At 40.3% G+C, this 144,179-nt stretch overlaps 3 protein-coding genes across 8 annotated transcripts; 1 reads left to right on the top strand and 2 right to left on the bottom strand.

The window, feature by feature from the left end:
- Window positions 1–25,175: 25,175 nt before the first annotated feature.
- Window positions 25,176–97,946, bottom strand: mtrr (5-methyltetrahydrofolate-homocysteine methyltransferase reductase). 3 transcript variants are annotated; one of them, XM_048523381.2, is made up of 15 exons: window positions 97,884–97,946; window positions 89,402–89,558; window positions 88,303–88,453; window positions 88,105–88,222; window positions 84,514–84,886; window positions 80,151–80,279; window positions 75,169–75,322; window positions 65,803–65,891; window positions 63,482–63,662; window positions 54,974–55,016; window positions 51,017–51,212; window positions 48,582–48,700; window positions 35,431–35,523; window positions 31,662–31,844; window positions 25,176–26,352 (listed from the first exon to the last, which is right to left on the bottom strand). In XM_048523381.2, exons 1-15 carry the CDS (start codon window positions 97,892–97,894, stop codon window positions 26,208–26,210), a joined length of 2,142 nt encoding a protein of 713 aa, XP_048379338.1. In that variant the 5' UTR covers window positions 97,895–97,946; the 3' UTR covers window positions 25,176–26,207. The 3 variants fall into 3 exon arrangements, with proteins under 3 accessions (XP_048379338.1, XP_048379347.1, XP_048379355.1); XM_048523390.2 differs by lacking the exon at window positions 97,884–97,946 and adding an exon at window positions 95,436–95,627; XM_048523398.2 differs by lacking the exons at window positions 25,176–26,352; window positions 31,662–31,844 and adding an exon at window positions 31,861–32,011.
- On the top strand, window positions 95,758–124,429 carry tbrg4 (transforming growth factor beta regulator 4). Of its 3 annotated transcripts, none has more exons than XM_059655275.1 (7): window positions 95,758–95,974; window positions 103,670–105,140; window positions 110,427–110,512; window positions 117,825–117,999; window positions 118,651–118,720; window positions 123,836–123,950; window positions 124,162–124,429. In XM_059655275.1, exons 2-7 carry the CDS (start codon window positions 103,697–103,699, stop codon window positions 124,258–124,260), a joined length of 1,989 nt encoding a protein of 662 aa, XP_059511258.1. In that variant the 5' UTR covers window positions 95,758–95,974; window positions 103,670–103,696; the 3' UTR covers window positions 124,261–124,429. The 3 variants fall into 3 exon arrangements, with proteins under 3 accessions (XP_059511258.1, XP_048379367.1, XP_059511261.1); XM_048523410.2 differs by lacking the exon at window positions 95,758–95,974 and adding an exon at window positions 102,781–102,917; XM_059655278.1 differs by lacking the exon at window positions 95,758–95,974 and adding an exon at window positions 102,996–103,222.
- Window positions 119,094–143,664, bottom strand: bag1 (BCL2 associated athanogene 1). 2 transcript variants are annotated; one of them, XM_048523422.1, is made up of 8 exons: window positions 143,553–143,664; window positions 142,712–142,840; window positions 136,705–136,787; window positions 133,697–133,810; window positions 130,530–130,637; window positions 128,111–128,173; window positions 126,088–126,207; window positions 119,094–119,460 (listed from the first exon to the last, which is right to left on the bottom strand). In XM_048523422.1, the coding sequence occupies exons 1-7, from the start codon at window positions 143,587–143,589 to the stop codon at window positions 126,118–126,120; spliced, it is 624 nt and encodes a 207-aa protein (XP_048379379.1). In that variant the 5' UTR covers window positions 143,590–143,664; the 3' UTR covers window positions 119,094–119,460; window positions 126,088–126,117. The 2 variants fall into 2 exon arrangements, with proteins under 2 accessions (XP_048379379.1, XP_048379389.1); XM_048523432.2 differs by lacking the exon at window positions 143,553–143,664 and adding an exon at window positions 143,374–143,524.
- Between the last annotated feature and the right edge of the window lie 515 nt (window positions 143,665–144,179).

Here is a 144,179-nt window from a genome sequence, read left to right as displayed (position 1 = left end):
GAGACAGTTTCAAAGTTGGAGATGACATGAAACTTGGAAGAACTGTAAGCTGTGAAGAGGACAAGGTGAAACTGCAAAATGACTTAGACAAGTTGACAGAATGCGCTGTTAGGTGGCAGATGAAATTCAAAGTGTGAGGTATGACTTGAGAAGGAAGGACATTGAAAGACAATACAAAATAGGGGATAGAATTCTAAAGAGGGTCCAAATGCAGAGGGACCTCAGTGCACAGATTATTGAACGTGGCTGGACAGCTGGATAGAGTAGTCAAGAAAACATGCAATGTTCTTGACTTTACAAATTGAGCTGTCTACAAGAGCAGGGAGGTGATGTCAAACTTGTAGAAGTCATTTGTTAAACCTCAAATGAAGTATTGGGTACAGTTCTCGTGCCACATTATAAGAAAGATGTGAATGCATCGGAAATAGTGCATAAATATTTACAAGAATGGTTCCAGAAATGAGAAACTTCAGTTATCAGGAAAGATCAGAGATAGGGCATAGATTTAAAATGATGTGTGAAAGTAGTGTGTAGCTAGAGTATGGAATGCACTGCCTGGAAATGTGGTAATGGTAGATTCACCTGAAGCATTCAAGAGAGCATTGGATAATTATTGAGATAGAAATAGTGCACAAGGATATAGGGAGAAAGCAGGAAACTGGCACAAGGTAATGATGGTCATTTGAAGAACTAGTGCAGATATGGTGGGCCAAATGCACATGACCACAGAATGATGAAGTCATACCTGAGAAATTTCCAATTCTTTGAGGAAATAACAGGCAGGATAGATGAAGGAGAAGCATTGGATATAATATATCTGGGTTCTAGGAAAGTGCTAAATAAGGTACTACACATTCAGCTACTTAATAAGAGCCCTTTAAGTTGAAGGAAAAATGGATAGGAAGGCAAGTGCTGAGGCTGACACAAAAAATCTGCAGAGATATATACAAGCACTAGTCAGACCATAGCTGGAATAATGTGAACAGTTTTTATCTATGGAAAAATTGGTATTGGAGACAGAGAAGATTCACTAGGCTGATACTGGGTATGGGTGGGCTGTCTTATCAGCAGCATTTGAGTAGGATGTAGCTCTGCCCAATGGAATTTAGAAGAATGAGAGGTGACATTGTTGTAACATACAAATTTCTAAGGGGACTTGACAGAATAGATACAGAAAGGTTGTTTGCTTTGTGAGAGTGGGCCAGAGGGCACAATTTTGGAATAAGGGGTCACACATTTAAGACATAGATGAAAATGCAATTTTTTTCTCTCAGAGATTGAAGAACCTGTGAAATTCTTTACCACAGAGTGGTGATGAGGACAGGTTGTTTTGTATATTCAAGGCTGAGATCGACAGATTCCTAATCGGTAAAGGAGTCATGGGTTATGAAGTTAATGCAGGAAAATAGAGCTGAGGATTATTAGATCAGACATGATCTCCTTGGTTGATGGAACAGACTCAATGGGTTGAGTGGCCTATTTCTGCAACTACATAGAACATGGAACAGTACAGTGTAGGAACAGACCTTTTGGCCCACCATGCCTGTACTGACTATGATGCCAATCTAAACTAATCCCATCTACCTGCATATAGTCCATATTCCTCTGTTCCCTGCCTGTTCATGTGTCTGTCTAAACGCCTCTTAAATGTTGCTATCATATCCGCTTCAACCATCTCCCCTGGCACTGCATTTCAGGCATCTATGTGAAAAACCTGCCTCACCCATCTCTTTTAAACTTACCCACCTGCTTTCACCTTAAACCTATACCCCGTAGTACTTAACATCTCCAGACTGAGAGAAAGACTCTGTCTATCCATCCTATCCATACTTCTCATTAAGTTATATCCTTCTGTCAAATCACCTCTCAGCCCCTGATACTTGAGTGAAAACTATCCACATTTGTCCACCCTCCCCTTATAGCTAATACACGTCACTCCAGGCAATATCCAACATCAACAGCTCTTACTATCTCTAACATCCTGGTAACTCTCTTTTGTTCCCGCCCCAAAGCCTCCACATCCTTCCTGTAGTGTGGGGGCCAGAATTGCACACAACATTGCAAATGTGGCCTAACTAAAGTTTTATACAGCTGTAATTTTGCCAAATTTTATACTCACTGCCCCAGCTGATGAAGACATGCATGCTGTATACCTCCTTTGTCACCTTATCCCCTTGTGTTTTCACTTTAAGAGAGTTATGGACTTGCACCCCCAAGATCTCTCTGTATATCAAGGCTCCTAAAGATCCTGTCATTTACTGCATCCTTTCCTCATCTTATCATAGAATCCCTGCAGTGTGGAAGCAGGCCACTTGACCCATCAAGTCCACACCATCCCTCTGAGAGCATCCCACCCAGACCCACTTTCCTATCCTATTCCTGCATTTGCCCATGACCAATCCACCTAGCTGCACATCTTTGGACAGTGGGAAGAAACTGGGGCTCCTGGAGGAAACCCACGCAGACACAGCGAGAATGTGCAAACTCCACACAGACAGTTGCCCAATGGTGGCATCAAACCCGGGTCCCTGGTGCTAAGAGGCAGTCGTACAAACCAATGAACCACTGAGCCACCGCCCAGTCTTATGTTGTAAAATAAAGCCAACAGTATAGATTCAATCCTTGTACTGGCTGAGGTAGTTGATTGAGACCTGCCCCTTCATCTTACCTCGAGCTTGCAAAGTGGTTACCCTCAAGTGATAAACAATAAGCCGATCAATCGTCTCTCCAATGTAGAAAGATGCCTATGGTCTCTAATGAACTATGGCTCCATGCAAAATCAGGTCTGTTCCTCATGGTTTTCACTCAGTAAGCCACACTTAGAATCTCAATAGGAAAATTTTTACCAAAAACTACAGGGCATCAATCACTCCACGGAAACTTTCCAATAGATATGTGGAATCATTGCAACTTCTTTTTTTCCATGGTGACTCTTGATGGTAGATTTGTTAAATTTTTGTGCATTACCAATGTTATATTCTGCAAGCATGCACCAGCTATTTCAATTTGGAGGAAGATTGCAAATACTATAAAGTTTAAACATGATTACTCCAGACTTGCTCAATGTAGTTTAATATTTCATCGGTGGTCTGATTGTTTCTCTGCCTCAGCATAGTGATTCTGAGCCTACTAAGCTATCTCTTTCAACTTCATCCATTAGAGTTTCAGCATTATTCATTTTCTCTTGCTCTATCTGTTTAGGCTGCTTGCGTGTTTTGTCCAACTCATTCTGAAATTCCCCAGCTGCCTCCTCAAATTCCACTGCTCCTTTTAGGCAATGGCAAATTTGCATCGTGCGTTTGAAGCCAAGAAATTGCTGTAAATCAGAATTTCTAGGAATCCCAAAACAAGCCGGGTCACTCTAGTGAGCATTTTGATGTGATAATTTCACTGCTAAGTTTCATTGCTAAATAGCTGAATCTCTGCTCTGCAGAGTTGATTGTGAAACCTATGTTCCAGAAAACAATTATTAAGCTTTAAATTCTACTCAAACTTTTGCCATCTTTGGAACAGACTTACATCACTGTTGCCTACACGGAACTAGTTACTATAATAGGAATTATATTGAAAAATGTGGAATGCACAGTGGAGGTCAGACCATTTGGCCCGGTAATGCTATACAATCCTCCTCCCAACCGATAGAGTTCCAGTCAAACAGTATCTGATTTATAGCACAAAGCCAAAATACAATAGATAGTGGGGACCTGAATTAAAAACAGACAAAGCTGAAATACTGAACAGTTCAGGCAGGATCGCTGGAATGAAAAACAGAGTTCATGAGCTGAATGTCATGAGGTACCTGATTCCCTGGCCTTGTAGCATCAATGTTGGAAGATCACCAGCTGACCCATCACCATTTCAGGTTGGAGGTGGGATAATCCTCTTTCCATGGACATGAAGTCCTACCTCAGAGGGAGTTGCTGGCTCACTACTAGCCAGCACTTACTGAGTTCATAAACAAGAATGCCTTGCACTAGGGCAGTGGTGAGGCCTGATGTGGGGGAGTCCAGAACCAGAGGTCATAAGGATAGGGGCTAAATCTTTTAAGACTGAGGTGAGGAGAAATTTCTTCACCCAGGGTGTAGTGTGTCAGTGAAATTCACTATATAGAAAGTGGTTGAGGCCAAAATATGCGTTTTCAAGAAGGGGGAAGAGATAGCTCTTGTGTTCAAAGGGATCAAGAGATCTGAGTTGGTGGGGACGCTGGGGAGAGGACAGGACAAGGATATTGAGATCAATGATCAGCCATGATCTGACTGAATGGTGGTGGAATGGCCTACTCTTGTTCCAATCTCCTATCTTTGAGACCGCAGTGCTGGATCCGCGCTATGTATATGTATGAGGGTTATCCCATAAAACCATAAGACACAGGAGTGGAAGTAAGGCAATTCGGCCCATCAAGTCCACTCCGCCATTTAAATCATGGCTGATGGGCATTTCAATCTCCACTTTCCTGCACTCTCCCCATAGCCCTTGATTCCTTCTGAGATCAAAGATTTGTCGATCCCTGCCTTGAAGGCATCCAACGTCCCGGTCTCCACTACACTCCGTGGCAATGAATTCCACAAGCCCACCACTCTCTGGCTGAAGAAATACCATCTCATTTCAGTTTTAAATTTACCCCCTCTAATTTTAAGGCTGTGCCCATGGGTCCTAGTCTCCCTGCCTAACGGAAACAACTTCCTAGCGTCCACCCCTTCTAAACCATACGTTATCTTGTAAGTTTCTATTAGATCGCCCCTCAACCTTCTAAACTCTAATGAGTACAATCTCAGGGTCCTTAGCTGTTCATCATACGTTAAAACGTACCATTCCAGGGATCATCCGTGTGAATCTCTGCTGGACACGCTCCAGGGCTAGTACATCCTTCCTGAGGTGTGGGGCCAAAAATTGGACACAGTATTCTAAATGGGGCCTAACTAGAGCTTTATAAAGCCTCAGAAGCACATCGCTGCTTTTCTATTCCAACCCTCTTGAGATAAACGACAACATCACTTTCGCTTTCTTAATTACGGACTCTACCTGCAAGTTAACCTTTAGAGAATCCTGGACCAAAACTCCCCACCTCCTCAGTACTACCTGCCTATCCACCTATCTTCGTATCATCGGCAAACTTCGCCAGAATGCCCCCAGTCCCTTCATCCAGATCATTAATGTATAAGGTGAACAGCTGCGGCCCCAACACTGAACCCCAAGGACAATTAGTGGTGAATAATAAATATGGTGCCTTACCAAAGTCGTGCAACTTCCAGCAGTAAACTAATTTAAAAACCCACAGAATCAGACTAAAATGGCCAGGATTGAGCACACCATGTAGCTAAAATGTAAAGTGCTCCATCTCACCCCAGAGGTGACATCTTTCCATTTCAGCAACACAATGTTTTAAAAATCGAAAGATCAGAAATAAATGCAAATTTCAAATAATTTGATTTTTATTGCTGAATTGAATTGTTGAGGCAGTTGAGGTAAGAAGTGGCTCAGGGGTTAGCACTGCTGCCTCAAAGTGCCAGGGACCTGTGTTCAATTCCACCCTTCTACATTCTCCCTGTGTCTGTGTGAGTTTCCTCCGCGTGTTTTGGTTTCCTCCTGCAATCCAAAGATGTGCAGGTTAGGTCGATTGGCCATGCTACATTGCCCATAGTATGCAGGTTAGGTGGATTAGCCATGGGAAATGCAGGGTTACAGGGATAAGGTGGGGCTGGGTCTGGGTGGGATTCTCTTCAGAGGTTGTTGTGGACTTGATAGTCCAAATGGCTTGCACCCACACTGTAAGTACTCTATACTGAAGTATTTCCTTTTGAAGTTAGTAAAGCATTTGCTTGTGTAAACTTGAGGCAGTTCAAATTATGTGCAAGAACCTGCAACAGCAGAGGCTGCAGAATGAAATACAGCAGTAGACAGCAGACAAATAGAGTGCAAAGCCAGAGAATGGAACAGGGAAGGAAAGTTTCTGATTTTGTTTCATTGGCACATAATTAATTATATAAATACATTTATTCTATAAATAAATAGTAACTTTTATTCGTTCATTAAATGTGGCAATCGCAGGCCAGATCAGTTTTATTGCCCAGGCTGCATTGACTTCTTGAATGTTGTTGGAGCTGCACTCATCCAGGGCAAGTGGGGAGTATTCCATTATATTCCTGACTTGCGGTTTGTAGATGATGGACAAGAATTGGAAGAAACATGAGGCAAGTTAGTCCCACTGAATTCATAGCCTCTGACCTTCTTTTGCAGTCACAATGTTCCTGCTTCCAGTATTTGTTTTTCACGGTATCTGGGTTTCTGGTCAGTGATAACCCCAGGATGATGATAGAAGAGGATTCAGCAATAGCAATGCCATTGAATGTCAAGGGGCAATAGTTATATTCTCTCACTGGTGATGGTCATTGTCTGGCATTCGTGTAGAACCATTGTATTTCATACAGGTGCATGGACTTATTCAGTATCTGAGAAGTTGTGAATGGAGCCGAACATTGTGCAATCATCAGCGAACATCCCCATTTCTGACCTTATAGTGGTCACTGATGAAAGGGTTGAAGATAGTTGGGCCTAGGACACCACCCTGAGAAATTCCTAAAGAGATGTCCTGGATTAAGATGATTGATGTATGACAACCATTGCCATCTCCTTCTGTGCCAGATGTAACTCCAGTTAGCAGACAGCTCTCCTCCTTTTTCCCATTGTCTCCAGTTTTGCTCATGCTCTTTGATGCCGCTCAGTGATACCTTGATGTTATGACACCTCTGCAGTTCAGCTCTTTAATTCATGTTTGAACCATTGCTGTAATGAGGTCAGAAACTGAGTGGCCCTGGTGGTGCAAGTTGCGTGTTAGCAGTGTCAATGACACTTTCCAACAATTTGCTAATGATCGAGAGGGTGTTCCAGCCCCTTTTCTTTCTTACCCCACAGCCACCTCTAGGGCAGACAGAATCCCCCAGACCCAGTTAACAATCAGTTCCAGAGAGCCAGAGGTATGTTGACAAACATCCTAACAACTCACTCGCTAGCTTTCTCCCACATTTAATGCTGATTAGTTCACTAGTGAATATAGCAGCAGCTTCTCACAGAATCCCTGTCTTTCACGTACAGGGATAATCTGCCCTGACCGGTCACCACTTGATCGGGTGATATGACCCAATTTTGGGATTCTGAAAAACCAGTGGGGATGACCTATTTCATCAAAAATGCCTTCTGAAAATCTAAGCAGAATACATCCACTGGTTCTCCTTTACCCACAGCAAAAGTTACCTCATCAAAAAAATTCCAATAGACAGGTCGGATTTGATTTCCTTTTCTTAAAACCATATTCATTTTGTCTGATTTCCTTTGACTTATGCAAGTGGCCTGCTATATTATCTAATTTTATTTATGACTATATTATTTAATAATAACTTCTAACTTTTCCTTATGATAGATAGCAACCTAACTAGTCTGTCTGTCCTTTGCAAATAAAAGAGTTAAAATTTATATCTTCCAAACTAATGGGTCCATCCCTGAATCAAGGGAATCTTGGAAAATTAAAACTGATGCATCCACTAGCTCACTGGTCACTTCTTTTAAGACTCTCAGATTAAGTCCATCAGGACCCGGGCACTTGTCAGTTCCAACAATTTACTTGGGGCCTGATGATTCTCTGATGATTGCAATTTTTTTGAACTCCTTTATCTGTTCAATTTCCTGAGTTATTGCTGCTTCGAGGATGTTACTTTTATCCTCTATAATGAAAACTGACACAAAATACCAGTTCAATTTCCTTTATGCCATTTCCTTATTTTGCATTATTAATGCACCAGTCTTTTATTGGAGCTTGTTCCTTCAAATGTACTACTTAAAAATCATACACATTGCCAGAATCCCAAATGTAATTGAAGACACACTAGCCTGAACATTAACAAACCTGGTTATTTGATCAATGTTAGAGGAACACAGGTGTATTTATTATTTAATGTTCATTTTTTTTTCATTTTACTCCATTGTAATGAAATGGATTTCATTTCATATGCCCTGTGCAAGGAAGTGTTCAGAACCCTGAAGTGTTTAAAGATATTTTTAAAAATTTCGGAACTAAAAGTTTAATCATTTTCAAAAGCAGGAGTGCGTTTAAATTCATTGGCTATCTGACAATGTCCTTTGAGAAGAATGGAATGTCACATATATAAATCATCAAGAAAACTTTAAACAGGAAAGGGCTTAACTAGATAGAAGGACAGGAGGGGCTGACACGCTTTCTTCCCCGCATGCCCCCATCAGCTGAAAGTCACCTCTTGAAGACATGTCTGCTTTACTGTCCAGAAGTACACAAGGTTAAAAAGTCAGCATCAGTTCTGCTGCAGTGGACTAGAGGATTGAACAATCTCATGTGCACCAGTTTCCATTTGAGCATAGCACATTGTAAAGGTCATAGTTGAAGAACTAACCCCTGCATTGCAGGTAAAGATGATCCTTTTGAACGCCACGTGGTGAAAACCAGTTAAATACAAGGAAACAGGATAAAGGAATGTCTCTCATTCTGAATTTTGTAATTCAATCATGGTTAAAAGGGATGAGAACTACAGAATAGCCTCCAAACTCCAAACTCAGGATTGTGAAGCTGATTGCTCACCTACCACCATCTACACTACTGACGTTGCGTTCAGCAACGGCTACACATCAACTCTCTGTTCTGCATGAACAATTCAGAGACTGATATCTTTTGAACACTTTTTTTTTGGTTGTACTTCTCATTTCTAATCTATGTAGACATTATTAATTCTTTTCTCGTTTAATCATAAATAAACTCACACTTCACTATATAAAGGAAAGGCTGGTTACATGGGCTTCTTATTAAGATATGTTAATTTGGTTCTGGGAGAAGGTTTTCCACAAGGGAGATTATCTCTTTTTTAATCAACTTTGTTGCAAACAACCAAACATGTAACTGAATAAAGAAGGGGAGTCAGTACAGCCCTACGTACCCAGGAGCTTAACAGGTTGTGGTGCCCTGACAGGAACCATTAAAAGATTGGGCTTTCTTGCCCACTTTCTGGCTTTAACAGCAACAAATGCTGGCCTTATCACTGATGCTCATACTCCTTAAAGCGCTGTTTAGGATGTCCTAAAAGGATGAAAATAACATAAGAAAAGATGCTAGAAGAAAGGAAAAACAGAAATTGCTGGAAAATCTCATTAGGTCTGGCAGCATCTGTGGAGAGAAATCAGACTTAGGAGGAGTGCTGAGGAAGGGTTGCTGGACCAGGAACATTAACTCTGATTTCTCTACACAGATGTTGCCAGACCTGCTGAGATTTTCCAGCAAATTCTGTCTTTGTTTCAGATTTCCAGCATCCACATTCTTGGAGTTTTTTTTTGCTTTAAGGAAGCAATTCTTTTCTTTCATCAATGTGCCCATTGCAGATCCATTTGCAAAGACGTCAAGGATGGAAGTGGTTGGGTTCAACTGCAATGTTTCCAACAATTGAATAATCATTTAACATAGTCCCTGAACATTCATTGGACCATGAAACTCAGAAGAGAATGTCACCAATGAACCTATAGGGAGGTGTGTCATCACCTTTGGAGAAAGACCAAAAACTGGAAGTAAAAGAAGCATGTGATTTATTTGATGTGTTTTAGTTTACTATACGGAATGATTTGCACTCCTTTTCAGGAATTCAAAATTATGACAAGTGGCTTGAAATCAAATGCAAATTGTCAAGAATCTATTCAATAAATAGGCATTACATAGTTAAAGAAATAAATTGCTGGCTGGGGGCGTTAGGAGGGAAGACTCGAAAGCTCCAGTTTTGGATGAGGCCAGAGGTTTGTTTGAGAGGACGAATTACTTATTCAAATTGAGCTGCTCTAAAACAGGGGAAATCGACAGGTTCACAGGCAGCAGCTGAATTATTTGACCTGGAACCTGTGGGAAAATAGATTGTAGCACTAAGTGATGAATGCAATGCTAAATCTATTCTTTACTTATTCAAAAGCCTAAAATCATTCTGCAAAGGGCAAGAACTGAGTTATTTCAAACAGAGTAGAGTTCAGGGAGGCCATCATATGCTTAATTAGGAAAAGGAAATTATTCAGAAATCTTTTCCAATATTAGAAATATTATGCTGAAAGAAGAAACATGTTGACATTTTCTGACAATGTTGTGCTAAAAGCCAAATCAATAAATGCAAAATTTAATGAGGTTTGTTAAAGATTATATCTCCTGAAGGTTAGAATTGAGTGAAGCTATGGACTGACCTACTGAAATGAAAAGTCACGATTGACAGGTAATAATTCAAAAGGATTTTAGTACTTTAACTGTTATATTCTTGGAACTGTGTATTTATTGTTTCAGCTGCTGACTCCTTTTACCTGTGAGATAAAGTGGTAAGTGGGGAAACGTCTTCGAAAACCTGTCTTTTGTATCTCTAATTAAGAAAAAAATGGCTACAATCAAATAATAGAACCATCATAGTCATGAATATACCAGCTCTCTGAGATCATTAGTTTTGTTTTTAAACCCTTTGTAATCCTTAGTTATTCTATGTTGACTGCTGCAAACATCATCTCAACATTTGCTGCATATAGTTCAGCAATGTCCCTAAGAGTATTGTGGCTTCAAAACCATGGTTATGAAGTGAGAAGCTGCGTTGATGAATTATATTAATGAGGTGGGACAGTATGTCTGGAAAAGGTTAGACACACAGGAAAAATTCCATAGCCACAGAAACTGACCTGGCCACACATCTAGAAATTGAATGTCTTAAGCACCTTATGAGTGCAGTATCTTAAAATTGAGGGCACCTATGTGAAGTAATTCCTTGAGGCATTCGAAAACTCCATGCCCTTTCCAATCTGGACAAATCTACGGGAACAAATGGGAGGAGGGCCCTAACAGGCATTGATTCACTGTGGCTCAAACAAAGAGTTAACACGCTGGCCCTTGAATTCAGAGAAGTGTCACAGACCAGAGAGAAAGTAGGATGAGGTGAATACTCTGGATACAAGCCAGAGAGAATAGAGAGGCTGGGCAGAGAAAACAGAGCTGCTGCAACAGTTAATCAGAGAGAATCGTATGGCAGATTGAAGGGAAACTGTCCTTAGTGCTTCCACTGTGGGAAGCCCGGTAATGAAAAATTGTTGGTTCCAGCTGCAGGACTAATTTCTGCAGTATTAAAGGTAGTTGGCGACTCAGGCATGCAATGACTATTTCTAGTCGACAAACTGATCTTAACCAATGGCCTCAAGTAGCCGAGTTGCTAATCTGTTAGTGCATATGTTAAATTTTTACCCCTTTAAACATTCCCATTCACACAAAGAGGAGACTAAATATTATATATGGATGAAAGAAAAATTAGGCACAGTTTGATAGCACCAGTTCAAACCGTAGATGTTAATGAGTTATTTTCTTTCAATTCTTTTCAACTCTTCGCTAATAACACAAGTTTGTGGATTCATTGATTCTCAGCCTTTCATTCACTGTCAAGAATTCACTCTTACAATGTCTTTGAAGATTATTTCCCCATTTCCCTTGAAACAGGGATTTGCAGAAAGAATTGCCTTCAAAAGAAAGGCAGAGGAAAGTACCTAGCCACTCATTATTTTAGTTTGCTTCTGTACAGAGGAGCAGAGAGATGCTCTCTTTTTGTAGTTTGGATATTTCTGCTGTATTGCTTATTGCTATAATTTTGAGCTTTTAATTTTTCATTAAGAAATATTTGTCAGAAATAGGAAGTTTTATTAGTTCAGTTCACTCAGTCTTTTATTCCATATTAAAGAAATGTTGGCTTAGGATGTATATAAAAATCTTCACTTGAAACAGAAAAATATCAATTTGGTTCCACAGTAAATTCTTCTATGTCAATGTATTAAATTATATTGAGCTAACTTGGCTCCAAGTTCAAAGCTCTTCAATTAGAGACTCTGGAAGAGGGTTTACAAGGATATTGCCAGGGTTGGAGGGTTTGAGCTGTAGGGAAGGACTGAATATGCCGGGGCTACATTTCCTGGAGCTTCAGAGGCTGAGTGGTGACCTTATAGAAGTTGATAAAATCGTGAGGGGCATGGATATGGTGAATAAACAATGTCTTTTCCCTAAGTGGGGAGGGGGTCCAAAACTAGAGGACATAGGTTTAAGGTGAGAGAGGGAAAGATTTAAAAGGGACCTGAGGGGCAACTTTTTCCACACAGCGGGTGGTGAGTGTATGGAACGAGCAGTCAGAGGAATTGGAGGAGGCTGGTACAATTACAACATTTAAAAGGCATCTGGATTGGTGAATGAATAGGAATGGTTTAAGAGGGATATGGACCAAATGTTGGCAAATGGGGCTAGATTTATCTAGGAAATTTGGTTGGGATGGATGAGTTAGACTGAAGCGTCTGTTTCTGTGCTGTACATCTCTATGACTCTATTACTCTAAGAATTCAGCGACTAACTCAAAGAAATATTCTAACATTCCTGTTTCTTAAAGACATGCTTAAGGCAAGAATATTTTCCCCACACACCAGCTTTTGGGTTCGTTTCCTTGCTGTTAACAACAAAGATTTGTTGTCACCAATATCCATAAGAGGCAAACTTTATTTTTTACACAGAGAATGCTTTACACGTGGAATAAACTTCCCCAGGAAGTGGTGGATGAAAGTACAAATACAACAGTTAAAAGACTTTTGGATAGATACATGAATAGGAACAGTTTGGATGGATAAATGGACAATGAGCAGGCAGGCAGAACTAGTTTAGTTTGGGATTATGATCGGCATAAACTGGCTAGACCAAAGGCTCTGTTGTTTCAGGCTCCAGATCCAGGTTTGCTGACTCTAATTGAAAATTAAATGCCCTGTGCCTCAAATTCAATGCATTTCCTATTTTCCCTTTCTGAATGTAGCCCTGTCTCTCTTCAAAGCTACCATGGAATTTCTCCACCTCAAAGCCTACATTGAACACATTTGGGAATATTGATACTTCTTATCTATAGTTTGACAGATCTCCTCAGATTCTAAAGGGGGAGTTATAGTTGGATGCTCAACATTACTGTCCAATTTTTGGGTATATACAGAGTTTTATCTGACATCAACATCACTTTATTTGGAGTAAGAGACTGAATGAAGAGAATTGTTCAATTGCAAAATGGCTGCATGCACTTCCTTAGCATCCCTACTGGACAGAGTCAAATGGGGGAGGGGTTGGCCGAGTGATATTATCACTAGGTTATTAACGCAGCAACTCTGGCAATGTGCTGGGGACCTGGGTTCAAATCCCATCATGGCAGATAAATAAAGATTCTGGAATTAAGGATCTATTCATTACAATGGATTCATGGCCAATTGTTAGGGAGAAGAACTCACCTAGTTCACTAATGTCCTTTCGGGAAGGATACAGCTAATCTTGCCTGGTCTGGCCAACAGGTGACTCTAAACCTACAGCAATGAGGTTCACTCTTAACTGCCCTCTGGGTAATTAGGAATGGACAATAAAATACTAGCCTAGCCAGTGATGCCCTGATCCAACGAATTTTTTAAAAATTGTCATTTCCAGACCACAGATCTGGACATGATGCCACTGTGGATGCTATTAAAAAATGCCCTCTGGTATTAACTAAATTACACAGAATTTACCTCAATTTTCTTATTCCCCTGCACACTGGGAAAAGAATGACTATTTCTTGAGCTGAGTTCAAAATGTAAATCTGACGATATTGATAAATCTGCTACAGAACACTGAACATTTGTATCTTATTCTTCCAACTGAACAAACTTTTGTCAGTCTTTTGTTCTTTTAATAACAGTAGTGCACATTTCTTGATCAGAATTTTAGATTCAGGCTTTTATCTATCACTTCAAACAAACCAGTGATTTCTTTACCACAATTAGAGAGGTTAACTAATTGCATAATACTGCCTCTGCATGAACCAAACTTTCCTTCCAGTGATAATTAATTTTTAAATTACAATCACTTTGAACAAAACTGTAATTGTCTCAAAGAAACAGCCTCCGGAAATAGTATTGTCATACCCATAATTATAAGGATCTACTAAGGTCCTGCTTTTGTTTGAGGTAATCTGCCCACAAGCAACTGAATGGTTTTTAATATCCTTACCAGTTTTTGAAAAGTGTTGGTTTAATTTTATGTTGAAGTGTTCCTACTACCTGACATGTATGACACATATAACCATGCTGCGTTATATCCATATGAGGTCTTGGTCTGTAAAATGCCAACTTATCAATGCTTGGGTTTTCTATATTCTTACGTACCTTCATTGGAATTTCATATGCCACGTGCAACATGTCATTACAATATCAAGGCTACATCAGTAACTGACGAACAACAATCCATTCCTTAGCCCTGGGTCTGTGAAGATGTCTCCATTTTCTCATCAGAACTCAACTTTTAATGTAATACTCTCTGGAACTCCTATAGCTTCAAGTCTGTGTAAGCTGACTGTAGATATTCGCTTAACTCCAGATCTGCTTTTGAGCCTTAATTAATGAAGGCATGCTAAGTACTTCCTATGAATTAAAACCATATTTAACTAACATCTGCTTGCGTTATTACGTGACCTCAGTTAATGGATTTTGATTACCTTTTGCTCTGCTCACCATATATGCAGGAAGAACATGTAACAACATGTTTGTGCAATTTTCCATCCCTTTAACCTCATTCAACCTTTCTGCAACTGAGTCAAATTATAACTTTTGCTTCAACTAAATCATTACCCAGAAGCAAGTCAACTCTGTCCATAGGCAATTTCTCAACTCCTACCAACACTATTCCAGACAATATTCACATTCCAATTGTACTTTGAACAACGGAACTTGGATATACTCTCCATTTAACCCATTCATTCACACTTTGGCTTTCATTTCACTCTTAGGAGGGAAAGCGGTGTCCCTCTCCAGCAAGAGTTCAAGTAGCTCTTGTACGCTTTAAAACAGTTGTGGATTCAGCTGCAGCATCTGAAGAATAAGGGGTTATCTTCCCTTTTCACAAAAACCCTTTTGATCTTTCACCTACCTTATTTACCTCTCCTGCTGTCACAGCAGTATTTCCGTGCAGAGTTCCCTTTTCAGACTTATCGTTACAATCCCCAATAAGTCCCAGGGCCTCCTCCAGCTTCAGCATTTTAAACAAAGGTGCCCACTTTATTGCAATGGAAGCACTTCAGCTTTCGATTTTTGCCTCCACTCTCAATATCTTGCTTTTTGATCTGGAGTCATTCCTTTGCCCATCATCATCTTTATCGTGGCTACTTGCCTTCCTTTCCCTCACTTGTTTCCTATCCTTCTCAAATTTATAGAGGTAACAAAAGAAAAAGTTTTGTTTTATGAATCAGTACATCATTGTCAGCTATAACTGCTGCTGGTCTGGCAGTTGCAATCTTTTGGTCTTCAAGATGCGGTGAGTTTTTAAATTCTTCCAAGAGATTATCTCAGAGCTTTATATGTAGTTCCAACTTCTGATGCATGTGTCCGCCTGTCAAAATTACTTCACTTAACATTGTCACATTGAATGTAGGTTTGTTAAATTTCAAAAAAGTAAAAGTCTATATGCTTCAGGGACTAACTCATATTGTCTCAGAATAGGCTATTTGACGTAGAAACCTCCTCCGATAACTGCACAAATTTCCTGTGGTTGAGCGGTTAATTTGCTCTGCCACAGGCAGTGCCCAATTTTCTTTCAGCCCTCATGTAGTTGCCTTTTGTTTCCCCCTCAAATGACAAAAAAGCTTCCAAATCCTTTTCATCTAAATTTTGGTAAGACTAAGAAAATCTTAACCATGACCAGTAAAGAAGTATTTATGACTAGGGCTTACCACATTTGAGCCTATATCAGATGTTTCTTAACTGCATCATTTTAAGTTTATACTCTTCTTTCACCTTCTCTCTCTCTCCATCTCTCTTCAGTTTGCTTTGGTAATTCTAATTCTACTTTCCTAAATACTTGGTCTTTCTCGCATATCTCTAGCTTGTCCTATATTTAAGTTGCTTAATTCAGTAAGAACTGATTCTGATGTGTTGAATCAGAGAAGGCTGACAGTGTGGAAGCAGACCATTTGGCACATTGGCCCTCAGAAGTGTATCCCAGTCAGGGCCACCCCCCCTAACCATATCCCTGTAACTCTGCATCTCCTATGCCTAATTCACCCGGCCGACATATCCCTAAACATCATGAGCAATTTTGCATTGTCAATCCACCTATGCTGTACATCTTTGGATTGTGGGAGGAAATGAGATCACCTGGAAGAAACTCACACAGACTTTGGGGAGAACATGCTAACTTTATCCAGTCACTCAAGGGTGGAATTGAACCCAGGTCCCTGACACCGTGAGGCAGCAGAGCTAATCACTGAGCCACTGTGTTGCCCAGGTACTCGAGTACCTGGTTTTTCCTGTAGTTCTATTAAACTCAGGTTCCATCCTGGTTTTCAATTATCTTCGCTTTCTTAGCCCTGGTAGGCAGTTTCATTCCCAAATTACTTGCTAATTTAATAAACCTATCCTTTGAGTTTTTAAAGTCAGTGAGAGATATTACTTCCAATTACAGGAAGGTTTTAGCAGCTTGTTGTGCAATTTTTTTTCAAGTACAAAACCTGGAATTTCTTTTGATCCTTTCACACTTACCCTGAATCCACATCCAATATTTCACTGTCTTTGTTTCAAAATCCCTGTGAACCTCCAAACTTTGCCACAACTCACTTGAGTTGCACATTAGCAATAAGCGGGCTGGATTTCCAGAGTCATCATAAATGTAAAATTTTGATTAAGCCATCAAATCATCCATTTCTACCCAAATATCCAATTCAGGTTAAAAAAATGCATTTTTTTCATAAACAAGACAATAACTATTTCTAGTGATCAAACTTTCAAACCAATGGCATAAAATAAACATGTCGAATTACTAATCTGTAACTTCATTTTTAAAAGAGGTGAAGTTTCCCACCATACTTAGAAAACAAAGACAGACTTGATAATGGAATGTGGTCAGAACAAATTAGAGAAACACAGTTTGATAACACCAGTTCAAGTGACAGCCATTAATGAGTTGTTTTCTTTCGCGTCCTTTCAATTCTCTGCTGACACAATAGTACGGATATACTGATCCTTACTCTTTCAATCACTACTTGACAATTTGCTCTTTCAGGATCTCAGAAAGTGTTTTTTTCATTTTGCTTTTAACAGGAGATTTACATAGAATGCAGCTTACAAAGGAAAGATGTGAGGGAAGTAACAAACTATTAGGTTGTTTAAAAAAAACTTCCCCATACGAGAGAGAGAGAGAGAGAGAGACAAAGGCACAGAAGAGAAGGGGTAGAATTAAGAGTTTAATGATGGCCATGAAGTCATGATTGATTGTTGGAAAAACCCATCTGGTTCACTAATATCCTTTAGAGAAGGCAACTACCATCCCTACCTCAGCTGGCCTACATGAGAGTCCAGACACACACAAAAGTGGTTGACTCTTAACTGCGCTCTGGGATGGGCAATAAATGCTGGCTTACCAGCGACACCCTCTTTCTATGAATTAATTAAAAAGATGCAGATAGACAGATGGTTTCTTTCTATAGGTCGGATATTTCTGCTTCATTGTCCACACGCAAGGCTGTAGTCACCTGTCCAGGAACAAAATCAATAGGTTGTTACCATGCCAAATTCTCCAGAACCCAAAAAAACTGGTGCCAATTCAAAAGCCAACCAAAAGATTATTTATGGGCAGAATTTTCTGAAATTTCTAGTACAACAATAAATCCATTTAATGTTGAACAACCAAGCTATTTGGCTGTTTTTAAAAACTGAAAGAACTGTGGATGCTGTAAATTAGGAACACAAACTGAAGCTGCTGGAAAAGGTCAGCAGATCTGGCATCATCTGCAAGGTAAAAGCAGATTTAATTGTGTTCCGAGGACCCAAAACATTAACTGTGACTCCTTTTCTTCACAGTGCTGACAGACCTGCTGAGCTTTTCCAGCAACTTCTCTTTTTACGTTGGGCTGAATTATTCAGCGATTTTGAAGGATTTCAATATGAAGTATGCACACACACAATAAATATTTCATCCAACATTTTATTGTGTGTGTAATGTTAGATCATACAAATGTTAGAGAATTAATACAATTTTTTCAAAGTTGTCTGTTTTACTTTTTTACTGCACCAAATCAAGCACTGATAGCAATTTCTCAAAAAAACCCAGCAACTTATGTAGATATTGATGCCATGATATTTGGCCCAAACATGGTTTCAAAAAAACCTGATATTTGCATGAGCATGTACTCTAGCTCCTATTTCTGTATTCATTATAAATCTTCTCGGTCATTCACGATTTGAACATCAAAATAGCATTTTGCTAATCGTAATCAACTCAATAAAGGACTTAAAAACCATACACTAGTCAGCAAATCTAATTAAAAAAGGCATAACTGCCAGAAATACCAGTTAAGCTCTATGAGTCTAATAAAAACATTTAAAAGAATTGTTTAATGAACAGATGTGAGCATTTTAAACAAAGACAATAACTAATTAATTTGTACATAATATTGTGGCATCTCTCACTGTGGAATAACTATTTCAGAAATTAATTCAAGATAGAGCTATTTCAATTCCATTTGAATAATGTGCTCCCATTGTCATAGAACACATTTATTTCCGAGAAAGATTAATGAGCTATCATTTGATACCTTTTCAAGAAAAACAGATTGCCAACCACAGGAAGGAAAAACTGGGGTTTGAATAATAAAGCAGATTAAAAGATACTGGAAGAGGTTCTCATCCGTTGTTTTTTTTCCCCTATCTTAAAACACACAGACAGAACAGCAGTCTATGCATTACTAATGGAATTCTCAGGGTCACTCATTGAGAGAATAACAGTATTTGGTGAAGATCTTACTGCATTCATTTGAGGGTTTTCAATACCGTATGTTTTGTGCTCAATAAGCTTGTAATGACAAAATATTTTTTAAAGACATTCCAAGCAATTTGAAACTATTCAGAATAGGATTGCAACAGGATGTTACATGGTCCAAGAAGTCAAAGGACATTTATATTTATAATATGTTGAAATAGTAAATCGTTCCCAAATCATCAAGCCTTCTCCTACATGAGGGGCCTGATACTAATGTTCTTTAAAAGGCCCTGGCAGCCAGTGTGCAGGGAATATCAATTTAAATTTCTGGGTGTGCTGTGATGATTTCCTGGATTTGGCATTATCACAGAGTGGGCAGAGGGTTTGGTTAGCTGTCCACACAAAAGCCTAAAGAGGTCTGGAGGCTGCAGTGCCAGTGCCGCAGGGCCTGCTGCACAACAGCTGCAATGAGTGGAGAGTGAACAGGACAAATGCTGCACAATACCCTTGCCAACTTGAGGCCAGACTCCTGACTGAGTGACATGAGGCTGGAAGACCAGGCACTGCACTTGGCATCTCTATGTAAGTACATATCAAGTACTCTCCTACATCAAGATTCATTTCTGAGTCTCCTGAGGCAGAGACTACCCACAACCTTACTTTCCAGCCGGTAGGCCATCAATTACCTCTTAACTGGTTGCAGCTCATTCTCACCATTTGCTGTCTCCAACACCAAACAGCCTCCAAAAAAGGTGTACAGTAGGCTGACAGAAGGTGTGATGTGCAAAATAATTTGTCCATGTTGACAGCATCACCATCTTGCTCGTCGTACCAGAGAGCAAGAGCAGGTTGAATTGAGAAGGAACATAAGGCACGACCATTCTGTCATCCTGAACATTTCTAGCTGGCCCCATGATATGGAGAACAAACGTTTAGGAAATGTTTTGGTCTATGACACCCCACAACCCCCATCCCAGTTAAGCTCTGCATTGTGCCACCTTTTTTTGCAAGAGATGACAGAGTGGCAGTGGGTTGAAATGCACTATGTTTGAGTTTGCCAAGCTGAACATCAGGATGTATGTGAAGTGGCTGTGAGGCTGGCAACAGTTATGGTGTAATGAACAGAGGACAAGGTTGGTGTTTTGGAGGACAAGAAATTGGTAGGGCCAAACATGGAAACATTTTTTTAAAAAAACAGCAAAAGGCCACTTTATAAAAGGGAGAAATTAATTGAGAAAACTAGTAAAAAAAAATATAAAAACAGCGAGTAAATTTCTATCCAGGCAAATAGAAGAAAAAAAACTGTCGGCGAAATAAAGTGGTCCCTTAAAGGGGAAGGCTGCACAATTAAACAAAGAATCAAGGTAAAAGAGGTGTTTTGTATTTTTCTTCACAATGCTCAAAAGAACACAGTGGAAATTTAACCTTCAAAAGGGAAGTTGGTCATTAAAACAACAGTCACGCGATAAAAAAAACTAGGAACACTAATGACCCTGAAGACTGACAAGTCTCCCCAGCCAGAGAGACCTCTGGTTTTAAAGAAATTAGATGTAAAATTCTGAAAAGTCTCCAGGTTCTGGATTGGTCTTGGCAAAATAGAAAACTGCAATATAAACAATTCAGGAAGGAGGGAATTGAAAGGCAGGAAACTGTCAGCCAGTTAGCCCAAGTCTTTGGGGAAAATTAAAGAATCCATTATTAAAGGAGGTAGCTAAGCATTCAGAAAAATCATATTACAGATCATGCAATTACTTAACATGTTACTGTGAAAGGGAAATCATGTTTGAGAAATTTTATTTATCAAAGATGAGGAATAAAGAAGGAAGTTAGGCATTTGGGAAGGATGAAAGCACATTATTAAAAGGCATTAATTTGCTGGATTTGTGTGTCTAGTGCATGTTTGTAGCTAACCCCTGTTATCAGCAATAGGTGTCTTAAGTAGAAATGCATCATCTCCTGGATTAGCATCACAGCTGAAACTCAAATTCACTTTAACAGCAGCTGTTCATAAGTTAACTTAAACAAGTTTATCAGGACCCATCAATGCTAACTGAAAAAATACTACACAGAAGATTATTAGGATTGACTTGATAAGAACAATTTCTCTCCCACCCCTCCCCCAAACACGTGGAAAATATTAAACAGTCTATGACACTAAATTATGTGAAGAACATTATAATACAAATGTACAAGACCGAACTATATAACCAAAATATTAGCTCACATGATCAAAAGCTTGATTAAACTGATACGTTTCAACTATTGTAAGAAAGGAGAGATTTTTTGTTGCAGGGTCAGAAGAATAGCAGGGACTGGGAAAAGTGATTTTCTCACAGTTTAGAATCCAGGCAACAGCTAACATTAGCAAAGCAATTAACATTGGGGGTGCGCATGCAACAAGAATTAGTGAAGCACAGATATATTGGATAGTTGTAAGACTGGTGCAGGATACAGAGGTTGGGTCAAGCCACGAAGGCATTCGAAATAGGGGAGTATTTTAAAATCAATAAGTTGCCAGACCAGGAGCTAACGCAGGTCAGTGAGCACAGGGGTGTCAGGTGAATGAGTTTCCATGCAAATTAATGTCATAAGCAGCAAAGGTTTGGAGAACTTCAAGTTTATGGAGAACAGAACGTGAAACAATAGTATATTGGAATAGGAGTGTACAGATAACAAAGGTATTGAGGTTGGTTGGCTGGCCGAGCTGGTTTGTTGTTCCGCAGACGTTTCATTACCCTGCTGAGTAACATCATCAGTGTAGCCTCTGATGAAGTGTCAGTGTGTTTTCCTGCCTGGTTTTTAAACTCAGGAGTCTGTTGAGTTGGATTGTACACAGGGTACAAATAAGGGTTTCAGCAACAACTAACAAATGAAAAGAGATTTGCCACCTTTGTCTGGTCTGATCTACATGTGACTCCAGACTTTCAATAATGTGGCTGACTTGCAACTGTACTCAAGAGCAATAATAAATGGGTAATAAATGCTGGCTTAATCAGCAACTCTGCATCCCAATGAGTTTAGAAAAAGACAATAATGATAAACACTGAATGAATGACATTTTATTTGGAAGTTGCTTTTTTATTTAAAAGGAACAATTCTATCATTATCTTTAGCATATTACACTATAAATAATTTAAATTTTTCTTAAAATATAAAGTGTCCTCATATTTCAAAAAACTTTTAATGTTTTTGACAATATAATTTATTATACCAAAGACAGAAAATGTCACTATGCCACAGGAAAGGAGGCAAAAAAAGGTCTGGAAAATCTTACTGAAGAATCAAATTAACTCAGGAATTGTAAGTTATGTTGTACCAGTACCTCAGCTTCCAATTATATTCATAAGCATCTACTGACACCATTTCATATTCCTTGGTTACTAGACTATAGAGCAGGCCCACTCCCCAGCGCTGCACTCAGAAGTCTAGAAATAGCAGCACAATGACAATCCCTCAGGCCAAAAATGGCACCCATAAAGTGCATACCAAATTCCTATTGGAAATGTGTTTCAGGTGAGCATCTCTTATAAAGTGGCAGACACTACAACAGAGAGGGCAACTGGAGGGTGCCAACAAGATCTAGAGTGGGGGAGTGGCTAAGCTCTGAGTCATGGCCCAGATTTCAGACATTAAGCCAGGGCTCCAATGAGGTAGGACCAGAAGAAGAATACAAGATTAATATTCAATACTATTTACAAATAACAAAACAGTGAAGAAAATGTTTTCAATTCTATTACCTGCTGCTGATCACTTCCTACATGAATCATTTTGTGGCATTTAAGAAACTGCACAATTGTTTGTTATTTCAATGAAACCTGACCTCCAGAGTCCTTGTGCAATTTCTTGGTCTGACAGCTAGAATAGAATTCTAATTTGTCGTCATTCGTATTTGTACAGAAATCTGGTAAAAAGGTGTTTAAGTCACCTTACAACCAGTACCTATTTCAAAACAGAAATCATATATAAAAAAAACTAAGGCAAAGTCCATCTTCCTTCAAATTCACAGCACATGGGTAAGAAATCGAGGAAATGGCAGGAACCACCTTCTCCACTGCTGCATAAAGCTCACATCAAAGGTGCTGATTCTCTAGCCAGACTGCCATGAAACCAAAGATGTGGAGCTATCTTGGTTAGCTGCTTCATTTAAAAAAATTGGTCTCTGAGCTTTATGCAATTTTTCAGCCTCCAACCTTGCAACATCGTCACTTTCCTGAAACCCTCCCTTTCAACTTATTTTTGTTTTTGGTCTTTATTTTAAAAGTTCCAAAAACATGAAAAACATAAAAACAGCAATTTCTTCCTCAAATCCAGCTGAGTGCTAAAAAAAATGTCAAAACCAAGTGCAGCTGTCACAGCCATGATTCTCTCCTATCCACCATTATTTTTAAAACATCAGATGGGCCAACGAGTGACAGATAGAGTTTAGATAAGATAAATGTGAGGTGGTGTGTTTTGGTAAAACAAGGTGCAGTACTTACACAGTTAATGATAGGGTCCTGGGGAGTGTTGCTAAACAAAGCGACCTAAGGGTGCAGGTGCATAGTTCCTTGAACGTGGAGTTGCAGATAAAAGGAGGCATTTGGCATGCCTTCATTGGTAAGAGCATTGGGTATAGGAGTTGGGATGTCACATTGTGGCTGTACAGGACATTGGTGAGGCTTCTTTTAGAATACTGCATACCATTCTGGTTGCCCTTCTACAGGGAAGATGCTGTTAAACTTGAAAGGGTGCAGAAAAGATTTACAAGGATTTGCTAGAAGTGCAGGGTTTGACTGACAGGAAGAGGATGAATACGCTGGGGCTTTCCTTTCCCCCGCTAGATCAGAGGCTGAAGGGTGACTTTATGCAGGCTTATAAAATCATGAGGGGCATGAATGTGGTGAAGAGCCAAGGTCTTTGTTCTAGGGTGGGGAGTCCAAAACTAGATGGCATAGGTTAAAGTGAGAGGGGAAGGATTTAAAAAAGGGCCTGAGGAGTAACTTTTTCAAGCAGAAGTTGGTGCATATATGGAAACTACTCAGTAAGGGCTAAGGAATCTGCAAGTTGAGTCTCCCCACACAATTACAGGGTTTTAACTCCATTGTGCATAGTGTCATTATCACAGACAGGCTCCCTCTTCAAATTGGCCAGAAGCATATCATCAGAAGCACAAGGACAAAGGAAAACTGTCTTAATCCATAGGTACAGGAACAAAACTGTACGCTGGGGGAAGGAAACTGTGGAGACTGGCAGAACAAAGAAATGCCTGATCATGGGGATGTACAGATAAGCACGCAGGGCTCGGCCGATTGGTTTAACAGAACTTTATTCCTGGATATAACCTGTTCCCAGCTGGATTAAATAAAATGAACTGCAGATGCTGGAGATCTGATATAAAAACAGAAATTTTTGCAGAAATTCAGACCCTCCTTCAAAACTGGGATTAGCTGCCAGGTCCCCTATGGACCGAGAAACTGACTATTCATAAAGTAATAAAACTTAAAAAGGAATAAGGCTGGAAGGTTTTCAAAATGACACCCCAATTCCTGCAGCAGGTAAGACATTTGTCCAACATGCCATCTCCAGTAAAGCTGGAGATGAACTGGTGGGAGGTCAGCCGGCAACTGGATTTTTTTTTTTAAAAAGATTTCACCCCAATAGGACTAACTTGAACACACCAGCCTGTTTGTGGTTAAAGCTTCCTCCTAACTGTCTCAGTGAAGATCCTTTGTTTGATGCTTGAGGAGCCATACTGCTGTCTGCCCTGTCCCATCGCCCCGCAAAGGGTGTCCAGGTGGATCAGATAAGTTGTTAGTAAACAGTAAATCGTGGATCAAAAATCTAAAGATCTGCAGGTAGCACAGTCAATGGGCAGTAACTTTTCTTTTCATGACTGCAAAATTTGGGTCACACCCAGTTTCAATTTTATACTGCGTCTGCAGTAAAAATGTTGCAAATCCAACCACAATCTGTAAAAAGATTGTCCAAAGATGTTTTGGTTTCTCCTCAGCTGGTTATACATCACATTGTTCAAATTGTTTAGTCGTTGTAGTCTCACTGCATCCAAATGATAACAATATTAAAAAGAAGTGAAGTCACATGTTTTTTTAAAAAAAATCTATGTGCAGAATCTGCTGGCATATTCAAACCTGAAAATAATTGAAAATTGACAATCTTTGCATATAAAAGAATAACCAAACATGTAAGAATAACCAAATAACATGCACACTCAGAGAGGAAAAAAGTAACAGAGATAATGGGAACTGCAGATGCTGGAGATTCCAAGATAATAAAATGTGAGGCTGGATGAACACAGCAGGCCAAGCAGCATCTCCTGAGATGCTGCTTGGCCTGCTGTGTTCATCCAGCCTCACATTTTATTATCGAGGAAAAAAGTAATCTGTGTTAAGAGATGAACACACAGGAACATAAACCCAGAATTTAAATAAAATAGCTAACAGAACAGGAAGCCAGGGCAAAAGATTAGTGCTTTGATCAACATTCAGAGGACCAATAAAATGTTTGCAGTTTAGCCTTGTCCCAGTGTTCTACTGCAGCACAGTATTCAAGAATGAATAGAAAATCTTTGCACTAAGCCACTAAAAAGCTAATGCAATATACAGAACATATTACCTTTGCTCAGTGTCAAAAAGGCTGCAGTTCCAGTAATCACAAAAGACAGTGCTATTCCCATTGCCACAGAGATGAATTCCCACAACATATCCTTATATAATGAATAAAAATAGTTTGGTGCCCAAAAGCAGAAAAACAGCAGGACAACAAATAATGTCAGCAAACAAGGTAACAAAATGCAGCGCACCATTGCTAAGTCTAAGAAATCTTACAAACTTGTGATTTGCCTAACAAGTGTAGAAGTGCTCAAAATGCTGACAGTTGGAGCAAATCTCTGTGATAAGATTTGACTTAACAGGAGTTCCATGGAACCTTCAATCACATGTGTATCTCAAACTTGAGGACATTTTAAAAGGCATAATTTAAAAATCACATAAATAAATGCATTTACAATACTTTAGTAAAAATATTACAAAGTTAAAACAAATAAAGTGTTAGCTTGATGGGTTATTAGTTTTCATCCAAAAGCTCAAAATTCACATAGCAAAAATTCCAATTGACACTTAATAATGTCAGAGCTTTTTAAAAGCTGATTTTGAAGAGATGTTGGGACCACTTCTGGTAATTTGTTTCACAATAACATCAGAGCAAAGTTTCTCAAATTAAGACTATCAGTTCACTGTCTTTGACAAGGGGTAGCGCCAACTATCCAAAACAAATTCCACAAGCACTTTGGCTACTAAGGACATTTTTCTAACATTCCTTCAAACAATTAGCATTTAAAACTGATTAGTAATTCCTGTGAATATATGTTGTTTTCAATTTATATTTTCCCTTCCAATTGCAGTTAGCTCCAGACATCCTGTAGGTAACGTTTCTCTTCACGCAAGTCGGCCAAAACTTTCATGGCAACCAAAGTATCCACGCCCAGCTTTTCTGATACAATCTCAGTCAGAGAACTGGCTACGTCTTTAGCCATATTCTTGCCATCTCTATTTAACAGCAAAAACAAAAAGTCAGTAAAGGAGCACTTACAATATTCTCAGATATAAGCCCTTTTCTTCTAGATCTCAAAATCCAAATTGCAGATAGGCAATACTTGGAAGACAAAGATGTTCTGTGTACAGTTGAGGCATTAAAGAAGCAGATTGAGGTCAGAACCAATGAACGATTTCAATCAAATTCAGTGTAAAATATTTTTAAAAATGACAAAAAAAGTGTTTACAATCTCATGAAAAAGAGCAATATCAATATCCATTTTGAAAATTGAAATGAAAATAACACTAGGGTGTGGTACAATGGTACAAACTGCAGGCAGTATAACAAACCTGAAAGGAATTTACAACTAACGTTCACATTGGCTGCACCCGAGAGGTGGAATTACTGCTTTGCTTCCCAACTTTCAATAGTGTACACATCATCCACAAAGGCTGTCATTGCTGCAAACTCTTTGAACCCCGATATATATCTCCATATAGATATTTTAAACCAATCTGCTCAGATACATCCAGACCAGTGGCAAGTGGCATTCGCGCCACATAAATGCAAAATAAGAGACACAATCTAGCCATCACCCCTTGATATTCAGTGGTGTTACCATCAATGAATCCCCCACTGTCAACACCCTGCGGGTTATCATTAACCAGAAACTCAGATTGGACTCACCACATACAAGAGCAGGTTAGAAACTAGGAATACTGTGGCAAGTAACTCACCTCCTGACTCCTCAAAGCCTGTCCACCATCTACAAAGGCACAAGTCAGGAGTGTGATGGAAAACTCCCCATTTGTTTGGATGAGTGCAGCCCCAACAACATTCAAGAAACTTCACACCATCCAGGGAAAAGCAGCCCACTTGATTGGCACCATACCTATAGGCATTCACTCCCTTCACCACCGATGCTCAGTAAAACCAGTGTGTATTATCTACAAGATGCACTGCAGAAATTCAAAGATCCTCAAATAGCACTTTCCAAACCCATGACAACTTTCATCTCGAAGGACAAGGGCAATAGATATATGAGAACACTGCCACCTTCAAGTTCCCCTCCAAGGCACTCACCATCCTGATTTGGAAATATATCGCCATTCCTTCATGGTCACTGGGTCAAAATCCTAGAGTTCCCCCCCAATGGCTTTGTGGGTCAACCCACAGCAGGTGGACTGTGGTGATTCAAGAAGGCAGCTCACCACCAGCTTCTCAAGGGCAACCAGGGGCGGGCAGTAAATGCTGGCCAGCCAGCAACACACACATTCCACAAAATGAATGTTAAGAAAATTTAGCAAATCTGACCAAACAAGTACATAATAGTAAAGTACTTGCCATCACTTCTGAAGAAATAATTCTAAAAGTTTACCCTCCAAAAAGAAAAACTGACTTGTCATTTGTGTCCAATATTTCTGATGTCAAATTACATCTAATAATATATCTATAGCGTGCCTGGGATGTTATACTGTGTTAACAAATGTTATCATTATTCAAACACTGTGCAGTAAAACTAGACTTTCAAGTAGCCATGTCTCATTAGCTCAGCACCCATGTACAAATGCCCTCTGTGCACCTTCTCTGCAGCCATAACACTTTTCTTCGCTCTGTCCCATTACCCTTTCGTATGGTATGATCTACCTGGACCACAAGTGAAACAAAAGCAATTTCACTTTACCCAAGTACATGTCACAATTATAAATCAAATCAAACCAACCAGTATGCACTATTTGACCAAACTAACCTATTATGTATTTTTATTGGCGTAGAACATAGGATATAGCCACCTCCGCAAATAAAATTTGCTTTTTCCTGTTCACAGAGTCTACTTGTGGGAGAAGATCACAATATTGTCTTCCCCTGGAAGAGTTTCTCTTCCCACCTGCACACCAGCAAGAGAACAGGTAAACTGACATGCCGTCAGCAATGGTAATTGCAAAAGGGGCTTAAACCCCTTATAACGTAGTTCTCTTGCACTGTGGCGATTTAACTCTGTCCAGCACTGGCGTTGCACATTTGATGCAGCCACCTTGGAAGCAGGTCATTTGCACACAGTCATTATGAGAGATCTGACTGTTCCTCTTAAATTACAGTGAAAGCCTGAACATTGTACAGCACTCTCTAAACTAAACAAATGGTCTTTACTGCATATGATCTCCTAAATTTAAAGCTTTTGCTTTCATAATACCATCTGATTGGTGGTTGGCAGTGGTTTGGCAATAATCTCTCAAATTATAGGTTTTTGGGAAGCTATTATATTGTGGGTGGTGAACTTCAGCAGAATTCTGCCCAACCCATTGTAAAGTGTTTGTTTAAAATCCATTTTGTACATCTTTGATCGCCCTTCCCCTCAAAACAGAAACATTAAAAACATGACAAAGTATCTCCCATGCTTAAAGCATTTATATCAAACATATAGCAAGAGCTGTACATGGGGTCCACCTTACTCCCAGAGCCTCTGTCCTTCAGTAAAAATCATGGACTGAAATATACCATCCTCTAACTTTGCTAGGCTTCAGAGCGTTCCATAAGAGTGAGAACATCTACAACTCTCAATCCCAATTATGAATTAACAGCACAAACAACCTAACACTCTGCTCTTAATATTCAGAAAATAAAAATATTAATCTATGGTACAAAAATTGGAATTGATGTTCCTGGTTAGAGCTTACATCTATGCGATGCATAAATATTGGCATGGTGCAGGATATTTTGAGTGGCGGAGTTTCTTGCATCACTCGAGAAAAAATTGTTGGGAATTTGTCAACAAAGCTAATTAGGATCTAACAATACTTATGGGTTAAGGAGCTCCTCGATAATGAACAAAAAATCTCTAAAGGCTGTGTAAACGCTGGAGTTACTATACTTGGGAGGAAAAATGTAGTGGATCTACTGCAATTAACTATGTCAATTGTTAAATGTTAATCAAAGACTGAAATGCAGGATGTAATAGATATGGGTGTAACTAGCTGGCTAAAATGCAAAAGCATTAGCTTTAACGTCAGTCTGCTGAAGGTGTTTAGGGCAATGAATGTGTGTGTAGAAATCACTTATCTTGAAAAATCTTTTGGGGTTAACTTATGCCTTTTGTGCCCATTTAAATATTGTCATGTCAAGGATGTTAATGTTCTCCTTGTACACTGTAGATTTAACTTTAATGAAGACTTGATCATTATCGAGAATAATAATGAATTTTTCGAATTCGACTCATATGTCAACACAAATAACAACAAAATACTGCAGATGCTGGAGATCTCAAAAATGAAGTACTGGAGAAACTCAACAGCATCTTCAGAGAGAAAAACAATGCTCTCATTTCAAGACATGAAACTTTTTCAGATTAGGGGCGGCACGGTGGCTCAGTGGTTAGCACTGCAGCCTCACAGCGCCAGGGACCCGGGTTCAATTCTAGCCTCGGGTGGCCGTCTGTGCGGAGTTTGCACATTCTCCCCGTGTCTGCGTGGGTTTCCTCCAGGTGCTCCGGTTTCCTCTCACAGTCCAAAGATGTGCAGGCTAGGTGGGTCGGCCATGCTAAATTGTCCGTAGTGTTCAGGGGTGTGTGGGTTATAGGGTGATGGGAATAGGTCTGGGTGGGATGCTCAAAAGGGCGGTGTGGACTTGTTAGGCCGAAGGGCCTGTTTCCACACTGTGGGGAATCTAACCTAATCTAAAAAAATTACTGAAAATATTGTTACTAGATGATGTTTTTAATCTAATAAATCAGAGTTAGTGAGAATGAATAGGTGGCCACCCCTAAAAAAAACAAAAAGCAGCTCATGGAAATCTCAAGAGGAACCCCTGAGAAAACATTATGACTGCAGGGAGGACTTCAGCCCCTCACCCAGGAGGAAGCCCCATTTCAGACAGCTGCCAGCCATGCTAATTACCCTACCAGTCAGTATCCCCAACCACCCCACTGCTGGCCTGGGACTACAAACTGTCCCACCAGTCCAAGCACTGAAGCCCACAGGCACATAAGAGCTGTGGAGCCAGGATGATGACTACTGCGTTCCAAATATTTAACTGAAAGAAGTTTCTACTCAACAGAGTATAGGCAGCATGATGGCTCGGTGGTTAGTACTACTGTCTCACGGCATCAGGGAGCCAAGTTTGATTCCACCCTGGTGCAACTGTCTGTGTGGAGTCTGCACATTCTTCCCATGTCTGCATGGTTTCCTTCTGGGTGCCCCAGTTTCCACTCAGTCCAAAGATGTGCAGGTTAGGTGGATTGCTCATGCTAAAATTTCCCAGTTTCCAGGATATGCAGACTAGGTGGATTAGCTATGGGAAAGGCAGGGTTACAGGGATAGCGTAGGGTTTTGGGTTTGGGTCTGGGGTGTCTGCTCTTCAGAGGTCCAGTGTGGACTTGATGGGCCAAATGGCCTGTTTTCACAATGTAGAGAGATTCTTGGAGTACAGGATGTTAGAGAAATAGTCTGATAATTTAGAAACAGTGACTGCGTTGAGAAAGGAGTCGGTGAGGTCAAGCTGGGTGACAACAGTGTACATGTAAAGGCTGCTGCTAGATAATGTTTCTGATCAGCAGTATGAAAACGAGAAAGAGATGGGGGCCCCAGGATGGACCTTTGGTGGGCAGAGGTAACTGAATGGTAACAGAAACAAAATCATTGCAAGTGGTTTCTTGGCTATGATTAGTTCAATAAAATTTTGTCATATGGAACTATTCAAGTTCAGTCCTTACTCAGCTAGCTGACAGTGAAGAGGCACTGGAGAACTAATTTACCTTATTCACAGTCACATTAGATCTTGTTTGGGCTTTGGAAAGGTAGGTTGGAGCTGAGACCCTAGTTTGCAAGCGCAGCTGGGTTGCTTTAACATCTCTCCTATTAGGTGTTGAAATCATAACTGCACATAACAAGACCCTAGGAACAGTGCTAAGATTCCATCAATTTTATAATTACAATTTGACCCAGTATTACTTTAAACAAAAGGAATTCTTTAAAGTTGTTTTTAATTGTCTTGTGAAAGTGACTGGCTGAACTCCTTCATATTGGTCAATTATTTTCTCTTCTTCTAAATTATTGTTATTTACAGACAGAGATATTTAATTTAATTCAGATATTTTGCGTCGACAGTACTGTCCACCTCAGAAAGAATGTATTCATGATACTCATTCACCAGCTCCGAAACATCTTGGGTACCTTTAATGTATGGAATACCGCACTGCCCAGATGTTACAAGTCACATATATTTACCCAATTATACTTGAATTATACGCTTTATTCTGGGTAAATCAGAAAGGTGCAATTATATAGTCACGTGCATCACAATGGTGAACCCACCCATTTCCACTCACCCACACACATAGAAATAACCATTTTCATCCAGCAACATTTTTGCGATATCTTCAGCGAAGAGACGAAGTAGATGCTGAACATATTTTGGTTTTCCTGCTGTTGTATCCTTGGGTAGATCTCTTGAGAAGCAGGTTTTCAAATGTGTTAAGGTGCCATTATCTTGAAAGCCTTTTAACTCATTTCTGGAAATCACAGGAACAGAACACATTTTTACCATTTCCTTTCTTCCATTTAAGGAGTTTAAATGTTGCCCCTGCTCCTCTTGATTGCTATATTTAGAGATTTTATTTTAAAATTTCCGTTCTCCTTGTTCTGCTAATTTTGTTGGAGTTCATTAAAGTAACAGGTGCTGTTGGTAAAGGGAAGAACAGTAAAGTGTCAGTAGAGTAGAAGTACAGTACTTGATGTTCAGAAGGCATTTAAGAAGTTACCACATCAAAAAGGTTACTGAAGAAAATAAAGATCTAGTGTAGGAGGTAACTTATCAGCTTGGATAGGAAATCAGTCAGCTAACAGGAAACAGAGTTGGTATAAATAGATAATTTTCTTGTGGGCAAGATATAATAGGTGGTGTGCCATAGGGATAAATGCTAAGCCCTCATCTCTTTATTTATATAAATTACTTGGATAGAGAGGGCTAAATGCATTTTCACTAAACTTGCTGATGATACACAGACATGTGGGTAAGTAGGTGGTGAAGGGAACACAAGGAAGCTTCAAAAGGAATATGTACAGGTTAGGTGAATGAGATGAGATATCTGGCAATTGGTATATGTGGAAAATATGAAATTGCCCATTTTGGCCAAAAGAATTGAAGAGAGTGTATTATCTCAACAATGAGACATTGCGGAGATCTGAGATGCAGGTAGGTTTGGGTGTCCTAGTGCTTGAATCACATAAGGTTAGTATGCCAGCACAGCAAACTGATTATTATTCTCTTTGCAAGGGGAATTGAAGTAATGAGGTTATGCCTCAGTAACACAGACCAGATCTAGAGTACTGAGCACGTCATTGGTCATTTTATTTAAGCAAGGATGTAAATGCTTTAGAGACATTTCAGAAAAAGTTTACTACTCTACAACCCAAATGGCAGCACAGGTTTTCCAATACAGACAAAAATGCATTGCCTAAACATGTCAATTTCTATAAATTCTTCCCACAGGTTCTATCTAGCCTGATCCACCCTGTCACTATTTTTAAAAAATTTATCCGTGGGACGTTGGCACTGGCTGGCCAGCATTTATTGATCATCTTCAGTTGCCCTTGAGAAGGTGGTGGTGAACTGTCTTCTTGACTGGCTGCAATCTACATGCTGTAGGTTGACCCACAATCTCCTTAGAGAGGGAATTCCAGGATTTTGACCCAGCAACAGTGAAGGAACAGCAATATACTTCCCAGTTAGGATAGTGACTGGCTGAGATTGGAACTTACGGCTGGTGGAGTTCCCACATATCTGCTGCCCTTGTCCATCTGGAGGGAAGTGGGCATAGGTTTGGAAAGTGCTGTCCAAGAGCCTCAGTGAATTTCTGGTGTGCATTTTGTAGGTGGTACACACTGTTGATCCAGAATGTTGGTGGAGGAGGAAGCAGATGCTTATAGATGTTGTGCCCATCAAGTGGGCTGCTTTGTGTGGATTGTGTAAAGTAACTTGAGTGTTGTTGCAGCTAAACCAATATAGGCAAGTGGGGAGTATTCCATCACACTCCTGACTTGTGCATTGGAGATGGTGGACAGGTTTTGGGGAATCAAGAGGTGAGTTATTTGTTGCAGTGTTTCTAGCCTCTGACCTGCTCTTGTAGCCACTGTGTTTATATGGCAAGTACAGTTGTGTTTCTGGTCAATGGTAACCCCAAAGATATTTATAGTGGGGTATTCAGTGATGGTAACACCATTGAATGTCAAGGGATCGTGACTAGACTGTCTCTTATTGGAGATGGTCATAGCCTGGCATTTGTGTTTCTTGTCACTTTTCAGCCCAAGCCTTAATATTGTCAAGATTTTGTTGCTTTGAACATGGACTCCTTGAAAGTGTCAAAAGTTACAAATGGTGCTGAACATTGTTCGCCAATGATTGCACATCCCCGCTTGACCTTGTTTTGGAGAGAAAGTCATTGATGAAGCAGCTGAAGATGGTTGGGCCAAGGACACTACCCAGAGCAACTCCTGCCGTAAAGGACTGGATCTTGAGATGACTTACCTCCAACAACCACAACTATCTTCCTATGTATCAGGTACAATGCCAGCCAGTTGACAGTTTCCCCCCCACCAATATCCATTGACTCCAGTTTTGCTAGGGGTCCTTGATGCCACATTCAGTCCAATGCAGCCTTGATGTCAGGGGCTGTCACTCTCCCCTCACCTACGGAGATAACTTCTTTTGTCCACGTTTGAACCATGAGTATGAAGCTGAGAGACCCTGGTGGAACCCAAACCAGGTGTCAGTGAGCAAGTCATTGCTGAGTAAGTGCTGCTTGATAGCACTGTTAAATGACACCTTCCATCACTTTACTGATCAGTGGAGGGCTAATTTACCTTTGAGACATGACACGTTAGTAGTGACATTTTTATTTCAAATTTCCAACATTTTCAGTCATTTTTCAGTATGATCTCCTTTTTTATTAAGATTAATTGTGAGGCTTCTACTCCATTATTTAAACAATCTAGTGCCTGAATTAGAACTGTGTGTTTTAGGGAAACAGATTCTTTATTTTCTAGAAGCAAATACAAAATAATCATTGAGAGTATATGTGGAAGTACAATATTTCACTGAAGTTTGACTGACAGAGTTAAGATGTCCAAGAGTAGGGAAAGAAAAGCGTCCCAATGATGTTACAGATCAGTGATCAATTTCTCACTGCAAAAAATATGAAGATGCCTGACCGACTCAGTATAGTTAGTATTCATATGGCATGCAGGTAGCCCATGCAAAATTGTGTTTAAGCGTCAAAGTCCCCAGAAGTGAATTTAATTAAGGGTAATCCAACAATACAACTGGGTGTTACAACAACCATTAAGCACCAGTTTGAAAATGTCATATCAGCAGAGGCTGTTTACAGGCAACGACTGTAATTTGCTACAGCATGGCTTCTTCTTAAGAAAGGGTCAACTTTGCTTTGTGATTCATCTTTCTGTAAGATTCCAACCCTCTGTTCAAAAATAGAATATTTGCTTTTTTTTGATTACAATTCATGAGAAGCAACACTCAAGCTGGTTTGCAGCCCTTTTCTGGACTGCTGATGCCAAACAATTTAGTTTGTGGTCAACATGAATGCGCTACATGTTGTGGACAGTAACAAATTATATAAAGGGCTTACTTTCCATACAGGGAAAATAACAGCTCATTCCAGATCCAGCACCTCAGGAGCAGCAACGCCATTCACTATGAATTAAACTAGGGTTGTATTTTTGGATCTGAAGTATATCTTGGAAGGATGTTAGAATTGCCTCTAAAATTGGAGATCTTTTAATTTGAGTTTCTATTTGATGCTGGAAAATACCTAAACATAAAACCACACAGACTTTGAATTTTGGAAAAGGACCAAATAAGGTTTGGCATTGGAGTGAATGTGGATGGCGAACAGCATAATTTGCAAGTACACAGGAAAATTGTTATTAAAAAGTGTTCAAATTAAAATTACAGATCCTGTAAATTTTGGGATGAAATGATTTATAGTAAGCACGATGTCCCAGATTTCTCTGAATATAGATCCTCATTACAGGGGATTAAGTGGTGTAGATTAAATTTTAAAAAATCAAAGCTATATTTACCGAAACAGATAATCTCGATCATGATGTCGACAGCCATAAAATAGCCACATTTCACCAAAAGCAAAGTCAGGATTTTCTTCTTTTTGTTTCTGGCTGAAATAAAAAGTCAGCAAACTAAGAAAGCAAGAACAAAAATACTTTTAAAAATCTACATCATCTATTAGTGATGCTAGATTCTTGAAAATATTGCAAAAATAAAACAGCTTTTACTCCATGTGAAATGCTTTATGACCACCTTTCAGAACCTCATCAGAATGATCATTATCCATGTAATTCTGATTTCTTACAGCTGCTAACTGGTGAACAACATCACAATTGAACCTAATGCTTTCCCACCTGGGGCAGCATACTTACATGTTCACGATGGAGAAGCTGTGTAGTTATCAAGACTAAGAAACCTAATCATTTCTCTCCTGCTTAATTGAACATGCTAAGCCTAATGTGGGACTATTAGTCTAGGTCAAATTAGTCACAGAGAGTAGAGCTGGTTTCAAACTCATTTATCCATCATGTCATACATTAATTCAATTCATTCTAAAATAATTAATCAAAGATATTGCAGTATTTAGTTTCTACCCAGTGTCCAAACACTTTCAAATTTAAAAAGATTATTTTCAAATACCACGTTCTACAATCATCGAATGATTTTAAATTGCTCTAGCCTGTGTTCTTAGCCACACTAACTCCTGCAGACCCACCATTCACCTACTTTCATGAATTTCACAAATTTAAAGCAGACATGCACATGAAGAACAGCTCTAGAATGAGAAGATAGCTACCACTAAATAACAGCCTTATTGATTACACATCTCGGGAGTGTAGGGGGGTAGTGGAGGAAGAAGAAAAATGAAATTCTTTACTAGTATGAAAAAGACTCATGATGAACTTGCAGCCAGCTTACATAATGTTCATTTGTCTTTATCAAAGGCAATGTTACTGGGAAACATCAATTTCTTAAGTAATAGCGCAGGGTAGGAGTGTTGAAAATTATATGTGTGCATTAATCAGAAATTAAATATTAGAAATTAATAATGAACACCTATTCAGGCAAGAGTCTTGAAAATTTCACTTAAATTTCACTTAAGTGAAGAAATAATTAGCATGAAACAATCTCAAGAGAGGTCAATCTTTGGCATTAGTATGGCTCCAAAATGGGAAGCCAGGTGAATAGAAAAAGTTTCCTTAAATTAACTTGTTTTTTCACCTAATGTTCTGACATTGGGAGCTGATGAGGCACAGTTTGCTGAAAATTAAAATATTCAGGTTACAGCATGTTTTACGACAAAAAACACAAACAGTGGATGCTGCAAATCAGAGACAAAATTTTTTTAAAATGCTGGAAAAGCTCAGCAGTCTGGCAGTATCTGTGGACACAAATCAGAGTTAACGTTTCAGGTCAAGTGACCCTTCCTCAGAACTGATGGTAGCAAGGAAAATGTCAGTTTATGTGCAGAAGCTAGGGTGGGGGGGGGGGGGAGGTGTAAGGAATAAGTGATAGTTGGGGATAGAGTCTAAAGTGAGAGAAGAGCTGTTAGACAGACAAAGGAATGGATAACGATCTAGCCAGGGAGGGTGAACAACTCTTAGTGGGGACTGTCAGTGTCCAATTTCCACCCTGCTCTTCATCTTCACCTCATCCATCACTGGCTTCTCCCTTCTCTTCCTCGATATTGGTTTCCATTTCTGGGGCTAGACTGGCCACCAATATCCACTACAAACCACCGACTCTCACAGTTACCTGGACGATATGTCCTCACACCCTGCTTCTTGAAAAGACTATTTCATTCTCCCGGTTCCGCTGACTCCATCACATTTATTCTGGTGATGCCAACTTCAACAAAGGAAGCCTCCAAAATGTCCACGTTCTTCCTCAACCAAGGATTCCCCAGCACTGTTGTTGACTGAGCCCTCAGCCAGGTCTGACCTATCTCCTGCATCGTGGCCCTCACCCCCACTGAATGTGGCAAAAAAGTGATCGGGTTCACTTTGATCTGACCGACCATTCCACCAGCATCCATATCCAGAGGATCATTAGCCGTCATTCCCACCATCTCCATCAAGGTGTCACCACCAGACACACATTCCCCACCCTTCCCTTGTCAGACTTCCGCAGGAACTGGTCCCTCCGGGAAACCCTAGTTCCCAATAAACAACCACCTACACCCATACCTGATCCAGATACATTGAGGAAACGAAGCATTGACTGGATGACCGCTTTGCGGAACACATACGCTCTCTTCGCAAAACAGACCCTGAGCTTACCCTCCTCCCTCCGGACCAACCTCAGGGAATCTCTCTCCCATTGCAACTCTCTTGTAATCTCTTCGGCCTTGAAACTGCTCGCCCCTCCCTACCTCCCCACCTACACTCTCTCCACCTATCTTCTTTACTCTCCATCTTCGGTCCGCCTCCCCCTCTCTCCCTATTTATTCCAGTTCCCTCCCCCCATCCCCCTCTCTGATGAAGGGTCTAGGCCCGAAACGTCAGCTTTTGTGCTCCTGAGATGCTGCTTGGCCTGCTGTGTTCGTCCAGCCTCACATTTTATTATCTTGGAATCTCCAGCATCTGCAGTTCCCATTATCTCTGAGCTTCAGGTTGCCTGCCAATTCAACACATCAAGCTGCTCCCTTGTCAATATCTCCGTCTTCGGCTTGCTGTACTGCTCTTGTGAAGCTCAGCGCAAGTTGCAAGAACAACATCTTATTTTCTGCGTAGGGATCTGCAGTCTTCTGGACTCAACAGAATTCAACAATTTTAGGACTTGAGCTCACCCTTATCCTTGCCCCAATCCCACGCATGTTACCCGACAGACTTGTTATCACACTCTGCTACCCCATTCGTTGGCCACGAACAGTCCCCATTGGTAGCTATTCACCTTCCTAGATGGATCATTATGCACTCCTTTGTCTGTCCACCTGTTGTTCTCGCTCTTTGAGCTCTATCAACACCCATCATTAACTCCATTCCCACCCCCTCATTCTGCTTTCTGCATTTAAACCAACATTTTCCTAGCTACTGCCAGTTCTGAGGAAGGGTCACTCGACCCAAAATGTTAACTCTGATTTCTCTCCACAGATGCTGCCAGACCTGCTGACCTTCTGTAGGAATTTGTTTTGTTTCTAATATACAGCATCTGCAATTCTTTTGGTTTTTATGTTCCAATACATGTTACACCTAAGTGACTTGACCTGTCACCCAGATCAGTCTAAGCATAAGTATGTTTTATTCAGTGAGAATGTGTAGCAACCTCAAGACAACGATAGCTAAAGTGCTGCTGTTGGCTCTGAGGAGCTGAGGGTTCAAAATCCCAGGTGCCATTTGGTGTATCAGACTTGGAGGCTCAAAACAGCCCCCAAGCACAATTTGCTTGGTGCAGTTTAGGAGACAGGAGCTCAGAAAAACCTAGGGCAGTGCCAACTTAGTAAAGCTAACTATCTGCAGAAGAGTTAGAATCTTCCTGATAATGGGAGGCAGGAGTGCAGCATTTAAAGTCTAACCGAATAGTTTCATGACGACCAGGAAATGAACACAATCATCGAAACAGTCAGAGTTGAAGCAATGTTTTTGAGGGAGTTCAGAGACTCCGTCTCTGAAAGTGGAGAACTAGAATCACTTGTGAAATAAAACAAAGATTTACAGAGATTTGGTGACCTATTGTGTCGCTCAGGGTCAGTTGCTGAAAAATCCACCCTATCTGATATTTGATACGCACTGTGGGGTATTCAATCAGTTTGTCTGTTACTTCAGTAATTCTTTGCTGGAGGATATATTGTGTATACAGTAAAATCATTTACTGTTTTACTTTTATATAATAAAAAAGGTTCTATTTACTCAAAACCACAGAGCTTTGTGGCTTTATTCTCTTAAGAAGCATCCCCAGTATTTAGAAAAACTTTGTCCACTTTAAAAGTTACTAGTTTCTAACTAGATTGTAACATAAATCTGTTGGTATCATCTGAGATTGAAACAATAAAATAATACAAAGCGGACGTTGGAAATGTGAAACAAAAACAGAAACTGAAGAAACTCACTCGGGCAGCGTCTGTAGAGAGAACAGAGTTATCATCGTTTCAAATCCACTGACCTGTCTTCAAAGCCCTGGTCACTGGGTACAAAATTCTGTTTTCTCTCTACAGAAGTTATCAGACCCACTGAGTTTCTCCAACAATTTGTTTCCTTTGCAACTCAATCACCAGTCTACATGAACAAAAACTTAACATTGTATTTTATTTTGTTCCACATTCTTATGGTTGAGGAGTTCAGAAAATGAATAAAAGATATAGACCATTGTGCCATAGCAATGAGCTCAAGTTAGAACATAGAACATAGAACACTGCGCTTCAAGAAAAATTTAAAGTCAATTTCACTGTTGCTTTACCTTCTGGCAGCATTGAAATTGTACAGCGGTGATATCTATTTTGTTCTCCACTCAGAACTCATGCTAATAACTTTAGGTTATGGCCAGCTATCAATACTGACAGGCAATATGAACGTAAGAAACAACATTAAAAGGTCAATCCTGTTGACTTAAAAAGCACAACATATTTGTGTTGTTGAATATTTTCCACAATTGCAAATAAAATCACCTGTAACAATTCCAAATAATCTTAGAGTGCATTATATTCAGAAGATCCAAAAATAACTTTTTTTATACCATTCATACAATTATATTTCCTGCACTGCTATAGAGAACGCCGAAAGGAACAGTTTTGTCTTAAGCAAGCAATTTATTGGATATTCCAGAAGAAAGATATGCCAATGTTAAGTGATTTGTACGAAACAATTATTTTGTTCTTAAAAATTAAATTAAATTCTTTTATTTGTAAAGTAGAACTAAAATGAAGATTTGCACAAAAGGTAAATACTATTATTAGAAATCTGAAATAAGAACAAAGCTAGAATCAATAAGGTAGGCCGAATGTGGATAGAAAGACATTTCAGATTGATGGCCTTCCAATCTAACTGGTTCATGTCAGGAATGCAATACAGTAGGTTTCAAGCAATTGAAGGGGGAAAGGGGGAATAAGAAGAGGAAGTCACTGAGAATAGTGGAAGGAAAAATGAGGTAAGTGAGATTGGGGGTGGGGGTGGGGTGGTGAAAGAAGAGATTAAGTGAGAAAAAAAGCAGTGTCGTACTGCCAGAAGAAATGATAATGGAGCAAGCAAAGAAACAAAAAGGTTTGGCTAAAAGAAGCATGAATGGCAGAATGATAACAGCTGTCATGAGAAAGCAAAAGTGAGGACAAAAGTAAAACCAGAAACACACAGTAAAAAGAAAGAAAGATGGTAGGGATTATGGTTTAAACGTTGATGAACTTTGTTCTCAAAGATCCAAGTTTAATCCAAAAAGAAAGCATTTTTCAAAAATAAACCTGGAAACAATCATAAAATTGTGAAGAATTTTAATCATGGGCATCAAGGACTGCATTGCCATCTTGGTCAGCGTTTGTTATGATCTGCTTTTGCATTGCCATGGATCTTGGAAACAGCAAACAACTGCATTAAAGTGCAAATATGTTTCTTTTAAAGCGGAGGTTCCTTTCTAAAAAAAAATGCATATGGATAAATACTGGCTTATTTTTGGAATGCTTAAACAAAACCATTAAAAAAAGGCACACAACACTGCCCAGTTTAAATGTTTTGGCATGAATTAAATCTAGCGTCTTAAAAATACCAGCATCTTACGTATTATCCAGGAACTTTAACATTTCAAAGCAACAGAAAATAAATTAGACATGGGATTTTAATGACAGATGTATAAAAATACTAAACATAATGCTGGTAAAGCTTATTGATTTTCCTTTGCTCAGCACATTTCACAACAGTTCCCTTACGTCATTCAATCTGTGCCACAGTTCAAAATCTTCCTGGCATCATACCTCAAAAAGGTGCATTTATCGAACATCTGCAGCTGGAGTGCCAAGTAATTTCATTTCAAACCAATAAATCAGACAGACTGCCACCTAAATCTGGAATTAGGGCCTAATCTGACACCAAAGTGAAGTGGAGCAAACCAGATTCACTCCAGAGTAATTGTTCTTATTCCACTTAGATATCAAGGCAGGTTAGAATTCCAGATTTATATTGTGCATACAGATACTTGCATTCTTATTTGACCTCGCGTTATAGAAAAGTGTCTGGGGAGGTGGTGACAGCAAAGAGTTTGCATTATCCAAACAGCATCTACTATTCAACAATCATGTTACAGCAATTTATGTTAACATAACATGGCTTATGGCAGAACTACCTGTATTTGATTTTGGAAACCTTCCTGTGCTATTGATAACGTTCTAACGGAAATACACCAACCTTCCTAAAGCTTTATTCATTGTTTGGTGATCTTCCATAATGTAACTACATTTTATTAGTGTTGTAAAATACGGTTGCAGAAATAGTGACATTGGGCTATCCAGCTCCTCTAGCCATAAGCCTTGCATATATTTCAATATTCTCCAACCAGGACTGGAAAGAGTGATGCCTTTATACCAGTCACACTCTCGGACATCAATATTGTCTCCAAACCGCTGCCCAGCAACAATCCCAGGCAGTCTTAAACCCCTGATGCCCTAACTAACCCCAAGGTGAACTTCTGATCCTATAATCCTCCATTCTAAAGAATACTTATGTCTACCTGCGGTCATGCCTTTGTCACCTCCAAGACAGTTCATTTCAAGGCTCTTTATGTTCCAATCTTGTACAAAACGGGCCATTAAAGAACTCTGCTGCTTCATCCTTTTCAACAAAATCCTGTTTGACAATTTATCCTTTCTTTCACCAGCTTATACATTTGCTTCCTAGGGGCTAGAGGTCTGAAATATACAGAAAAGACAGTTTAAGTTATTTCCCATCTATCTTTCAAGGAGACATCCACCTCTTCTTCTCAAACTTATTCTCCGAGCATAGCCTCTTCTGCAACCTTTCATGCTTTTCTCACACCTTTGGGGGATCATGCCTACAGGCATCCAGTACCTATTCTACAATACTCTTCCTAAACCCGATCATCTGAACATTTCATCCATTCCAACTGTCACCTGTTTGTCCACATTAAGGGCCCTATACAAATACAAGTTTTGTGCCATTCACAACTACGCATATAGATTTGATTGTCTGGAGAGGACTCTAGTGGTGGTAGTGCAAAAGTGCACATAGAACAGTTTGAAGCAACTTGACAGAACTGAAGGTTAAAAACAAAGACTGTATCTAGAAAGCTTTAAAATGCCACAACCAAATAACAGCATTTAGACTTTGCTTCATCAGCCAAGTCCCAACGAAAACTATGGTAGAATAAAAACAAAATAACTGTGTTGAAAAAAATCTCAGCAGGACTGGCAGAATCTGCAAACCGATATAGATAGATCTAATGCTTGAAGACCAATATGACTCTTTGGGACTGACCTGTTGCCCTTTATAACAAGGGGATTGGACATATACAAAAATAAAAGCTTTGCTGCAATTGTACAAGACATTGCTGAGAGCACATCTGGAGTACTGTGAGCAGTTTTTGTTTCTGTATTTAAAAAGGTGCTTTTGTTGGAGATGGTACAGCAAAAGGTTCTTGGGATCAGGGTTGTCTCTAAACAAAAGGCTAAGTAAATGGGCCAATATTCTCAAGCTTAGAAGATTGAAAGATGGTCTGTTTGAAAGATATGGGACTCCATGATGGAAAAGGTGTGTAAAATTTAAACTAGATCAATGCAGATTTTCCAATATCTGGATGATCACATCTACAACATAGATGGGAGTTGTGGACAGGGGCCCTGCAGAACCCCCATTGTTACAGACCCCAAAAGCACTGCCCAGGAAATTGCAGAAGCCACTCAGTAATTCCCCTACGCTTGAAACCCAACAAAAGTATCTCTTTTTTAAAAAAAAGTCAGAGGATTCAGAGGGTTCCTCTGAGATTGAGGAAATAACTCAACTTAAGACTATTAAAGACCTCGTCTAACTCCTGACTAACTTTCTCTGTTGTCAAACTACATAATTCCCCCCAAGCCATCAACACACATCCACTATTACTGTCTACAACCACCGCGCTCAACATTAGTTCAACCAGATCTGATAGTTCCCATTCACTCGGACCTCCCTAAACAGCATCACCTAACTAGCCCCCTTGCCATATTACTCTCTATCCGCCTGTCACCTTATCTGCCACCCACCCAGCACCCTACCTCTCTGGAGCCCTAACCTCTCATACATCTTATATAAATTATCCATTAGTCTGGTTTTCACACAGAACAAAGGATCAAAGTTCCAGTTCAGAAGAACCAGGAGTTCAGTTTAGATGCAACAAAGGTTTCTCCTAGCAGAAGAATCAAGGTGTGGGTTCAGAGAAGCCAATCACCTGATTTCAAAGTATTTTACTTTCTGGAGCTCCTAAAGCTGGGCCAGCTTGGACAGATATTGCCAGGTCATTAGAACGTTTAAGCCATCACAACCTTGCAAGGTTCAGGCCAATGGGTTTGGAAAGGAATCAAAACTGTCTCCTCAGTCCAACGAGAAAAAAAAACCTGGAGGAGTCAGTTAAGTAAAAATGTCAAGGTTTGAAATAGCAGTTGAATTTCTTTGGAATTAGGAGTAAGTGCAAAAGGATAATGTTGGGAACAGGTTGAAAATTGGTTTTGTTGTTTTGCGGTAAGATACACAAATATACATATAGCTTTTTAGCCCCTTAGGTGTAATAAGTTTACATTCTGCTGTTAAGAATATCTATAACCTTCTGTGAATATTTTCCAATGACTAACCACCACATTGACCAGTTAGATGTATAAACGATTGCAGGAGTCTGGTTTCATTTTGAGAACCAACATGTTCAGTATTACCTGGGAAACAGTTCCAACTGGCATTTCAAGTCACTCAGCTTATAGTGTCTTGCCATTTGTGGCATATATTAATGATTTAATTGCATCACATTTTTAAAAATATGTTCATGGAAAAGCCAACACTACTTTCCTATCTCCAACTGTCCTTTGGTAGGTAGTTCGGCATCTTTCTGAACTGCTGCCACCTATCTGCTTTAGGTATACTCTCAATGCTGTGAGGCAAGGGTGTTGCTGGAATTTGACCCAGTGACATTGAAAGAACAGCGATATATTTCCAAGTCAGGGCAGTCTTCAGTTTGGAGATGAGCTTACAGGTAGTGTTCCCATCACTCTAATGCCCTGTCCTTCTTGTTGAGAGTGTTTGAGAGTTTGGAAGATGCTGTTGAAGTAACCTCGGTAAACTCCTGCCATGCATAGTCAAGATTCAGCCTGATAGATTTTTGATTTCATAAGGAGCCAAGAAATTCTGATGGGCAGGCAAGTGAAATGGAAACAAACAAAGTCATCTGTGACCATACTGAATGGTGGAATAGCTAATGGAGCCAAATGATCTATTACTACTCCCATTTCTTATGTTTTTTACACTGCAAGAAATTTTGCCTTTATTTATTAAAGTAAATACTTTACGTACTTACTTAAAGTAAAATAGAAATGCTTAATAAGAATTAAATATGCATAGTATAAGATCGTCTCAGAGAAACGGTTTTCTTTTTCTCTCTGGAAAGACACAAACACTCTGGAAATGTTAAGGTTTCTTGGCTCAAGCTTTACGGTGACGTTCCTACATAGGTAAGGCAGTGCCTGGTGTACCTACTTAATTATGCGGTGTTTAGAAAGGGCAAGGAAGTGACTCTCAATATATTCCTAAATAAACAGCTGATCCTGAGCTCAGAGACAGACAGAGGTGGTGATCATCTGGACCCTGTCCTGTATTCACTGGTTAGAGAAAACAAAAATGATTCACAGTGGAAACTACCACAACCCTAGACTTAAAATATGTCGGTGCTAGTTAGGCAGCTGCCATCTTCAGATGAAACATGGACAATGAACAAAGCAGGAAGACTCAGAGGAGAGTTCCCCAACATTCCTGGCAGAGAGCAAGATGCTATCATTGTTAGTTACTGAAATCAACGCACTGCGCAAATTGTCATTTACCCTCAGGTGTGAATTAACTGGCCTCATCCACTGTCAAGCATCGTATACTTTAACTGTCTTAGACAATCATAGCTAAACTGCTGCTTCTTCATAAAATATTTCAAATTACTAAAGCATAGTCAACTGCTTCTTGAATCCTAAATGTCACCAGTTCCAAGTTTAGATCACAGCAGTAATGAGATTTGTAACTGAATATTGCTGACAGAATCCAAACATTGGACTGGTGAACAGGTCATCAGTCAGTGAGTGAATGTCGCTTGATAGCAGTGTTGACAACACGTTCCATCAGTTCACTGATGCTATCGAAGTCGATTCATATGGCAATAACTGGGCAGATTGGATTTATCTTGCTTTTGAAATAGGAGATATCTGGGCAATTTTCTGTTTTGTCAGATGAATGCCAGCATTACAGCTGTGCTGGATTAGCTTCACTCCAATTCTGGAACATAAATATTCAGTACTACAGCTGGGGCCCCACAGCCTTTACTGTGACTTGTTCACTGCACAACTTCACGTAGAGTGACTGAATTAGCCAAAAGATTGCCTTTGGAAAACCCAGAAGGAGACAGGCACTGCAGGTAGTTGGAAATGCTTTTGCCTTGGTTTTTTGCATTCTCATACTGGACCGGAATCAAAATAAGAGCAACAAATTGACGATGCAACTTCAGGCATGCCTGGTGCCACTCTTGGCATGCTCTTCTACACTCCTCACTCAGGCAGAGCGAGTTCATGGCATCGTTAAAGACATTTGGCAGAGCACAACAGAAATGGCTGAACACAGTTGATGATCCATGTACTTCATGAGTGCCTAAGTTTTAAACTGTTACATTTACTTTGAATTTATTCCATTTAACGCAGTGATTGTGCCAAATACGATGGAAGGTTTCCTAAAAATTGAAATCTTGTTGAGTCATTCATTCATTCAGCTATTAGCAAAATGTTCAGCTCTTTTTCATAATTATTCATCTCTAGAGATTATAACACATTTCAAAACCAATATTCTGCACTGCTACAAATTTCTGAGGATTAAAAGCAATTTCATGTAAATCAAATGAAAAATTGCAGATTTTCTGAAACTAAGTATAACAGCAAAAGGAGGAAACAATTATTTTCTGTCTTGCTTTCAATTGCAACATCACTAACTCCAAGGGAGGCTCAACCATTGTGAGAGCCAAGATCGGAAAGCATGGAGCAGTGGGATTATGGCAGTTATTTGTTTTCTCCAAAACGAAGTCTCAGAGAATGAGCAAATAAACCAGTTGGATTCAAAAATATTGCCTTTACTCTGAAAGAAACAGTGGCTTGTCAAACTAACTTGCAGAATGGTTAGAGTTGTCATCCAGAAATGTACTAGTCATCCCTACGATTCTACTTTGTTCCTTAAACTGAAAGAAAAAAAAGTGTGTACCTCTTCAAATGGATCTCTGGAACTGCATATAAATGTTAAAACTTTTTTTTTTCAATACCCAAATCAATATAAGTGCAGAAATCCAATATTGTGTAATATTGATATTCAGACTTTACTCAATACCTGAAGTTGAAGATGGGTGGCCCATCAGCTGTTCATTTTTGCACAATACTGGAAATCTCTATTCCCCACTCACTAAATGAAATATACTTTAAAAATGAACTTTGAAGTAAGTAATATTGAAGATCAGAGACCTTCAAATCTGTTGCTCTTTCAACATCCTTACTTTCGAAGTCAGTGCAGCTACTCGAAACATCCAATTTAGTCTGACAACGTCACGACAGGCAATCCCACAGGGGAAGAGAAACAGGCCACTGGCATGCCATTAATACTTATAAACTTCTACCTGTATTTATCTCATTACATTACTTTGTTTCGAAATGCAATTCTACCATGCTGTTTCATGACAGCTAGAATCCTTGGTCATGGACTCTTATTGATCTTTACAAGGAAAGCAAGCTGCAACAAAAACGTGCGTTGCATTCTAACTACCTAATAGGCAAACTACTCACACTGCAAAAGATCATCAGGATTCTAGTCAAGTTCTCCCTCGAGAGGAGCACAGGAAGACGTTTTTCCATAGTGAGTCATGATAACAAAATGCCCAGCTGAAAGAGCTACGTTAAATAAATTAAATAATAACTTTCAAGGAGGAATTGGACAATACTCACACAGGAAAAAAATTCAGGACTATTAGCAATGGAGTAGGGATTATTAGGTAGCTCTTTTACAAAGTCAACATGGGCACATCTGCATGGAACCTCTTCCTTTTGGGTTGAGAGATGCAATGCTTCTAATAAAAATGGCAAGTACGGTATGGTAATACAATTGTCACTTTTTTAAAAATAAACTATGTTTTACTCCTTGCCTTCCTTCTCTCTCACACCATCTTTTCCAGCAAGAACTATACACCCTGCGCCAGTCCCCCAATCCTACCAACTGCATTAGAATCATAGCCTCCTTCTGCAGATTCTACGTAGCCCACTGAATCCACACCAACTCAGAGCATCACACGCAGGCCAGCGTCCCATTCCCCCGCCTCCAACCCCCGTTTCCGTGTAACCTCACATTTCCCACTGCTAATCTATCTGCCCTGTATTATTGCCTCTGACTAGGGGTATCTTTGCAGTGATTCACCTTCTTTTAATAAGACAGCTGTTCTGCCCTTCTGTGAAACCTGTACAACTGCTTCAACCATCTCTTTCCATATGCTTCTGCTTGTGTCTCTTACCCCTCGCCTTCACCAACCTGGCATCCTCTAAATCTGCTTGATCCAAATACTGTTGTGCACAGAAAACTGAGCAGTTTAGGGAAAGGTGTCTGCAGTAACTAAAAAACCTCCCGTCTTTCCTTCATCCTAAACAATCAACTTCCAAAATATGTTGAGAAACAGGACACTTGCATACAGAGATAATAGGAACTGCAGATGCTGGAGAATCTGAGATAACACGGTGTGAAGCTGGATGAACACAGCAGGCCAAGCAGCATCAGAGGAGCAGGAAAGATGACGTTTCGGGTCGAGGCCCTTCATCAGAAATTTCTGGAGAAGAGTCTCGACCCAAAACGTCATCTTTCCTGCTCCTCCGATGCCGCTTGGCCTGCTGTGTTCATCCAGCTTCACACCGTGTTATCTCACACTTGCATACACCATTTTATTTTAGAAAAATGGTTTTCAGTGTTGGTACTGATAGTAAAAATAGGTCACATACCGATGCTGTAGAAAACCTATGAAGGGAGCAATCCCAGTTCCAGGGCCCACCATGATAATAGGAGCTGCCATAACAGCAGGGAGATGAAAAAATGGGTTGTGCCGGCTGAAGATGGATATCTGCAGAAGAAAGTTTATTCTGTAGTTTAACATCCAGGAAATCACTTTCAGAATTTGAAGTAAAATGTAGCAGAAGAATTTTAAACAAAAGAAGAAAAACAAAACTTTGCTCTAAGACAGTGGGACTGATTTTGGAAGCGGGTGGAAGAGATAGACAGGGATGGAGGAAATGGTGGATTCAGCCACTCAAGCCTGCTCTGCCATTTAACAAGTTCATGGTTGATCATCCATCTCAACACTATATTCCTGCTTTCTCCCCCTGCTCTATGATGTCTTTAAAATCTAAACGCTGGATTTCCAGCATGTCCCCACCTTGGGCCATTTCAGAATAGTGGGGAGGGTAACCAATGATGGCCCTTAAAATAAAAAAAGGGGTTTATTAAGACCGCAGTAAATACCAACTGCGACACTGCAATCAGCAGGTGGATTTACCCCACTGAAGCCAAATCCCAGTTGATGAACGGACTCGGCCTCATGGCTTCAGACTGGGTCGTCCAGCACTCCAACCAACAATCATAACCGTCACATCTCTACCCTCCCATCTGTGGCTGCACCATGATTGCAAAGCAGTCATAGCTGCAAACACAGGCTGCCCTGTGGCGAGGATTTCCCTCTGCAATAGCGCTTTAGCAACTGTAACCACTATTTTTTTCCCTAACATTCTCAGAGAGCATCTCTATCTTGAAGTGCCCTTTGGGTTCTCCTGCCTCTAAATCGGACATTCCAATTGTCAAAGCTCAGGATGCCATTCTTCCAGCGCTGGTCAGTCTCCTACTGGCCTTCTAGACCCTCATTAGTTTAACTGCAAAAGGATCCTGGAGGCAGCCAGCTTATGGACCACCACCTGGGAAACAGCTTCCAGGGTCCCACTGCTGCTAGCTCTATTTAGTCCATTATCAGGATCAAGATTTTGGAATGAAAATTATGCCAAATACTTTTGGTTTCCAACTTCTATATATCTGAACAGTCTAAAGCTGTGGTCTGCTGATACAGACCACACTCCAGACTGAAGCAGGCCTGGGAGGAGTGCAGAAAGGTGCAAGGAACCCGATAAGACCACCGCATTTTTGTCAAAAATCTGATCAAGGACCAGTATGCTTTTTTTATTTGAGGGAGGTAAAATTTGAGATTTCCAGCTGAGAGAATAAAGCCAAAAGATTCCACAGTACTGGTTTAAAACTTTGTTATATCAGGTCAGAAAAAGGAAAGCAATTTAGAACTACCTATACATCCAGAAATAATAGGGTAAATATGGGTTAACAAACAAACTGTGGTTGTACACCCTACAGAGCACGTCAAATAGTAGATAAGGTCAAGACAGATAGTGTGGATTTCTAAGCAACCCACAGGATGTTAGTTAAAAAAATACAAGAACAGTGAGTCACCAAATCTCATTAAAATTTTGCCTCCTTCACAACAGGTTCCAATTTTTTGATTTAACGACCTAGCCTTGAATTTCTCTCAAAAGCCACTTCATCAAGGACTGACCAATAATTGCTCACCTTCCAATGGTTCAATCTCTCCTGAGACCACGTCCCACTGGGCACTCAAAGCAGCACTTTTCCTTCTAATTACCAGGAAATTCTGGCTCTTAAGTAGACAGCTAGCTGATAGGGACTGGATTTCTGAGAAATCCAGGAGCACTTTCTCCTTGTCTCAGAGCTGCACCAGGCAAATACTGGTTAACGGGCTTTCTTCACCTCTGCGCTTTGCTACCAAATGACATTCAGGACTCCAATAAGTTGCAGTAGATAGCTTCATTAGCTACTCCCATCTCTCCAACATATAGTGAGTGAATTACTGGTTTCTGTGCTTCTCTCAAGCCCTTGCTGTTCGAAGACTACTGACAGCACCTCTACTGCATGGATCTCTTTCCCTATTTGTAAACTCCTGACCTGATCATTAGCTTCAAGATAGTGACGCTCTGTTTCAGATCATATTGGCGGTCAGCCTGTCCCCAGAAATAGAAATCATTGACCTGGTTCCATGAGTAACTGTTCATGCCTATATCTACAACACAGGCACACTGTTCCCTTTCAATGGCTGGGTCTGTCAGCTATTTAAAAAAGTAAAACAAAAGACAGATGCATTCAGTCATTTTGCTTCTCTGTCTAAGCACTGTACTCCTAGCATAGCAAGAAGTGGTGCTCTTCACCAGAGTTTGAAGCAAAACAAGTCTGTATTTTGCAATAAAGACTGCAAACGTATTTCAAGGATCTAAATAAAAAAATACAAGAACACATCTGCCAAACTGAGGCTGAATACATTGCATTGGAGGCATGGCTTCACTTCCAGATTTTATCAAACGGTACATACCTGTGGCAATTCAAATCCATTTGACAAAGAGTCACTGATTATAGTTTCATTCTCATAGTTTTGAAGCATTGGCATAACTTGTTCTGCCAGCCAACCTGTACATACTCCTCTTCGTTTGATAGGCTTCTCAGGGCAGGATGGGAACTCCACAATGTTGAAAACGAAATGAAGTTTACCAGGGTGATACTTAGGCGAACTGTAAAGAAATTTTAAAATTAGCACTTGGTATTGGTATTCGATACAAAAAAAAACCCCAGAAATTGCTGGAAAACCTCTGCACCATGAATGTGCAATCCCTTCAGACATCCATCCTGACGGTCTCGGGGCCCTCCGCTTCTTCCTGGAAAAAAAATGCCTAAATTGTTCCCATCAACCACTACCCTCCTCCGTCTGGCCAAACTCGTCCTAAAGATCATAGAATCCCTACAGTGCAGAAGCAGGCCATTTGGCCCAATGTTCAAACTGACCCTCCACCCAACATCTCACCCATCCTTGTTATGCCACAATTATAATGGCCAATCCAGCTAATCTGCACACATTTGGACTGAGGGAGAAAGCCAATGCAGACATGGGGAGACTGTGCAAAGTCCATTAGAGACGGTCGCCAAGGATGGAATCAAACATGAGTTCCTGGTGCTGTAAGGCAGCAATGCTAACCACTGAGCCACCATCCTCACCCTGAACACCTTTTCTTTTAACTTCTTTCACTTTCGTTGTGTCAAAGGGATGGCCATGGGTACTTATATGGGCCCTAGTTATGCCTGTATATCACGCGGCACATTCCTTGTTCCAGTTCTACTCCACCCACAATTGTCTCTCTGGTATATCGATGACATCAGTGCTTCTTCCCTTCTGTCTGGAATGGGAAAAGTTTATCTATTTTGTTTCAATTTCTACACTGTTCCTCAGCTTCACCTGGTCCATCACTGACTCTTTTCTCTTCCTCGACAGGAGTTTCCATTTCTGGGGACAGGCTGACCGCCAATATCCACTACAAACCACTGACTCCCACAGTTACCTTGACTATACATCCTCACACCCTGCTTCCTATAAAGCCTCTACTCTATTCTCCCAGCTCCCCCATCTCTGTTACATTTGTTCCAACGAAGCCAACTTTGATAAGGGTGTCTTTGAAATGTCCATCTCCTTCCTCAACTGAGGATTCCCCAGCACCGTAGTTGACAGCGCCCTCAACCGGGTCTGATCCATCTCCCGCACTTCGGCCCTCATCCCTCCCACAACAGGAACAGGGGTCCACTTATCCTCACCTACCATCCCACCAGCATCCACATTAGCTGCTATTTCCACCATCTCCAGTGGGATGCCACCACCAGACACCTATTCCCCTCCCCTCCTTGACAGCCCTCCCAACGAACAGTCCCTCCAGAACACCTTAGTCCACTCCGCCTTCACTCCCAACACCGATCCAGTGCACCTTTCCCTGCAAATCGCAGAAGGTGTAACACTTTCCCGTTTACTTCCGCCCTCCTCAGTATCCAAAGTCCTGAACACACCTTCCAGCAGAAACAGTGCTTTACCTGCATTTCCCACAATCTAGTCTACTGCATTCACTGCTCAAAATGTGGTCTCCTCTACATTGGGGAAAAACAAACAGTAGACTGGGTGACTGCTTTGTAGAACATCTACGTTCTGTCCAAAAAGACGTTAAAAAAAAAATCTGTCTCAGGCTCCCTGCAGTGCTTCAGTGAAGGTCAGCACAAGCTGGAAGAACAGTACCTCATTTTCCACTTGGGAATGCTGCAGCCTCGTGGACTTGATATCGAGTTCAAAAATTTTAGGGTGGAGCACCTTTGTTCCAATGCTTTCCTCCAACCCCACCCACGAAGCCTTGTCACCGCATGAGCTGCTACCACACACTATTCATAATCAGCTACTAATAGTCCCCATTAGGAGCGAACTACTCCTTTGGCTTTTTGATTTTCTCTCATTGGGTTCTCTCTCTCCTGCCTTCCCCGCCCACCCCACCTTCTGTATAAAAACCATCGTTATCCTACCTCCCATCAGTTCTGAAGAAGAGTTACCAGATCTGAAACATTAACTCTGCTTTCTTTCCACAAATGCTGCCAAACCTGCTGAGATTTTCTGGTAATTTCAGTTTTTGTTGCAGATTTCCAGCACCTGTAGTTTTTTCAGTTTTTCACTCAGTATTGACAAATGGCCAGTATCTCCCAATACTCAACATCGTGCCTCATGTTGCTTCTTATTCATTTTCCATTTAAATACTGATTCACTGGAGTCATGGAGACACGATTCATTATTGTTGAAAACAAAAAAAAAGTTGGTAATCACAGCAGGTCAAGCAACATCCACGGAGAGAGAACAAGATGACTCTTCAGTAATTTGCTCCTCCAATATTGTTGCTAGTTCATTAAAATGAGCCTCCTGAGGATTGAGTGAAATGGTCACTGTATTAGGGTACTCACACTCGCATAATATAGTGATTGGTTGGTTAGAAAAAAATAAATACTAATTTGAATTGTTAAGAAGTGCTAAAGTACACTATTATATTATTTATGCTGTTCTTCTGTTCCATCTGAATTTCTATCTCACTAACTGGTCCCAAAATATCCTCTGTTCCTCTGAAAATAGCTGTATAGTTTTGAAGTGTTGTGACTTCCTTCTGAACTTATCCAGTGAAGGATCATCCTTCACTGAGGTGCCCAATTGTCCCTCTGACTCAAAGTCACTGATTAACTAAATATGAATTGCTCATGTAGGTGGCTCAGTTCCCTTCAAATATTCCCTATGATTTTGCTCCTCACAGGCAACATCTCCATGATTTTGGTCATTATTTTCTCCAGACCATCCAGAATGTTGCTGCAGTTTATGAAACAGATTTTTGATACGTGCCTCCACGTATTGTACAAAGTCCATTTGGGTTTTACTTGTAAAAATTATCTGCCAAGCATGTGCTCTCAATGTTGCTTTGTGAGAACCTGCTGTACTTTGAGGCTGTTCACTACTTTGAAAGGCTTTCAGAGTCCCCACTGGCAATGCAATCATGGTGGTCATTATGAGACGGAGCCACAAAGTCACTGACTTTACAATAAATGCACACATTTTGGATGTTAAACAGCACTTCATAAAGCCAAACAATAAGTTACACAGAACACACACAATAGCTTATCTTCCACTTACTCTCAATTGGAATTCCAGCTCAGTCGGTCAGTGTAATTTCAGACTAGAAAATGGAAGTGGAGCAGCAAAGAGCTTTAGAAAGTGAATAAGTGAGTTTTAAAGTCTTCACTAGTGTTGGCTATGCCATCAGTAGTCAAGCAAAGGGATTTTGAATTGCAAAAGAGAACAAAGGTAGGAGGAATGCAGAGTTATTAGAGTATTGTGGTGGTGATAGCGATTTAAAAAAAAGAGAAATGGGAACAGACAAGAGATCCAAACACATTGTTGAGAACTTAAAATGTAAAACATTGGATGGACTAGGAGCCAAAGTAGTACAGCAGATAATAGAAGTGGTACAGCATGAGGAACAAGGTATAGATCGCACAATTCTGTACAGCTGACAGGATGCAGAAGTCAGATGCATGATTACCTTAAGCTGCAATTATTCCACAGTTATAGGTAAGTGATTTGGCAGCAGATAGGCCTCAGTAGTGCAGACGTCAGCAATGTTATGAAAATTAAAAGTAAGTGATCCTCATGATAAAATGAAATTGGAAGTTCATATCTGGGTCAAATAGGATGCAGTAATTACAAACAGTTAAGCAAACGCTGTGGACAGGAAAGCAATGGAATCCACGGCAAGAGAACAGAGTTTAAATCATAGAAACCAAAAAATGTTGCAATGGTTAATTTTGCAACTCAGTTTCAGAAAGTGTCAATTCTGGTTTAATTTTTACTCAGGGATGTTCAAGCTCATGACTATTAATGATCATGCCTAATAGCAACATTCATCACCACAAACACAATATAAAATATTACCTGGCTGCTGAATAGGATCTAACTTGCAGTTTTGGTAAATGTTCTAAAATAGAGAAGAAAAAGATTTTGGAAATTAAAGCTAGGTTTGGGAAAGAAATTAAATTAAAAGTTTAATCTCTTATTAGGTACTTATAGCTAGGGACATTTTGGAAAATTTTTCAATGACACTTCAAGGAAGTTAAATTGTGGGCGAGGAATAGCAACTAACTAACTATCTTACCAAAGCTAAGTTTTTAACCACAAGAGACAACATTAAAATATAGTAACCCATTGTATTTCATGGCTAAAGCCTTACATTCGAATGTTGTTTAAAGCATAAGAGTTTAAATATTCTTAGGAACTAAATATCACTTTACACAGGCTGCAACTCGTACAACTAAAACAGGCCTATTGTAGGTGTTGAGAATTACATTGTACATTTTGACACGAGGCCCACATGTCCAAACGGAGAGAATAACAATAATAAAAGAAGGATCAATGTGTAACAGCTCATGCAGTAATAAATTGTAAAGACAGAACATGTAGCCATTCTGCAGGACTTGTGGCACACTGGTAATGTCCCTTTGGGCCAGAAGATCTGAATTTAAGTCCTATTTCCAGATGTGCGTCAAAACACATCCAAACTGTTTGACAGAAGTAATAGCTGCTTTTGTCCCAAATACTTCAATCACAATGACAAGATGATGGGGAGAAAAAGAAGACAATCATTTTCAGGTACAAGACTTCGGGAGATTACAGTACTTTCTGCAGAAAGCAATTTAAAATAGAGATTTAAAGACATGTTCAGACTGTGTTAGATACACAGTTGAAGTATTCCAGTTTAGGTTGAAAAATAAGAAAGCTTGTACAACATATTCATCCTCTAATCTCACAAAAATAACCTTCCAAACAAAAAAGCAAAAAAACTCAAATTTCAGAGCAGGCACATCACTGCATTGCTGACGAATATCGTGCTGTCAATGCCCATCTACCAGCTGTTGATGTGCATTCACTATCATCTATACTCCCACATTGAAATGTTTTGGCCACTTTTGCCGAAGTGGCAATGGCATGATTTGCAATCGCAGACAAAAAAGGAAAAATAATTGTACAATTTCTCCAAACTGGAGGTGAACAATTGAAAGATGTTCGAGATGTTTAAGCTTGTGCAAGATGAGCAAAAACAGAAATGCACCAAAAACCTGCTTCATGCCCAAGGAAAGTACAATTTACAAAACAATTGTCTTCCAACACATTAAACAAGAAACAAGAGACAAGAGACCTAACTGGCCAATATTGCACACGATTGAGGCAACTTGGAACAAACAGGCCTTCAGTGATGTTGAACAGGAAATCTGAACAAATAGTCAAAGATGGTCTCTCTAGTCAACTGGGTTGAAAAGCACTCAAACCTCAAAACTGACAGAGCTAATGGAGTTCGCAAAATCCCTCTCACTTTCAGTGTCCGTATCTACTGAGGACATAAAAACCGAAAGAACTGCGGATGCTGTAAATCAGGAACAAAAGCAGAAGTTGCCGGAAAAGCTCAGCAGATCTGGCAACATCTGTGAAGTAAGAATCAAAGTTAACATTTCAGGTCCGGTGACCCTTCCTCAGAACTTAAGTTCAGACCTGAGCAACAAGATTTCTGTTGCTCTAATTTTAATTACTTCAGGCTGTGTATCTAGCTTGTTCTCTTAAAAGGATTCTGACATGCCAATCATTTAATCTGAACAATCAGCATTCTTTCTCCCCCAGGACCCCACTTTTAATAAATGCTGTCCCTTCCATACTTCATTTAAGCTCTGAAGAAGTCATTCAGACTTGAAATGTTAGCTTGGTGTTAGCCGGCTGTGATCGTTAGCATTTTTTCCCCCCCCGTCCCAGGATTTTTCAATATACTTGCAAATCTAGACGGTCGACTCAGGGTGTACGTCACCAATATACACTGTACCTGGGGCTTTTCCATTTCTGCATTCAAAAGCTTATAATTTTCCTGTAAATTAAAGATAATCGCCAAGGGAGAATCCCTTGCTAGTAAAGTATGCACGTAGAAAACTTTAATTTAAAAAAGTGTGCAAACTATTTCACTGAGTTGCAATACTATGTACAGGGGAGAGAGGTTGGTCAAAGCATGGGGGTATGGAAGTCAGGTGAAAGACCTCAGGGTTCATTAAACAAGTTAAAAGTCCCCAGTGATTAACAGACATTAATAAGTGTTTGTCTTATTTCACAAAACCAATTTTGAGATTTTTGGTGAATTAATTATTAACAATCTAATAAGATTCATCAGGAGGTATTTTAATGTCCTATCCGTCAATCATTCAGTGAGCAAATGGACAAAAACATCTCATTCATTAACATGCAGGTTCAGTTGCAAGACAGGAAGTCAAATGCAGTGCTAACATTTATTTCAAGAAGGCTAGAATACAAGAGCAGAGATATACTGGTCAGGCTGTATAAGGCTATAGGCAGACCATATTTGAGCACAGTTTTGGGCCCCGTACTTGAGGGAAGGTGTGCTGGCTTTGGAAACGGTCTAGAGGAGGTTTATCAGAATGATCCTGGGGATGAAGGGCTTGTCATATGAGGAGCAGTGGAAGACTCTGGGTCCATACGTGGAATTTAGAGGGATTGGTTGGGGGATGTGACAATTTATAAAATTTACACAATACCGAAAGACCTGGATAGAGTGGAAGTATAGAACTGGTTTCTACTCGTAGGAGTGACTAGTGTAGGGATTATAACAAGGTCAGCCAGGTGGACCTCACAGAATACAAGTTCACTGATTGGGGCCGTTAACCTGGCTAACAGATAAGAACAGGACTGTCACAGGTTCCATTCACTCAGAGCTGGCTCTGAGGGAGCTGGATCAGTGGGCTCTCCATGTCTAAATTAAAGGTGCCTTGGTGATGGGATACTGACCTCTATGGAGATATTTCAATGGCGATGAGAGTAAAGCTTGCCCCTGAAGAAATTCACTTGTAACGGTCGGCTTTGAGTTGCAGCAAGCATTTCCAGCTGGCGGTTGAGCTCTACACATTTGTTGATGACTTTCTCCATGGAGTACCAGGCTTCTCAGAATTCCTAATGCTCGTCTCTTGCTTGGCCTTCACAAAGCTGAACATAAGCTATGTATAGTTGCAACTGAGGTTAGAGGGATCCCAAAAGTATGCTACAATTAATACCCATAAGGGTTTGCACCAATACACTAGATTGGCATTTGGGGTATCATCAGCCTGTGCAATTCTTTTAGCAAATGGAGAACATATTACAAGGTTTACCCCAGGTTACCATTTATCTATATGACATGCAAATGATAGGGAAGACCAATAAGGAACACTTGAAGAACTCGAACGTAGTCCTTGGATATGTCTCTCAAGTGGGCCTAGGCCTTAGAAGGAAAAAAAAATGTTCCAGGTAGTCCAGGTGACCTACTTGGGCTACAGCAGCAACAAGACCGGGATACACCCAATGCAAGATAAAGCAAGGGTGATCAAAAGGCACTCCACCTCCCACATCTGTAACAGAGCTTAGGTCTTTCCTTGGGCTGGTGAATTATTAGGGAAAGCGCATATATAACCTGGCCTTCACCCTGGCACCTTTGCATGAATTCTTTCCAAAAAAAAAGGTCAGCCTTGGAATAGGGCCATGTTGCTAAGCTTAACTTTGGTGTAGGAACCACAGGAATGGCCCTGCATGGGTAAGGGACACGGTCAACGCGAGGGAAAGTCCAGTGACATAGAAAGTTCAGTAGGTGCAATAGTTCTGAACAAGTGTGTGGACCACATGAAAGCTGCAAACTCGCAGGCAGTGCAGGAGGAAAAAGGGTGCCCGGCTCCTCGACTAACTTTCCAACAATTTCAGAAACCATGGGTTCTCCCACTCTGCCAGGCTTTGGGATCAGAGACGAGCGATGATGCCTTAGCTGCCCGACGAGGAGAATGAATTTCTGCCAAAATGCTCCAGGCGCACCAAGGGAAGTTACTGCGCATTACATACGGTCCATATCAAAGTCAGAATCAGAGGAACCTGACCCAGGCTAAAATGCCTCAGGTCGAGCTACTAGTTCCATAAAAGGAGGCAGCTCCAGCCTGAGCTCCTCTGTTCCACTTGTTGTTCTTGCTCCTTTTTGTCCCTTCTCTCAGCCTCGGAAATCCGGCCCTGACTGCTGAGTCTCGGCCTCCAAAGCAGGGTCAGCACAGAAGCCAGTGGCAAACAGCGGCCAGAGCGGGGATGCCAGCAACCCAGTGCTGAGTGTGCCAGCAACCAGTGGTCCGGCCATTTGGAAGCCCCCGCGATGGTCTAGTGCAGAAAGCCTTTGGCGGAGTATGACTGTAATGTAACTTCTGTCGTCTTCTTTCCTCTATTCTGTAACTAAGGATTGTACCCAGTCAGTTTTTACCCAAAGATGGCACTGTAAGTAGAGAATTATGAACTTTTCACTGTAATCATTTGAGTACACATGACAATAAAGATAATTCAATTCAATGCTGAAAAAAAAAAGAACTGGCCAATGTCCTCAGACTTGTTTTGGGGGAGGGGGGGGGGGGGGCGGTGGTTTGGAATATAGTGATTGTAATGAAGTCAGCCAGGTGGACTTCACAGAATAGGAGTTCCCCAATTGAGGCTGTTAATCTGGTCCAATCAGGGAACGCTGGCTGACAGATAAGAACAATGTCAGAGGTTCTGCTCACTCAGAGATGGCTGTGAGGGAGCTCGATCAGTATCAAGTAATCTCCATGTGTGAATAAAGGGTGACTTGGTGGCGGAATACCAGCCTCTATTGTGTTATTTCAACTAGGATGCAAATGCACAGCCTCAGGTCGAAGGGGCAACACCTTAGAACTGAAATTCCTCCTCATCTCATCAGACAGAGGGTGGTGAAACTGTAGAACTCATCGCCACAGAAGGCTGTGGCAGCCAAGTAATTCAGTGTATTTAAGACAGAGACAGACAGAAAGGTTCTTGATTTTTTAAAGGGCTGAAGGGTTACAGGGAAAAGCCAAGAGATTGGGGTTAAGAAACACATCAGCCATGATCAAATGGTGAAGCAGACTCAACGGGCCCAATGGCCTAATTCTGCTCCTTTTTCTTACACACACAGTCTTATTCCAATGTATGACAACTGCGTGTTGCAGATATTCCGTGGTATTAGCAACTACATGAAAGTTAAATTAAGTTACTGAGATTGAAAAAAAATAAGGTACAAAAATATTTCTTTCATAAACTGGAGCAAAATGATCAAGAATAAAATTACATAACACTGATAAAATAGATTTAGCACAAATCCAAGAACTAACCAAATCTAATTAAATAGACCATCAAGAGAACAAATAGCTCCCAGTGTCCAATTATTGATGTAGCTACTAGAAACAACTTTTCAAGTTACAGCTGCATCAGCACAAGCTTCAATGCAGAATCCACATTATCTTTTGTTTTAGTAAAATATGGAAAACTGATGCAAGTGATGTAACAGTATTTGTCATCTAGAATCTAACTTCTTGTTATGTATTTTTTTCCCCTCTGCAGGCAGTCCAGAGATGTTTGTTCACTAGGTTGATCCCGGGACTGTGTCTTATGATGAACTGTGAAGTAGGTTCGGCCTATATGCACTGGAGTTTAGTAGAGTGACTGGTGACCTTATTCAGGCATACAGGATTCTTAGGTGACTTAACAAAGTAGATGTGAAGTGGTCGGTTTCCCTTTCAGAGACTAAGACCAAATGGCATTGGTGCATATACAGAACAAGCTGCCTGAGGAAGTGTTAGAGGTGAGTACAATTACAACATTTAAAAATATATAATTGGACAGGGAAATGGATAGGAAAGGTTTAAAAGGGATTTTAAAAAATAAATAAACAAATAACTAAATAAAAATCAGCCAAACAGAGGCCAATGGGACGAATTCAGATTAGAAACCTGGATCGGCATGAACGAGTTGGACCAAAGGGTCTGTTTCCGTACTGTTATCTCTATGGCATGATCTTGGAGTACGTTAGCCAGGTAGGATAGAGATTGAGGAATTTCCCTCTAGAAGGTGGTAAATGTGAGATTTTGTTTTAAATTAAAAGACGGCACATATACGTTTTAATTCCAGTTTCAGTCAAACCATTGCTCTCCTCCCTGTCAAGACTATTTAGAAATTTTAGGAGTGGAGAGGATATTTCCTCTTATGGGAGAATCCAGAGGTGGGAGTCACTGTTTAAAACTTCTGAATCACCCGATTAAAAAGAGAGGAGGTACAATTTTTCCCGAAGTTTGAGCATCTTCAGAAATATCTTCCTGCAAAATTGGTGGAAGCAAAGTAAGCAGAAATGTGGATAAGGCCATGATCTTATGTGAATAGTGGAGAATTGCTTACACCTGCTCCTAACATGTGAACGTTTATATGTCCATCATCTTCATCCTCACTGACATACACAAGCTCCCATAATGTACTGCATCAAACTGAAAAATCCACTCAGTTTTTGAAATTACCCTGCCATCTTACCCCAATTCACAATCAGAAATCTCTCCCAGTTCATATCCATATCTTCACAACATTCATGTCTGCCTGTAGCTTTTCATTTTCTCCCTTTGCCTTACTGATGCTGACAGGAGAGGTGGCAATTTCAGTCCAATTCCTTGAAACTCACTCCCTAAGCTCTTCATATTTATTTTTAATAAAGCATCTTTTAATGTAGTAAACAACTCAAGGCACTCAACAGAGTCATGCAAGGAGATATTGAAACAGATGACCCAAAGTTTGGTTAAAATGGAAGGAAATCTGGGTTGGTTGGAGAGAGAATTCTATAGGATGACCAATGGTGCCAGATTTTCTGAGGCTATTTGGTAATAGAGCTTTTTGCCCCACATGGTGACTGTCACCATGTCCTTGATTTTATCTCCCTTTGCAGACTTTGTAACTGCAAGTAACATTTGCGGCTGTGTGGATCTGTCTAGCACATGATCTGAACTGGCAGTACCAGTTTGGTGTAGGTCACATCACTAAAGGGAGAGTCTCACGTACAAGTCAAGGACCAGTCCCTTCCCCACGGTTTCATCAGCAATTCCCAGGGTGAAGTTTCCCTCATTCTTTTCCGCGAGAGGTCGTCAGCCTGGAATTTCAAGTCCTCGCAGCTAATGGCACAGCTGCCAAAAAGTCAAACAATTAAAGATCAGTGATATTTAAAAGGCTGAACTTGGAGGTATGCAGATTAAAGTGAGAATTAGATTTTATTGTCACTTGTACACAATTACAAGTACATGAGCACAGTGAAAAAATTGTACAAAGTCACCAGTTCCCATGCCATTTTAAAGTTAAATGCTACAGTCCTTCTTAGTATAAAATAATTCAGTTCATCATGACATAATATTTCAGTTATACACCTAATTTCTCAATTAGTGGCTTGGTGTCCATCTTCTTATTTGTGAAGCATTTGAACACTCCAAAAAAACATGAAAAGACTCAGTTAGATCAGCATTGCACCTTGCAACATACAATAAAGCACCATTTAAATGCAAGTTAAAAACTTTCAGGTTTGTCAAGAATCAGAATACAGAACATCTAGTAAACATATAGGTACATGGATGAAAGCAAGAGAGATTGTCAATGTGAGGCAGTGATTGAGACAAAAAAAATTAGAAAATTGTCAAATGTTAACAGAATGCCTGCATCCAATGGGGCAGCCTGAATCCAAAGGCAAGCATTTGAGCAAAGTGTTTTCAACTTCAACAGGGGATCAGATTAAAGATCATTCCAAAGCTTAGATAGAAAGCAGCAGCAGCAAATTCACAACAGAAATCAAATCTAAAATGTATAATGTAGACACAGATTTAAGATAGGTTGGTTTCCAGTCGGAGGACTCAAAACTGTGATAACTAACTATACGCCTCCTTTGTATCAGTAATCATCAACTCATCACAAGTACCAACACAAGCACAGAAATGTAATCAATATTGGAAAAGATAACAGTAATGGAACACAGCCCATGAGATTACTTAGCTGCAGCAGAATACAAAGCACAGCAGCATTGACAGTTTAACCTTGAAAAAAAGACAAACGATTAGTTTGTTTGTGCAGATGTACTGTTAACTGCTGCAGCTGTAAAACTCTTTCAAGAGCATGCTAAGCCCAAGATTTCATAAAAACATTCAAAGTTCAGACACTAAACTTGACAATATCCCCTTGTATTAGAATGCAGTTAGTAGGAAGTATATACAGAAACAAATCTAAGAAAATTACAGAGAAGTGAGAGGTGCTTATTCAGGGAGACAGTGCTGACACAATGAGCCTTCTACAGTGTAAAGGCTGTGTGATTAAACAAGATGTCAGAGAAGACCCAACAACCTAAATGGGTATAACAAAGATGGAAACAGGGAAAAAAAAATAAAACAGTTACAAATTTATGGAAAAAGAGACCACCAAAGCTAACTACCAAACAGAAAAATAAAGATATACTGAATAGTTCACGCTAAGATTTTATACATTATGTTATTTAGAATTTCAATAGGAGAGGATTAAAAAGTAATAAAAAAGGTGACTAACCTAATAGAAGGCTCAGCGGTGGACGACATGACGGAAGGGCACGGAGAATATCAAGCAGGCAAAGGTTGTGGTCTCTCATATACCGGGTATAGTCTGCAGCACCCTGTTTGCTACTCAGCTCTTGTAGTCTCCGTTTCTCAGAAGAGTCAGAGGTGTATTCAGCTAATGCTCGCAAACATGCCTAAAATACATACAGTTTGAAATAAAATCAACATCATGCATTAAAAGCAAAACAAAGTGAACAGTCCTCAAAAATAATAACTGTCATTCCATAAAGACTCTGACTTTCTGTAATCCCTCCCTGTTTTTGTTTCTAACTGGGGTTGTAGTATTAGAGTCAGCTAGGAGCCATTTTTCTATTCTTTTTCCTACTCTACGGCTTGAGTTTTACCTCTCCATACTATTTCTTTTCTTATCTTGCCATTCACTCTTCTATCTAATAAAGTTTTCTGAAACAGAAAAAGGTGTTTTTCAGTTTAATGCTGACAAATAATTTGGTGCAGTCTTTTGTCATCACTCTGGTACTCTGAGAAAATGTTGCAGTGTTTAAATGATGCATGTGCAGATTGATTCAAACAGCCCTAACTAGTTAGGAGCCATAAAACTGCTTTGTTACCATACTGTGTCACACAAGAGATGAGTTCTCTTTCCCTGGTCGTCTTCTGTGCTTGTTCTGGTTTCCTCAATATTTGTTTTTGTATTTGCATACATACAATCATCCCAGTCTCCCCCTCCCATTTTCTCCCCTCATGTTTTGGTCAGTTTTTTTCTTTATTTCACCATTAATTTATTTTACTCCATTTAGGGTCAAAGCTATGTTAATTTGAGCTCACTAATTGGTACATTACTACCTGCATTCCAGCATTGTTGCTTCAAAGACACTCCATTGCACTTTGTAGATATAAGTGCAAAAACCTTAAATCAAACAAAAGATTTGTAGCTCGAATTGGTTTGATATTTTGCAACTGTAACCATTTTTAAAATTCACTCGGGGTACATGGACATCACTGCCTGGCCAGCACTTTTATTGCCTAACCCTAGTTCCCCTTAAGATGGGCAACAAAATAAAACCAGTGAATAAAAAAAACAGCAAACTTTTAGAAGTGACCATAATCATCTGGTGAAATTGACTACAGTTTTTACATCAACTCAATGTGTGAAATAAGGTAAGGGTGTTCAAAAGGCACTGCCAGTCAATTCCTGCTCCACAAAGTGCACTGCTGAAGTCCTCATAGATGTTAAAGTTTAGATGAAGTTAACTCGGATCTTCAATAGCATATTCCACTATAAAATACCGCTAGACAACCTCTGGCCCTGAAAACTAATTTTATACTTTGTTGTCAAAATTGTTCTATAGGGGTTAAAATATTAAATTTATACAAATTAAATTTGGATGTTTCATCTTACTGGCTTGCTGTCTGAGAATTCATCAAAGCAATTCATTCTCTGGCAATCCCACTGACTTAACATTAGATTCAAACTTATGTCAGAAAACAAAATCAACCAAAAGGTCTCTAGACCACAGAAGACAGCTTCTTTAGGGTCAATATTGACGCACATAGTAGCCTAGATTTTGCTGTCATTTAACTTACAGCTCCGTACCCATTTCCCTTGTTTCTCTCATTTAGCCCTGGATAATTTTTTTAAAATTTTGTTCATGGTATATGGGTGTCACTGGCTAGGCTATCATTTATTGCTCACCCTTAATTGCCTACAGGGCAGTTAAGAGTCAAGTACATTGCCGTGGGTCTGAAGTTAAATATGGTTAGCACATTTTCTTCCCTTCCCAAACTATTAGTGAATGAGAGGAGTTTTTGAAATGACAATTGTCAGCAGCAACATAGTCACCGTTAGGCTAAATTTTTTAAAATTGGATTCAAATTCCAACACTTGTCATGGTACATGACACACTACCCCCAAAATGTATGTATGAAACACCAGGATAAAAAGGAGCATCCAAGTTGGGCAATGATAAGTTTGATCACTCTGTGGTTGATGCTATCTCATCCCCTCACCCCGAAGAGCTACAAACAGATTTTACATATATTCATGTATTTTTACAAATATGAAAATCTCAACTGGGTTATTTGGGTTTTCCTAGTTTGTGTTTATGTTATTGAAATGACACATTGAAATATCATCCTTGTTCTCACAGGCAAGATGAATTAGTTGCTGGGCTATAGACCAATGACACAATTACTAATGCTGTTAAAAATACAACATAAAACTATTATTGTATCATCACTGCATGCTGCTATAGGTGTTTAGCAGCACTACGACACAGAGAATGACCTCAGAACTTCAACAACTTGTGCAAATACCTTTTTGGGAACTGATCGTATCTCGAGGCACCAAGTCAGAATGAATTGCAGCGTACTTCTCTTCGGCATATATTCAGGCAAGTGAGCACCTTAAAAAAAAATATTATTTTTGTAAGCCTTGTAAAAATAATTCACATATACATTTCAAAGCAACTGTTTGCAACTCAACTTCCACCAGGTGACAAAATATAACTTTTCTGTAATTACAGCAGCAAATTCACGTCCACATTTCCAAATCAGTTACACTTGAGAAATGTTTTGGAGTTATCTTAAAAAGGTTTTTAAGTTTATGAAACCAAATCGGCTGACATGCAAAATCAACCCAAGTGAAAGCTATATAATTATACATTTCAAAAAATGTACGTGATAGGTTTGTTAGCCTGGATCAACTTGTTGCCATAACATTGTCATATCACATTTGGAAGGCATTTAGTTAAAATCAAAGCAGTAGGCCACATCCTGAAACATGATGTGGAAACAAAAGAAAAAACACTCTGGATGCTGGTGACCTGAAATAAAAACATTAAAAAAAGGTGCAAAACCTCAGCAGGTCTGGTAACATCTGTAGAGAGAAAGCAAATTAATGTTTCAAATCTTCCTGTGAACCCTGCCATATCCAGATAAATGTGGAGTTGCTGGTATTGGCCTGGGGTGGACAAGGTCAGAAATCACACAACGCCAGGTTAAAGTCCAACAGGTTCATTTAAAAAAACAGAAACTTTCAGAGCCTCACTCCTCCTTCAGATGTGCAAGGCTCCAAAAGCTTGTGTTTTCAAATAAACCTCTTGGACACTAACTTTGTTCTGTGCAACATCCAAAAACGAGGAAGAATAAATCACAGTGGTCGAAACATTTGGAACCAGAGATCTAAGGTGCTTGCTCCAGCAAAGAATTCGACACCAGTGTCATATACACAATTATGCTCCCTATCCCAGAACATTTAGTAAAAGGAAGACATCTATTCAATTTTCATGCAATTTAATACTATTTCCTTTGCCCATGGGTGCCTTTTCCAGATATGCCAACTGGTTTGCCTAAAATATTCAAATTAATTGCTCAGTTACCATATTTTGCAGGCTGTGGCCTAGTGCTTTACAAAGTAAATCATTAGTGAACTTTCATTTTCTATTATAAACTGGCTGACAATTGACTTGACATGTTAGTTTAAACAGGGGAGGATGCATAATTATATCTATAGAAGCACTATTGAAATCAAACACTTAATTTGTTGCAAGTTGAATCTGTTGAATTGACATGGAGGACAAGTGACGTGTTTAAATAAAAATCCAATTTAATTTTATTTGTGTCCAACTTATACTAAACAGCTTAAGCTGATATGGAGCATGTGACATTCGTACAATGTAGGTGCCATGCAGTGACAATTACCTTCTTAACAAGAGGATTAGCCATCACCCTTTATGTTCATTAGCATCACTATCACCCAATGCCAACTAACACTCTGGTGCGTAATCACTGGTCAGAAACTGAACTGGATGAGCCATATGAATGCTGAGGTTACAACAGCAGGAATGGAGGGTAGGAATTCTGTAGTATGTAACTTAACTCAACTGCATAGTCACCGTAACTCACCCATCAGCAATATACTCAAGCAGTCACAACACCTACTGTATTTGTATTGACATACGGGGAAGTTGAACAGGTACAGAAAGAAAGTAGGAAAACACTTATAGAAGCCCCAATAGAAAGGAAAGTGACAGAAATTATGGCATCTAGGATTCCAAAGTTATACAATAGGCACAGAAGTTAAAGGATTTTACCCCCAAAATAACTGATACATGCTTCTACGCACAAAAAGCCATCACCCTAAACACATCTTCCACAGACTGATGGGGTCACAAACGATGTGTTACAAAATTGCAGATGCACAAAGCCAGATATATTTAACCAGGCAATTTACTGCATCTTGACTATTGATCCCAAATTTAAATTTAACAATTGACATGGCTTTCATTATAATAAGAATCACAATATTTATCCAAGGGTAATAACTTCTAAAACCACACAGATTCAAACTGATGATTCCACCATCTATCACCCAAGTTTTGTTTTGGATCCCAGCTAGATGAGTATTCCTTTGTTGACAAATTTAAGACTATTCTCTTCCTGTTGCAGCCTCCCCAGGACCAGAGCAGCTCCCTTCTCTTTCCACCAACAAACTCCTCCAGACTTGCTGCCTCTTTACACCTGCCCTATTGCAGCCACATCATTCTTGCATCTTCCCACTGAGACATACCCACATTGTACCTAGCTATAGACCCTCTTAGCCTTGACACAGGACAGCTGCACACTCCCCAGGCCACACTCAGTCCCCAACAGATACTCTGCTAACAGTACCCTCACCGCTAACATTTACTCTCCTTGTTGTTGGTTGCTCCTTTAATCAGAAACTGATCTGTTCACTGTGAACAGGAGCCACAACCAGCCGTAGGCTGTGTATTTCAAATTCTCCAGCATCTGCAGTTCCTAACTATCTCTGAAACTATTCCCTACCATGCTAGTTATCACTGTCACTTTCTTCTGATAAGTCACCAGCCCCCCGTCAGTGAATTTTCAGGACTCTAGGGGTAAATTCTGTGGTGTATTTGGAGGACTGCTCCTCATATCTCAAAGCCTATCCAACATCTACAGGGCACAAGTCAGGATGAGCGCAGCATAACAACATCGAGGACAAAGGCAGCGCCTGGCTCCCTATCCCAGCAATTTGCCTGACTAGCACTCCAACCATCACCTTTACAAAACAAACAAACGAACAAGCCCTCCACCATGAAGGCAGTGTCAGGAGTAAGTACCATCTACAAGATGCACTATGGAAACTCATCAAGGCTCTTTCAAAAGCACCTTTTAAAGACAGCCTCTACAAGCTAAAAGGATGAGGGCGGCAGACGCACAGAAGCACTACCATCCGCACATCATCCCAACTTTAAACTGTGATGTCATTTCTTCAGTGATGATGGATCAAGGTCCTTGAAAATCCTTTCTATCAGCACTGCTGGTATAACCACATCACAAGGACTATAGCATTTCATAAAGTCAGCTCACCACCACCAAGGAAAATTAGGGATGGACAGTTAATGCTTGCTTACCAGTAATGCCCACATCCCCAAAAAAAATTAAAACACTAATCTATTTATAAAAGAATAAATAAGAGGGATTTCCATTAAAATGTCATCACGCGATTACCTTCTTAATTTGCAAAAAAAAACATATCCTGGAACAAGGTTTCATGAACCCGATCTCAACTGTGGAAGCCAATGCATCGTATTGATTCATGGAACATTGTTGACCATGCCAGCATTTATTGCCAATCCTGAAGGAATTTCCCTCCTCGGACCTGCAGGTGTGCATGAAGCCCAGGTTTCAGAGTGAGCGCGGCATCAGGGGACACCATGCAGCATTCGCGAGGCAAAGTGGGACGTGGATAGCATGTATATAAAAGTGGTCACACTGCAGGTTCAGACTCCACAGGCAGGAAGGGAATGGGTGACCATCAGGCAAAGCAGGAGAGCTAAGTAATCTCCTGGGGCTATTTTCCTCCAAAGCAGATACGCCGTTTTGGATACGGTTGACGGGAATGGCCTCTCAGGACATAACAGCAACAATCAAATTCACGATACTGTAGTTAGCTCTGCTGCAAAAGGGAGGGAGAAATAGGCATAGAAATGCTATAGTTACAGGGGATTCACTCATAAGGGGAATAGATAGGTACTTCTGAGGTCGCAAAGGGGTGCCCAGAATGGTGTGTTGCGTCCCTGGTACTAGGGTCCTGGATGTCTGAATGGTTGCAGGATATTTTGGGGGATCAAACTGCCAATGGTCACGGTACACATCAATACTAATGACATACTTTTTTTTAACAAACCTATGAGGTTCTAAAAGCAGAATACAGAGAACTAGGAGGAGAGTTGAGATGTAGGACCTCAAAGATAGTTATCTCAGGAGTGCTAACAGTTCCACGAACAAGGCAGAGCAGAAACAGCAGGATATATAGGATAAGCATGTGATTGAAAAGATTGTTTGATGGCAAGGTTTTCAGATTCGTTGGCCATTTGGCACTGGTTCTGAGAGAAGTTGCATCTGTACAGCCTGGGACAGGTTACACTTGGACAGGACCAGGACTGATGTTCTTGAGAGCATATTTGGTAGAGGTAGAAATCAGGTCAAATATGACTAAGAGCACGCAGTGAAATGTTTCTTTAAAAACAGCAGGTATATGTTCTGAAATGCATATGTTTCAATGCAACCCATATAACTGGCAAGGTAGATGCACTCAGTGTTGGTTAATACTTGGAACTATGACATGATTGTGAATACAGAGACTTGGCCCAAAAGAGGGACAGGACTGGCAGGTGATATCCCAGGATTTAGATCTTTCCGGTGTGATAGAAAGGGGTGTAAAAAGGGGTTGAGGAGTTGCATAACTGGACATGTGTAACGAGGCAGTATGGGTAGAACTCAGGAAGAGGAAAGATGAAATCACAGTGCTCGGGGTATACTACAGGCCTCACACCAGCCAGTGGCAGATAAAAGGAGAGAACATGTGGATAGATTTTAGAAAGATATATAAAAAAAAATCAGAGTTGTTGTGGTTGTAATTTTTAACTTCCCCTGTATTGACTGGGACTCACTTTGTGCTTGGAGCTTGGTGGAGCAGAATTTGTAAGGACCATTCAGGAGGGTTTTTTGATACAACATGTAAAATCAGCCAAACACGGAAAGGGATTATTTTGGATCTAGTTTTGGGAAATGAGCCCAGGCAGGTAAGTGAGGTTTCAATGGGGGAGCATTTCAGGAGTAGTGACCATAATACCACGAAATCTAAGATACTCATGAATAAGGATAACAGCAGTCCAAGTGAAGGCATTAAATTGGGGGAAGGAGAACTACAACAATATTAGGCAGGAACAAGAGAACTTTGATTGGAGGCACCCGTTTGAGGGTAAATCTATGTCAGACATGTGGGAGTATTTCAAATGGCAGTTGATAAGAGTCCAGAAGAGACACATTCCTGCGAGAATGAAGGAAAGTTTTGGCAAGTTATGTGAACCCTGGATGACCAGTGGCGTTATGACCTTGGTCAAAATAGAAAAGAAAAAGGAAGCAATTGTAAGGTCTACAATGGTGGAAACTGAAAGCCCTAGAAGTACATCAGCAAAGTAGGAAAGAACTTATGCAAGAAATTCAAAGGGCTAAAAAAGGAGTCATAGAAAGTTGTTAGCAAACAGGTTTAATGAGGAGAATCCCAAGGTTTTTTTTTAATACATATATAAAAAGCAAGACGATAGCTAGGGAAAGGGTTGGCCCACTCGAGGACAAAGGAGGGAATGCGTGTAGAGCCAGATGAGGTACGTAAGGTTTTAAATGAATACTTTGTATCGGTATTCACCAAAGAGAAGGAATTGGAGGATGATCTCAGGGAAGGGAGTGTCGAATGTCTAAGCCAAGATAGATAAGTTCCAGGGTTCTGATGGGACATCTCTCAGAATATTGAAAGAGGGAAGAAAACAAATTGCTGGAGCATTGACAGACATCTTTATATCCTCTTTGGCCACAGGTGAGGTCCCAGAGAAAAGCTAGTGATGCCCCTACTGCTTAAAAAGATAACAGGGATAATCCAGGAAATCACATGCCTGTGATCCTAACATCAGTGGTAGGGAAATTATTGGAAAAAAGGTTCTCAAGGACAGGATCTATAAGCATTTAGAAGGAAATGGACTGATTAGCAATAAACAGCGTGGATTTGAGCGGGGGCAGGTTGTGCCTCACTAACCTAATCACGTTTTTTGAAGTGGTGACCAAAATGATTTGATGAGGGAGAAACCATTGATGTCGTCTCCATGAACTTCAGAAAAGCCTCTGATAAATGTCCCTCATGGCAGGCTGGTACACAAAAGGTAAAGTGACAGGATATCAAGGTAAGCTGGGGAGATGGATATAGAACTAGATTAGTTATAGGAGACAGAGGGTAGTGGTGGAAGGATGCTTTACGGAAAGGAGGGCTGTGAATAGTGGTATTCCACAGGCATCAGTGCTGAGACCTCTGCTGTTTGTGATCTGTATAAACTACTTGGAGGAAAACATAACTGGTCTACTTCGTAAGTTTTCAGATTGGAGGAGTTGCGGATAGCAAGGAAGACTGTCAGAGGAGACAGCAGAATGTAGATCAGTTGGAGGCAATGGGAAGAAAAATGGCAGATGGAGTTTAATCCCGACAAATGTGTTAGGTGGTACATTCTAGAAGGTCAAGTACAGATGGAAATTATATGGTGAATGGCAGAACCCTTAGGAGTATAGATATGCTGAGGGATTTAGGTGTGCAGGTCAACAGATCACTGAAGGTGACAGCACAAATAGACAAAGTAGTTTAACTCGTCTTATGGCATGCCTGCCCTCATTGCAAGGAGCATTGAGTATTCAGGACAGAAAATTATACTGCAGCTTCAGCTATGAAGAAAGGTTGGATAATCTGGGCATGCTTCCACTGAAGTGAAAGAGGTTGAGGGGAATCTGATAGAAGTTTAAAACATTGTGAATGGCATGGATACAGTGGAAAGTATAAGGTTTTTCTCCCCAGGGTGGAAGATTCAATTACCAAGGGACACAGGTTCAAGGAGGAGGAGGAGGAGGAGGAGGAGGAGAATAGTTTAAAAATGATATGCAAGGCATGTTTTCAACACCAAGTGATGAATGCCCAGAACACACTGCCAGAAGGGGTGTTGAAAGCAGACGCAATAGCAGCATTCAGGAAGCTACATTCAAGTTGAATACACAAACAGGAAGGGAATAGAGGGACACGGATCCTGTAAGTGAAGACAGTTTTAATACGGAAGGGCAAAAATGTGTCGGCGTAGGCTCGGACGGCCAAAAGACCTGTTCCTGTGCTGTTTTGTTCTTTGCTCCTCTTTGAATTTGTACTCAGCTTGTATAGAACAGTGCCAAGAAGACAGAAGAAAACAAAAAAACCTGTCAATGCAAAGGTATCAAAATTAATGAAAACAAAAATTCTTGGATAAGATTGTTGGTACTTAAAGTTAACAAGGCACCGGGACCACATCAGATGCATCCAAGGATCTTGAAGGAAGCAAAGGTTGAAATTGCAGAGACACTGGTGGCGATCTTTCAGCGTTCCCTGCTGGGGGGAGGTGCCAGAAGACTGGAGAGGTCCCAACAATATGGCCTTGTTCAAAACGAGTTGCAAGGCTAATCCCAGCAGTTAGTTAGTTCAACGTCAGTCGTGGGAAACTTTTGGAAACATTTATTCCTGATGGGATTAGTAGTCATATGGAAACAGGTGGGCCGATTAAGAAGAGTCAGCACGAATTTATAAAACAGAAATCAGGTTTAACAAACTGGAGTTTTTTTTGAAGATGCAACAGAAAAGGTTCAACAGAGGCTACAAAGAATGCAGTGTACAAGGATTTTCAGAAGATGTTTGATACAGTACCTCACAACAGACAGGAAAAGTTTAGGACTTGGTGTAAAAGGGTCAGTAGCAATATGGATACAAAGGAAAACAAAAAAATACTGAGTGTTAGAAAACAAAGAGTAATGGTCAATGAATATTCTCTAGGCTGGAGGAACAACTGTGGTGGAGGCTGTTATTGAGATATTGCTCTTCCTGAAAAATATTAATACAAGTGATCTAAACGGTGGAAAGCAGGGGATAATTTCCAGGTTGGCAGATGATACTAAAATTTGGAAGAATTGTAAACTGGGAGGAGGAGGATATATAGTGTGGAACTTCAAAAGGACATTGTCAAGTTGGTGGAGCAGGCAGATAGGTAGCAGATGAAGTTCAATGTACAGAAGTGCGAGGTGGCACACTCTAGTTGGTAGAACACTGAAAGACAATATAAAATAGGGAGTACATTTCAAATGGAATGCAGGAGCAAAAGGACGTGGTATACATGTGCACACATCACTGAAGGCAGCAGGACAGGTGGAGACAGAAGTAAATAAATCATGTAGTGTTCTTGGCTTTATTAAGAGGGGCATATAGTACATGCACAAGGAGGTGATATTGAACTAGTAAAAGACACTTGTTCAATTTCAGATGGAGTACTGTGTACAGTTCTGGGTGCCACATTATAAGAAGAATGCAAATGTGAGTGACTAGAAGTGGTTTAAGGAATGAGAAACCTCAGCTATGCAGATTGCTTGAAGAAGTTAGGATGGTTCTCCTTGGATTGAGGAAAGGTCAGAAGAAGAGATCTAGCTGATGTTTTCCAAATCATAACAAGGGCTGAACAGAGTAGATAGGGTGAATCTGGTTCTACATGTAAAAGAAACAAGAATGAGAGGAAATAGTTTTAAAGTAATGTGCAAATGAAGCAAAGGTGATGTGAGAAGACAACTTTTCTCCCCACACAGCCAGTTGTTGGGTATGGAATGCATTCTTTGAAAATATGCTGGAAGCAGCTTCAATTGAAGCATTCAAGAGAACAATGAATTTATTTTTGGATAGTAACAATGCGCAGGAGAAGAAAGGCAGAAGACTGGTTAACAGAGCTAATACAGATATGACGAGCTGAAAGGCCACACTAATAATTCTGCGATTCTGAACTCAGCCTGCGAAAGAAGCTTTTTATAAACACTACCTTGTGAGGATAGCTGTCTCTTGTTTCTTCTCACAGTAGAGAGGTTTTACTCTACTCATTATTCTGTCTTCATTTCAGATCCTTTCCCAAATCCCATCTTTTGAATTAGTCTTTGGTCACTATTTCAGACCCCTTTTGTCTACAACCTGGTTTTTTGTTCCTATAATGCATCCTCCTCATTTTTGTAACCTGTTCCAAGATATGTTGGTATTAATGGCACTATCAACAAGTTTGTTGTATTTTCAAGTTGTCATGCTACAACCATCCTTTAAAAAGATGCAGAAATGCAAAAATTATTGAAATATTTCAAATTTACAGAACAAAGCATAATATCAATGGCTACTTAAAAGTAGATTTTAGGATTTGCACCTGCTTTCACAAGCCATGCACTTTAAACATGATGGTGTTGTATAGATACTGTCAAGCATCTGGGTGATAAAGGCATTTTTATCAAATTCACTGCCAGATTTTGCTCATCAAATCAGTTTAAAACAAGCTGTCAGCTACAAATTTTCCAACAATAACAAACCAATGGAAATGTACCAGTCACCAATTTGGGCAGAAGCTGCACTTGCACAGGCCCCCTGACTGTCAAAAATAATTCAGGATGTTTTACAAAGGGTGTTAATTCAGCCAGAGGGTAATGATATCATTTAGAAAGACAGTGTAATGAACTTAAAAAGTGAAACTGCACTATAGGACAACATAAATCATTCATTCAGTCACATGAAAGACTTTCATTTTCAGATACCTTTTTTCTTATTGTTTGGTATAATGCTTATTTCAACCACATGGTCCTTCTTGTTTGCAAGCCCAAGCCTCTGAATTAGTTCTTCCACCTCACTCTTGCTATTAGGACATATAACACTGAAAGCATCTCCAGGTTCATACGTCATTGAGGTTTTCTGCAAAATAAGAAAAGATCCACAGATAACATAAGACTTTATTTCCCCTGACTAAGGTGGCGGTGCAGGGTTTGCTGTGTAACAATATTATGAGGATTTGTATGACATGGCTGGACTGTATTTCATCATAAGGCAAATTTGCTAACATTATCCTCCTGTAGATCTGTCGGGCCTAATTGACTAGTGCGGCAGAGGAAAGCCACTAAGGAGACAAATGAGGAGAAGCTCTTCTGCAGTGTTCCGGTGAACCACAATACCAGCTAAAAGGAAGAGAGTACCTCATTTTCAGTTTAGGCACTTTACAGTCTTCTGAACTCCACATGAAATTCAACAATTTCAGCCAAAGAACATTCTCTGCTTCCTTCCCACTCCAGCCCCAGCCCATGTCTGGATTTCTTGGTTTTGCTTTCAGCCCAGTTTAGGAATATAGAAAGAAGAGTAGGCTATTCCAACCCCTCAAACCTTTTCCACTATTCAATGAAATCATGGCTGATCTGTGGCCTAACTTCATATACCAACCTTTAGCACATATCCCTTAATATCTTTGCTTCACAAAAAATATCCATTTCAGATTTGAAATTAATAACTGATCCAGCATCAGCTGTCATTTATGGAAGAGAGTTCCAAACATCTCGCATCTGTGCGCAGAAGTGCTTCCTAACATCTCTCCTAATGGTCTGGGCCTAATTCTCTGACAATGTCGATAAGTTCTAGAGTCCTCATCTAATAGGGATACTTTATCGATGCTGTCTTTTTCTTTTAATATCTGGAAGACTGATCAGATTGCCCTTAACTTTCTAAATTATAGACATAAAGGCCTAACAGGGGACAAACGCACTGCTATTAGCAACAACTCTTGGCCAGGAACTTTTATGATCCAGTGATAATGTCCCTACCTTTAAGTCAGGAGACCCAGGTTCAAGCTCCACTTCCTCCAGGAGGTACATCATAAACTTGTCAAACAGATTGATTAAAAATATCTCTCTGGGCCTCCTCCACTTCTCAACAACCAGTAGCCCTCCCGGTGCTTTTAGTATTTTATAATAACAGGTCAATTAACTATTGCATTTATTTACTAGGTCTATCTAGGTTACAGCAAGTCATACTTACTGTGACCATCCTATGAATCTTTCATGGCAAGCAGCAAAATTTCAATGTTGTAAAATGTATAAAACAATATAAATAAAATAAATTACTTAGTGCTTGGAACCTGAGGAGGCCTTGGTGTACAGGTTCATAGTTCCTTGAAAGTGGAGTCACAGGTAGACAGGGTAGTGAAGAAGGCAGTTGGTACGCTTGCCTTTATTGGTCAGTGCATTGAGTATAGGAGTTGGGATGTCATGTAGTAGCTGTTCAGGGAAATGATTCGGCCGCATTTAGAGTGCTGCGTTCAGTTCTGGTCTCCCTGCTATAGGGAAGGTGTTGTTGAGCCTGAAATGGGTTCAGAAAAGGCTTACAAAGCATCATGCCAGGATTTAAGGATTTCAGCTATAGGGAGAGGCTGAACAGGCGGGGAGGGGGTAGCTATTTTCCCTGCAGCAGAGATTCAGGAGTGACCTTCAAGAGCTTTACAAAACCATGAGGGGCATGGATAGGGTGAATAGCCAAGGTCTTTTCTCCAAGGTAAGGGTGTCTAAAGCCAGACAACATAGGCTTAAGCGGAGACAGGAAAGATTTAAAAAGAGACCGAAGGGGCAATTTTTTTCATGCAGAGTGTGGGGCGTGTATGGAATGAGCTGCCAGAGGAGGTTGGTACAATTACAACATTTAAAAGGCATCTGGACAGGTACAAACATAACTGCTTCTACCCATATGGCCTCACGTGATGATCTTCCCAAGTTGGAAAGGTTTCGCGGAATATGGGCCAAAACGCAGGCAAAATGGGACTAGATTAGTTTGGCAAACCTGGTCATCAGGGACAAATTGAACCAAAGGATCTGTTTCTGTGCTCTATGACTCTAAAGTGCTCTTTACACTGCTGCAGGTTCGAACGATGGGAGGAGGTTACTTCAGACGAGCTGCAGTCAGAGCTGTGAACAAAGGGAGAATCAGCTGGCAACATACAACTGACTGTTCACTGACCTGTGGAATGGTAACAGGTTGTCAAAGACTTACTCCCTGCAAATAGCTGAGGCTTGCCCTTTGATAGCTGTCCAGCTTGTGTGTAAGAATGTTTGATTACATGCCATCACACATTCTGGCTTTTAACCACAAAGTTACAGACTTTCTAAGCATGAACCAGGTGCCCTGTGCCTCCTGTAAGCAAGTGAAACTAAACAAGTATCTCGAGAGGAGAAAAAAAAAATCAACAAGCAGCAAGTACCAAAGGATCATTTCAGCAAACCCTGAAGACAGGGACCATTAACCCCCTTCCCATTCTCCCTCCATCCACAACACCAATTCTTTTTTAATCTGTATGTATAGGTGTAGTTTTAAAAAGGGCATTAGAACTTTAACTAGTAAAGTCATATGTTGATGGTTCATAACTATTTATTAGTAGCTATATTTTATTTTTAAAATAGTCAGTCATTCTTGTCAAGTACAAAAACCTGGTTCAAGTTTTCTGTCAACCTCAGTCTAATTGACAGGTAAATCAGGGAATTTTGCATGCTTTCATGAAAACTTTCACTTTTATGAGGATTCTGAGAACTGCAGGGCCTGATTTCCAGCACACTACCCTAGTGAAGTGAGACACATCCCAACATTCCTTGTTATAGGGCATTCAGATGAGATAGAGACGCCCATACAAGAGGAGGGGCATCACAATATTGTACAAGAAATCATTTAAAAGCAGTAAGGAGGGATTATATCATTGAAAAATCAAGTGCGGCCATATGGGTAGAAGCAGGAAGCACCGAAGTGTGAACACACTGTTGAGTGTCAGGGAAAAAGATGATCAAATCTCAGAGAAATGCAAGAATAATGAAGTATTAAAAGTAGAAAGTTTTTATACCCAAGTATTAACTGGGAGGGTTTTCGTGTGCAAGGAGGCAGCAAAGTTCTTAAATTGCACCCAGGAGGGCGTTGTAGCCAGCACTTAGAAAGTAGGGGAGTATTTTGGAGATAGTGACCACACTTCAGTTATGATAGTTATGAAAAAAGACAAAGACAAAAGACAGAGTAAGAAATAAAAGGTTCTAAACTGGAAAAATTTAACTGAGATGAAAGGTATAGTGTGACCCATATGGACTGGCAGCAGATAAAACTGTGTCAGAGCATTGGAAGCCATTAACAAACAAAAGGGTTTGGGCAACAATGTTCTTGTAATAAGAAAAGAGGTGGGGCTAAGACCACAGAACTCCAGGCATCAAGGGATTTGAGGTCAGAATTAAGAAGGATAAAGAAGCTCATATTTAGAAAGACGCTTGGATATTTAGGGCTCTTACAAGCTGTTCAATCTAACCTCAGTGGTGAGGAAGTTATCAGAAAGGATTCGAAACAGAGAGAACATATCTGCACTTGGAAAGACATGGATTAATCCAAGATAGTCAGCATCGATCTAATGGGGGAATGTCACATTCGACAAATTTGATGAAGGGTACTGTATTTGATGCGGCCTATGTGAACTTTAGAGGCTTTTTTGATATGGTCCCTCATGGCACACGGGTTAAGAAAAAAAAAAACAGCTTGTGAGATCCAAAGCAAAGTATCACACTGGATCCAAAAATGCCTAAAGAGGCAGAAAACAGAGGAATGTTTCCAGAGACTAGAAATCCATTCCCAATGGGGATCTGCAGGGCTCATTGTTGGGACCTTTGTGTGTCAAGTAAATGATTTAGACTTCATTAATAGGGAGTATGGTCAAGAAGTTTGCAGACGACGGGAAAATTGACAGCATAACAAACAGTGAAGAGGATTGCCATAAACAGCTGGTGGACATCACCAGATTGGTCATTTGGGCAGTGCCAAATGGAATTCACCCCAGAAAAACAAGTGTGAAGTAATACACTTGGGGAAGGCTAACAAGGCAGGGGATTACATCTTGAAAGGCAGGACGCTGGTAAGTATTAAAAGGTTAGGGGATCTACAATTCCCTGAAAGTTGTGGGGCAGGTAGATAAAAAAAAAGGTGGTTTAAATAACATTTAGAGAAATTGTAAAGCCATCTTTTTATCATGTAACCTCCATGCCTGAATTTCTAATCCCACTGTCTGGGAGCCAAAGTGTTCACCAGGAAGTTCAAACCATAACCTCTGACCAGAGCTAACAGTGGATAAGGCTAAACTACTGAGAAGATGCAGCAACAGTCTTAAAAATCCAACACGGCACATACGAATAGCATTAAAAAAATATAAAAACCAGGAAGAGAGGTATCCCTCCAACCTCTCCAACAAAAATGACACCAAGCTATCAGAATACCAGGCCTATAATTCATAACTCAGTTTTTCCCCTTCTCTCCACATCCACAAATCCACAGCAAACCCCAAATAGAGATTTGGGAAGGAAAGCATTGCAAAGAACTTTCCTAGTACCATTCTATACTCCACTTCCAGCAATCTTAATTCTCAGACTTTCTGCAGGACAGCAAGACTGATGTCAGAAGGAAATAATGAACTTAGCATTTATAGAGCATCTTTCATGTCCAAAGTTGCTTCAATTAAATTTCAACTGGATGCAATGTGTACAGACAACTGTAATGGAACATCAGTTTGGATTCAGCAAGGGCTCCCACAAACAGCAATGATATTACTAACACAAAATCTGCATGTGTGGAAGAAGTTAACAAGGTGCGTCATATCCTTCTGTGGCACAACATTTTAATGTTCCATACTACAGGACACTTTCATCTTTAATGGAAACTCAAAATTGATACCAGCAGAAAGACTTACTGAAATATCAAGCTCCAAGAATAGTGCAGTTTTCACCGCATCCTCCCGAGTTAGAGAGATTGCTTTAGTCACTGGAACTTGAAACAGAGCAACGTTTGGTGCCAGCGAGAAGTATTCTTGTTCGCAGACCTGAGGATTAAACAGCGAGTAGAAGGATTAGAAATAACATATATCAGCCAACTCCAGGAGATTTACGGCTCCATATGCACACAAACATTCTAGGGACATTTCTGCTCAGCTGCCCATTCCTCTTCTACATCCTTCCTGAACTATGTTCGCTAATGATTAAGTGAAGACCTCCTGTATTTGAGGAAAGTAAACTCACAGCGTTGTTTCACATGAACAGTTAACAAAATTACTGCTGATATATTAATGTCTCAAGTTACACCTTAACGTGGCTGATTGTAGGTTTCTTGTTCTGTCCATTGCACGCAACATACTCATGACCTTTTCCCCAGTGGTCAGCTGACTCTGAGTACTTAAGTTACCCTTACAGACCCACCCCATTCTTAAAGAGCTCAGCATCAACAACAGGGGTCTTCAGCTACTCCTCCACTCTTCAATGTCACATTCCACCCCCCCCCCCGCCGCCGTCCCGCCATTCTCCACAAATCTAGGTTCACAGCCTGGCACCCACTCCTGCCCTCTCCCTGAACCCGATCCTGTTCCTGCCCTCAGCCTCCCATCCTTGCCCTGCATTCTTACCGGGGCCCTTCTTCAGCTGTTCTCACCCACAGCTGGTGCCTCCAGTTGTACACACAAGTCCAGACCCCATCTAGTAGCAGAAGTTGGAATGTGCAAGTGGCCCTGTCCAGCTGCTATCAGCACTAAGCAATGTCTGCCACTAGATGGAGCCTGGTTCATCTAAAATTGCACTGTCAAGGACAATAAGGGAGTAAATCTATTTAAACTTCACAATATATACACCTGTATATGATGCTTCTAATATTTATATTTCAGATTTAGCCATTTATTTTTCTTTAAAAGTTCCTTCAGCTCAGAATACAGCACACAGTGTGTCAACCCATACTTCCTCTCCCGAACTCAGTAAAACAAGTGTTGTTGCAGTTGCTAGTTCTCAGTCATTCAAGGTAGGTAGCTTTCCTAAGATTATGCAGCATCAGGAAGCATCCACTACAGTAGGAGAACACCTCCTACTCAGTGTTAACACATTTTCAAATGGAGAGCTTGCAGAATTTAACCTTATGCCAGAATCCAGGTCTAACATATTGATACTGCAAACACACATTAAAAAGTAGACATTAAACCCCAATTCCCAAACTCAGAAATAGATCTGTGGAAGTGATGCCAGCAAAACCAATTAACTGTTAAGTCAATTAACTTCTTTGTAAAGAATTGCTTGTATTTAGCAAACAATAGGATTGAAAGTTAAAAATATAGAAACAGCGATCCAAAAAAAAAATCATTAAACCTCATTATATTACAACTACTAAAATTATACTACTAATTTCAGCTGCATACAATGTCAAGTCAATAAGGCAGGGAAGGGAAGTATAAAAGAAAACACTGTAAATCCTGGAAATCTGAAATAAAATGAAAAAAAAACACCCAGAAAAGAGCTAGAAATGCCAAGCAGGTCAGATTCATTTTGTGGAAACAGAAGCAACATTTCACGTCGATGACCTTGCATTAGAACTAGGAAAAAGATATAAGTAAGTTCCAAGTAGTGAAAGAGGAGGAGATGAAAAATGAACAAAAAGAAAAGGTTTGTGACAGAGTGGAAAAACAGGAGATTAAATGAGAAGAGCCAGTAGGGGAAACCCAAAAGGGATGATATTATGCCAAATTAGTAAAAAGATGTCTCAAAAAATGGTGTGAACAGCAAAATTAACAGCTGCTGTCCAGAAGGCAAAAAGAGAAAAACCAAACCTGCAAAACAGAGATTAGAGTCTGATTTTTTTTCCTTTAATTTGGTTAATGGAACATGGATAATCGTTGGGCAGGTCAGCAATTATTTCCTTTGAGAAGGTGACAGTAAGCCACCAAAAAAAAATTGAATTACTGCAGTCCATATGATGTAGATGCACCTATGTTACTGTTAGGAAGACAACCCAGTACTCTGGCCACAGACAGAGAAGACTGGCAATATAGCTTGAACAGTGTTTGACTTGTAGGCAAATCTGCCAGTAGTAGTTTTCCCATGCACTTACTGTCACTATTTTTCTAGGTGGTGCAGGTCACAAGTTTGATGGGGAGTGTTGCAGGAGCCTTGGTGAGTTGCTGTCGGTCATCTATAATAGGGCAGACTGCTATCAACTATGCACTTGCAATGAAAGCAGAGTATTGGTGGATGGGATGCTGAAGGGGACTGTTTTGCATGGAGTTCCTGAGTGCTTTTGGAGCTGGGTTCATCCAGGCAAGTGGACAGCATTCCATCACTCTGATTTGCGCCCTGTGGACAGGCTTCGTTAGAGAGAAGGTGGAGAGGTGACTTAATTGAAACATATAAAATAATCAGAGGGTTAGATAAGGTGGATAGGGAGAGCGCTTTTCCTAGGATGGTGACGGCGAGCACGAGGGGGCAAAGCTTTAAATTGAGGAGTGAATGATATAGGACAGATGTCAGAGGTGGTTTCTTTACTCAGAGTAGTAAGGGAATGGAACGCTTTGCCTGCAACAGTAGTAGATTCGCCAACTTTAAGTCGTCATTGGATAAGTATATGGACGTACATGGAATAGCATAGGTTAGATGGACTTCAGATTGGTATGACAGGTCGGCACAACATTGAGGGCCGAAGGGCCTGTACTGTGCTGTAATGTTCTATGTTCAGGGAGCAACTAAATTAGTGCTGGACTCTAACACTCCCAGACTTTGATTTGTTTTCATAGCCACAGTATTTATAGGGCTGATCCAGTTCAGTTTCTGGTCAATAGTAAAGCCTAAGAAATGACAGTGGGGATCAACAATGTTAATCCTATTGACTGTCCAGGCTAGATGGTTAGATTTTCTTAATGGAGGTATTCCACACAGGCACCAGGTAATAAATGTGTTACCCACCATTCATCAACCCAAGCCTGAATCATACCCAGGTTTTACTGCACGTGGGCACGAACTTCTTAAGTACCCACAAAATCAAATAGCATTGAACATCAAGATTCCCACTTCTGGCCATATGATGGCGGGAAAGTCATCAAAGAAGCAGCTAAGCCGATTGGCCTCGACCAGATTATTTCCTCATTTCCATTTACAATAAAGATTTTTATAAAGATCTTTTGTACTCTGTTTTTTATTCCCTACAATTAAAAAAAGTTTATTATTACATTTATCAGGAGAGCTGACACAGTTTGTAATTGATTGTTTGATCTTGAGTGAAGGTTTCTACTCTTAAGTATTTAGTTTTCCCTGTATTACCCTTACTCCTACAGACATTCTCTGTTACCTGAGGGATGGAGGATGGGTGAGTATAATAATGATTAATGTGGATGCTCTATGGTGTATCCTTGGGAGTATTTCATTCATCCTGCTTACTGTTATCTACCACTTTACAGTCTAGACAAGTTTGTCCTGAAATTTTCTTGAACATTTGCTCTCCTGCTTTTTGTTTTTTTTAAAACCTCCCTCAGTGTCCATTTTCTCTTATTGTCAAACTTTGTGGACTCTGGAAAATCCAATAAAAAAAACATATTAGACATATTCGCCTCTCTGCTCCCAACTCGAATCTCTGACTATTTAAAACTTGGGATTTACTACTCACCACAAAAACTGAATTGGACCACCAAACCAATACTTGGCTACAAGGGTCAGAGGCCAGAAATTCCACAGCTAGTAACTCATCCCCTTTCTCCATAAAGTCTGTCCACCATCCACAAAGTACAAATGTCAGGACTGGTGATGAAATACTTCCCACTTGCTTGGATGAGTGCAGCTCCAATAACACTCAGGAAGTGTCATCATCCACTATCAGCAACGTGTACCATCAGAAATGTGCACTGCAGTCACTCAGGGGAGGGGCAGCAGATACTTGGAATCACCACTACCTGCAAGTGTCCCTCTAACCCACACACATCCTGGCTTGCACATCTATTGCCATTCCTTCAGTGTTCCTGATTAAAATCCCCAATTCCCTCCCTAATAGCAGTGCGGGTGCCCCTTCATAAAGGCCGGTAGTCATTCCAGAGAGCAGGTCACCATCACCTTCTCCAGGAGAGCTGGGGATTCGTAATAAATCCTGGACAATCAACACCACTCATATCCCATTAATGAATGAATTTAAATATATCTTCCTTTGGAAAAACATTTGTTAAGACAGTCATCATTCAACTGTACATTTTCAATATATTAATGCACGTAAATGATGCCACCAATTTGACAGGAGAGTGCTTATTAGATAGATGGCCTTACCTGCACTGTGCTTTTCTGAAACTCCACATTTAGATACTCCACAGGCAGTGAAGGGATATTCAGAGCAGTTTCTGACAAGGGCTTTTCCGATTTTACCCAGGTTGGCACTAGACGACATTCCTGAAGCCCTGCTACAATAGGATTCGGTTCAACACCCTCAGATGAATTAAATGAATCTTTAGAAGTTGGTGGTACATTTGCTTCTAACCTCAATTCAATATCTGGCAGCTCAAAACTCTTGTTAGTTGTTGAAGCATGATTCATATCCAGTATTTTTTCTGCATCACTGTAAATCTCCGCGTTTTGCTTCTGGCACAATTCCTTCAATGCATCCCAAAGACCTTCAATCCAAGGTTCAACCACTAATTCCAACCTAAAACCAAACAGAAATTGAAAATGAATATTACTGTTATTATTAAATGTCCAAAACTATTAAAGGCTCAAAAACGACAGAGGAAGGGCAATAACAAAATTTCCTTTTTAGAAAGAGTTAGTATAATTAAGGTCAGATTAGGAATGAGCTGCTCCAACAAGATTATAAAACCATCAGCTTAAGTGGGTTTACATCATAACACAGGACAGCACACAGTAGAAAATATTTATAATATACGCAACCAAATGGAAAACATAATTCCACAAAATTAAACTCATGCAGTTTGTTTTTATTAATCATTTTGTTCTGTTAACACAGATTCCAATTTAAAGACTGTTGCTGATGCAGAAATGTACATTTGATATACATTTTCCATGTAACATTACTTTCCACTCTTCCATCCCACCCTATACAAAAGGTCATGTTACATACCTTTGCTGCCAGCAAGGAAGCTTACTGATCAGCAGCAAACGTTTGAAATGTCTATACAAGAATGGAGTTTGCCAACTACAATGATCAGAACGTCATAGATATTTTGTGCATAATTTTCATTCTCGTAAGTTCGTGAGCAAATGTAAAGCAATTTACCACAGCAGTGGCTTTTACAAGATCAATTACGAACAGAAAAAAAAAGTTAACACATTTTTGTTACCATAACTTCTCCACAACAGTAACGAAGAGTAATTAGAGTTTTTGTTTGAAAGACTGTGTAGGCAATAGGGTTAGAATTAAGATTAGTTTGTGCATCATAAACACAAGATCAAATCAGATGATCCCTTGACTAAATTAACAGTGATGTCCCATGATACAAATTAAAGCTCATTTTAGAGATTTTTTAAAAAAAGATAAACTTGAAAACCGATTGCGTGTTAGGATGCACCACATAGTAAACTGAGGGCCTGGATCCCCTGTTGTCTTGTGAAATATATGATCAAAGTGGTCTGATAACCCTCAATACATCTGGAACTTCTTGGGGCAGACATCTAAGAGCTGGACCAACAATTTCTAGTACATGACCAAATTCAAAACTGAATTTCATACCTGGCTTTATATAATGCATTGCACCAATACTAAAATTAAAAATAAAACAACTGAATTTTTTTGCATCAACTTTACAACAGCTCTTGTAAAGCACAAGGATATACATTACTGTCTTCCCTAGTACATGTCTATTTATTTATGCTTTCTAATTTGTAAGTTCTGATGCTTTTTGAGTCGCATTTCCATCAAAGATTTGCAAGATAAACACATAGATCTGCACAAGGAGTCATGTTAAAAAAACATTACAGCAAACTAACAAGGAAATGAGAAGCACTAATATCAAATCACTTTAAACTTTACAGCAACAATCGCTATGACAGTTAGACTTTATTTATGGCCAGAATAGGTGAGACTTATTTATCGAAAATAAAATAGGACGTAAGTGAATCAGATGCATTTTTATGACAACCAGTGGTTGCATGGTCACCAACTCGGCTACAGCTTTCTTTTTCAGATTTTTATTATTTCCACATTACATTCACCACAGTAGGATCTGAAATTATGTCTCAAAACCATTAGACTGGGGTTCTGGAACGCTAGCCCTTTGACAATGCTACTACACCATCATCTCCCCTTAGTATACAACCGCAAAATAAAAACTAGGAGATATACAATGGGGTGAAGGTAGAAGCTGGAAGAAAAATAGTCTAGTTTTAGAAAGAACTTGGGAAGAACTCCTGAGAGACACACAAAAACATGTTTTCTGTCATGGCAGATGGTTCCTCGGCAGTAGTTGCCATTAAAAGTCCAGTTACACCTCTCGGAGGAGGCTTAGTACAATCAAATTTCTAGCAATGAAATGACAACGGGACAGGAGAACACATTTTTGCCACATCAACTCATTTCATTGACTGCCAGCTTTGAGGCAGGGTCAGGGAGGGGCCCGTAGCACAACAGTGACGCAACAGTGAATGACAGGAGATTACGTACGGTAAATCCTAAAATTGCATTCAAATTCGTAAGGGCAACGTGTTAAGTAATGCTATTATAGGCTAATACATTGCATTTAATTTGTCAAAAACAATATTTGAAAGTATTGTTGCTGATCATGACACTATCACAATCTGCCAGCCCACATATATAAACATTTACATAAATATATATTGTATTATTTTCAAACAAATGCCAGTCTAAATTAAGACTATAAATCTGAAGTGACTTTTTGCACAGGACCAATAAGGGACATCCAAAGACTAGATAATTGTGAAATGTGACTCTGGAGAAGGACGGTACAGGTCAGTTAAAGAAAACACAACAGTGATGAGGAGGTTCTTGGCACAGAGGAGGAAACATTGTCAGTGAATAACATCTACAAAAGGAAACAAGGTTTCATTGCTTGTTAACGTATCCAATCTAAACTTGCTGAAATGTGACTGAAGGAAGACTAGAAATGTGGGAGGAGAGAGCAAAAAAAAAAGAGGAATGTTATTTAGACAGCGGTAAAATAGGACTCTCCTATATTCAAATGAAGAGGAAAGTTAACCATCACCACCAGGGTCAATCCTAAAGAGAAGTAAATCTCAGAGATAAGTCTGTTTATTGTGGATGTTGCACATGGAGCAACAAAGATATGTGATTCTACTTTGTACCGACCTATGCATAAGGTCAGCTGCAAGAAAAGGAACTGTCTGGATCACTGGTGGCATTTTCTACTCTAATCATGAAGGCAAAATAGCAGGTCTATAAAATTTCCAAAACTAACAGCATCCAATCCAAACCTTAATGCTCCTTTCTTCTTTATTTCTCACAATTCACATGTTTTGCACTGCTAAGCAAACTGCTTCTAGGCCTGCTCCACTGCAAGCAGTCAGTAGTAAGTCGCCAGACAAGAGCTGCTCCGAAACGATTTCCCCTGATTCTGCTACTTTGGGGAAAACCTTCACAGCAACTTAAAAAACAAAAATCAAACTCATAACAACTTCCCGAAAAAAATTTACGCTGCCAAGCCTAACTAATGAAAGCAAATGAGGATCTTAAAATAACACCTTTCAGAAGCTCAGAAAAAGGAATAATTTGCTTTACATTGTTTTCAATGGCTTCTGTTCATTCACTAATTATTTTCTCCAAAATTCTACGTATGATGCAGTAACACTGAAATAATATACTATATCTTTAAATATACAGGACAGATTTTTTAAAAAAAATCAGTTGGAAGAAGATCTCATCACTGGTCTTACCCAACAGCATCATCTGCATATCCAGTTGCATAGAAATGTTGTGCACCAAGCTGCTGAAGGCATTTATCAATTATCTTTCCACCATTGGCAAAACAACTGTAGTTGGAATCTCCAAGAGCTAGGGAAAATAAATCAATGTCAGAAAACAATAAATTGTTGGCTAACATTATCTGTAAAATCCAGATGATAGTTTATTACCTAATACTGCATATTTTACGTGTGAATAGAAGTCAGCTGGCAAATCACTCTTAAGCTCTCGTGCAAATTTCCTTGCTGTGTCTGGTACTTCTCCAAAACCAGTAGTAGAGGTGATTATAACAACTGGAGCATGTTCCTTCTCCAGGTTGAACTGAAGAAATACATCAAGAGAAAACGAACATCTTCAAATATTAACAACGTCAGCTTTTCAATAAGATTCAGCAATGAAGCAAATTAACTCAGTGAAACCTGTTATCCAGTGGCCCCCCACGTGACATGTACCAGATACCTGTAGGATGTTTCCAATGACCACAGTGACCAGAACCAGGGCTCAGAGTCTAAGGACACTGGACTGCAAATTTAGAACTGTGACAAGGAGAAATTTCTTCACTCAGAGTGGCAAGCCTGCAGAATTTCTTTGCCACAGAAAGCAATTGAGGTCAAAACACTGTTTTCAAGGAGTTTGATCCCTTAACCCCAAAAAAAACAGATTGAGGGAATGTCGAGAAAGCGGGAACAGGGTACTAAGTTAGATGATCAGCAGCAAATCATGTGGAATGACAGAACACACTCAAGGGCAAATGGTCTGTTCCTGTACCTATTTTTGTGGTTCTGTGATTCTGAAATAAAACACTCTTTCATGGTCTTGTGAAAGCATTGTACCAATAATGAATGACCATGAGTTTTGTTTTAAATTTACACCATGTTTTAAACATTCACTTACACATCAGATAGCCACACAGAGGGGCTTTGGGTCAAAGAATCAGAGCTTGGTAGGGGCACACTGTCAGCACTCAACCTGGTGCACAAATGCATCTGTAAAAATGGGGCTGGGATTCCCAGCAGGTCACACAGATGAAAAGTACTTCCTCGACCGACAAGAGGAAAGATAGAATGAGCAGGACTTCATAGAAGTGTGGTGCAAAGCCAATGAGGCAAGCTACACAGAACTGAGTGAGAAAACATTCTGGGTTTCGCTGAGCAAGACTGTCTATAAGGCTTATTAAAATTGACACCCAAACTGAATTCAGTCTACTCTTTTCAATCACATGCATTGTCTGCTATATATAAAAAGAAAGGATAATTTTCCCTCAGTTACCTCTTCCATTTGGCTTACACAATATAGGTCAGCTATAAATCCTTTTCCATCTGCTGCTTCAGCAATATCCTCAGCAATCGCTTTCGCTTGTCCATTTTGTGAGGCATAAAGCAACAAAATTCGATGTTTGATCTCTAAAGGCATGACACTGCACCAGCTGCACAAATCAAAAGGATTGGTTAGTTACCATACGTAATGGCAATTGACAAGGCGAGCTGGATATATAATTTGCATTTATATAGTGCCTTTCATGACCTCAGGATATCCCCAAGCACCACACTTAGATAAACATGTTTTTAATTCCAGTTGGTGAGGCAGCCAATTTTCACAGGTCCTACAAACAGCAATGCTGATAATTTGCCTTAAAAAGTCATTGAGCTGTCGGCTCCCATTTTGGCAATCTTAAAATTCTCAGCAGTACTGAAATTCCTCCAGGTCCTCCCTCATCCAACTGTGTAACTTAACTTCAACGCAGCAACCTTCTGAAATCTCTGTACTTGTCCTATTCTGGCCCGAGTTACCCTGATTTCTACTGGCCTATGATTGACAGCTCTGTGTTCAGTAACCTGGACACTTCCCTCAAAATCTCCCCTGTTCTTTTGTTAAGACACTATGTGAAATCTGCCTCTTTCACTAAACTTCTAGTCACCTGTCCCACAATATCTCTTTGTGGCTTAGTGTTATATCTTTTTGGTTATGCTTCTGAGAAGTATTTTGGGCTGTCTTACTATGGTTTTAATAAAAAAGAGAGACAGTAATGCAAGTGGTTGTTTGAGGAATAAAATATTGATCACAGCACTGGGATATCTCCACTGTTTTTCTTTAAAATTAGTGCTGTAGTATATTTTATTCCGACCTTGGAGCACAGACGAGACCTCTATTTAATTATGTAATTTGAAAAATGCTACCACCAATAAATACTATAACTGCCTTACTTTTGCACCTGAAGCGTCAGTCTCATTTGCTTCCTTAACCCTCCAAACTAGGACATAACCGCAAAGCCTTCTGTTTCAGAGGTAAGAATGCCTTCAATCAAACAAGGGCTAACATCCCGTATAAGACTTGCTATTGCTTTTAAGATTATGGCAAACAATCCCCTCTACAGCTAGAAAAAGAAAAGCTTTTCATCTTGCAATTACTAGGACAACTTGAAAGAAATACCAGTGAAAAAATGAAAATAACGTGATGGCAGAATGCTGACTGATTGTCCTGTGAAATCAAGTTTGATTGCCAATGCCTGGACCAATGAAACAGAGAATGGGTCACCTATTTTGAGTCAAAACAAGCACAGCATACATTTGCATCAGAGATAATGGGAACTGCAGATGCTGGAGAATCCAAAGATAATAAAGTGTGAAGCTGGATGAACACAGCAGACAAACAGCATCTCAGCTTTTGTGCTCCTGAGATGCTGCTTGGCCTGCTGTGTTCATCCAGCTTCACACTTTATTACAGTGTACATTTGCGTTCCTTCTGTCTGCAATAAGGAGCCTTGCATATTCACGCATAACTTCTGGTACTCAAGGGCGCCACACTACAAGCCAAATGAATTGATTTTCAATAAAAATTATCACACTCAGGATTATCCAGCAAATGTTGTCCCATTTTGGAATCCCTTCTTACATTGCGCATTGTTGAGAGTTTTGCAAGTCCAGACTTGTTGGGTATCATATCAAAGTCTGCTTAGTGCAAACAGCTGAAGGGAAATGCTGCAAGATCATCTAGTGCTTGAGACACATAACCTACATACCGGACATCACACTGGGAATAAAATTCATGAACAACCGTTTTGCGTGATAGGCAGTACATCTTTATGGCCTGACAGCAGCATCCTGTAAGTGGCAGACACCACCCTTGTTACTCATATATAGAAGCAGCTTGAAACAATTAGCATAACTTGTTACTCAAACTTCAGGGTACCTTACGCTCCAGGGTAAATGGGAGGTAAACATAGCACTTTTCATTTTAGGATCAAAAGTGGCACCTAAAACTCATTCATGAATTTTCCATGAACCAGACCAATGTGGCCATTATCCCACAGATGGTGAAGACATAGAAACGTGCAAGGCTGGGAGGTTTAATGTCATTCCATAATGGAACCCAACAAAAGATGTTGGAGTGCACTGGGCCTGGCAGAAATTCTATGGAAATACCATCTATTTGGGCAAATATGGTGTCATTCAAAATGAGCTCAACTGCACAACTTGCGTAGTTTATATGTTCAATGAAGACTGATCAAAACAGTAGCAAACATATGGCCAAAATGCATGCTATTCCTAAAACAATAGATCCATGTCTGTTTCCATCAGAACAGCCACTCAGGATAATCAGACAGCTTCACTTGAAACAGAAAAGAAAGCAAGAAACATCACTACCTGGGCACTGAGCGGGCTAGTGATGCATGTAACAGGATTTTTTTTCATGGTTTATGCATCCACACAAGTATGGGACACCCAAGACACACAAAAATGACTCCCCTTTATGTTTATCTCTGACTGGTCCTGCAAAATATGAACTGGAGAAATGTTTAAGTTATTGCTAAAACCAGTTTTGAGCAAGGTTTCAGCATACACAGCAATAAAATCCTTCACTTCTGCACAAACCATGCAGAACTTGCATATCAAACATCAGTGCAGCGTCCATGCATTCATTTGACATTGTTAGGCTATTCACCAATGTATCACTCACGGAAGCCATGGACATTTGCATAGCAATACTACACCAGGGCAGTCTAGACTAGAAAAGATTATTTGGCTAATGTTGCACAAAGAATTTGAGACAATCAATATAAGGCTGTGCGTGCAATATGGCACATTTAGTTACTGAAAACTACACACATTAATACACAGGGTCCTGTTCTTTGCAGACAGAAATAATATGTAGATGAAATGAGTCAGCCTCAACTCAACAAAGCAGGTAATAACATTGTCTAGAGAAATGAACCAGACAATGCTCTAACCACATCATTTCCACCATGGTAATACCTCTAACGACCAGAGCCCACTTACAAATCAACACAGTCCCCTCAAACAGTATAAATGATGTTTCTCCTCTAGTATTTCTTCTGAATGGCTCTGATGAGTGCAAAACAAAAACTTCAACAAAACATATTTTTACATCAAAATTCAAACTTTGTATTAACAAAGGTCAATTCATAATCGGATCTCCACACAACTTGGAAGAAACAGCCGTGACAGGGCCAATGATATCTGTTACTGTAACAGTAGCATTGGGAAACCTGGGTCAAATTGCAAGTCAGAAGCAATGTACAGCTGTTCTTTGCCCTGATTTTAAATAGCTACAGATACAGTACAGTAGCAAAGATTTGCTCCTGATGCATGCAATGGAAAGGAATCGTAAAGGAATACTTCAGTCCTATTTAATATCAATATTACTGCTTCAGAGTTGTTTTGAATTTTTATGATTGTGCATTAAAAACAAACAACTGACAGCTAAGTTAGCAATGATACATTTATTCAGTTTGACAAGATATTTTCAATGTGATGTGGGGTGCCAGTGTTGAATTGGAGTGACTTTTGACCTTGTCTACACGACACCAGATTTATAGGCCAATAGGTTTATCTGAAATCACAAGCTCTCAGAGCGCGGCTCCTTCATCAGATACAGTCTTTGCTTGTGATTTCAAATAAACCTGTTGGACTGTAACCTGGCATTGTATGACTTCTGACAAAATTATAAATGACAATTGTAGAACATCATAACTACATATATTGAAAAGAAGTTCTCCTGTGGTATAGCAATTGTACTCCTACCACAAGCCAGGCAGCCTGGATTCAAGTTCCAATTACTCCTAAGGTGCATTTATATTACATAAATACCTACTGTCAAGGCCACTTAACAGCCCAGCAGCTCTTTTTTAGTGCATAACATTTGCTCATAAAGTTAATCAATGATCCCAATATTATGTTGCAGTAGTTTGTGTGACAGGAATTGAGGAAGCAGAGTTATCGAGGTGCTTTCAGGAAAGATATCTTGGCAAATATGCGATAAGTCCAACCACAGGTTACAGCTCTGGGGTAAGTTTTAAGAAATTAAGTTGAACAGGTGAAACTGGTGGCTGCAGAAGAACATTTTGGAAGCAGTACCCAACGTTTAGTTAGTTTTATCATAATTGTGGGAAATGATAAAAAAAACGCAAGTTAGAAAAGAACAGATGGGTGGCATGGTGGCTCAGTGGTTAGCACTGCAACCTCACAGCGCCAGGGACCCAGGTTCGATTCCAGCCTCGGGCGACTGTCTGTGTGGAGTTTGCACATTCTCCCCGTGTCTGCATGGAATTCCTCCGGGTGCTCTGGTTTCCTCCCACAGTCCAAAGATGTGCAGGCTAGATGGATTGGCCATGCTAAATTGCCCGTAGTGTTCAGGGGTGTGTGGGTCACAGGGGGATGGGTCTGGGTGGGATGCTGAATGGGGCGGTGTGGACTTGTTGGGCCGAAGGGCCTGTTCCCACGTTGTAGGGAATCTAATCTAAGTTAGAAGAATTCTTAAACATTGGCAAGGCTAGTTTTACACGTCTAAGGAGTGATTTAGCAGAATGGATTGGAATCAAAAACAATTTGAAAGTGAATCAGTATCAGAGCAGCAGAAAACATGGAGGGGGCGTAGGAGAAGAGATTTCAGTGGTTCAGAGCAAACGTGTTCCCAATGGAGGTCAGCACAGATTTGTTGGTGGGAAATCATGAAGATTTTGTCTGATTATTGTGATGGAATTATTTGAGAAAGTAACAAGGGGAATTTAAATATAGATCCACATGACATACTGGTTTAAAAGAAATATCCAATGGGAACCAAGTGAACATAGCAAGCTGGATAAAATAAAATTCAGTGGCAGGAAACAAAGGGTAATTATTAATGGGTACTTTTGTGACACTATGGATCACTCTAGTGGGGTTCCACAGGGCTTCGCACTCAGTCTCCTTTTTTCTTTGACATGAATATTAACAATTTTGTCATAAATGTAGGAGGAATGATCACATAAATTGGGCACCTGATTGACAGAGAGGAGGGTAGCTGTGGACTGTAAAAGATGTCAATAGATTGCTTTAAAAATACTTATCTGCCACCTGACCAGAGATTCTAGATATGCAAACAGTGAAAAGTTATCAGGAGTAGGCAAGAATGTCAAGTTAAAGTTAAAATCAGATCAGCCATAATCCAACTCAACAGTAGAGGGGTCTCAAAGGGCCGAGTGCCCTACAACCAATCCTAGTTCATACATACATCCATATCTCAGAAAAGCTCTGATAAGTATATCAGGTAAGGCTGGTCTCTTTTCTCTCGAGAAAAGCTAAGTAATGATCTGAAATAGGTCTTTAAAATTAGGAGGGCTTTTGATCGACTGGACAGAGAAAGAGAAGCAGATGCTATCAACAGAAGATAGTCACCAAGAAATCTACACTGAAATCAGAAGAAAATTTCTTTTTAAAAACCAAACAAACAAAAAAAATTGCAAGTGTTACCTGCTACCAGAGTGGCTGAAACAAATAGTATTGGTGAGCGGTAGCCTGACAAGCATGAGGGAGAAAGAAATATGAGTTTACAATAATAGATTTAGATGAGGACAGGTGGGATTGGGCTTGAATGGAGCACATATGTTTGCACTGAATGGCCTGTTTGTGCCTTCTGATAAATTTATGCTTCATTCACCCTCCCCAAAAAATTAGTCCATAAGAACAGCATTACATCTAAACATATTGTACAACCTCCAAAGAAAACTACAACTTTTGTTTCGGCTTTCAATCGCCTTTGCTCCCTTCCCCAGACTAAGCAGCAAATATTGGGAACTATTCCTCTAAATTTCTTTCTGATCTGAAGAGCACCAGGGCGCCATGGCATCTTTATTACTTTAATAATGAAGATAACGCAAACGGAAAGAGCGGTGCGTGGGATTTAAATGATTAGATAATTTGTTCTGAATAAGTGCTGTAAAATTATGAGGCGCCCCGGCGCCTTCTTTTGGCGGTACACGAACTACAATCCACGGAGCAGAACAAAAAAAACGTGGGTTACTTACGAAGGAGGACTGGAGGTGATAAGTGTCCTTTTCCGAAGCGCCGCAGTAAGAAATACCCGATGGGGACAAATTACAACACGGTCATGAATACCCTCGTGCCAAGGGAAATACACTGTACGAACCGATCCCACCTGCTCCGCGACTCTGACTAGTGCCCGACTCCAGCTCGATACTTTCAATGTTCCACTCACTGGCAACATTGGCGCAAGCGCTCAACAAAACGCAACTGCGCCTGATTGACAGCACAATTACCCAATCATCATGTGCCTTTGGGAACGTTTATCCAATAAATGCAGCCCACATGAAATGGGCGGGACTAATGACCTGGAGAGGCCGACAGTGAATCCATGCTGCTTATCTGACAGATCCTCAGCGTCATTCCACGTGTAACTAGGGAGATCCATAAAGAGTACTGAACTGAATTTTACTTTCAGGCATCTCTGCCGCCAGTGTTTATTATTTTCAATCAACCTGGAAAGGCATGTTGTGACACACCACTGAGGCAATTGAGACTTGAACCCAGAACTTCTGAACACCAGGTATAGTCCTTCAGGCTTATTTGAAATCACAGTTTTCCAAGCGCTGCTCTTTCGTGAATTCTCAGGGACAGGGAATTAAAAACAAGAGGGCATAGAGTTTAAGAGATAATAGGAACTGCAGATGCTGGAGAATCTGAGATAACAAGGTGCAGAGCTGGATGAACACAGCAGGCCAAGCAGCATGTTAGGAGTGGAAAAGCTGACGTTTCGGGCCTAGACCGTTCATCAGAAATGCAGGAGGGGAAAGGGGTTCTGAAATAAATAGGGAGAGAGGGGGAGGCTGATAGAATATGGATAGAGGGGAAGATAGGTGGAGAGGAGACAGACAAGCTAAAGAGGTAGGGATGGAGTCAGTAAAGTTGAGTGTAGGTGGCGTGGTAGGGAGGGCATAGGTCAGTCCGGGGAGGATGGACTGATCAAGAGGGCGGGATGAAGTTAGTGGGTAGGAAATGGGTGTGGGGCTTGAGGTGGGAGGAGGGGATAGGTGAGAGGAATAACAGGTTAGGGAGGCGGGGACGAGCTGGGCTGGCTTTTGGATGCCGTGGCGGGAGGGGAGAATTTGAAGCTTGTGAAGTCCACATTGATACCATTGGGCTGCAGGGTTCCCAAGCGGAATATGAGTTGCTGTTCCTGCAACCTTCGGGTGGCATCATCGTGGCACTGCAGGAGGCCCAGGATGCACATGTCCTCTGAGGAATGGGAGGGGGAGTTGAAATGGTTCGCGACTGGGAGGTGCAGTTGTTTATTGCGAAACGAGCGGAGGTGTTCTGCAAAGCAGTCTCCCAGCCTCCGCTTGGTTTCCCCTTTAAGATGAGAGGGGAAAGATTTAAGAAGGAGCTGAGGGGCAACTTCTTCACTCTTAGAATGATGTGTATATAGAATGGGCTGCCAGAGAAAGTGGTTAAGCCAGGTACAATAGAAACATTTAAAAAGCATTTGGTTAGGTACATGGATGGGAAGGGCTGAGAGGGATATGGACCAATGTTGGCAATTGGAACTAGCTGAGTGGGCAGCATGGTCCACTTTTGGATGAAAGGCCTGTTTCCATGCTGTATAGGTCTAGACTCTGACTCTCAAGAACACAGGGAAAATGAACACAAATGCACTACAATAAAAGCAAGGTGTTGCAAATTCTGGAAAATTTAAATAGAAATAAAGTATTGGAGGATATCAGCTGGTTGGGCACCATCTATGGATGGAGAAAAAGAGTTATGACTTTTCTTCAGAACTTCAATTTGGATTTTGCCAGTGTCATTCAGCTCCTAACTTCATCAGCAGTGAGACAGCATGCTCTGTTCGTTCGGTCTTTCCCTTCATTCTTTGGCATTAACGATGGCAAAGTCAAGGTGATAGCAATACAAGGAAGTAATAGGGCACCTTGAACTTTGGTGAATGATGGGACCAATCACCTATCTCCTTAACAAATTAAAGGTTAGGCAAAGAAACAGAGGAACGACTAAGAAGGAAATAGGAAATTACTATTAAAATATTTACATCATAGAAACATAGAGAGATAGCAAAGAGATTGAATTAAGAGACAGGAGACACAAAAGAAGGATATAAAACAAAACATTACAGATATGTAAATCACCTCTAAGCACAATTCAGCAATTCAGATTTAGTTCTTTAAAACTTTCCGTTTATGGACTGAGGTGTTGACTGACAAAGCAAGGATATAAATCTCATGATTGAAATGATCCTTAACCATTAAGTATCTGCCCTAGCCTTCTATGGTGTTTAATTAATGAATAACTTTCTATGGTGTTTAATTTACTAATTTCACTGCTGTGGCATTGTAAGGACCTTTATATAAGGTAATTGTGCATATAGATGCATATTACTGATTTCATTTTCTGCACTAATTTATTAATAATTGCAAATAAAATTAAAAATAAAATGATCTACTTACATTGGTAACATTGCTTTTTACGCAATTTTTGCATAAAAAATTCAAATCCAGTAAACACTGAACCATGATCTGGTAAAGTGAGAACTTGAACGTGATGTTCTTTTAAAATGTTTCAGATATGTTTTTATCACCTCAGCACATAGATGTGTGACGTGGTTTTACTTATCATTGCTGACCAGAGACACACACATGTCTGATTTCTTAAATGAGATATACACTTACTTTTAATCTAACTGGTGAAAGTCCATTTTTGGTTTGTGACTTTAAACTACAGTTGTTGATTGTTATGACCTTCCAAGTACATGTGCCTCTTTAGGGAGGTGATGGTATTATCGCTGGACTGTTAATCCAGAGACCCAGGTAATGTTCCGGGGACCCAGCTTCAAGTCCTGCCATGACAGATGTTGGAATTTGAATTCAATAAATATCTGGAATTATGAGTCTAATGATGACCGTGAATCCATTGCCAATTATTGGGAAAAACCCATCTGGTTTACTGATGTCTTTTAGAGAAGGAGACTGCCATCCTGACCTGGATAATAAAATGTGAGGCTGGATGAACACAGCAGGCCCAACAGCATCTCAGGAGCACAAAAACTGACGTTTCAGGCCTAGACCCTTCATCAGAGAGGGGGATGGGGTGAGGGTTCTGGAATAAATAGGGAGAGAGGGGGAGGCGGACTGAAGATGGAGAGAAAAGAAGATAGGTGGAGAGGAAGAGATTACAAGAGAGTTGCAGTGGGAGAGAGATTCCCTGAGGTTGGTCCGGAGGGAGGAGGGTAACTTCTTCAGGTTAGGCATCCCTGGAAGAGGCTTCGCGTGAGGTTAAAATTGTATCAGTGATAATGGGAACTGCAGATGCTGGAGAATCCAAAATAATAAAATGTGAGGCTGGATGAACACAGCAGGCCCAGCAGCATCTCAGGAGCACAAAAACTGATGTTTCGGGCCTAGACCCTTCATCAGAGAGGGGAATGGGGTGAGGGTTCTGGAATAAATAGGGAGAGAGGGGGAGGAGGACCGAAGATAGAGAGAAAAGAAGATAGGTGGAGAGGAAGAGATTACAAGAGAGTTGCAGTGGGAGAGAGATTCCCTGAGGTTGGTCCGGAGGGAGGAGGGTAACTTCTTCAGGTTAGGCATCCCTGGAAGAGGCTTCGCAGTGAGGTTAAAATTGTATCAGTGATAATGGGAACTGCAGATGCTGGAGAATCCAAGATAATAAAATCTCCCTATTTATTCCAGATGCCTAACCTGAAGAAGTTACCCTCCTCCCTCCGGACCAACCTCAGGGAATCTCTCTCCCACTGCAACTCTCTTGTAATCTCTTCCTCTCCACCTATCTTCTTTTCTCTCCATCTTCGGTCCGCCTCCCCCTCTCTCCCTATTTATTCCAGAACCCTCACCCCATCCCCCTCTCTGATGAAGGGTCTAGGCCCGAAACGTCAGCTTTTGTGCTCCTGAGATGCTGCTGGGCCTGCTGTGTTCATCCAGCCTCATGTTTTACTATCTTGGATTCTCCAGCATCTGCAGTTCCCATTATCACTGATGCCATCCTGACTTGGTCTGGCCTACATGTGACTCCAGATCCACAGCAATGTGGTTGATTCTTAAAAGCCCTCTGGGCAATGGGAGTGGGCAATAAATGTTGCCTCGCCAGTGATGCCCTCATCCTGTGAATAAATGAATTTAAAAAACTTACTTATCTTTGAAATTAACTACGCACCTCTCATGAAGGCAGAAACTAACAGTATTCTATGGTTGCTGACCAGTTACTTGTCCAAGTGATCATCCTAATATTTACGGTTACCCTCAGGATGTTGACAATGGGGATTTGGTGACAGTAATACCATCGAATGTCCAGGACTGATGGTTAAATTCTCTCTTTTTAGAGATGGTTGTTGCCTTGCACTTGTGCAAATGTTACTTGCTATTTGTCAGCACAAATTCGGATATTGTCCTGGTCTTGTTTCCCTTGGTCATGGACTACTTCAGTATCTAAAGAGTCACAAATGTGCTGAACATTTTGTAATCGTCAGCAAACATAGAGTCATAGAGTCCGACAGCACAGAGACAGATCCTTTGGCCCAAACTGGTCCAAGCCGACCAAAATGTCCGTCAACAGTAACCCTATTTCCCTGAACTTGGCCCATATCCTTGAACCTTTCCTATCCATGTATTTGTCCAAATGCCTTTTAAACAAGTTTTTTATGTACCTGCCTCAACTACTTCTGCTGGCAGCTCATTCTATATGTGTACCACCTTCAGTGTAAAAATGTTGCCCCTCAGGTTCCCATGTATTCTTTCCCATCTTACCTTAAACTGATGCCCTCTAATCCTAGATTCCTCAACCTTAGGAAAAAGACTGCGTGCATTCATCTTATCCATGCCTCTTATGAACTTATACACTTATCAAAGATCCCCTCCTCAGTCTCCTATGTTCTAAATAAAAGTCCTTGCTTGTACAACTTCTCCAATAACTCAGTCCCTTGAGTCCTGGCAACATCCTTGTAAATTTCTTCTGCACTCTTTCTAGTTTAATAACACTCTGCCTATAGCAAGATGACAAAAAACTGCACACAGCACTCCAAGTGTGGCCTCACCAGTGTCCTGTACAACTACAACATAACTTCCCAACTTCTGTACTTAGTGCCCTGACTGATGAAGGCTAGTGTACCAAAAGCCTTCTTCACTGCCCTGTCTACCTGTAACTCCACTTTCAGAGAGCCATGCACCTGAATTCCAAGGTCCCTGTGTTCCACTACACTCCTTAAGGCCCTACCATTCACCATGAAGCTCCTACCTTGACTTGACTTTCCAAAATGCAACACACTCACACTTATCACCATTTGCCATTTCTCGGTCCATTTCCCCAGCTGATCAAGATCCTGCTGCAATTTCTGATAACCTTTCTCACCGTCTGTGATACTGCTTATTTAAGTGGTTGTAAGTGGGAGGCCTTTAAAAGTGTGATAGCTAGAGTTTAAGGTCTATATGTTCCTGTGAGGGTGAAGGGCAAGGTTAGCAGTATTAGACAACACTGGGTGACAAGAGATATTGAGGCTTTGACCAGAAAAAAGGAGACATGGCTCAGGAACAGGCAGCTTGGATCAAGGGAATCCCTGGAGATATATGGGGGATACAGGAGTCTACTGAAGAAGGAAATCGGGAAGGCAAAAAGAGGGCACAAGATAGCTTTGGCTGAGAAGATTAGGGTGAATCCTAAGAGATTATTTAAGTATATTAAAGGGAAAAGAATAACTAGAGTGAGAATAGGACCCCTCAAGGACCAAAGTGGACAGTGGAACCGCAGAAGATGGGCAAGGTCCTTAATGAATATTTCTCCTCTGTGTTTACTGTGGAGAAAGTCATGAAGACTTGTGAACTTGGGGAAGCTAGTGGCAATATCTTGGAGACAGTCCATATTACTTTAGAGGAGGTGTTGGAAGTACTAAAACGTATGAAGGTGGATAAATCTCCTGATCCTGATCAGATATATCCAAGAACCCTGCAAGAGGCTAGAGAAGAAATTGTGGGGGTCCTGGCTGATAAATTTGATATAAACATCCCTGCTTCTACTATTGAAGGGAAAGTCATTGATGAAGCAACTGAAGATGGTTGGGCCTAGCACACTCCCCTGAGGAACTATTGTGAAGATATCCTGGCTCTGAGATGACTGACCTCCAACAGTTATCTTCCTTTGTATGAAGTATGGCTCTTTCCCCTGATTTCCATTGACTCAAGTTATTCCTAGCACTTCTTGGTCAAATGATGCCCTTCATGTCAAGGGAAATCACTCTCACCTCACCTCTGGAATTCAGCTCTTTTGACCGTGTTTGAAACAAGGCTGTAATGATGCCAGGAGCTGCATAGCTGTGGCAAGACCCAAACTGGGCATCACTGAGCAGGTACTGCTTGAGAGCACTGTTGCTGAGTCTTTCCATCACTTTATAGATGATCAAGAATAGACTGATGGGTAAAAATCCTGGAATTCCCTTCCTAACAGCACTATGAGTGTGCCTAAATCCTATATTCTGCAGCAGTTCAAGAAAGTGACACACCATCATAGTCATAGAGATATACAGTACAGAAACAGTCCAACCTGTCTATGCTGACCAGATATCCTAAATAAATCTAGTCCCATTTGGCAGCATATTGCCCATATCCCTCTAAACACTTCATATCAATATACCCATCCAGATGCTTTTTGAATGTTGTAGCTGTACCAACTTCTATTCATTCCTCTGGCAACACATTCCATACAAGCACCACCCTCTGCATGAAAATGTTGCCCCTCAGGTCCCTTTTAAATATTTCCCCTCTCACCTTAAACCTATGCCCCCTAGTTTTGGACTCCCCCACCCCAGGGAAAAGACCTTCTCTATTTAACCTATTCATGCCTCTAATGATTTTGTAAACCTCTATAAGGTCAGCCCTCAGGCTCCAACGTGCCAGGGAAAATAGCCCCAGCCTATTCAGCCTCTCCCAATAGCTCAAACCTTCCAACCTTGACAACATCTTTGTAAATCTTTTCTGAATCCCTTCAAGTTTCACAACATCCTTCCTATAGCACATTATCTAAGACATTAAGCTAGGGCAGAAAGGAGGGCTAGCTGCTGAGCGGTTCAGTTTGTGTTCTCCCGCTACTCCTCGCCAGAAGTAGGAGAACGCATTGCAAGGACATCGGTCTTGGTCTGCAGCTCCATAAAGGAATATTGAATTGCCTTATGGTGCACCCCATACTCAGCTGTACTGTTACAATACTTTGATTTAAGTGACATGGATTTTGCAATGCAAATACAAATTTATGGGAAACTGTAAAAGCATGATAAAGGCGTGGATGTTAAGGGAAGCCTATCTGACTATTTCTGAGGGTGTGGTCACTGCCAGGAACGGAGGCCCTTCACAGAGTCAATTAACTGGGAGTTTACAGTAACTCTGGGAAAGTGCTCGGTCGGCCACGCTGTGGTTTACTCACAGAGGACTTCCTGTACCATTGGCGTGGAGAGGGAGAGAAAGGAGAAAGAGGATGATGGAGTGAGTGTGAAAGGGGATGAGATTAGAGGGGGGGGGATGAGATTAGAGGGGGGGGGTGGATTATGAGGAGGAGGAGAAGCCCAGGGTCCAGTCTCCCTGGGGCAGGAGGGTAATAAGAAGCCGAGGCCCGGTGTTAGGCCGCGGGGAGGTCACTCTCGGTGTGGGACAGGCCCCGACCCTCTCCCTGGAGTCGCCCCCCGCCACCTCTTTCCGGCTGGCCCGGCTAAAAGGGAGAGGCACAGGTAGTTTAAGTCAGCAGCTGAGTCTGCCATCGAGGGCCTGAGTCTGTCAGATTTAACCCCACAGTAAGTAGTGTTTACTGGAAGTTTTACATCAGGTTAATGTGAGAAAATTAACCTCACTGGTGTCAGTGATAACAAAGTGTGGAGCTGGATGAACACAGCAGGACAAGCAGCATCTCAGGAGCACAAAAGCTGACGTTTCGGGCCTAGACCTTGTGCTCCTGAGATGCTGCTTGGCCTGCTGTGTTCATCCAGCCCAACACCTTGTTATCTCGGATTCTCCAGCATCTGCAGTTCCCATTATCTCTAATACAGTCATTGGTGTCAGTGTTTATTCATGGAGGTCTTAGTTGTGGGAATCATTTAAACAAGGGTTTAAAATGTTTGTGGTATTCTTCACCCTTCATTGCAAATGCTGAATGTGATTTACACAGTTTTCAACCTTAAAATTAGCAATTCACTACAGTGCGAACTTGTGGCTGTCCCTGACCTTCAGTCTTTTTCTAACAGGTGACGAGTAACATTGCTGAAGCTGCTATGGCATTAAGTCTTCGAAGAGTGGTTCATTTTCTTTTGCCGGACTTACAGGCATACAACATTTTACAAATTGTCAAGCAGCGGTTGTTTTCCTGTAAAAGCCAGAACAAAACTCTGTATTCACAACATAGCAACACTTTGTCTGTCGGACCGACAAAGGGATGGCATCATCAGATTCCCTATAAAGGATACCACAACATTGTCAAAGATCAGCCTGGTACCACATTGGGAACAGTGTGTCTCCATGGCAATGCTGGGGAGTTCCTTAATTTGGACAGCAAGCAGCGCACATTCTCCAATGTACAGGAGTTTTTAGAACATTTGAACAACTGTAAAACTGCAAAGCACATCTTTAAATTTCTGAACTCTTCAGGTTCCATTACAGATACAATGGCTTCTGCTGCCTTGCTTAGAATATCGCAGATTGAAAGAGACGGGAGTAGTCTGAAGGATCCTGGGGCACTGCTGGAGAATGAGGCATTCAAGGCATTGTGCTTCCACTTTGAGCATGAGTCTTTGAGGCTCAGCAGTACAGGACTGGTAACTGCTCTATATGCTTACGTTCAACTGTATGTGGACCCAAAGAGCACACTCATGTCGCGGCTACTGTCAGAATGTCAGATGCGGCTTAACAATGGACAGATGTCCATTACAGACTTGTGTTTGTTGGGCAAGGCCTTGCTGGACTTGGAAGGCCCAGGGTGTAGAATGTTAAAGCAAGTAATGGATGAAATTCAAAGAATCAAAATTGTTGACTGGACATCTGAAGAGATAATAATGGTTTATAATTTGCTGGGGGCTACTGCGGGAGAAGGAGGAAATTATCAGCAGTTGTTGAACAAAATGAATACTCACACCCTTCATTTAGCTTCCAAGTTGAATCGTAAAGCCAAAAATGAGATACTCAATGCAATGGTTGTCCTTAAACAAACTCAAGCACTTCCTTTAGTGATTAATCTATGTAAACATTCAGTGAGACATGTTCCTGAATTCTCAGATCAGGAGTTCATAGTGGTACTGAATGCTCTCATGTACTTTGGACACAGTGACAGATTTTTCACTGATGCTCTGGAGCAAAATATTCCCAAAAAAACCTTTTCGTTAAAACCAGAGGCAGTCAGCAAAGTAATGCAATACTGCAGCCAACGGCGAATTCTGTCACTTCCTATATTTGATGCTGTCGCTGAGAGTTTTGTTTACAATTCAGATAACTTTACAACTAAAGAAATTGCCTTACAAATTATTCCATTTGGCAAGCTGAATTATCTGCCACCAAATGCAAGTCAGCTCTTCAGAAAGATTGAAAACTTATTAAGGGGACGATTTTCACAATTTCAGCCACGTGTTTTGTTGAACCTTCTTCATTCCTGTATATTAATAGAACGCTTTCCCATGAATTTTGTAGCCAAAATCTTCAGTCCATATTTTCTGCAGCAGCTGGAAGGTGAGGTTACCTCTAATTATTCTAGTTCTCATAAGGTGTACATCATTCTTCTAATGTGGAAGCAAAGTGCTTTTTTCAAAATTTATTTCATTGGAAATAATTTTAAAGTTACATTTTGAGTGGATTTTGGATTGTGCTATTTTGAACTTATTACATGTTGAATCACATTCAAGTTGGCTCCAGTACTCAGTATTCAGTTGTTACAGATGCTTAACTGGATTTTTCCTTTTGGTGTTTCTTTTAGATGCAAGAACAAAATGTGCTGTGTGCTTTGAGCTGATAGTGTACAGTAATTTCACACTGACCAAAAGTTCTTCTAATGAATATTACACCCCCCCCCCCCCCCCCCGCCATAATGTGTCTATTTCTGACTTCACTATCTTCAAATTCACTTAATCTATTCATTCTGTTGTTCCTGGTGTGGTTAAATTAGTCCTGCATCATTTAGAGCCATCGAGTTATACAGCCCAGAAACAGACCCTTTGGCTTAACTCATCTATGCCGACCAGCTATTCTAAACTGATCTAGTCTTGTTTGCCACCATTTGCCCCATATTCCTCTTAACCCTTCCTAATGTGTTTGCTAGCTGACTTTTACTGTAGCAGTCTACATCATGTACACTACTCCATTCCTGGAGAAAGAGGAGCAAGCAGTGGAGGTTAGCAGAACTTTCAATTTGAAATAACTACGCATTAATACAGTTGGTTACGTGTGTGCTAATGTTCGTCTTTTCAAGAAGGGAAATGGGGACACTGCAGGAAACTCTAGACTGGTGAACCTCACCTTGGTGGTTGGAAAACTGTTAGAGAAGTTTTAGGGATAGGATTTAGAAAAATAGGGCAGTCATTGAAATTTTTGAGGAAGTAATGAAGGTGATCAGTGAGGGTACAGCAGTGAATGTTGTCTACATGGTTTTTAGTAAGGCTGTCGACAAGGCCCCTTATAGTAGACTCATCCAGTAGATTAAGATGCATGGGATCCACGGTCATTTGGCTATGTGGATTCAGAATTGGCTTGCCCACAGAAGGCAAAGGGTAGTGGTGGAAGGTTGTTTTGCAGGCTGGAGGTCCGTGACTAGTGTGTTCCGCAGGGATCTGTACTGGGGGGTCGTCTGCTGTTTGTGATATATATAAATGACTTGAATGAAAATGTGGAAATGTGGGTTGGTAAGTTTGCAGATGATACAAAGATGGTGCAGTTGTGGATAGTGTAGAAGATTGTCAAAAGATACAGTGGGATGTAGATCAGTTGCAGATATGAGCAGAGAAATGACAGATGGAGTTTAATCTAGGTAAGTGTGAGGTGCTGCACTTTGTGAGATCAAATGTTAAGGCAAAGTATACAGTTAATGGCAGGACCCTGAACAACATTGATGTACAAAAGGATCTTGGGGTTCAGGTCCATAGCTGCCTGAAAGTGATCATGCAAGTAAATAGGGTGCTGAAGAAGGCTTATGGCATGCTTGCCTTTATTGGTCAGGGAACAGAGTACAAGTGTCAAGATGTCATGTTGAAGTTTTGTAAGACTTTGATAAGGCCACACTTAGAGTATTGTGTTCAGTTCAGGTCACCACATTACAGAAAGGATTTGGAGGCTTTGGAAAGGGTGCAGAAGAGATTTACCAGGATGCTGCCTGGATTATATGGTATGAACTATAAGGAGAGGCTAGAAAAACTTGGGTTGTTTTCTCCAGAGTGGCAGAGACTTAGAGGAGACTTGATAGAAGTCTGTAAAATTATTATGAGATACATAGATAGGGTTGATAGTCGGAGTCTTTCTCTCAGAGTTGAAATGTTGAAAACTAAGGGGCATGCATTTAAGGTGAGAGGGGGAAAGTTCAACGGAGATGTGAGGGGCAGGTTTAGTCAGAGGGTGGTAGAGGTTTGGAACGCACTGCAATAGGGGCAGTTAAGAGACTTATAGATAAGTACATGAATATGCAGGAAATGGAGGGATGTGGACCAAGGGCAGGCAGTAGGGGAAAAGTTTTTCTTGGTGTCATGTTCGGCATAATGTTGTGGACCGAAGGGCCCATTTCTGCTCTCTGCAGGTCTGTGTTGTACGTAGATTGAAAATAATTAATTGTGATTTTTGAGACAGGAAAATATGAATTTGTAGAGAACAATAGATTCTTATAAGTAATTATGTTGCCATAGCTAGCTGTTGGATTCAGAGTACCATAAACATCAAAACAATAGGCCATTTTTAACATAATCTTATTTCAATTTTTCTGTGCTTCTTTTCATCAGAAATAGCATTTATTAGATATGACACACTAACTAGTTGTGGTGTGTGTTGGAAATGAAACACTTCACAATGTGAACTGACCAATCTACAGCAGCAGCAGGGTCTGGGGATCAAGTTGGTTTAAAGCTGTTCAAAACATAGAAGGAAGAGATGGAGTTGAGTCCTACTTGAGTTAGAGCAAAACTACAAGTGAGATGTGTTGTTATATAGTGTTTCTCCAGTAAATTACAAGTTATATCTGGACCAATAGGAGATGTGACTGAAATTATTGGCCTCTGACAGCTCCAACTGTCTCTCATTGTGCTGGGTATCATTCCAAACTCTGGAAATTTTCTCCCCGATTCTCATTGGCTCTAGTTTTTCTAGGGCTCCTTGATACCATGCTGAGTCAAATGCTGCCTTGATGTGAAGGGCAGCGGCACTTGGTTTCCCTTAGTTCAGCACTTTTGTTTATTTTCAGATCAAGGCTGTAATGAATTCAGTAACTGAACGGGCCTGGCAGATTGCCAGCAGAGCACCAATGAGCAGGATATTGTTGAGTAGGTGCAGCTTTGATAGCACTGTTGATGACTCCTTCTATCGCTTGTTAACAGTTGAGATTAAACTGGTGGGGCAATAATTGGCCAGGTTGGATTTTTTGGCAGGGTATACCTTGGCAATTTCCACATTCCTGGATAGTTGCCAGGGTAGATCCTTGAGTTGGTTGGGTGGGTAGTGGTAGAATATGTTTTAAGCATGTCTGATTCAAACATTAGAAGAGATAGTGATCGCCCAATTGTTTAATAGACGAGGGTTTGCTCCATAGGCTTGCATATGAATGATAATTAAGAGAGCATCTGTGAAACAATAGTCCAGTGAGTAGTTAATGATTCAGCAAGAGAGGAAGAAATAAAGAGGAGTTCCAGTATTGTTCTGTTGCTCCCATGTATACATTGCATGTATAACCCAGAAACAGGCTGTGCCCTTGGTCCATATCCCTCCATTTCCTGCATATTCATGTACTTATCTAAAAGTCTCTTAACTGCCCCTACTGCAGTGTGTTCCATACTTCTACCACCCTCTGACTAAACCTGCCCCTCACATCTCCTTTGAATTCCCCCCCCCCCACCTTAAATGAATGCCCCCTAGTTTTCAACATTTCAACTCCAAGAGAAAGACTCTGACTATCAACCCTATCTATGCATCTCATAATAATTTTATAAAAAGTCTATGCTGCTGTTTATGCACTGTGAACGTTGCCTCCCATCCCTTTTAATTTATCTCCCATCGATATATCTTATTCATGTTTCCCTCCTTTCAGTTTTGCCTTTAAGGCAGTTGTGCTATTTTTCTCAACAGATTCTGAAGATTCTCTGGGTAAAGAATCGTCGCCTGAATTCCCTTTTGATTTTAGTGACTATCTTCTTAGAACCAGTCTCACAGCTAATTGGAACGTTCTGCCTACATCTCCCGTATCAAACCTTTTATGACCTCAATTGGTCACTTTCAGCTCTCAAATCTATGGAAAGGAGACCCAGTCTCTTCAAACTGTTCAATCTTTCCTGATTGGGGATCACAACCATTCATGAATTTATTACAGCAGTTTTCTTTGATAATTTTACTGTGTTTTCTTTTGCCCCTAAGCAACAATTTGTCTGTGATCAGTGATTCAGCATTGTTTGAACATTCAAGAACAGAACAGTCTGATTGATCAGCATTGCATCCACGATCTTAAACATTCACTCCCTCAATCACCACACACAAAGTCACTAAACCATATTAATTCTGTGATTATTGTGGCAGGTAACATAGGTACTTGTCTCGACAGTAAACTGTCAATAATTCCTTTAAAGCTGCCTTTTAGTCTCTTGCTGCCCCTTTCAGCATCACCCTGCTATCACTGCCTGTTCTTGAATGCGTCTGTTTGTCCACCCAACAGCTTCTTACTCCTTCTGTCTCTCGCAATGAATCTACATGTGGCCTTCGCATTTTTCTCTACCTCTTCCTAATATCTAATCCAATAGTAATCTATTACATCTGTGAATATGTGAAAGGTTTTAGCATGGAATTAATAAACAACTACCAGCCTTTTTCTGTAATTACAAGATTGGGATGAATAGCTTTCCAAATCCAAACATCACTTTGTTTTCTCTTCTACTTGGGCCTCATTCATACTAGAAAATTGTCTTATGACCATAAGCAAGCCTCCAGAATATCACCCAACTCTTCATTCATGTTTGAACCAAAATTTAGATAAAAGCTGAATCATTAGGCATGTTGTTTCTAGCTAAAATTCTTCCATAGGCAATACATAGTAACACATGTCCAGAAGAAAACAGCAAGCACAAAGATCTTGAGCCTCTAGTTGTCTGTCAGTTCAACACACCACCGTGTTCCCTGGCCAGCATCTGTCTTGGGCTTCCTGCAGTGCGTCAGCACAAACTGGAAGAACAACACCTCATTTTCTGTTTTGGGAACTCTACAGCCTTCTGGACTCGATATTGAGTTCAACAATTTTAGGCTCGAGGTGTCTTCTCCCATGCCCTCACCCTAACCCCCACACACTAGGCCTTGTTATCATGTGGCCTGTTATTTGCACACCGCCCATCATTAGCCACTGATTGTCCACTAATGGCCATTCATCCTCTCAGGCTGATCATTATCCACTGCTTTGTCTGTCCAACTGTTCTTCTTTTTCTTTGGGCTGTATCTCCATCTGTCATTAACTCCAATCACTACCCCTCCAAATCTTCTGCATAAGAACCAACTTTTTCTGTAAGTTATGAGGAAGGGCCATTGATCCCAAAATGTTAACTCTGATTTCTGTCAGACCTGCTGAGCCTTTACAGTAATTTCTGTTTTTGTTTCTGATTTCCAGCACCTGCGGTTCTTTCACTTTTTAAGCACAAAGTTGTCCCTCCCTCTCAGGCTAATTCTGTCTTAAATTAGTATATGGTTGTATGGTTCTTTGGGTATTAGAAAGTGGTGCTAATGGTGATACCTAACCCAAATTAGCATTATTCATTTTAATTTTAAAATTTTGTCTCTATATTCTAAAAGCAGAAGGAAAAGGTTTTGACAAGTTTGTGCTTGCCCAGCTGACTCAGCTGTTCATGACTATGAAACTGGAGTGCCGAACATATGAGGTATGAAGGTGTTTTAACTATTCACTTTGTCTCATTACAAATTGACTGTGCCTCCTATATATTGTACATGGTTGAGGTTTTTGAAATTATAGAGTAGAGGCGAGAAACTGTTCCCGCTTGCAAAACGATCAGGAACTAGAGGGTATGGAATTAAAGTTATTTGGAAAAGGTGCACATGTGATGCAATAAAAACTTTCTCATAGAGTGATCGATTGATTTGCTCTGGAATGCACATCCGGGAAGTGTGGAGGCATGTTCAATTGAGGAATTCAGGAAATTATTGAATATTTCTATCCAACTAATCAATGTGCATGGGTATGGTGAACAAGCCGGAGATTAGCAGTAGGTAATGATGCTCATTGATGGCAGCTACAGACATGATGGGCTGAATGGCTTTTTCTGCACCATAACATTTCTGTGATTCTGTGATTTGGTGAATCGAGATCAAGTTTAGGCTTTGAACGAATCAGAGAGAGAAGATTAATTGCAGCAGGGCACATGGACGCTGTTAAGTTTCCAATTTAAAGTTATACTATAAACTTCAAAATTTTGGGTCATTCAGATCATCTCTGGGAGAGGGATGGCTTTCTGCTTAGCTACAGAGTGGTGTTGCATTAGAATTTTCTGAATAAGGACACCTGACTTGAGTCTGATTTCCTGACTGTTCAACCAAAAAATACCACATGCTGCAAGTTGTTAGTTGTCTGAGTTGATAGGTTTAGTGAGGTCAAAGAGATATTTGAGATTTTGGCGAACAATGGATACAGCAGATTACCTCCTAAACTAATTAAATTTGAGGATAGAGAATGTATCGGGGACAGTGGAAAAAGAACTAGAATGAATGAGTGTCAAATTAAATGCAGAGAGAAATAAAAAGAGGGAAGAAAAGATTGGATTGAGAAGGAGATGAGAAATGAATTTTTCAGTAAAGAAAAAGTAAGAAAGCAAACTATTTAAAATTTATAAGCTGTAAAAGTAATTTATCATCTGTAGGAATGAGACAGCGCAGTTTGAGTAATAGCAGCAGAAATAGGCCATTTGGCCCATTGAGTCTGCTCTGCCATTTAGTCATGGCCGATATGCTCCTCACCCCATTTTCCTGCCTTCTCCTCATAACCTTTCAACCCAATTCCAATTAAAAATCTGTCTAAATCCTCAAATTCACTTACTGACCCTGTATCAACTGCATTTTGGGGTTGTGAATTCCACAGATTCACAACCTTTTGGTAGAAGTAGTTTTTCCATAACTCCGTTTTAGATTTGCTACCCGTCATACTAAGACTATGACCGCTCATCCTAGAATGCCCCACATGAGGAAGCATTCACTCCACATCTATTTTATCCGTACCTTTTATCATCTTGAATATCTCAATTTGATCTCCCCTCATTCTTCTAAATTTCAGACAGTATAGACCTAAACCGTTCAATCTCTCTTGATCCGACAAACCCCTCCATCTCTGGGATCAATCTAGTGAACCTCCTCTGAATTGCTTCCAATGCCACTACATCTTTCGTCAAATAGGGGGACCAAAACTGTGCACAATACTCAAAGTGTGGTCTCACCACTGCTTTGTGTAGTTGCAACAATACTTCCTTACCTCTATGTTTTGTTCCTTTTGGTATAAAAGCAAACATTCCATTTGCTTTCTTTATTATCTGCTGTACCTGCATGCTAGTTTTCTATGACTCAAAGACACCAAGATCTCTCTGCACAGGAGTGCCCCAAAGTCTCTCCCCATTTAGATAGTAGGTTGCCTTCCCATTTATCTGACTAAAATGCATGACCTCACGCTTATCCACATTAAGATCTATCTGCCACATTTTGGCCCACGACTACTCATTAGCAAGGTTCTTATTTCCTCGTTGCTATTTACCGTTCCGCCTATTTTTGTACCGTCCACAAATTTGACTATAAAGTTTTCTATCCCTGTATCCAAGTCATTAATGTAGATTGTAAATAGCTGGGGCCCAAGGACCAAACCCTGTGGCACTCCACTTGTTACTACCTACCCAAGCTAAAATTTACCTTCAATCCTACATGATCCAACCTTGTGGATTAACCCTTTGTGTGGCACCATATCAAACACCTTCCGGAAGTCCAGATATATTACATCTACAGGATCCCCATTATCCACTTTGCTTGTTACATCTTCGAAGAACAAGAGCAAATTAGTCAAACATGATTTGCCATTCCTAAAACCATGCTGACTCTAATAGATAGCATTTCGACTTTCCGAATGTCTTAATATTGCTTCCTTGATAATTGATTCTAACGCTTTGCCAACAACAGATGTTTAACTAACTGGTCTGTACTTTTCCACATATTGCCTCCCTCCATTTTTGAATAAGGGCATTACATTAGCATTTTTCCAATCCACTGGAACTTGTCCCATGTCCAAGGAATTTTGGGATATTGTAACCATTCCACTATTTCTGCCACAACCCTAAAACTGAATTTTGAATTCTATGGTCACTACTCCCTAGAAGATCCTTAATATGATGTCACCAATTAATCTTTCCTTATTATACAATACCAAATCCAGACTAGCCTGCTCCCTGTTTGGTTCCACAGCGTGCTGCTCCAAGAAACACAAACTCTAATACATTCAATGAACTCTGCCTCCAGGCTCCCCTTGCCAATTTGATACTTCCAATCTATATACATGTTAAAATCATCCATTGATTATCGCCGTACCTTTGTTGCAAGTCTCTAATATTTCCTATTTTGCACAGTGCCCCCCTGCAGAACAACTGTTTGGGGATTTTTAGATCGCTGCTCTCAAGTACTATTTCTTATTTCTACCCTGACTGATTCCATGTCTTGATCTCCTGTGCTTACGTCATTTCTCATTACAGCACTGATCCTTTCCTTCATCAGCAAAGCTACATCACCTCCTTTTCCTTTCAGTCTATCCCTCTGAAATGCTGAGTACCCTTGGATATTGGATTCCCAGACCTGGTCTCCTTGTAACCATGTCTCCGTAATTGCTACCAAATCCATACTCTTTTGTTTCTATTTGTGCCATTAACTCATTAATTTTGTTTGAATGCTTCATGCATTTAGATAGAAAGCTTTTAAATTTGTTCTACTGATAAATTTCCCTATTCTCTTAAATCCTTGGTGCATAACGGCAATCACCTGTTCTGCCTCTCACCTTTTATGCTCTGGTAACCATCTGCCACATCACTAACCTGCACTCTTACCTCCTCCTTTAATTTGGGTTTTCTAATTCCTCTGAGAACTGAACCCTCCTCCTCCCTATTTGGTTTAAAGCCCTGTCTACACCCCTATTTATGCGATTGCTAGGACTCTGGTTCCAGCACGATTCACATGAAGACCATCGGAACAGGTCCCTTCTTCCCTGCCACTGGTGCCAATGTCTCGTGAATTCAAACCCATTTCTCCCACACCAATCTTTAAGCCACATGTCCGCCTGCTTAATCTTATTGATCCTGTGATAATTAGCTCCTGGCTCAAGTCGTAATTCAGAGATTAACAACTTTTTGGTTCTGATTTTGAATTTAGCTCTTAGATGTTCATACTCACGCCCATACTTAGGAGAACCTCTGTCCTAGTTTTATCTATATCATTGGTACCTACGTGGACCACAACAATTGGATCTTTATCCTCCCACTCCCAAGTTCCCCTGTAGCCCAGATGAGATATCCTGAACGTGAGCACCAGCTAGGCAACCCAACCACCGGGACTGCCGATCTGTTCACAGAGGAGAGTGTCTATGGCCCTAACTATACTGTTGCCAATTATAACTGCATTTCTCTTCGCCCACTTGAAGGGGTCCCTGCACCATGATGCTGCGGACATATGGCACGTCCTCCCTAATTCCCATTCCTATCCATGCAGGGAGCAAGACTCTCAAACTTTTTGGAGGACAAGGGTTGAGGCTCCTGCAGCTCTACCTCCTGGATCCCTTTACCTGGCTCACTCAGAGCCACACCCTCCTGTCCCTGACCATTGGCCGAATTCAAGTTAGTTAGTCTAAGGGGTGTGACTGTCTCGTGAAACAAGGTCCAGGTAACTCTGAAGTGTCACAACATCCAAAGCTCTGACTCCAGCTCATCAGTTTTGAATCGGGGTTCCTTAAGCAACTACATTTACTACAAATGTGGTCACTGGGAACCACATTGGGGTCCACCAGCTCCCACATTATGCAGGAATAACACATCACTTAACCCTCTATTCTTATTTTATTTAACTAGTTTTGAATTTGCTTTATTTAAATTTTTTAAGCGTTGTTCCTTTATCTTATGTTACAATCCCAGTTATGAGAATGCTGAATAAGCTAGATCTTTGTTAGGATCTAGCTTGAAAGACCAGAATGTTTTAAAGAATAGAGAAACCAAGGGTAAGAAAATAAGTGACAGGATTTCAGGGTTGAATTCAATTGACAAATAAAACCTTTATTATATAACTTAACCAAAACCAATACAAGCAATCATGATTAAATAGGTATAATGAACTGGTAAGTTAATGGTTCTAAACAATATATCTGTATACACAACTTAGCCTTTAACATTCAGGATTAACATAAGGTAAGTTTGTGTTAGCAGACAAACTGTGGTCAAATATCCCACAGACAAGACTTTGAATAGCCAATGCAGTTAAGACAAATCCAACTCATATCTTAGTGACAATCTGGATCACCAAATCCCATTAAAACTCTATTTCCTTTGCAAGGAATTCCAATTCTTGACTTTCAAAGGTCTACCCTTATAATGTCCTCAAAGTTCCCTTGGCCTTGACTGTCTAAACGACTATTTAATCTCGTCAATCTCGTCCCAATAGCGCTCCTAAGCATTTAATTGATAGTTCAATATCAGCTTTCATAAAACAGTTACCCCAAGCTAGCTGTAAAATCTTTCTTAGTTTCATCAAACAAATACTGCTTGCGAGGAACACAATTCCAAGTCAGGATTGTATGGGTTTGGAGGAATACTTGCAAGTAGTTGAGTAGTAACCTTGTAGAATGTAGAGGTTATGGGTTTGGAAGATGCTGCTGAAGGAGGTGTGTTAAGTTCATGTAGTAGATGATGAAGGAAGTTAATGTTGAAGGTGGTGGATAAGGTGCCAATCACACAGGCTGCTTTGTCCTGGCTGGTGTCAAGTTTCTTGTGTTGTTGGAAATGCACCCATCCAGGCAAGTGTATTCTATCACACTTCTGACTTATGCCTTCTAGATTGTAGACAAGTATTGAGGAGCTAGGAGGTCAAGTAATCTGTGAAAGTAGGGGTTTAAGAATGGTAACGCAATTAAACATCAGGGGCAGTAGTTAGATTCTGTCACTGGAGATGGTCATTACCTGGCACTTGTGAGGCATGAATGTTACTTGCCACTTGTTAGGTCAAGCCTGTATGTAATTGTTTGCTTTGCTTTAACACACTCCCTATAGGGTCAGGTTTCACATTCCCATCAATTTCTGGTTAACAAGGTTTCTTTTGAATTTCCCCATCTAATTTCTTGTTAAATCTATTTAGTATTGATGGCCTCTAGTTTTAGTTCTTGCCCAAAAGTCAAAACACTGTCTATGCCAACTGTAGGAAAACCTAATTTCAAAAAGTCTAGTAAGTTGCCCTCTCCTCTTCAGGAAAGAAAAGATCAATCCGTTTACCCTTTCCACATGGAAATCATCTCACATTTAAAACGTTACCTTTCAAATATTTTCTGCACCTTCTCTAATGCCTCTACGTCCTTTTTATTTATAATATGGTGATCAAAACTGCACAAATACTCCTGTGTCCCATCTGCTTTTTGAGGCGGATGTAAAAGATTCAGGCACTGTTTCAAAGAGGAGCAAGGAAATTGTCCCCTGTGTTCTAACCCTGAAACAACAGCAAACTCAGGTCATTATCACTTGTTAATATTTGTGGGAGCTTGCTGTGTGCAAATTATTTGTGGTAGTTCCTGTGTTAGAACAATGACGGTGGGCAAGGACTTCCGAGGAGTGGTAATTTTGTACGTATTGCTACTCCACTCCACTCCACTTCTATTTTCACAAAATGAAAAAGTTTGGGATTTCGGACAGGATATGCAGATGAGGTCTCCTTCAGAAATGCAGTGCCAAACTTCTGTTCTCACAAGTCCCTTGTCGCATAAAACTGTCGGAAATAGGCAAACTACGCCCCTTTTTTCACAGAAGTCTGTTGGCTAGTTCTGTAACTTAAAGGTCCAGCTACCCACACTTTGATGGCTGCTGTCAAAGAGTGAGGATATAAGTTAAGTGTGAGGTTAGGTTGCCAGGGAGGTAGGGGTTAGTAATGGAATGTTTGTCGGTAGGGTTGAGTGGGAACTGTAATTGGACCTGAAGCAGGTGTCCAGAGCAGTTAGTGGGTGTCAGGTCATAGTCTGGAGTTGAGAGGATCTGGGGGATATAGATTTGAGGGTGTTTGAAGTAAGTTGGGGCTTTATTACTCAGAATTAAACAAGAAATTTAATAATCCTAACTTTTCCTGTCTATTTACTTCTCTTCTACAAAACTCTCTTAATTCTCTGATTAAGGTTGATATCTTCCAAGAGTCTAAGCGTAGGGGAATTGTCCAATGGAATCTGAAATTTCCCAGGCAAGTTTTTAACAGCCTGATATAATGGGGATTCTGCAGGGTCCCTATGCCCATCTCCTATCAATGTTTCAGAAACAGTTATCTGATCATCAGAAAATTCACATCAAGTACCACGTTGGTTGTGAAGCAATTTGGGATGTAGGTGATTTATAATTCATGCCTTTCTTTCCAAATTTATAACTTAAAGCAGTTGTGTGCTGGAAAGTAGATAGTCCTCAGTTTATGGAACCTAATACTTTATGTGGACTTCACAAGCTTCAAAATCTCCCCTCCCGCTACCACATTCCAACACCAGCCCAGCTCATCCCTGCCTCCCTAACCTGTCCTTCCTCCCACCTATCCCCTCCTCCCACCTCAAGCCCCACCCCCATCTCCTACCTACTAACTTCATCCCGCCCCCTTGACCTGTCCATCCTCCTTGGACTGACCTATCTCTTCCCTACCTCCCCACCTATGGCTCCATCCCTGCCTCTTTAACCTGTCTGTCTCCTCTCCACCTATCTTCTCCTCTATCCATGTTCTATCTGCCTCTCCCTCTCTCCCTATTTATCCCAGTTGCCTCTCCCCATCCCCCTCTCTGATGAAGGGTCTAGGCCTGAAACGTCAGCTTTTGTGCTCCTGAGATGCTGCTTGGCCTGTAGTGTTCATCCAGCTCTACACCTTGTTATCTTAGATTCTCCAGCGTCTGCAGTTCCTGCTATCTCTAAAAAATATACCAAATTTGTTTTCCAACAGGGTCCCAGCCTTCCTTTAAAGTATCGAGTCAAGTCTTTCATTACACCGGGACGCTCAGTGGAAAGCCTGGTAGATGAACAACTCTACAACAAAGTTAAGAATGCCCTGACTGATCTTCTTGGAGCAAGGAATTACTTTGCTTCCCGTGTGCTGACACCATATGGCTATACACTAGGTACAATTACTTGCTTGTTTTTAATGTGAACAGGAAAGACACAATTGACTATTAGTGGTGCGTTTGTGCAGATAAGTTTTCTATGTATCAAGCAATTATAAGGGAGACAGAAAATATTTAAGAAATGTCTGCTACCCTTTCTTCCTTGTCTAAATGGCATTTAAATGAATAATAATTAACAATTTTTAGTTTTGAATCTAAAGTAGTGAAGAGGAATTTCTTTTCGGTGCGTACCAGAAAATAGGAATCCCAAAGGTCAGCTTTCTGGTTTTTTTTCTCCTGAATTTTTTTTGTAGTGAACTAAATTTTCTTTCATTATTAAGATATAACCTTGTGCAGTATTGACTTTTCAATTAATAATGACATTTTCTCCCTATCTTGCATTATTCTGCATCCATACTTACACAGTTAAGAGTCTTATAAGAATTTGATGATTAGCCCTTCCCTAAAAAAAAACTTGTTTTGGACAGCTTTTAGCCTCCGCTGCTTTGCTAATTATGTGGGAGCTTGGCAACAAGTACCCAAATGCTATGCAGCTCTAAGCTATTGCACTACAGTGCCTTTTGATATTATATTGATCAAATCTATAAAACAAAATTAAGCTTAAATATTTTTCCCTGAATAAAACCTGAAACCATTGCACTTTTTCAGATGCTGAGATTATATTGGATGAAGAAGGATATGTGCTCCCTGCCTCTCAGCGTGAAGCAGTATTCAGAAGGTGTGAACATTGAATTGATGAAGCTGTTTATATGAATTAGTGTTCTAGCAATTGTAATTGTCTGTGTGTCATTTTCTGAATCCAAGGTACAATATTCCAGCTGACCTCATTCTGTGGAAGATTGGCAGAGTCACATTATTTGGCTATTTATGCCATTGTTTCTCTATTGAATTTATGACTGATAATCAGAGGCCTCACAGGCATTTTTTGCCGTGGCGCTGAGGTGCACAAGAATTGCACTTCTGGCTTTTGGAGAACTCCGGTGTAAAGAGTAGCCTTTGCTTACCAAATGCACTGATCCGCACAGCAATAGTTGGATTATATCTCCGAGTATCTAGGAGATGGGTTTTCTCTCTTTAATAATGCTGCAGCATTTCATCCTTGATTTAGAGACTTTAAATTGTTAGAATTCATTCTTACACCAGCATTTCCATCAGCTTGAATCATTACTATAATTACAAAATTTAATAGGCTGAAAAACAGTCAAGTTGGTTTGTATTCCGGAGCAAAACTATATAGACAGTTTTCAGTTGATCTCATTCAGGGGGTTTTATGAATGTGTTCTTTCTTTGAAGAGAATGATCCATGTGTTCTCCTTCTCAGGTCTGTCTGCATTGACCTACAATTTTGATTGCAGCTCACCTTTCAGAGTTAACTCTGTAGGGGATGGTGTCATCAGCATTAGTGGCATTTCAGATGGAATCAGCAGGTTGTTGCTGAAGGTGATTGGTACAAATGACCTTTAAAAGAATAAAAAAAGGACAGTGGATGAGGATTTAAGGTCATAAAGTTGGGGAAAGGAAGCTAAAATATTACACTGAAAGGAACTTTCAACCAACCTAGCGTAATACAATAACTTTAACGGTCTGAAATGTGAATGTAAATGTAATGCAGGATGATTCTCTCATCTGTGTTACTGGACATGCTACAAATCAAATCTCTACTTGACAATGGTAAGTGATTTAACATTAGTAAAACAAACTGCAACAGCTGGAAGAAGCAGAAAGGGTGACCAGTGGTAAATGGTTATTTCAGCAAAAAATTAAAACAAAAATCAGAGTTGAAGAGATAATCTAATTTCTATGGCTGTTTATTTCTAGTTGAGATTTTCCACTCAGTGAGGGTTATCGAAAATTGGAATGCTTTAAGAATATAAGATTGATCTTTACATAATCAAAATAGAAGACAGTTGGTTACCCACTGAAAGTGTTCACTAAAGACGTCAGATATAACTGTGCTATTTTATCTAATGACTAGTATTGTATATCTGGAAATGCAACTGGATTTAAGATGAAAGGCCAAATTCTTCACATTATGACTGTGCAAAGAATGGCACATTACGTAGATGATAAATTGGATGCAAGAACTGCACACTGAAATGGAAACTTTAAATTTAAACAGACAAAGTAGGAATTACATATCCTCTGTGTTGATTTTCCTGAAGTACAGCCAGGTGAAATGTAAATGAAATGCCAGCAATCTTTGAGACTGGGATTTTACCTTTCTCAATGCCAGTGTAATTCTTCTGTCAGGTCAAGGAGATTTCCAAGTAACACCAAGTAGCCTAATAGCTAAATTATATTCATGTTTTCTCATAGCAAATCAAAAAGTAAACAGCACTGATTTTTTTTCACTCAGTTAAACCATAGACAGTGAAGCACTCAACTGAGACATACATGAGGTTCAACTAGAAGGTTGAATAACAAAAACTTTCTGGAAAAACTTGAAAGTGAAGAGACTGGATAATTCCATTATATAATTAGTTTTTCAGAGACAGTAAGTCTGTTTTTCATAATTATGACTGTTGTATGCTATTGAAAACCTAGTTAGGCCTTACTTTAAAAAAAGGCACAGCTTAAAAGATTTTCACTATGAGACTAACAACATAAAAAGAAATGTTTCAGACAGTTCAGTAACTTTTGATTGGTTTGCAGAGATTGCAGAGTGAACTAGTGGTTTCACTGATGGCAGCTTCTGGATTTTCACATATACAAGCCCCAGAAGTTGTTAGCAATTTCAGAAGAGTAACTAATGCAAAGTCTGGACGAATATTAAAAGCAAAGTCAATGCTAGAAATATAAACCAAAAACAAATTCAGCAGATCAACATCCATTGAAAGAGAACCAGAGTTAATGATTTGTCATTGGCTGGGAATTTGTTACCCGCACCGAGATGATGGTGGTGTAGCCTGAACTTCTACAATCCTTGGGGTGAAGATCAGACCCCCAGTGCTTTAGAAAAGGAGTTCCAGAATTTTGAGTCCATTTGTCAGAGTGCAGAGTTGATTTACCAGACATTGCTGACAACAATACCATTAACGTGTTATGTACAAACAACTTCAGGGAAGGTCCAGATAAGCCATTAATACAGCCTTGGTCCAAACATAGACAAAGGATGTGAACTCGAAAGGTGAGGGTTGAGTGACTGATGGGTGCAACACTTGAGAAACTCAACACTATCCAGAACAAAGCAGCACACTTGATTGGCACTAAACATCCATACCAATGTGCAATGATAGAAGTATATGCCATATACAAGATACACTGCAGTAAGGTTCATCCAGGTTCCTCTGAGGTTGCAGGTTTGGAAGTTGCTGTCAATCACATAGAAGGACAAGGGTAATAGATGCATGGGAATGCTACCACCTGCAAGTTCCTTTCCAAGGTGCACATCATCCGACTTGTATGTTGTTGTTCCTTCTCTGACTGAAAATTCTGGAACTCCTTTTTTAAAGCACTGGGGGTCAGATCTTCACCCCAAGGATTGTAGAAGTTCAAGCTACACCACCATCATCTCGGTGCGGGTAACAAATTCCCAGCCAATGACATTAGTCAAATAATTTTTTAATAACATTCAGGTAATTTGCTGATGACACAAAGTTAAGCAACATTGTATTCTGTAAATGATAGTCTGTCAATATCCTGTTGTAATTTGATGCTATGTGGCTGGGCAAAACTGTGTAAATGTGCGAGGTTATCTATTTTGGACTGAAAAAGGATAGATCAGAGTAATTTTGGCATGGTATGAAGTGAAATGCAGTGAATGTATTTAAAGAGAGACTTGGATTCAGATGCATGCGTCTTTGAAATGCACAGACAGGTTCAGAAAATAATCAACAAAGCTAATGGAATGCTGGCCTTTATACCTCGAGGACTGGAGTACAAGGATACAGAAGTTATGCTGCAGTTATACAAAACCCTGGTTATACTCCATTTGGAGTACAATGAGCTGATCTGGGCACAATATAGGTTTATATATCTGAACTTTAGGAGTTATGAGGAATGATTGTATAAACCAGACCTGTTTCTTTTGAGTTTCAACGGATATGGGGTGATCTAATTGAAGTTTAAGATATTAACAGGAAAAGACTGGGTAGATAACTAGTGGAAATAGTTTGTTAATTCTAGAACTAGGAGCATTATCTGAGAATTAGAGCGAGATGGTTCAGCCGAGGTATTAGGAAGTACTTCTACGCAGAAAGGGTGATAGTGGCTTGGAACTCTCTTCCACAAATATCAGTGGATGCTGGATCAGTTGTTAATTTTAAATCTGAAAGGATTTTTTGTTAAGCAAAGGTATTAAGGGATATGGGCCAAAGGCAAATGTATGGAGTTAGGCCACAGATCAGCCACGATCTCACTGAATGTAGAACTGGCTTGAGGGACTAAATGACCTACTCTTGTTCCTGTGCTCCTAGAAGTTCACGATCCTCTGCTGACTCCAAAAATTCCATCTCACTCTCTAGCGCATAGATGAAATGTAAAGATGCTGTTTCTGCACAGTGGACACAAACTAATCTTGACAGAAACTTGTCTGTTTTTTAAAAATGTGATTTGCTCGTGATTGCCAGTCAATTACTGTAGCTTGTGTGTGCACTCCCATTCCTTTTGATATAGTTTTGAAAAACGTTTGGCTTAGATTGAAAAAGGAAAGTTAATATTTTAAGTTATTTCCCTCTTCACCTAATTGATATTGAATTCACTTGCTCCAATATACAGCCTTCATGATTTCTTAGCTGCTAGTTACTGGAGTGCTTCTTTGTTGTCAGATTTGAAATTGTTTTCTTTGCAAATATTACTCCCATCCCCTTGCTGGCTTTCTCTGTTGATCTCAGCATTCCTCTTTCAGCCTCCCAGTCTTTCCCAGAACATGTATTTTGTGTTGGTGTCTTAAGTTTGGTGTTCCACATGACCTACCTCTCTGCAGGATACCCTTTGGTGATTTTTGTGTAAAATTAGGTTATACCACTGGATGGAACTTTATTTTCTAACATATGAAGGAGGTGGAATATTTGGCTGTGATTGGATGATATTCAAAGGCAAGCAGAGTTTCCTATATGATAATTGAAAACAGCCCGGATTGCTTGCAAATCTGGTGCAGAGCAGGCAACGACATGGCAGTCATCTGCAAACTGTAATCAGGCATCTACACTAGTCACTTTGGTTTGGGCACAGAAGCAACTTAGATTAAAGGGCTTTCCATCTGAGTGATCATGATGAAGTGAATAACTATTGCAAGGGACGTTGTAATTAGCATGGAAGCTATCACAGTACTTTGTTTAATTCTGGTCTGGATCTGGAAGGTATCTGTTATGTGCAATGTTATGAAACTATAAGGATTATGATATTTCTAAGGGGAATGTGTTTGTTGTACAGGTAACTTTTTTTCTCCTTTTGCGGGCGACAAATTTACAAAAGGTTCTGTTGAATTAATATAATTTATCCCAAAATATGAAGTTAGATGTGGTCACTGTCACATGATGACCCACAGCTTCATAAATTGGTTGATATTGTTTCAGTAAATCAACTATGTACCTTGGGGTAGTCCTGGTAAAGCTAATCAAATTGGATCCTAAATTTCTGCAAGTACTTTAAAATTATAAATTTTGCTTGCCATACCCAAGATTTCAGCTATTCTCCCACCCTAAAATTCCCAGTTCTGATACAGGTGTATGTGTTAACCTACTCTGTCTCAACATGCACTAACTTAATCCCATTCTGTGGAACTCCCTCCCTATCCACCTTAAAACATAGTCATAGAAAAGTCAAGGGCACCATATAAATGTTGCTGTTGTTACTGAGCTATGTTATTCATTCAAATTATCATCATTTTCAGAATAGCACTCTGCATTGATGGCCAGAGCAGGTTCTCTGTAAATACTCAGAATCTACTCGGTAAGGAAGCTATCAAACAGAGGCAACTACGGCTGCTGGGCTACGATGTTGTACAGGTGAGTACACTAGTGGAGTAGAGATTGGGAAAGCTAAAAGTATTTGGGATACATACTTGAACAAATGGTTATAAAATGCTTTGTCAGTAATTCTGACTTAGAGCTTTTACATTGATAACCTGTAATTACAATCAATGTCTACACAAATTTATACATGTTTATTAAATTATTACATAGGATGATGTGAAAACCTGTAATTTGTTTTATCTAGATTCCATTCTATGAATTTGACAAGCTACAGAACAATAAGGAAATGGTAGAATATGTTCACAAGAAGATCTTTCCATACAGCTACAGACTTGCTTGGTAATAAAAGCTAAAACGAAGAGTTAATTTCCACCTTAAAAAGCCACTGTCAGCTGTAGGCAATATGCATTGGTGGCCACCTTACCTATTTTTAAAAGTGTCTTGATTACAATTGTATAAATAAAACCATTACTGAAAATAATGTATAAAAATAAACTCCTGAAATAATATTAGTTGTGTATTTATGCATTTCGTTTTTGTAGAAAGGGAACTTAGAAAGTAAATTCAGTTTTAAATGTACTTATTTGACATGGGTTATTCTTGTTGCCACGGATTAACATACCTAACTTCAGGGATCTTTGAAATTTAAAAGGTAAAGGTTTTGGGTGGAACAAATAAAGTAAGTTTGAGATAGTACAAGATGACTATAGCTGATAGGTCCAAATCTGCCATTGTGCGTGGTAAAGCCAATCTGAATAGCTACACTATATGCATGAAAGCAGTTGTATATTTGTTCCCCACGTTTCTTTTCATTTTTCCTACCGCTGCCTGGACTTTCAAGGTCCACACATAGCAATGGATTCTAGAACTAGAACCTAATGCATCCACACAGCTTAGACAAAAAATTGTTTGAGATTGATTTGACCCATATTATCCTAATGTTTTATTAGCTATATGTCTGTCATGGCATTTTATAATCATAAAATGGTTTGTACAGGAAACAGCCATTCAGCCTCCTGTTCACCTTCAGCAGCCAGATAGAAGATTGAAGTGTATCGGAAAGGTGGGGGATAGCACGGGATAGAATTGTTCTTGCAAACAGCTCCCACGCATATCACTTTAAACCTTCTAGATTGAGGGAATGATTCAACCTTCTTGTGAAATCTATGCCTGAATCTTATTTGGTCACACTTGGGTAGTGCACCCAAATCCTAACCATCATTGCATGAGAAAGGTTCCTTCATATCCCAAATCACCTGAAATTGGTGATACATTTTCATGATGGAACATTCTTCCCCATCTATTCTACCTAGAGAACTTCATGAGAAGAACAACTCAAGCATCTCTGATCTATTTACATAAGAGGTTCATCATTCACTGAGTCTATTGCCTTTTGGTTCCTTCCTGGTGCCAAGAACTGGATGCAATAATTCATTTGAGGGTGATCTAGTGTTTTACACAGGTATTTTTAATAACTTCCTTGTTTTTGTATACTTTTCCATAATTTTGTGAAGTCTAGGATTCTTTATGCTTTTAGTTGAACTCTTAAGCTACCCTGTCACCTTCAAAGATTTGTCCACATCTCCAACATAGTTACTGGTAGCAGTGTTAAACATAAACTGATCTTTTGTTCCACAGTGGCATGAAGACCTCTATCTCTTTTCTCATCTCCATGGACTGATATACTTTGAAACTAAAAAGAATGGGAGTTTCCACAAAACTTAAAGCAGAAGTGTGTGTTACAACAGCCTCATATCAATTGTTTCTAAAGTGAATAAGCACTTAAACTTATTCACTAAGAGACATATTTTTAATAGTTATTCATGATGTCTCCAAGGAATGTTAAATAAGTTAGACATATCAAATGAATTAAATGAAGTAATTTATTAAGGTATGCCCTTTTGACTAACTACCACATGCAAGTAGTCCATTGTACAGCTAGAATACAAAAAAAGCTTATTTCACCTGGTCTTTTTGTAGTAATAAAGAGCCTTCTGATGTGATGATGTAGGAAGTAATTATCAGAGTAAATGTGTTACTGTCCTGGAAAGCAATCTATTACCTTTATTACAAAGTTTCCATTCGCCAAATCATTTCTTACACCAGGTTGTGAATAATTTAATAATTCTTTAGATTAAAATAGCAAAATCTAGATGCGGTGGTTCCTTACTATTATACTCCTTTGTTATTTTCTGTAAAATCAGTCAGCAAGAGTGAGGTTCTTTGATTGAAGCTTTTCTAGTTCCTGTGAGATATTTGTTTCAATGATGTCACACTGAGCCAAGTAATTCTGCAGCCAAAAGAAGAAAAAATTCACACTTGGAGAAAATGTAGAAGTTTTACACATGTTTGATGGCAACTTCCTGGGCCACATCTGGGATAGACTGCAATCTGCTTACAACTGTTAAGCAGTGTCTATTTATCATTTGTTTAATTACGGACAGAACTAGCGGGATACCTTGGTGCGCTATTCACCTCCCTGACGGAAGAGCATGTTTGTAAGTACAACGTGCCCCTACATTGTACTTCAGGCTTCAAGGGCATTTCAAACCTATCGGCAGTTAACAGTATGGTGTTGTCACCCACACTCTAAACATTCAGTTCAACCATTTGGACTGCTCATACATAACAATTTCATGCTATTAGAGCTGGAAACTCTGGCCAGGAAATGTAAACCAGCTATTACCTAGACAGACCCGACACTTAGCTAGTCTCAGGCTGGTTAACAGAGCATCAAATCTGATCTTTCCAGACTTCTCAATTATGTATGTTGGGGGATTTATATTTAAACCATTTACACATCTGCTTGCAGCTAATGGATTTGACTAAATTGCAGCAAAATACCCACTGTTCAAATTTTGACTTGTCAATGTTTCAGATTTTTATTTAAAAAACCCTACAAAGTGTAGTAAATTTATAAAAATTATAAACCACTAAAAATATAGATTGATTAAATAAGTGGTCATACACATTTGTTTTGTTTAGTTGTTTACAAGAGACAAAAGTTGAGAGTACAATCTAATTTAAATTAATGACAGGAACAAAAACAGAAGTTGTTGGAAAAGCTCATTTTTTTAATAGAGTCCCTACAATGTGGACAAGGCCCTTTGGTCCAACAAGTCCACACTGACCCTCAGAGCATCCCATCCCCCTATAACCCACCTGACCTAAACAACCCTGAACACTACAGGCAATTTATCGTGGCCAATCCACCTACCTGCACATCTTTGGACTGTGGGAGGAAACCGGAGCACCTGGAGGAAACCCACGCAGACACGGGGAGTATGTGCAAACTCCACACAGTCGCCCGAGGGTGGAATCAAATCCAGGTCCCTGGCGCTGTGAGGCAGCAGTGCTAATCACTGTGCCACCCCAGTCTGACAGCATCTCTGAAGAAAATATCAGAGTTAACGTTTCAGGTCCAGTGGCCCTTTCTCAGAGCTGATGGTAACTGGGAAAACGTCAGCTTATATGCAGAAAATAGGGAGGGGGATGGGGTAGGAAGTAAATGATAGGATAGAGCCCAAGGAGAGAGAACAGTGGGATAGACAAAGGAGCTGATACCAATCTTTGAATAGCTGTTAATGGGACTGTTAGTGACTAACAATAGGTAGTGTGTAATAGTAGGGTATGTGGTAACATGGCCTGTGGGGATTAGGACATGGGAGAGTTTAGGCCCTAAAATTAAACTCGATATTGAGTTCAGAGGGCTGCAAGGTTCCCAAGCAGAAAATGAGGTGGTGTTCCTCCAGCTTGCATTGAGCTTCGCTGGAACACTGCAGCAAGCCAGAGACACAGATGTTGGCCAGTGAACAGGGGTGTGTTAAAGTTGCAGGCAACTGGAAGCTCAGGGTCTTTTTTTGTGAGCAGAACGTAAATGTTCTGCCAAGCCGTCACCCAATCTCTGCTTTGTTTCCCCAATGTAGAGAATACCACATTGTGTGCAGTAATGCAGTAGACTAGGTTCTGGGAAGTGCAGGTGAAGTGTTGCTTCATCTGGAGGGTATGTTTGGGCCCTTGGATACTGGGGAGGGAGGAGGTAAATGGCGGATGTTGCACCTTCGCTAGTTGTAAGGGAAGGTGCCATTATCAATTAAATTGGGTACCAACTACACTCAAAACACAGTATGGGAGTGAGTCTGACTTTCAAACATCTGAAACATCTCAAATTCCAATATACAAGACAAACTCACCTGTACATTCTTTACTAGACCTTTCCTCCTATGTCTGCAGTCACTAAAGTCATCAGGCAAACTCTTGAAAATAAATTCAAAATATTTTACTTGCAAGGAAGAAACAGTACAAATGCACAAATTTGATTTAGCATGTTTACAATTTAAACGTGGTCTGGAATTTCCTATTGGAGAGGACAGCGCACTACGATACTGGGTGATCTCATGAAGTTTGGTAAATATTATGTTCCAGGATCTTTCAAGCGCATCTTTCTTCGGCATTCATAGTCATTATTAGCTCAGACTGGGGCCATACAGCATTGGTTGCACTTAGAGAAGATTTCTACCCAAAATGCTTCAAAACAAAAATCAAGATTATGAATCATGCAGGATATGTACCTCAACATCTAATTATCCACCTTTGCTCCATATCCTGTGATAGCTTTATCTGACAAAAAATGTACTAATCGGAGTCTTAAATTTCCAATAGCCCACTTCCTTTTAGTAAAGTTTCAGATTTGCACTACATCTTGTGTGAAGTTGTACTGCCTGATATCAATTCTTGTCTATCTCTAATTTTAGTATTATACCACACTGCACTAGATTACACAAGAGAAAATAGTTTATCTATGCCCTCAATTGAATGCTCTATTACTCAATTTGAACTTCCCTCAATATTGTAAACTAAGGGAAAATAAGTCAAATGCACTTGCCCTCCTGATTTAACTCTTAAGTCCTAGTAGCATTCTGATGAAATAATGCACATAACCCCTGAGTCAATATGTCCAAAGACTGGTACAAAGTAGATGCATACAATGATCCGGTTTTCCCCTCAGAATTGGATACGTGATAATCTAACAGGGTGGTGAGGGTGGGGGGGATCAGATCAGGAAGTCAGCAGTGAGTCAATAGTTCAATTCAATGATAAAACAGATTTTAATCCTCGGTGGGCAATTATTGAGTTTAAGAAAGTCAGAACGATCCAAAGTCTCAGACTCAAAGTAGGAGACTTCTGTGGGGTTTCCTGATGCTAGGTTATATGCCCCAATGAAATTTCAATTTTCTGGGCAATTCCCACATGCTCCTAAGTCACAATGACTATCTTCCTATTGGAATATCAGGACCAGATTTAATTGGAGAAGGGCTGTAAAACTGAACCATTATTTCTTCATTATAGAATTTTATCCCTTTTGAGTTGAAGGCGGAAGTTCAATTTGTCTTGCTCATTACTTTTTGTACTCCTGTACATCTACAGCTCCCAATTCTCACCATTGAGAAGGTTTTCTAATTTGACCTTCCCTACACTGCATTAAATATGCTGGTTTTGTCCACACACAGGTCTATTTTTCTTTATAACTTCTTGCTCCTATCTGTACATTTTACGGTGCCTTGATACAGCAGAAGCAGGTTTGTACTAAATAATTAAAATTTTAATATGAGTCTACACAACCAAATTGATGGATGAATTGATCATGGTTCTTGAGTTTCTCCCTCACCATGTGTTTTCAACTGTGAATGATGTCTAAAGGAATAAAAAAAGTGGCACAAATCCTTTTTAAACATGGACAAATGCTACTGAACCAGTCGTTTCACAAGGATCAACTACATTCATTCACATCATTGTGAGACCATTTTAAGTTTATTGTGTTTTGAATAAGAAGGAATTAGAGTTTAATACTGGGAACACGGTGCCATTCAATTAAATCATCGTTGAACATCTACTTCAACGCCACTTTCCTACACTATCCCTGCAGCCCAAGATGTCTTCAGTATCCAGAAATCTTAAGTGATTTGTGTCTTGAACTAGTTGAATGAATAAGCTTCCACAGCCTCTGTGATAGAGAATTCCAAAGATTCACCAGCCTCATGTCAGTCTTAAAGTGCCAATCCCCTATGGTGAAACTCTGTCCTCTGGTTCTAAACTTACCAGCTTGGAGAAACACCCCATCTACATCCACCCTGTTAAACCAAATAAAAAATTTTTAAATTTCCACAAGATCACTTTTCATTCATCGAAGCACTATCCTCAAAATCAACTACAAACATATCACAGAGCCTCAAGAAATGATCAGAGTATTACTTGTTCAAATAAGCTGGCTGTTACATTTAGCTACATCTAAATTTGACAGCAATATATCGTTTATATCTTGATTAAAATATATTGCAGGCTGGTATTCATTGCTGAAGAAAGTTTAATCATCAACTTGCAAATGCTTGAAATATAATTTTCCGAAGTTCTGGATTGAACAACTTTCAGAAAAAAAAAACCTTTGAAATAAGTTATCAAAAATTGTGAACTCTTTTTAAGGAGAACTGGAATTCATTAAAATGGACACTGCAGACTAATGAGAAAAACACAAATTTTCAGTTAACTTCTTTCTCCAAAAACACAAATTCTATTTATACAATTTGTACATATCTGTAATTTTCTCTCACCCACCATAGCATCAATCTGTTCAAGAAACTTCATACACTGTTCAGATGTGGTCTTCACCTTCTTCTCTAATTTGCTTAATGCAGCTGATTGAAGATCTCGGGCTAGGAACCCCTGGATGGCAACAAAACAAAACCTCAGCACAAATTATTTTATACCTATATATCATGTTTCATACATCCAATGTTGCAAGTTAAACCAAATCCTTAACATTGCAGGAAACTACCAAAAATGTGCAGCCATAATTCTGCATCAGATCTAAGGACCCTTAACCCTTTTAAAACATGATCAAGTGTAAAGATTTTATGTAGTTTTATTACATTAGGTGTGAATCACTACTTGCGTATTGCTGAGAATTAAAAAAAACTTGTTGAAGCTTTTTGCCCTGCACTCATCAGGAGTTTTGCTAAACGTACAAACATAGAATCTGGAGTAGGACAAGGCCATTTAATCCCTCAGCTTGCTCTGCCATTCAATACAATCATAGCTGATCACCGAGCTTAATACCCTAATCCCGCCCTCCTCTCAATATCCCTTCAGCCACAAGAGCTGCATCTACTTCTTTCTTGAAAACACAATGTTTCCGCCTCAACCACTTTCTGTGTTATTGATTTCCACAGGCTCACCACTCTCTGGGTGAAGAAGTTTCTCTTCATCTCAGTCCTACAAGGTTCGCCCCCCCTTATCCTTAAACTATGAACCTTAGTTCTGGATCCCCACCCACTGGGAACATCCTTCCCACATCTAGCCTGTCTATCCATCTTTGAATTTTATAGGCTTCTATAAGATCCTGTCTCATTCTTCTAAACCCCACAATACAACCTTAATTAACTCAACCTCCTTATAATGTCAGTCTGCCATCCCAGGAATGAATTTGGTAAACTTTTGCTAAACTCCCTCCATAACAACATCCTTCCTCAGATAAGGAGACCAAAACGGCACATAATATTTCGTGTGTGGCCTCAGCAATGCCCTGCATAATTGCAGCAAGACATTTTTTATCCATTCATGGGACATGGGGGTCACTGACTGGCCAGCATTTATTACCATCCCTTGTTGCACTCAAGAAAGTGGGGTTGAGCTGCCTTCTTGAATGACTGCAGTCCATGTTCTGTAGATTAACCCACATGTAGATTAACCCACAATGCCCTTGGGGAGGGAATTCCATCATTTTGACACAGTGACAGTGAAAGAATGGTGATATATTCCCAAGTCCGAATGGTGAGTGGCTTGCAGTTGGTGGTGCTCCCATGTATCTGGTGCCAAGATGGATTTGGAAGGTGCTGAGGATCTTTGCTGAATAAATGCAGTGCATCTTGGAGGTAGTAGCAGCAGTGTGTACCGAGTGTTGATGGTGGAGGGGGTGGATGTTTGTGGATGTTGAGCCAATCAAGCAGGCTGCTTTGTCCTGAATGGTGTCAGGTTTCATAAACATGGTTGGAACTGCACCCTTTCAGGCAAGTGGGGAGTACTCCATCACATTCCTGACTTGTGCCTTGTAGATGGTGGACAGACACTGGGGAGTCAGGTTGAGAGTTACTCATCACAGTACTCCTATTCTTAGTCTCTTACCTGTGTGTTATTGCTACACCTAAATCCCTCTCACTCCTGTGCCATATAGTTTGCCTTCTTACTTTCAGTGACTACTGCATGAGGACAGTCCAGGGCTTATTAAACATTCCCCTCTGTCAATTAATAACGTTTCAAATAATAATCTGCCCTCCTATTTTTGCTACCAAAGTGAATAACCTCACATTTAACCGTTATACTGCAGGTACTATGCATTTGCCCACTCACTCAACCTGTGTAAATGACACTGCAACATCTCTACATTCACAGCGCAGTCTTCCATCCAGCTTTGTGTCATCTGAATGTTGAGTTATTGCATTTAGTTCCCTCATTTAAATTATTAACATGTATTGCAAATGTCCCAGTATCTCAATCCACTGGCTCAGAGTTCTGTAGAACCTGGCATGCTGGGTAGCATCTCTGCCATCAAGTGAGCCTGGCTTCTATGGGACTTTGCCACCAAAAAAATTACAGGAGTACAGCCTGGAAAAGCCATCCACTTCAGACTGGTTGTAGGGTGAGTTACTACCTCTTAAAAGGTTTTTTTTAATGAGTTCAGATAAACTAGAGGCGAGACTGAATTAAACTACACCCCAAAGGGATGGCGTTATTTTAATGCAGAAAGAAAGCACAAAGACACAAATTAATTAATGTAGCACCAGACTAGTTACTGTCTGCCATTCAGAAAAGGACCCTTTTATTCCTCCTCTTCATTTCTTGTCTGTGAACCAATTTTCTATCCATCTCAATACATTACTCCCAATCCAATGCACTTTAATTTTACACATTAATCTTTTACATAGGACTTTGTCAAAAAAAAAACCATTACCACTATTTCAAGGATAATTAGGGATTGGCAATAAATGCTGGCCTAGCCAGCGATGCCCAGATCCATGAACAAATTTTTAAAAATAACTCAAGATGGTAAATGTTAGCATGTCAATGTAAAATAACAACTGAGTCCCGTCCTGTCCTGAGCTACATTAATTAATATTCCCAGACTAGAAATTGAGGCCAAATGAAATATGCCCAACAGCAAAAATGAAATTCAGTAGTATAACCTGAAAGGTTAGCTTGGCACTTACATTTCAATACTGAGCTATTGAGAGACACAATATTCACGAGTGATTTTCCAAAACAATTACTAAGAAAGTTAAAACAGCAAAAATCCATTAAGCATAGACTAAGAAACAACACTCTGTATCATAATATTTAGTGTGTTCCGATAATATAAATGTCTGAACCTTCCCAATACCGTGCTCCCACATTTAACAGATTTGGAGTCCCCAAGCCAACTGAGATAATGTATCCAATCATTACCAGAAAAGTTGAACAGTTTATGATCAGTACACAAGAATAGCATGAGAGTAATTTTAGTCAAGATACTCAGCTGCCCTGAAAGGAGTGCAACTTTAATTGCACATTCCACACAACAGCCAGTGATCCAAATGTAGGGACAGCAATGTCTGGAAAGACACCGGCAATCCTACCTGCATCCAGACACAGAGCAGTCCAGCCGCATTTTAATTTTTACAGGGAGGAGAATATAGTTGTAAGAATAGCAAAATGACAGCATTTTCAAAGACAAGTAAGGACTATCTCACATTCTGAATGCCTGTCAGCTCTGCATTAATTTCTTCCAGTTTGTGGGAGAGCTGGTCTGTAGATTTTTCCAGCTCCTTTAACTTTTTTAATTCAGCTTCCTCCTCAGGACTGTTCTGTAAGTTGAAAGAAAATGACGGTCAGGTCAGGATGGATTCCTTCAGAAGAAAACTTTGATGGGGGAGGGAGTGATGTGATTTTTTTTGTATAGTTCTTAAAAATATGATAAGATAGTTTTTAAAAAGTAATTTGTTGTATCTTCATGTAGGCAAATGTAGTGGCCACTTTGTACTCAGCAAGATGCCATAAGCATTAACAAACGATCAATCAATACATCTGTTTCTGATAATGTGGTGAAAAATAGAATGTCAACCCAGACACTGCCAACAGAATTCCTTACAGGTACCCATATGTTTTGAAATTCTCTTTCAAATGGTGGAAGAGGCAACTGGGGTTCTGTTGAACATCTCATTTGAAAATTTACAATAATGTAATACACCCACAGTTATGCAAAGATTTAGCCCAGAGAACTGGCATGGATCTTTCAAACAGCAGCAATGTTGCTGAATTTGCCATGGCAGTCAAAAATCACCCCAAACCAATGTTGCTGCATATTGATGGAGCCCGCACAGATTTTTCTCATTATCTTTGTTTTATTCTTTTATCAATTGGGCTTGGAGCAGTGAGCTGGGAACCGTGAGCTAAACAGGGCTTTTGGACTTATGTTAAAAGGAAAACAGATCAAACAAACTTCAGTTTATTCATGAGCAGAGACCTGGAAATTAAAAGCAGCTTGGGCTCCTAAAGGAAAGGTTCTGCAGATGCTTCATCATTAGGGATGAACAGATAGCAGAAGTTGGCTATCAATGAGGTCAGTACCTGGGAATTGGTTCCAGCAAGTCTGGAAAGCAATCTTATGCTAAAGCAGATGGAGACGTTGAATGGTAACTGGAGGAAATGGTCTGTCTGTCTGCGAGTGGTCAGAATTTGAATTGGGCTTTGAACAGTGTCTTCTGTGGAAAGGAATCTGGCTGTTGATACTATAGCATGAACATCTAAAAGCTTCCAAACTAACCCCCTATGAGCAGCTCTTGGAAGGTCATAGAATAGAAAACCGAATTTAAGTATTGCTGCCTTTATCTGAGTGAACTGTAAAGGTGACGCCAAACAGTATCTTCAGAAAATCAACCAAGAAACCATCAGCTATGTATCATGAAAACCACTTAAGTAATCTGGTCATTTTTGTTATTTATTTTTATTTATGCTTATCTGACTGCCTTTTGTGTGAATGGAGCTGAAAACAATGATGGTTTTTAGGTTTATAGCATAGACCAATAAGATTACTTTGTTAATTAATTTTGCCTTACTAAAGTTATTGAATTATAAATAAATAACTGAGTTTTTGTTTAAGCTACAAACTGATGTCAAAAACTGATTATTCACAAAGTCTGGAATTGATTATTTAAAGTCTCATTAGGAACCGTTGGTGTCAATTTTGAGAGTTTTTCAAGGTTTTAATTTTACTGTGTTGCGAATACAGAGGTAGAAAGGCTGATTTGGTTTGGCTGTCTTGTCTGTGCGTCATAACATTTCCTTGGGCATCTTCAGATCCCAGTTGTCCCAAAATTAGTATGCCTGGGGGAATGCCATTGGAGCAGAGCAGAGTTGGGGAATAACAAGACACTTTCACAGCTGTAGCTGTACAGCAATTTTAAAGATCTGGTCTAAATGTAAACAAATGGGTTAGTGGGAAGATGGGTGCGATATGGAGGAGGATATGTAAGCATTCAGTGGTCAGGTTTGGTCAAGGGGGTAGTCAAGTCAGGGTCAGTAAGTCAAATCTGATCCAGAGGGTGCCTGGGAGGTGGCAGTTGCGTTGTATCAGAAGGGGGTTGTCAGTTTGAGAATGGGCTAGTTAGATCTGGTTGGAAGGGTGATCAGGTAACTAATTGAGAGTTGAATGGATGGTTGGGGTATTCAGATTGGGTTGGGAATGATTGGGTTAAATCGGAGGAGAGTAATTGGGGGCAGTCAAGAGGGATAACAGCAGGGGTGGGGAGTAATAGTGATTGTAGGGTTAACCAGATGTTAGACTAGGTCTTAATATAACATTTATAACATATAACATTTCCTCGGTAATTATCTAGGCAACTACTGCAGATCTGTCCGAAATCTCTAACTCCAAATCAGAGGCATTTGTGGACAGTCCAGACCTGCCAGGAAATTGTCCATAAACTTCCCAGACATTTCCCACATAAGATCACTTATCCAAGTTCTACAAGGTCCTGCCACACACACTTTTAGCCATACACAACAGAGCAGATGTACAATTGGAGGTATGCAGACTTAACATCCTGCTAATGGATTACCAAAATGACTAACTGTGTTAAAATAACTGAATCTATGTAATCAGAAAGACACTTCAATATGCCTGTTGTTCTAGCTGACATCAAGTAATTCTTGGATAGAGACCAAAAAAAAAGTGCAGAAGCTGGAATAAAAGGTGTACAAACAGGAGGCTGGAAGAACACAGCAAGTCAGGCAGCGTCTGGAGGAAAGGGGAAGTCAACGTTTTGGGTAAGATAATATCCAAAATGTTGGCTTCTCCTTTTCTCCAGGTGCTACCTGACTTGCTGTGTTCTTCCAGCTTCCTGTTTGTCTATCTAGTAATTATTGCTGTAGTTATTCAGAGAGACAGATATGAGAGTTGAACAGTCAAAATACAAAGCATAGACTGGGTATTTCCCGACACAAGAGGGATGATGCAATAGGCCAGATCACTTACACGCTCATGAACCTTACTTAGAACAGGAATTTGTCGGTTCTGATGACTAAGGACACAGTGCATGGCTGAGGAAAACCAGACGAATGAAGGCAAAAAAAAAATTGAGCAAACAGTACTTTTTTTTAAAAAAGAAAGGAATATATAAATAACGCCTAGAAAGCTTGAAACAATATTTTAGACAAGTTGCTGTAAAAATTCTTTAACAGAAAAGTTATACAACTTTACCTTTTTGCCGATCATCATTATTTTACAGCCATTTTTAACACCAAAAGCGGACAAAGGTTGTTCCATGTCTTTGAGAGATTTGCCTACACGATACAGAAGAATAAAACAATTAAAGATGTTGTTAGTTATTTTTACACTTTTTGAAAGTCAATACATCAATATTTGAACTGACACATACGGCGTCTAAAGTGTCCTATGGTTTTTGGTAATCTGTATGACCGACTTCAGGCTCAGAAGTTCAAATTGTACTATAGTAAGTTATATTCTAAAATCAATGTCAATTTGTGGGCAAACACCAGAAAACAACAGAGGTCATAAAAACCCAACTTATTCACCAATGTGTTTCAGAGAAAGAAACTTCCTCTCCACCATACAAAGACCTGCAAGACAGGTTAGACATTATGGTGTAAAAGCAACAGCAGCAACCTGAACATAAAAGAAGAAGAAAATAATGTCAATGGGTAGTTTAAGGGCTGATGGATGTTTTGTAGTGGAGAGTGCCCCAGGGATCAGCATCGGAACTCTTCCTTTTCCTGATGTATATTAATGATCTGGATCTTGGTATGCAGGGGATAATGTCAAAGTTTACACATGACACAATACTTTGCAGTTCTTCAAACTGAGGACAGTGTTGAGCTCCAAAAGGACACTGACAACTTTGTGAAGAGGGTGGATAGGTGTTAGATGAAGTTCAATACATAGAAGATTCCAAAGCTGAGCAGCTTGGAACTCCACTCACTTGAATTTAGAGGAATGAGAAGTGATCTCATTGAAACATTCTTAAGGGGGTTGACAGGGTAAATGCTGAGGGATGTTTCCCCTCATGGGAGTGTCCAGGACCAGGCAGCATTGTCTCAGAAAAAGGGGTACTGAGATGAGGAGGAATTTCTTCTGTCAGAGGGTTGTGAGACTTTGAAACTCCTTGGTATAGAGTGTTGTGGGGCAGAGTCCTTGTGCATATTTAAATTCTTAATCAGAAGGAGAGTCAAGGATTATGGAGCAAGGGCAAGAAAGTAAACATGAGGAATGTCTGATCAACGACAAGCCTACCGATTGGCAGAACAGGCTCAAGAGGTGACTGGCCTACTCCTGTACCTATTTCTTATTGTTTTATTATAAATGTGAGGTGATGTACTTTATTGTACTGATAGACAATATAAAATAAAGGTACAAACCTAAACAGGATGCAGTAGCAGAGGGACCATAAATTATTGAGCGGCATAACAGGTGGAGAGAGCAATTAACAAAATGCAGCCTTCTCAGCTTTATTAATAGGAGCATGGAGTACAGAGGTAAGGAAGTGAATGGTTCTAGGAATGAGAAACTTCATTCGTGAAGACAGATTGAAGAAGTTGGGACTATTCTCCTCAGACAGCAGAGGACTGACAGGACGTTGGACATAGGTTTACAAAATCACGAGCAGGCTGGAGAGAGTAGATAGGGAGAGGCTGTTCCCACTCATAACTGATAAAAAGGATGAGGGCACAGATCTAGGTTTCAAGGGGCATAAAAACAAAGCAAGGGCGATGCAAGAAAAAGCTCTCTCAGACAGCGGGTAATCAGGGTATGGAATGCACTGCCTGGAAATGTGGAGGCAGGTTCAAATGAGGCATTTAAGAGGGCATTGGAGGATTATTTGGACTCAAATGGTGTGCAGGGATATGGGGAAAGGGCAGAAAATTGGCACAACGTAATAGAACAGGTGGAACTGATGGGCCAAATAGCTGCCTTCTACGCCTTAACCGTTCTGTGATCTTATGATATTATCTACTCGACATGTGACTTCAGTTTCATAATGCTAGTCCATCAGTCTTACCAAAATCCCAAAGACAAATTAAAAAAGTGTGAAAAGTTTTTATAGTAGTCAGCACAAAAGCCCTACATCGTGAGTACATCAGACAGTATAACCTTTAACCAACTTCCACGAGTTGTAAGGTCTCACAAAGCTATTTGCCATGTACTGCTCTCTCGGATGTAAATATACTGTGGACAATAAGTTCCTTAGAGTGGTGCAAGGTAACTTCTGGTACCCAAATACAACAAGTAGAGTCAGAGAATTTAGAGAGGCTCTTTTAAGTGCTTGCGTTTCAGTTAAACAATCAGTTAAATCAGACGAGACAGTCATTTGGCAGGGATCGTAGGAACTGCAGGTGCTGGAGAATCTGAGAAAACAAGGTGGCCTCCTCTACGTCAGAGAAACCAAGCGAAGGCTTGGGGACCGCTTTGCAGAACACTTACACTTGGTTCGCAATAAACAACTGCACGTCCCAGTCACAAACCATTTCAACGGCCCCTCCCATTCCTCAGAAGACATGTCCATCCTGGACCTCCTGCAGTGCCATAATGATGCCACCCGAAGGTTGCAGGAACGGCAACTCATATTCCACTTGGGAACCCTGCAGCCCAATGGTATCAATGTGGACTTCACAACCTTCAAAATCTCCCCTTCCCCCACTGCATCCCAAAACCAGCCCAGCTCGTCCCCGCCTCCCTCACCTGTCCTTCCTCCCATCTATCCCCTCCTCCCACCTCAAGACCCACCCCATCTCCCACCTAACCTCATCTCACCCCCTTGACCTGTCCATCCTCCCTGGACTAACCTATCCCCTTCCTACATCTACTCACCTTTACTGGCTCCATCCTCGCCTCTTTGACCTGTCTGTCTCCTCTCCACCGATCTTCTCCTCTATCCATCTTCTATCCACCTCCCCCTCTCTCCCTATTTATTTCAGAAGCACCATCCCCTGCCCTATTTCTGAAGAAGGGTCGACGCCCAAAACGTCAGCCTTCCTGCTCCTCTGATGCTGCTTGGCCTGCTGCGTTCATCCAGCTCTACACCTTGTTATCTCAGCGATTTGGCAGGAGCGATTTTATAGCCAAGCAGCAAGTATCTTAATGTGTCTTTGCTTTCAGACAGAAGAGCAAACTTAAAATCGAGTTGATGTGGTTTGAGTCTCCTCCCCTAATACTGAATTGGATAGTTTAATCTCTTTGTCCATCCAAGTATTTTCGAATGGCTACTTTTACACATACTTCCAAGTTTGCTAATTAAATTGCTTTATGTCGACAGGGATTTCAAATCTTTGTTATTCTGTTAAATTCTGAAGAAGTTAACCTTAAGTACAAAATCATAAATCCGAACTTAGTGCCCACTGGACAGCCACTGTCTTGAAGTATTTTGAAGGATTCTAACCTGTTTAATTATAATTGCAATTCCAAGTCATGTGGTAAAATAATCCAGTAGGTTACCAGGAATGCGTTGATGTGGGTCTGCCCCACTACACACAAGTTCAAATAGACACATTTAAGTTTCTACAAAGTTATCATATGGAAAGACACGTGCAATATACTACATTGATAAAGCTGCTATTTGAACATAAAGTGATAAAGATTTAAAGTAATACATGAGGGTGATGAATGGGATTTGCTCAGGGTATAAACTACAGTTGCTTGGGTAGCAATGGAAGAGAGTGAGGGCCTGATGACATGCACAGAGGTCTATGCTCAGGTGGCAGTAGTTTCTAATTTACATGAAGAATGTGAATTCAGCAAATGAATGCCAACAGGTCAAACTCACTTGCAAAATCAGAATTCAAAACATTTTAAAGTCAAAGCTTCAGAGAAAACGGCAGTAATAGGGGACTGACTTTAGTGAGAGTTAAGACATAACCTGCAGAACATTGGATGACCGCAACTTGACAGAGGGTAGAATATGGGAAAATGGCGAGAAGTGTATTGGAATTGCTGAGCCTAGAAGTAACAAAAGACAGATAAGGATTTCAGTAGATCAGCTGAGACAGGGGTGAAGTGCTCACGTACTGAACAGTCCATACTCTCACACGACAAGAGCTGAATAACATTCAAGCTTGGGTGCAGGCTGATAACTGCTAAGTGAAATTAGAGGCCCACAGGTGCCAAGCAATGATTGTCTCCAAAAAGGAGGAATCTAGATATTTCTCCTTGACATTCAAGTATTCATGTCTTTATGGTACCACTATTGCTGACACCCCACCCTTGGGTCTTCCACAGATTGGCGCAGGGGTCATTCAACATAACAGTCTGCACCAGCTCTTCCAATGAGCATCTCACCTAGTACGATTCACTTGCTTTCTCTTCCTGCTGATTCTTCCTTTTCAAATAACCATCTAACATTCTCAACTGAATCTGCCTCTATCAGGCTCTTAGGCAGCATATTCCAGAATCTAATTATTTGCTATGTAACATGATTCTTCCTCATATCATTTTCACTTCTTTTACTAATTGCTGTAAACCTGTACCCTCTCTTTCTCAATCATTTCATGTGAGAAACATTTCCTCTCTATTTACTCTGACCACTATCTATCTTTCCCAATGCTTTCTGCACTATAGTATTCCTCTCTGATACCCTCTCCAATAGTACTAGCAAAATGTCCTGGAAGGAACTCAGTCCCGGCTCTGTTCAGGTGCAAATAATCCAGCTTTACAATTTCCTTGTTTCTCAGAGCTAATTACAACATTCCAAGAATCTAAAGCCCTTCCTTATGCACCACCTTTACAGGTATGCATTCATCTGTCCTATCCTAGTTCTGTACTCATTTACAGATAGCACTGGGAGTAACGTACAATTATTACGTTTTGCGTTCCTACTTACTAATTTTCTACCCAGTTCCCTATGCTCAGGCTGTAGGACGACTCATGTCATTGGTTCCAGCATGGAGTCTGGCTATTGGCTGTTCATCCTCCCCCTTCAGGGTGCTGTACAATTACTTAGTGACATCCTTCATTACAGCACCAAAGAAGCAACACACTGTCACACTTGTGGTTCAGAAACATTTTTCTATTCCCCTATCAAATCATCTATCACTTGGCTTTTTCTGTCTTTATACCACCCTGTGCAGCTAAGCCTCCACTCATCTGGAGAATGCTGCAAGAGCCATCTGCCATATTAGATTCCAGAATTAGATATTAGTTGAAAACTGTACTATCTGCCTGTTCCTTTTTGATTACTTAGTGGTCACCTATTCACTCTCTCCCTACACAACTTCTAGCTGCAGCATGATCACATTGTAGCTCTGAAACCCAGAATTTAAGCTGCTACAACTAATGACACCTGCAGCATAAATGGTTATCCAGGATATGAGCATCATCCTGGAGTTCCCACATCAAAGTTGAAGAAGCCCTGCCATTTTTTTGCTTATCCGTGAACATTGCTACTACAAAAAGAACAACAAGTACTCTTGGTCTACGACTCACTCAGGCACAGACACAATCACTTTACTGACACATACAGAAACTGAAGTGGGCCAGCAGCAATAAATGCAAACGCAAGTCAAAGGCTGGGAAATCTGAGGTAATTTACTTCCAAACTCACCATAGCCTAGCTATCTAAAAATAAGTTTGGAGTCTTGACTGATTAATTTGCAGTTGCCTGGATGTCTGAGGCTCCAATAACAGTCCCTCCACCAGAGCACAGCAGCAGTAGTGTATACAATCTACAAAAAAAAACTGTCACAGCCTGCCAAGCCTCCTTCAGAAGCACCATACAAACAGGTGACCTGTACCACCTCAGAGGAAATGGCAGCAGATACATGGGAACTTCACCTGAGACACCATCCCGACTTGGAACCATATTGCTGTTCTTTCATGGTCACAAGTGAAAATCCTGGAGTTCCTTTGCCAACAGCACTGGAGTGGGGTCCATGCCAAATGGACAGTAACATTTCAAGAAGATCACACACCACTTTCTGCTTGAGTGCAATTAGAAAAGGGCAATAAATGCCAATCCTATCAATGATGTGCAACTGCACGATCAGAAGTTCATGTCCAGATCAAATATCAAACCAAGGTTACAAACTGGCTAGACTGCTAAAAGCTTTTGACTTGAGAGTATACCAAATTGTACTAATGCAAAAAATTATCTAATGTGTCAAATCTGTGGAACTTTTGTATCACAAGACCATTAGATAGTCACAACGTGGATGATAAATTATTTCATGCACTGCCCATCTTTCCAATGTGTCATGATTACCTTTAAAGATTAGTTTCTGCAGTTGCTGGGGTACTCCAGTAACTTGAGCAATAACAGTTGCCATGTCCTGCAATGTAGGTTCACATCCTTCCTGTACAGCAGAAATTTCAATCTTGTGCTTTGAACTACCTAAGAATGAAATATAAATACAACAGTAAACATATTCCAGCTTCTGAAAAGGCACTCTGCAGTATCCTAATAAACAGATGAAATTAATCTATTTGCATATAATTTGCATTACATTTAATTGTTGCATACAGCATACACAATGAGGTGTAGGCCTTTGGATTCAGACTGTTTCTTATCCACATTTAAACCTCCCATAGTTTTATGCCACAATGTCTCACGTGCTATAAAAATGCAGAATTATATTCCCATATTCAGAGAAATTACAAGAGACCGTTCAGGCCTGTACGTCCATAACTCTGCAGCAGCAAATTTGTTCCACTCCCAGCCCTTTCCATGAAACCCCACCATTTATTTTCTTCTTCAGATAATTATATCATTCCCGATTGAATCTGTCTCCATCACAGTATAAGGCAGTGTTTTATAGTCCATGAAGAGATGTATCAGAGATTCCTCTGCCCCTCGATCACTGAGATGGCAGGTATACTGTAGATGAACGGCTGGGCTGGGCTGCAGGATGACTGAAGCCAACTCACTTTGCTAATTAACAGTGAATGCAGACAGGCTGAGTGTGCAGACACAGACAGAGCTTGCCCGGGCTCTGCAGCTCCTGGTGCTCATAGATTACCCGCTCCCTCCATCAACCGGACCCTGCACAAGGCTCCTTCGCTACCCCTTCTGACAGAGGAAGCAGAACCGAGTCACCGGCCATTACCGTGCATCAGGGTTAGTGCAACCGTATCGCCGGACATGTCTCCTCCAAAAAGCGCCTGTTTAACTTCCGCTCCGCAGCGGATGCCGGGTCGCGGACGTGGAGGAGACCAGGTTGGGACGCCATCATTGTGCGGGGCACAACCGGTGCAAATCGGGAAATTGTGTCATCTTTGTGAGGGGAACAACATCTGATGATCTGCATTTGAATAAATCTCAAATACAGATAAAGTGTTCGGAGATAGCAAGAACTATAGTTGGTGGATCCACTAATTCAAAGTGTTAGCCGAACCAACGATTGCATCCAGCACCCGCATTGCACTCTTGCACTTTCTTAAATCTGAGTAGGAGATTTTGAGGAGGACTGAGTCTCTTCCCACCAGATACTTTCATCTTTTGAGTATCGCTAGTAGGTAGACAGGGTCTCTAACAAGATAGCAGTGATATCAACAGAAACAAAATTAGTTATCAAAAACATACATTTAAGCAGTTTGTCACACACTAAATCTTTATACATTCTCATAAAATGACCAGAAATGCTTTGACTGCATTACAAATTAAAGATGAAAAGGGTAAAGATAGGAATTGTATTTATACATTTCATTTGATTGTTTTAACATACAATTAAAAC

This window comes from Stegostoma tigrinum, chromosome 2 (assembly GCF_030684315.1).
Source record: "Stegostoma tigrinum isolate sSteTig4 chromosome 2, sSteTig4.hap1, whole genome shotgun sequence".
Classification (NCBI taxonomy): Eukaryota; Metazoa; Chordata; class Chondrichthyes; order Orectolobiformes; family Stegostomatidae; genus Stegostoma; species Stegostoma tigrinum.
The sequence above is the reverse complement of the archived record's forward strand: the minus strand, read 5'-3'. Positions and strand labels throughout refer to the sequence as shown.

Excerpts from the sequence above, each read along its gene's own strand:
- mtrr (XM_048523381.2), bottom strand. Across the intron at positions 31,845-35,430 it reads GATCGAGATTATCTGTTTCG|AAATGAGTTAAAAGGCTTTC; the intron begins GTAAATATAGCT and ends TGTGATTTCCAG. Across the intron at positions 26,353-31,661 it reads GGTTATTTCTATGTGTGTGG|AGATGGCAAGAATATGGCTA; the intron begins GTGAGTGGAAAT and ends GCTGTTAAATAG.
- tbrg4 (XM_059655275.1), top strand. The coding sequence starts at position 103,697 with ATGGCATTAAGTCTTCGAAGAGTGGTTCATTTTCTTTTGCCGGACTTA. Across the intron at positions 110,513-117,824 it reads TGGAGTGCCGAACATATGAG|GGTCCCAGCCTTCCTTTAAA; the intron begins GTATGAAGGTGT and ends GTTTTCCAACAG. Across the intron at positions 118,000-118,650 it reads ACCATATGGCTATACACTAG|ATGCTGAGATTATATTGGAT; the intron begins GTACAATTACTT and ends GCACTTTTTCAG.
- bag1 (XM_048523422.1), bottom strand. The coding sequence starts at position 143,589 with ATGTCCGGCGATACGGTTGCACTAACCCTGATGCACG. Across the intron at positions 130,638-133,696 it reads AGCTGACAGGCATTCAGAAT|GGGTTCCTAGCCCGAGATCT; the intron begins GTGAGATAGTCC and ends GTTGCCATCCAG. Across the intron at positions 126,208-128,110 it reads GTCTAGTAAAGAATGTACAG|AATTACTTGGCTCAGTGTGA; the intron begins GTGAGTTTGTCT and ends TTTTGGCTGCAG.